The following is a 144,179-nucleotide window of genomic DNA, read 5'->3' on the forward strand; positions in this document are numbered from 1 at the left end:
ATTAATATAATATATCTATCAATTTATTCCAACCAACCAAACACATTTCTTTTAATATTCAAAATAATATATTTTTTCATTAATATAACATTTTTTGTAATACAACCTTCCCTAAAGGCACCAAAAGAAAATTTAAAAAGAAAATGAATGGTGATTATTATATAACATTTCAACTTCACGATCACCCGCCAAAAGAAAAAAAAACAAGTCCATACTATCTACCTTGCTGCATTCTCCTTCGGTTCTTCTCCAGTTCCCACAATAGTGGATGTTCATCTTATAATTATGCTACGTCTTTTCCTTTCTGTCTCTCTCACTCGCTGCATGTTGATACACCCGACCAAACTCGCAAGACTCCCCATTAGACTTCATGTATTTCAATATGCTACCATGCCCTTGTGTATCTCTCTTCTTTCTTCTCAGATCCTCAAGGACCCAGAAACTACAACACAATATTGTCTATAACGTTTCAACTCTGCTTAACAAACAGAATTGGCAACAAAACAACCTTCTTAAATTACTAGTTTCTCATATGACTCCAAACGTTGCTTCCCAAGTTGTACTTCTTCAAGGTAACAACCCTGACCTCGGTTTCCGTTTTTTCAAGTGGGTTTGTAAGCAATCCACTTATTGCTATGATATAGATGGCAGAGTCCATTTATTGAATTTAGTTTAGAGTGAACCATTTTTTCTCACCCAAATAATGGTTTAACGACACTTTCACACCCATCGACTTTTAAAATACTACTTTATTATTCATGTTTATATTTCGACAACAAACAAAGAGCACATTCAGTCCAAAATGTTAGGGCTTTTGAAAATGGGAGGCCGATGAGTCTTTTGGTGATGAAATATTGGATTCTGGTAGTTATGATTAATCGAAATTTGACTTGGGAGGGGCAACTGCCTAAATCCTAATGGCTCAATTGCCGGCGATTGACGAGGTCGACGGGAGTAAGATTTAAGGAATTTTTGTGAGTGATGATCGAGGAAGAGAATGGTGATGGTGTAGAGTCGCTATTGAAAAGGATTCCCTTAACTCAAATGCAAAATTAAAGCAAGCAACCAAAATAAAGCAAACCAAACACAAGAATTTTAAAGTGGTTCAGCCCAATCAATTTAGCCTACATCCATTATCCACTCAAACAATCCACTAAGCAAAAACTTACAACTTATGCAATTTTTAGAAGAGAAAATTGCAAACTGCTTACACTATCCCAAAAAGCCTAATTATACCCTTAATAACAACCCACAATAACTATTCTTTTGATTTATATCTTACAAAAGCCCAATCTACAAGTCTATTTAAAGGGGTGAGTCTCATTGCAACTCCCATTCCCAAGCAATATGGGATTCAAGACACAATCCCAACAATTCCTCCATTGACTTGAATCCCCAAACATCATAATAGCATCTGAAAATGTTACTTAATTGACAATCTTCTTTTCTTTCACAATAGGAACTGGAACAACTTTATCTCTTGATTTCTTAAGACACACACCTTCATCAAGCAAATATAGTTGTTTTTCATTCTTTTTGCCTTGCAAAATCAGAACATCATCTTTTTATACTTCACATTCATCTCTTTGACCAATGTAGGTATATCCACGAGAAGCCAACTCACCCAAAGAAATCAAATTGTAACTACAACTCGGTACATACCTCATATGACGAATCTTTTTGACAGCACCATTGTGAAGCTTGAGACGAACGCTACCAACGCCTTTAATCTTCACCTTCTTGTTATTACTGACAACAGTATTTCCATAATTTCCACCTTCTTTCAATTCAACAAAACAATCTTTATCATTACAAACATGCATAGATGCAGCAAAATCTAAAACCCAACCTTTTTCACCTTTTGAAGTTTGAGTTTCATCTTGACATGTTACTAAAAATTCACCTTCATTATTAGCAACCCAAGCATCATCCGTCGAATCCTTCATCTGTTGAGCCTTCTTGCAAGCAAGCATATCCTCCCTTAATTTCTTGCAGCGTGGTTGGATATGTCTCTTCTCTCCACAATAATAACACTCTTTATTACTGTAATCTCTGACTTCTAATTTATCACCTCTCTCTTGAGTCCTCTTTCGATTAGAACCTTCTGCAACTAGTAGATCTCCTCGAATTGATGAGTTTTTTATCCCATAAACATTTCATTCTCACGCAACAAGGCAATCACGTCATCTAATTTTAAAGTAGATCTACCTACCAACAAAGTTTGAACTAAAGGTCTATAATATTTAGGCAAAGATGACAACAATATCAATGCATTTTCTTCATCCTTTAACTCATCACAAATAGCCAACAATTGAGATACTAGCCTATTAAATTCATTTAAATAATCATGGAGACTTGTACCTTCATCAATCTTCTGAGAGTATAAATCCATCTTCAAATACAATCTGTTAGTCAACAATTTTGACACATAAATACCGTCTAATTTTTCCCACAAACCCTTTGGTGTAGACTTAGTCAGCACACTGTACTTTATCTTTAGAGCTAAGGCCAATCTGATTGTACTGACAACTCTCCTCTGAATTTTATTCCATTCTCTATCAAACATCTTCTCTAGCTTACTCTCTTCTAATTTCTGATCAAGACTTTGTTGTATCAAAAGGTCTTGTATCGTACTTTGCCATAATATAAAATTAATTTACCATCAAATCAAGGAACCTCAAACTTAAATATACCTCTAGAAAATTTGAGATGCTTAACAGTCGCTAATGAACTCTTAAATCCAACCTCCTCTCGAGCTTGCCTTCTCCCAGATCATGAACCATGGGCTCTAATACCACTTGTTGAAAAAGATTCTCACAACACAAACGCAAAATTAAAGCAAACAACAAAAAATAAAGCAAACCAAACACGAGAATTTTAAAGTGGTTCGGTCCAATCAGTTTGGCCCACGTCAACTATCCACTCAAATAATCCACTAAGCAAAAGCTTACAACTATGCAATTTTTAGAAGAGAAAAATTGCAAACTCTTTACACTATCCCAAAAAGCCTAATTACACCCTTAATAATTGCCCACAATAACTATTCTTTTGATATCTATCTTACACTTTTTGAAATACTTTAAAAGCTCAATTTACTAGTCTATTTAAAGGGGAGAGTCTCCTTGCAACTCTCATTCCCAAGTAATATGGGATTCAAGGCACAATCCGAACAGTCGTAATGATGCTGGAATCGGAAACGGAATATAAATTTAGATAGTGAAATGATATTTCAAAAGTCTGTGGGTGGAAAAGTGTCATTAAATCATTATTTAATTTATTTGGGTGGGAAATAGTCGTTTACTCTTTAGGGGGCGTTTGGTTGGGGGTTAAGTTGGATTACTGGGTAATGTCATCTTATATTACTTGATTACTATGTTTGGTTGTCAAGTAATATAAGATATCGGTAATCTTCAAATACCAATAGTAGTTACTATTGGTAATATCTGAGGTAATCTGATTACCTCCATTTTCTTAGGTATTCTGAGATTACCATGGTTATCTTTTTTGTTACAATTTTATCCCTTATTAATAAAAATTTTGGACAATAATACCCCTACTTTAAAACAAATTTACATTAAAATCCTATTTCAATTTTACCCTTGTTTAATTAAAATTTTGGACAATAATGCCCTTATATTTAAAATTATTTACAGATCACCACTGCCACCCAGCCCACTGGCGGATCCAAGAATTTCACTCTATGGGGGCAAAAAATAAACAAAAAAAAAAATTAAAACCAATCATATTCATACTTTTTTTTTCATTATGATGAGCTTCAACAAAAAGTTACAAAATACAAATAAATATCTTCCAAAAACACAATTTTTGTAAAAATAAAACAATTTTTCTACAATTGTCCTCAACGAGTTTTCATATTCTGAAAACATTAAATAATTATCTCATCATCAACTGTATCAAGTACATCTTTCTCAATATAGGTAACCAAGCAATCATTCATCCATTGATTTCCTATTTGATTGAGTAACCAACTTTTCACAAGATTCATTGCAGAAAAAGTCCTTTCAACAATCACAGTCGCAACTAGTAGAACCAATGCAAGTTTCACAAGCTTATACACCAACGGATACAAAATTTCTTTTTTAAACCGAACTAAAATCTTAGTGAAATCATCAATTCCTTCTAACTCAGCAAAATTCATCACAAGAACGCATGTCAATAACATAAGTCCTAGTATGGTTCTCAAATACCACAAACTCAAGTGTAGAAAAATCAGTTGGATAAAACTAGGCAAAACGGATCAACTTATGCTTGTCAAAAGCAGAGAATGAAATACTTGGATCTAAACATGTCATACAAAGAAGCAGTTCGGTACTAACCTTAGTGAAACAGTATTAAGTTCTTGAAGTTGCATATCTATCACTGTATAAAACAATTCAACTCGATACTGATGCAAATTTTTCATGTGCTCAACTCTTCGTCGTGGCTGCCTTCGAATTGCAAACATATCATCCATATTCAAAAGGACAATATCATGTTTTTTGCAAAATAAAGAAATTTCACTCAATAAAGATTTCCATCATTCATCTCTCAACAATTGTAACCGCTGTTTTAGAGACTTTGACTAGGGCCATAGCATTTACAATGTCTTGATCTTTTCTCTACAATGCTTGTGGCAACTCATTAGTAATTGTCAATATACTTTTCATCATATGCAAGCTAAATGCAAAATCAAAGGAATAGATTACATCTAATAGATTTAGGGGTGAAATCGGATCAAGTCGAGTATTTGGTAAATCGAACTCAACTCGATCTCTATAGTACCGAGTTCAAGTTCAAGTTCAAGTTCAAGTCTGATCGAACATGAGAAATCAAGTTCAAACTCGAACTTGGTACTTGAAATTGGAAATCGAATTCGAATTCAAGTTCCTATAATATCGAGCTTTTTTCGAGTTTTAGTCGAGTTTTATTCGAGTTTTAGTCGAGTTCAAGTTCGAACTCGATTTCAAGCTCAGCTAATAGGGGTGGATTTGCAAATTTTATAAATTTTAAATTACATATGACCCCTATTACTTTAAAAACTGTCAACTTCACCATCGAGCTTGGAAATACTCGCGAATATATTGAATCGAGTTTTACTCGATTAACTACTCGAACTCGACTCGACTAATGCGGAGTCGAGTTTAAGCCAACATCAAGTATAGTTTAAGTGGCTCGACTTGATTTTCACCCTTAAATAGATTACATGCTTCACCCATTTGTTTAGGATTTAAACCATTATGTGCAAACCCAACAGCTCTTATTCATTTCATTTTCACTCCCAATAAAATTTTTAAAAACTAATAAATCCTCTTGTATAAAAATAAAAATCACAAAGAATATGTAATAAATATATTAGAATTAAAAAAGAGGTTTTACAAAAACAAAATCCAAACTTACCATGGGGGCCGGCTATTCCGTTCTCAAAATCTCAAAGATTTATAAGGATAAAATTTAAATAAATAGAAATAGAAAATCTGAAATTTTTAAAAAATTGAGTGGGGACCGTGGTCCCCACTCGTCATTCATTAAATCCGCCCCTGACCCAGCCACCACCACCCAGCACCACTGCCGACAGTGGGCCAACCACCACAGACCACCGTTGGAAAATTGTCGGAGTCCCTAAAAAAGAAGAAAATTATGTGGGAGGCTCCGGGAGGCTTCGATATGGCCGAAAACGGCCATATCAGGCCAGATCTGGTCGCTAACAGCCAGGTCTGGACCAGATCTGGCCGTTAACGGCCACGGACATTAGGGGTGTGCAAATCTGGATATCCGATCCGAATTTTCAGATCAGACTATACTTTGATCCGAATCCGATCTGAATTATGCAGATATCCGGATTTACGGATATCCGAATGTGATCCGAATTTAACAATTTTCTTTTTAAAATCAAATAATTCTAGAAATAAAATTGAAATTATAATTCCCTTACAATTACATGATAAAAGTATCTTAAAAAAATTAACATGAAGCACAAAACATTTAACTTATGTTGTCCAAACATTTAATTCTTTGAATGTGTTTCATATGAACTTTATGTACACAACATTTTTGCTTGGTCTGGAACTTGTAGCTGATACAACTCCACATTTTCAATTACTTCCTTCGGAGCACCTCGACCCAGAAACGTGAGAACCTATGGCCACGAACCAAACACCATAGTAAGAACATCTGCAGATCATCCTTTAGAAACGAAATATTTACAGATTTTGACAGAAAATGAAATAAAAACGTTACTGTTAATTTTTTTTCCAGCTATTTTAATCCAAGGCCTCTTATTCCAAGCCCTCAGAAACAATGAGGACATTACAATTCATGGATGAATATATAATATATGAGAGAAAGCAATGTCATTTTTGAACTATCATCAGTTCTATCATAACAGTTGGAGAAAGTACAGAACAAAAGCCAGATGATGGCAAAGATGTTGATTAGTAGACATAACCAAATACGGTCAAACTACTTCATTATTGCTTGCTTCGAGAGAAAAAACAGAAATGGGAATGAGGAAACAAGAATCAAACCTCATTTGCCTCCACTCAACTTGTTCCTATCTCACTATCTCAGCAGTCAGCACTTCACCTTTCGGTGAAGCAAGCAAGCAATTCATCTCAAACAAACCAAATTAAAACATTTTCAGTTTCTCATAATATTCCTTTTCCACTTTTCTATCACCAACCATGCTTCCTTCCACAATAAACAAAGCCAGGAAAATTCTCCAGTGGATTAGATTTAGGGGTCAAACTACAATACCCAGATACTTTTTTCGGTGATAAAGATTAAATTATAAAAACAAAGTTTTATTGTAGTCAAATTTGTAGATTCAATATTTATTGTAGCCTCAGGGATATATGACGTGAACAAAATTCAGCAACACTAAATTCTAAAGAAATTAACTTACAATCGATTTGGGGCTTCAATCGTCAGAGAGACTGAGATCTGACAGAGTTGAGCGAGAGACACTGGCCGCTGTGCGTGTTCGAGCGAAAGAGACTGAGAGAGTTGAGCGAGAGAGAGTGACTGAGTGAGAGACTGAGCTGAGATCTGGTCTGAGAGTTTGAGTGACTGTGAGGTCTGTGCGACTGTGCGTGACTGCGTGTTCCAGCGAGGCAGCGGCCAGCGAGAGCCGAGAGAGACTGAGACTCTGAGAGTGAGAGAGACAGAGAGTGTGTGAGGTTTGTGCTATGCGTGACTGCGTCTGCGTGTTGCCGTGTTCCAGCGAGAGAGACTGAGAGTGAGAGAGTGAGAGACAGGCTTCCGACTTCTGAGTTCCGACAAGAGCCGAGAGAGACTGAGACGAGTGAGAGACACAGAGTTGAGTAATTGAATTTGAGTTAATTGTGACATTGTGTTAGACTTAGGGTTATTGACTTATTGTTAGTTGTTACACTCAAAAGTCAAAACGACGTAGTTTTGTAAAATCCGGATCGGATTCAGATTTAACATTTCCGATCCGGTATCCGATCCGAATATTCAGATTTTTTAAAATAACGATCCGTATCCGATCCGATTTTTACGGATCAGAGCGGATCGGATATCGGATTTTTTTGCACAGCCCTAACGGACATGGCCGTTAACGGCCAAATCTATTCTGGCCGGAATAGATCTGGCAGAATAGATTTGGCCGTTAACGGACAGGTCATTAACGGCCAGATCTATTCTGACCGGAATAGATTTGGTCGTTAACGGACAGGTCCGTGGCTGTTAACGGCCAGATCTGGTCCAGATCTGGCCTGATATGGCCGTTTTCGGTCATCAATATGGCTGGAAATGGCCATATCGAATCCTCCCGGAGCCTCCCACATAATTTTCTTCTTTTTTAGGGACTTCGGCGATTTTCCAACGGTGGTTCGCGGTGGTGGCAGGCGGCGGCAGGAGGTGGGGGTGATTTCATCATAAATTAAAGTTTTATATAAGCGGGGGTGTTTTAGCTAAATCTGAAATATTGGGGGTTAAAAGAAATTATTCAAAAATTAATAATAAAAATAATATTATATTAATATTTAAAAGGAGGACAATTTAGTAATTTAAATAACATACCCACTAATTTATTCCCCATAACCAAACATATTAATAAAACATACCCACCAACTAACCAAACATATTTTCTTAAAAATTCTCAGTAATCTTCCAAGGTAATCTATCTTTCCAGTAATCCAACATTCCCAGTAATCTAACGTTCTTGAACCAAACGCCCCCTTAGTTGTATCTTCTAACTTATTTGGGGTTGCGGAAAAGGCTATAGTTGAATTGATTAAGGAGTGTAATGATAGTGAAGATGGCAATTTGAAGCTCATGGATGCCCTTGATGGATTACGCAAGGACGGGTTTAAGCTTAATTACCCTTGTTATAGCAGTCTTTTGATGTCTTTAGCTGAGTTGAATTTGGGTTTTGTAGCATATATAGTATATAGAAGAATGGTTCTTGATGGTTTTGTTATTGGCGATACTGATTATAGAACCATAATTAATGCTTTATGCAGTGTGGGCTTGTGCATTTATGCAGTGTGGGCTTGTGCAAGCTGCTGAAATGTTCTTGTGTAATGAGGTTTTGAATTCAAGGAGACCTTGAGCTATCACAATTTTGGATACATTATGGTTTGGCGACTTGGTTATTACACTTCTAAGCATCACAAAGAGCCTGTGCGTGAAACATCAAACCGAGAGACCCTGCACTCAATGTGTAGTAAATACTAAATATAGCTTGTAAATGATGTCAGTGCTTTGCTAGTATAGAAAAGAGTAGAGACACGTGTAACTCATGCAATGAATGTACTGTGTAAGCCATGTCAACATGCAACGAGTCTATCCCACGTAATTAAGTATCAATCATATAAAGGATTAAATGAGTTAAATCTATTTTGATATCCGACATTAATTATGTCACAAATCCATATATTATAGCTCATTAAAACCATCTAATTATATATCAGAATAAGAAGAATGTTATTTACCTGCTGGAAGTCACATAAAGTAGTTCAGCATCCCTTAACAAGGTTAGAACTTGAAGGTCAAGTGTCGTAGCCCCTTCAATCTCTCAGGGGGACACTGGCGCAAACTGGCAGAAGGCAGTAGATGGCGTCAACTCCCCTGGCAACTCCACTATCATGCTGCCCCATGGCAGATGATGATGGCTTTAAACTTTTTCATATGTTGAGATACAATTATCAGCTTAACGAGAATCCTAGCAGTTTCAAGAATAAAGTATCGAAAACTTAAATAATAGAAACTATATGACATTTTTTTCTACAAATTTGTATACAAAACTTCTCAGATGAATTTTAAACCAATCTTTCATTTTCTTCTTTGTTTTAACGCAAAAGACAGATTCTACGATAAAAATTTAGTCAATGAAGAAAATGCTTTGATCACAGCAGAGGAAAGAACATAGAAGATATCCATAACTAAGAAGCAATGAGAAAGCAGCCACGCAGTTAAAAAAAGTGTGAAAGATCCAATAAAGAAATTGATGGACCATATAAAATAAAGCCCTGTTGCTTCTGAGCATAGAGTGATATAATTTTTTTAAAGGCAAAATTTTTACCATCGTGCTAGATGAGAGTTTTTCTGTATTTTACCTGAACAATGAGATAAGGGATGTTTGAATAAAGTTGAGCAGCTTATCCACTTCAATTTATTCTCCACTGGTTAACTTGACCACAAAAGACCATGCAAACATACAGATTATTTACATCATGCTGCTAAGCTGCTCAACTGAGCAAGTTGAGCATTCATTGAAATTGTCAGCTTTGACAGAAGACCAACATTTAGACCTACCATCATGTTGTATCCACAATAATTAAATGACCAACTACTGGCCTTTCAACAGCCAATATTTTTGCAGCTAGTTGCCTTCACTAAACATAGTTTTCATTATCCCATTTTCAAAGTCTATAACGACTATTCCTGTTTATTCATTAAACTGCGAGATGGCATCTAGATTGGAGCTTCGGCTGGCCCTATAACCAGCATTTTTCATTTCCATGGCTAATCCTTCCAACATCTCATATATCTCATCACTTTGCGGATACTCTTGATCCTTAGACGCAAAACGGTTCACATAACCTCCTCTATCAATTCAAGAACATCCAACTTCTTTTCTCAACCCTCTTACTCTCATCTCTTTCCTTACTTTGTCAACATTTTCCCAGTTTCCTTCTTCTGCATAGATATTTGAGAGCAAAACATGATAGCCCGTCATTTTGTTTCTTGTATCTAATTCAAGCAACTTCTGATTGCATCTTAGATTATTATATGTTTACTGATGTTGTTCCTATGAAATGTGACAGATTCTAACTGGTGACGGATTGCCTATGTCCTTGCAATATGGCTTTGGAGCATTTATGCCTTAAGGATTGAATATTTGATTTTAATAAGAAAATCTTAAATTCGGATAAATTTCGAATATCCGATTATCCGATCCGAATAATCGGATATCGTAAAACTGGATATCCACATAATTCGGATAATATATATCCTGATCGAAATTCGGATCGGATCGCAAAAGCCCTATTCGGATCGGATATCCGAATTTGCACACCCCTAGTTCTTTTACTTAAACAAGAGAACAAAGAATAACAGAAGTGAGAAATTGTAACACTCTCTAATTATAGTAAGTTAAAAATATGAGAGCCTTTAAGCCAATACCTATGCCAAAAATATGCTAAGCCATAGCACACACCAAGCCAAATTGGTATGAATCTTTCCCTTTTTTTTTTTTTTTTTTTTTTTTTTTTTTTTTTAAGTTTAGTGCCTAATTTGTACCATGGAAGACATCAATAAACTGGAATCAAGATAAGAGGACATAACAAGCCACACTTTTAGACAGGTTGCCATGTATCAAGAATTTCAGAGGACCACATTAACCTAAAGGCTATTAAAAAATTTGAAACAAGCCCTATAAAGAGCGAGAATTATATCTAAATCAAACAAATAAATGTATCGCATGCATGATTAAGGTAAAAAACAATACATAAGCTTAACATGAAAGAGATTCTTATACTTCAAGGAGGAATGGCCAAACCTCTGCTCTAATACTTGGATCAACCCCCTGCATGCAATGAAGAATGATACTCACAACAGTGTGAGAGAGAGAATGATAAAACAAAGTGGTCACAATTGAAATTATATGGAATAATAAGTCGACATATAAGTCTGATCAAATTTTTAATAACATACCCAGTACGGACTTTCTTCAGAAACTTGACACCACCTTCAATAAATCTTCCATGTGTAAATAAGCTCTTCCATTATTTGGCAAGAAGGCATGTTTTCTATCCTACAAGACAATGGTGATTTAAGAGTACCCTTGAAAAAGAAGAAAAAACAACAAATAAATATCTTCATAAAAGGGAATGGAAAATAACAATTTAATTCGAAAAACAATGCAGAACAAAAATGGAAGCGTCAATGGGCAATGCACATATACACAATAGACTAGGGAAATTTGGAGAACTTCATAACAGAAAGAAAATAAAAGATAAAAGCACAAGCTTCTTTCCATATACATTGAGATGTGCAAACAAACAAAAGCAAACGGGAAAAGGCACACATCTAACTCATCAACACTAACACTTACACTTTAAATTGGTCATCCCTGCAATATTTAGATATGACTCAGTCCACTTGTAAAATAAAAATGACAAGGTGCCACCATTTGTTTGGCTGAAGAGACACAAGATAAGAAATGGAATAATATATTTCAAGACAAAATCAAACCGTCAGAAACACCAAACTGAACTGCAGTATCGGTCTCTTTTTTTGGGTGGTTATTCGCCTCTACCCTGCCCTGGACACAGGAACTCCAATTGTTAACCCTTAAATAACTTTTGCAGGACAAACAAATTGACTCCGTATTATAAATGACAAAGCCCCAAAGAATGGCTCTTAGGATCGACATGCAACAAAAACAAAAATCACGAGTGTTAGTAGAGTTAATTGAAATGCTACCTTTGTCAGTAGAGTGAAGGGCGTTGGGATGGTGGATGGCGACGACCTGGTGCGACTATGGTAGCAGCTGAGATTGGAGAATGTGGTGGCTAGCGCTTTCAAAATTGAAAGAAAATTTGGGGAGAATTTTTTTGGTCCCTATTTTAGGGAAATTGAAATTGATTTGATTTGTTTGAGGGAAAGTGGAGATTTCAAATTTTAGGGTATTTTGAAAATTTCTTTTTTTTTTAAGTTTTGGGAGTAAGTGATGTGGCAGTTTGGTGAGGTGGCAGATGAGATGACATCTGCCATGTCAACTGCCATGTCATAATGTGAGAGAATGGCGTAAGAGGGTGGTGTAAAGCTAGTTTTACTCCTACACCTCTGATATGTGTAAAGTAGAGTAGTTGAAGGCTAAAGTAAAGAGAAGAAGTTGACTTAGGCTAACTACTTAAAACACTAGTAAAAAAGCGACAGCATATAAAGTATCACTTTAAGTAAGTGAAGGATAGTTGTGACATTTTACTTCTTTCAGCTTCCAGCATTTGTCTTTCATAGTCAATATCCCCCCTCAAGCTAAACTGCCTGCAGTTTGAGCTTGTAAAAAAAAACTTTGGCTCGGCAATAAACAAATCCCATCACTCTGCAGTAAAATGAATTGAAACTCCAACTTCACTACACTTCAGATCACATTTGTAGTAGATCTCAACTTGATTCTGCTTCAATAGCTGCTCTGATTGCAAATCAGATCTTCATAACCTTCAGTGTGTCAATCTGAACTGTAATCCTCAGCTACTACACAAACTAACCAACAGTACCAGCTTCAGTTCATCAACCGCTCACCTTATCTACTACACAAACTCAATGAGGAACTTCACTTCAGTAAACCATCAGCAACAGCTTAAAGGAACTTCACTTCAGTAAACCAACAGATATCAGCTTCAGTTTATCAACAGCTAAATTGTGCTTCAATATGCCAACATCAACAATAGCACATTATCAACAACTTTCACTTCAATTTTAATCTCAGCTGCTAACCACAAGTCAATCTCAACTACTAAACCGCTACACAAAAAAAAAAATCACTCAGTATACTACAGCAACAATAAGAACTTCACCTCAGTAACAACAACAGCACAATCCAATTGAAGCTACTGGTCACAACTCCAATTACAGACTATTCAATTCATGCAGAACTTCAATTGTGGAGGGGCCTCAAAGGTTAGAATGAATTAGTTCAAGAGGCTTGGAAGCTCCACTAGAAGAATATGGAAAATAGATTGTGCAATCTACCAAATTGACATGCTAAGCAAAATGGCAAAGACCTAACAAGGTTATTATGCATTAATTGTGCAAACACAGTGCTCAAAATGTTCATGGGGGGTCCAAGTCTCTTATGTCATAGCATTGCTTTTAACTTGTCAGTACACAAAGCTTGACGGCTAAAAACATAAGTTTTCAGTTAAAGCTTGACGGCTAACAACATAAGTTTTATTGATAGAACAATAAGTGCAGATGACATACATGGAGCTGCATCGAACACAGTTTTACACTTTGACCCTAAATTCTCATTCCTAAGAGAAGCGTTACATTCTAAAGTATTAAGAGAACATCAGAATTTTATATGTAGCAAATTGAAAACAGTTGAGCAGAAGGTTTAGAAAAATCAGTAGATGAACGCATTCTGCAAACAGCAAGCATCAGAGGAAAGAGAAGACTGAAGTAAGCCTGACTGGATAGTAGAGCTGGAACAAGACGAGGATAGAGGGAATCTTTAGTTGGTACAAACCACTTTAAGCTCCCCTTGTGACAACACTATCTTGGTGACTTTGTCCTTGATCATATGAGAACAGCAAGGAATTCAACTACCAATTATTATCCTTTGTAATTTTGAAATCCTTAGCAAATTTTAGACATATGGAACACCGAGACATTTTTAAGATAAAAGAACATAGATTTCAAAGCACTTGGTAAAGAAGTAAAACCTGCATGAGAAATGTTCACACGCTCACAATTCCCAACTTAAGTTTGATCCTGGCCAGTGTAGCTTGCATTTCAAACAACTGACTCAAATCTGTGTGACATGATCAGTGGTTCTTGGCTTGATGTACCAAACTGGTTCTCTGACTGTAGCTGAAGCAGTTGTTGCATAATTATTAGAAACATTGTGAGTAGAAAGGAGGCTTGAATTGAGGAATTATAACCTTGAGCTGGAGAAGCTTGATGTGAAATCATAGCTGGTGAGACATTGCATGCTGAACAGCCAATTAGGTTGAGGAGAACTGCAGTGTGGCTTGACTTACCCATGTTAAATAGGCTTATTTCTATAATTAGAACCTCTACCATAATCTCTTCCTCCTCCTAAAAACTGATTAGACTGAAGTGCTGAGAATATTGAGGAACAAAATTCACATGTTGAGCTAAAAGAGCTGAATGAGGGTAGGATTAAAGTATTGAAATTGGGAGTTTGCTTAGGTACTAAGTACTATGGAACAGGATTATAGCAACAACACTAACACCTTTATGACCAAAACTAGGACTAGTCCGCATCAGTGGCACCTTGATTATTAACAACAATATCATTTGATTTCGGTTCTTATTCTAACCAAACTTATAATTGACATTACTGCTAAACTAACCAAATTCACCTAATCTCCATTGGAGTCTAAACTAATAGCAACTGATAGCAAAGCATTATTCTTTCTAATTTAACTCATACTTTGTAACAAATATTGTGCCTTTTGCAATGATATTCTTCCAAAGCTAGAAGTAATGTTAACACCACAACGACGAACTCAGGACAAATCCAGTTGAATTCAACAAATCCTCATCAGTTATCACACAACCACTAACAATAGTTACATCATCAACATATCGTTAGCTTTAGTCTCCGAAACAAGTCTTGTTCAAGTGTAAGCCAAATTTTGAAGCTAACTGACATTTAGAAACTAGCCTAAATATCGATTCAGAGATAGAAGCAAAAAGCCAACTCACTAGACATTGTCGATTCTCTTCCATAACGAATATTTAGGATGACCTTTTCATCATTGCACCAGTCGAAATCCTCTGAACTGACCTTCAAGAACGGAGGTGGACAAACACTCAAACCAATGATGGATCTTCAAGCTCTGAGCTGACAACAAATAAAACTGAGATCTCTAAGTCGATAGTGTCACGATGCAATTTGGGTAATAAATTACAATGTGGAAGAGAATAAATTGTATGGGATCGATGAACAGGTCAGGTAAAATTTTGCATTTTCCCAGAATTGTTTGGAGGGGAAGAAAACAACCCAGAATTGTCATTTTGACAGTTATTAAGGGCATTAGTTATGACTAATGAAAACTTGAGGACAATTATACGAAGTGATTGCCATTTGAACAACTAAAATTATTACTAATTTGATTAATAATAAATTTTTTTCTAGGCCCGAATTGCAATAGGCACAACATGAATGGGTCGTGCCCAGCTCAAGCCAAGCACGAATGGGCTAGGAAAAAAAACTGGCATGACTGGACTTTTGCGCTTACATTGGAAATTTCAATTTCAAGTTTTTTATCACGAAAATAGCTAAATTAACAATTTTTTTCCCTTTTTTATTCAAGATTATTTTTTTCTAATTGATAATTATTGAACAACTTATATTTTAAACTAGGTGTAGGGTTTAGGGTCCTTGCGTCGCCCGAGTATGTTTATTGCTTGTATTTGAACACTTCGTAACAACATTATATTAACAACAAACCCCAATTATATAAATCACATGTAACAAAATGCAATATTTTATTTATTAAGTAGTTAAAATACACCAGTTCAAGAAAGTAAAAAACTCCTTGAATAACATAAAAGAAAATGTAATAGATCAATGATTTCTTAAGAACAATAACATATCCAATGTCTTTTCATGTAATTTTATATTTCTTAAATACTAATGTATTCAATTAAGATATGGTTCGGCAACTTGTTTGCTCAATTAACAATTGTTCAACATATTTTTTTAATAGATAATATTAGCAGCGATTGATGAATTTGTTAAAGATAAAACAATATAGATGTCATTATTATGGTAAAAATCATTTGTGTTTCATTTTAAATTTTGGTTGGAAAACTGCCTTATTACAATTAAAAATTGTAAGCATATTTGTTAATAGGTAATAGTAACGATGATTGGTAGTAATCTTAGCGATAATTATGGATCAATCATGGTCCGAATCTAACTTATTACCATGTTTAGTTAATGGAAGCAACCTTGATCTATTAAATTATGGAAACTTGTGGTTTGACAACAGGTGCTCACAATTTTATCATCATTTGTTTTATTACAATTAAGCATAAACATTAGGTTCAACATTGAGATTTTGAACTCAAGGAGACCTTTGATCTATTACAATTATGAATATGCCCTCAATCCATGACATTTGTTCTTGTCACAATTATGATTGATGTTCTCAAAAAAAGGGAAAATGAAATTACAAATTTTTGAACTAATTGATTCTTGTGAACATCTATTAGGCATCACATCGACAAAATATCGAAAACTCGTTCCAAGGAGAATGAAACAAAAACAAAAGACCCAGAGAATCCAAAGTAGGCATTTTCTTCTTAACTTAATGAATGTCAAATCTCATATACCAATAGAAAATAGCTTTAAACTTTTTCTCAGGTTTTATTTGTTTTTAAACTTATTCCCGTCTAAGATCAAATTATTCAAATTTCCATTTCAATAATCATCTTCAAGCATAAGGTCCACATTCTCCATATTACCAATTTATCAACCAGATAAGGGTTTAAAGTCTTTTAAGGAGTTATTTGAAGAGTTTAGAATGAAAACCAATTCTTTGTACTATAGGAAAAAGAGTACTTTGGGAAGGCGGCTGATAATGAAGAGGCTAGTGGGCATTATAACCTTGGAGTAATGTATCTTAAAGGGATTGGAGTGAAGAGAGATGTGAAGTTAGCATGCAAATACTTTTTAGTGGTTGCCAATGCCTCTCAGCAGAAGGCATTTTACCAGTTGGCAAAAATGTTTCACACAGGCGTGGGGCTTAAGTAGAATCTAAAAATGGTAAATTTAGTGCTATTATGGCTCTCATCTCAACATGACTATGTAATCTCACTTTGTTTTTTGAGTATAGAGCCCATTTGTACTTTTGTAGTTAATGTTGTTGTATTTAATTTGATTACAAGATGGCTAATTTCTAAGGAGTACATTGTAAAAGTAGATTTAACTCAAATGAAATGTGCATCCAGCAAACTATACAATTGTAAAAGGTACTTCTAACTCAAATCGAAAGTGTTAAAAGGAGTACAATTGTAAAAGTACTTTTAAGTTTTAACTCAAATGAAATGTGTATCAAGCAAACTATACATTGCTGAAGCTTGCCCAAAAAAATCAGTTTTCAGATGCTGAACAACACTGCACAAGTTGCAAAAATGCAAACAATTGAGCTGCAACTCCAGAAAAAACACTCCCGAAAACTGCAAGTCTAGAACAGCCGGGAGCATCCAAGCAGCCTCCCCAGAATAAGCTTAACTTCCAGCAGACAAGAAACTGCAAAACCTGCAGGACTGTCCATGGAACAGCAGAAAAATGCAGCAATTAAGCTGCAGCTCCACAGCCAGCACCTTCCCAAAATTCTCCTCTAGAAACACCACACAGACACAAAAGAAAGCAGCTTTCTGTTGCAGCAACTTCAACATGCCCACACTTCACGACCAGCCAACCAAACACTGCAATCACTGCCTGACACTCCTAGAAACTCAAAAAAAACAAAAAAAAAAAATGCCCAAGCTTCATAATCAACAAAAAAGAATTGTACAAACTGCAAAGTTCTCCCGGAAACAGCAAAAAAACATAAACTGCACAAACTACACAAGCTGCAGAAAACTCCTAAACATTATACAAACTGCAAGTGCAAAGACACAAACTCCCGACAGTCCTACCAAAAATCAAAATTCAGCCATGATCTGCATTTTGTTCAAATCTGGTCTGATTCAGAAAATAAATCAGAAACATGAAAAAAAATAGTTCACTCCAAAATTAAATTAACTTCTACCTATGATGGAAAATGGAGAAGAAACACTAGACCATAGTCAACTAAAGAAACCAAATTACAAATAGAATCTAACACTAGTGTAATTTTCTTTTGCAGCTTTCTTACCAAATATTTTCATCAATTCAAATATATTTCCACGCAGAACAAACAAAAGCATATAGTTCTTTATAGAGCTGTGCAAAAAAATTCGATATCCGATCCGAAAAAATCGAATATCCAAAAATTCGGATCGGATACGGATCGGAATTTTAAAAAATCCGAATATTCGGATCGGATACCGGATCGGGATTATTAAAAAATCGGATATCCGTATCCGATCCAGCTTTTGCTAAACTACGTCGTTTTGAGTTTTAAAAATTAAAATAACCCTAACAACAGTCTAACACAAATCAATTAAGTCAACTCTCTCACTCTCTGTCTCTCTCGCTCGAACACGCAGTCACGCACAGCCTCTCACAGTCTCACTCTCTCAGACCAGATCTCGTCTCAGTCTCTCATTGTCTCTCTCGCTCAAACACGCACAGCCTCTCGCTCTCGCAGACCAGATCTCATCTCAATCTCTCACTCTGTCTCTCTCGCTCAACTCTCTGACTCTCTCGGTCTCTCTCGCTCGAACACGCACAGACACAGACACACAGTCAGTCAATCACTCAAACTCTCTCAGATTCAGATCTCAGTCTCTCTCGCTCGAACACGCACAGCGGCACAGACACAGACACACAGTCACTCAAAACTCTCTCAGACTCAGATCTCAGTCTCTCTCGCTCAACTCTCTCGGTGTCTCACTCTCTCTCGCTCGAACACTCTCAGATCTTAGGACAGGACTTTATGGTCAATCTAGCATTTACTTAAAAAGTCCCCTTGTTTTTCGCTTGCTGTCTTTTTCTTTTTAAATTGCCATATTATGGTGTGTTTTACTGTTAGCATGATATGTCCAAACATGATGATTGGTCCTACTTGTACTCATCCAAGCGTTTACTTACTGTGATGGCAAATGGAGTGTAGAGGCTTGGCCTGATTACTCTTAAGGTGTTTCCCTAATTTGATGTAAATGCCACAGGAGCATTTCTGCTCTTTGTGTTTCCTCTGTGCTGCTTATGTTTGAAGTTCATTGAAACTGCTTGCATCTTAGATTATTATTATTGTTTACTTTGATGTTGTTCCTATGAAATGTGACAGATTCTAACTGTGTACGGATTGCCTATGTCCTTGCAAATGGCTTTGGAGCATTATTAGCCTTAAGGATTGAATTTTTGATTTTAATAAGAAAATCTTAAATTCGGATAAATTTCGAATATCCGATTATCCGATCCGAATAATCGGATATCCGTAAAACTGATATCCACATAATTCGGATCAATTATATCCTGATCCAAAATTCGGATCGGATCAGGAAAAGCCCTATTCGGATCGGATATCCGAATTTGCACACCCCTAGTTCTTTATACTTAAACACAGAGAACAAAGAATAACAGAAGTGAGAAATTGTAACACTCTCTAATTATAGTAAGTTAAAATATGAGAGCCTTTAAGCCAATACCTATGCCAAAAAATATGCTAGCCATAGCACACACCAGCCAAATGGTATGAATCTTTCCCTTTTTTTTTTTTTTTTTTTTTTTTTTTTTTTTTTAAGTTTAGTGCCTAATTTGTACCATGGAAGACATCAATAAACTGGAATCAAGATAAGAGGACATAACAAGCCACACTTTCTAGACAGGTTGCCATGTATCAAGAATTTCAGAGGACCACATTAACCTAAAGGCTATTAAAAAATTTGAAACAAGCCCTATAAGGCGAGAATTATATCTAAATCAAACAAATAATGTATCGCATGCATGATTAAGGTAAAAAACAATACATAAGCTTAAACATGAAGAGAGATTCTTATACTTCAAGGAGAATGGCCAAACCTCTGCTCTAATACTTGGTCAACACCCTGCATTGCAGAATGAAGAATGAATCCTCACAACAGTGTGAGAGAGAGAATGATAAAACAAAGTGGTCACAATTGAAAATTATATGGAATAATAAGTCACATATAAGTCTATCAATTTTAATAACATACCCAGTACGGACTTTCTTCAAAACTTGACACCACCTTCAATAATCTCCCATTTGTGTAAATAAGCTCTTCCATTATTTGGCAAACGCATTTTTTCTTATCCTACAAGACAATGGTGATTTAAGAGTACCCTTGAAAAAGAAGAACAAAACAAATAAATATCTTCATAAAGGGAATGGAAATAACAATTATAATTCGAAAAACAATGCAGACAAAAAAATGGAGCGTCAATGGGCATGCACATATACACAATAGACTATGAAATTTTGGAGAACTTCATAACAGAAAGAAAATAGATAAAAGCACAAGCTTCTTTCCATATCCATTGAGATGGTCAAACAAACAAAAGCAAACGGGAAAAGGCAACACTCTTACCTCATCAACACTAACACTTACACTTTAAATTGGTCACCCTGCAATTTTAGATATGACTCAGTCCACTTGTAAAATAAAAATGACAAGGTGCCACCATTTGTTTGGCTGAAGAGACCACAAATAAGAAATGGAATAATAATATTTCAAGACAAAATCAAACCGTCAGAAACACCAAACTGAATCTTGCATGTATCGGTCCTTTTTTTGGGGTGTTATTCCCTCTACCCTGGCCTCTGACACAGAACTCCAATTGTTAACCCTTAAATACTTTTGCAGGACAACAATATTACTCCGTTATTAATAAATGACAAAGCCCCCAAGAATGGCTCTTAGGATCGACATCAACAAAAACACAAATCACGAGTGTTAGTAGAGTTAATTGAAATGCTACCTTCTGTCAGTAGAGTGAAGGGCGTTTGGGATGGTGGATGGCGACGACCTGGTGCGACTATGGTGTAGCAGCTGAGATTGGAGAATTGTTGCCTAGCGCTTTCAAAATTGAAAGAAAATTTGGGGAGAATTTTTTTGGGTCCCTATTTTGGGAAATTGAATTGATTTGATTTGTTTGAGGAAAGTGGAGATTTCAAATTTAGGGTATTTTGAAAATTTCTTTTTTTTTTAAGTTTTGGGAGTAAGTGATGTGGCAGTTTGGTGAGGTGGCAGATAGATGACATCTGCCATGTCAACTGCCATGTCATAATGTGAGAATGGCGTAAGAGGTGGTGTAAAGCTAGTTTTACTCCTACACCTCTGTTTTATATGTGTAAAGAGAGTAAGTTGAAGGCTAAAGTAAAGAGAAGAAGTTGACTTAGGCTAACTACTTAAAACACTAGTAAAAAGCGACAGCATATAAAGTATCACTTTAAGTAAGTGAAGGATAGTTGTGACATTTTACTTCTTTCAGCTTCCAGCATTTGTCTTTCATAGTCAATATCCCCCCCTCAAGCTAAACTGCCCTCCAGTTTGAGCTTGTAAAAAAAAACTTTGGCTCGGCAATAAACAAATCCCACACTCTGCAGTAAAATGAATTGAAACTCCAACTTCACACACTTCAGATCACATTTGTAGTAGATCTCAACTTGATTCTGCTTCATAGCTCTCTGCTTGCAAATCAGATCTTCATAACCTTCAGTGTGTCAATCTGAACTGTTAATCCTCAGCTACTACACAAACTAACCAACAGACCAGCTTCAGTTCATCACCGCTCCACCTTATCTACTACACAAACTCAGAAAGGAACTTCACTTCGTAAACCATCAGCAACAGCTTAAAGGAACTTCACTTCAGTAAACCAAACAGTATCACGTTCAGTTTATCAACAGCTAAATTGTGCTTCAATATGCCAACATCAACAATAGCACATTATCAACAACTTTCACTTCAATTTTAATCTCAGCTGCTAACCACAAAGTCAATCTCACTACTACACAAGCTACAAAAAAAAAATCACTTCAGTATACTACCCAACAATAAAACTCCCCTCATTATACTAACAGCAACAACTTCAATTGAAGCACTGGTCACAACTCCAATTAACGACTATTCATATTCTGCAGAACTTCAATTGTGGAGAGGGCCTCAAAGTTTAGAATGAATTAGTTCAAGAGGCTTGGAAGCTCCACTAAATATGGAAAAATAGATTGTGCAATCTACCAAATTGACATGCTAAGCAAAATGGCAAAGACCTAACAAGGTTTATTATGCATTTATTGTGCAAACACAGTGCTCAAAACTTGTTCATTGGGGGTCCAGTCTCTTTGTCATAGCATTGCTTTTAACTTGTCAGTACACAAAGCTTGACGGCTAAACATAAGTTTTCAAGTTAAAGCTTGACGGCTAACAACATAAGTTTTATTGATAGAACAATTAATGGCAGATGACATACATGGAGCTGCATCGAACACAGTTTTACACTTTGACCCTAAATTCTCATTCCTAAGAGAAGCGTTACATTCTAAAGTATTAAGAAAACATCAGAATTTTTATATGTAGCAACATTGAAAACAGTTGAGCAAGAGGTTTAGAAAAATCAGTAGATGACGCATTCTGCAAACAGCAGCATCAGAGGAAAGAGAAGACTGAAGTAGCCTGACTATGGATAGTAGAAGCTGGAACAAGACGAGGTAGAGGGAATCTTTAGTTGGTACAACCAACTTTAAGCTCCCTTGTGACAACACTATCTTGGTGACTTTGTCCTTGATCATATGTGAACAGCAAGGAATTCAACTACACATTATTATCCTTTGTAAATTTTGAAATCCTTACAAATTTTAGACATATGAGGAACACCGAGAACATTTTTAAGATAAAAGAACATAGATTTCAAAGCACTTGGTAAAGAGTAAAACCTGCATGAGAATGTTCACACGCTCACATTCCCAACTTAAGTTTGATCCTGGCCATGTAGCTTGCATTTACAACAACTGACTCAAATCTGTTGTGACATGATCAGTGGTTCTTGGCTTGATGTACCAAACTGTTTCTCTGACTGTAGCTGAAGCAGTTGTTGCATAATTATTAGAAACATTGTGAGTAGAACAAGGAGGCTTGAATTGAGGATAAAACCTTGAGCTGAGAAGCTTGATGTGAATCATAGCTGTGAGACATTGCATGCTTGAACAGCCATTTAGGTTGAGGAGAACTGCAGTGTGGCTTGACTTACCACATGTTAAATAGGCTTATTTCTATAATTAGACCTCTACCATAATCTCTCCTCCTCCTAAAAACTGATTAGACTGAAAGTGCTGAGAATATTGAGAACAAAATTCACATGTTGAGCTAAAGAGCTGAATAGAGGTAGGATTAAAGTATTGAAATGGGAGTTTGCTTAGGTACTAATTACTAGGAACAGGATTATAGCCAGCAACACTAACACCTTTATGACCAAAACTAGGCTTAGTCCGCATCATGGCACCTTGATTATTAACAACATTATCATTTGATTTCTGGTTCTTATTCTAACCAAACTTATAATTGACATTACTGCTAACTAACCAAATTCACCTAATCTCCATTGAGTCTAAACTAATAGCAACTGATAGCAAAGCATTATCTCTTTCTAATTTTAACATACTTTTGTACAAATATTGTGCCTTTTGCAATGATATTCTTCCAAAGCTAGAAGTATGTTAACTACCACAACGACGAACTCAGGACAAATCCAGTATGTAATTAATCAACAAATCCTCATCATTATCACACAACCACTAACAAATAGTTACATCATCAACATATCGTTAGCTTTAGTCTCCGAAACAAGTTCTGTTCAAGTGTAAGCCAAATTTTAGAAGCTAACTGACATTTAGAAACTAGCCTAAATATCGATTCAGAGATAGAAGCAAAAAGCCAACTCACTAGACATTTGTCGATTCTCTTCCATAACGAATATTTAGGATTGACCTTCTTCATCATTGCACCAGTCGAAAATCCTTCTGAACTGACCTTCAAGAACGGAGGTGGACAAACACTCAAACCAGCGATGTGATCTTCAAGCACTGAGCTGACAACAAATAAAATCTGAGATCTCCAAAGTCGATAGTTGTCACGATGCAATTTGGGGTAATAAATTGCAATGTGGAAGAGAATAAATTGTCTGGGATCGATTGAACAGGTCAAGAGTAAAATTTTGCATTTTCTCAGAATTGTTTGGAGGGGAAGAAAAAAACCCAGAATTTTCCATTTTGACAGTTGTTAAGGGCATTAGTTATGACTGTAATGAACTTGAGGACAACTATACGAAGTGATTGCCGTTTGAAGTTTGAACAACTAAAATTATTACTAATTTGATTAATAATAATATTTTTTCTAGGCCCAAATTGTTGTTTATGTTAGTCCAGCCCAACATGAATAATAAATCGTGTTGGGTCGGCACAGCCACTATTCTGTAATTAAGGCCCAATAGGCACAACATGAATGGGTCGTGCCAAGCTCAAGCCCAAGCACGAATGGGCTAGCACAAAAACTGGCACGAATGGACTTTTGCGCTTACTTTAGAAATTTCAATTTCAAGTTTTTTACCACCAAAATAGCTAAATTAATAATTTTTTTCCCTTTTTTATTCAAGTATTTTTTTTCCTAATTGATAATTATTGAACAACTTTAGTATTTAAACTAGGTGTAGGGTTTAGGGTTTAGGGTCCTTGCGTCGCCCGGGTATATTTATTGTTTGTATTTGAAACACTTCGTAAACAACATTATATTAACAACAAACACCAATTATATTAAATCACATGTAATGAAATGCAATATTTTATTTATTAAGTAGTTAATAATACACCAGTTCAAGAAAGTTAAAAAACTCCTTGAATAACGTAAAAGTAAACTGTAATAGACCAATGGATTTCTTAAGAACAATAACAATATCCAATGTCATTTTCATGTAATTTTATATTTCTTAAATACTTAATGTATTCAATTAAGATATGGTTCAGCAACTTGTTTGCTACAATTAACAATTGTTCAACATATTTTTTTAATAGATAATATTAACAGTGATTGATGAATTTGTTAAAGATGAAAACAATATAAGATGTCATTATTAGATGGTAAGAATCATTTTGCTTTTCATTTTGAATTTTGGTTGGAAAACTGCCTTATTACAATTAAAAATTGTTAAGCATATTTGTTTAATAGGTAATAGTAACGATGATTGGTAGTAATCTTAACGATAAAAAATGTTGGACAGTGAGATTGTGAACTAAATGAGACCTTGATCTATTATAATTATGGATCAATCATGGTCCGACATCTAACTTATTACCATGTTATAGTTAATTAGAAGCAAACCTTGATCTATTACAATTATGGATAACTTGTGGTTTACAGCTGGGTGCTCACAATTTTATAGTCGAACTTTTTGCTCGGCATTTGTTTTATTACAATTAATTAGCATAAAACATTATGGTTCAACATTGAGATTTTGAACTCAAGGAGACCTTTGATCTATTACAATTATGAATAAATTATGGTTCGACAGATGGCTTATTACAATTCTATAGTCAAATTTATAGTTCAATATTGGCTTATTATAATTCAGTAGTAGAAAAAGTTGTGATCTGAGAGTGAGGTTTTGAATTCAAGGAGACCTTGAGCTATCACAATTTTGGATACATTATGGTTTGGCGTCTTGGTTATTACACTTCTGAGCATCACAAAGAACCTGTGCATGAAATATCAAACCGAGAGACCCTGCACTCAATGTGTAGTAAATACTAAATATAGCTTGTAAATGATGTCAGTGCTTTGCTAGTACTGAAAAGAGTAGAGACACGTGTAACTCATGCAATGAGTGTACTGTGTATGCCATGTCAGCATACAACGAGTCTATCCCATGTAATTAAGTATCAATCATATTAAATGAGTTAAATCTATTTTGATATCTGACATTAATTATGTCACAAATCCATATCTTATAACCCATTAAAATCATCTAATTATATATAGTAATTAATATATAAGAATAAGAAGAATGCTATTTACCTGCTGGAAGTCACATGAAGTAGTTCAGCATCCCTTAACAAGGTTAGAACTTGANTTTCTTGTATCTAATTCAAGCAACTTCTTGGCCACAACTTCTCACAATTCAGATTTTCCATGAAGTCTGCAAGCACCGGGTGAACCCCAAATTTCCAACACATTCCCCTCTTCACCTAATTTTTGGACAAACTCATAGGCTTCAACCATCCGCCCAACCCTACATAACATATCCGCAACACAACAATAGTTCTCAGTTGAGGGCTGAATCTTGTATTTACTCTCCATCAACTCAAATATGTGAAGACCTTCATCAACCAAGCCGGCATAACTACAAGCAGACAACACTGCAACAAAGGTAACAGCATCAGGTTCACTGTCACATTCTTGCATTCTGTAAAACCAAGAGACAGCTCTCTTGCTCATCCCATGTTGACCATAACCCAATATCATTGTGGTATATGTGACAGGATTTTTTTCAGAGGTTTGGGCAAACACATTTTCAGCATAAGAAATTGACCCTGACTTAGAATACATATCAACAAGAGCAGAGCCTACAAAGACAATTTGGTCCAACAAATGGTGGATAGAAAATACGTGAAGTTGCTTGCCCAACTCTATACTTCCCATTGGATTACAAGCTGGAAGCACAGATGTCATAGTCACAACATTGGGAGGTGATCATTGTAAAGATGAACGAAGTGGATACGGTTGGCTGCAGAGACTGAGTCGCGGTAGGCATTGACTTCGGAGTTAGAAGGTAGTTTCATGACGAGGACGGTGATGGAGAGGTGGTGGTGGTAGTGAACGAGAAGCTTGGCCAGCTCCACGGAATAAAGATGAGCTGAGCTTTCTTGTTCATTTTGTGGATGATTGATGATTCATAAATAATTGTAAATGATGTCAGTGCTTTGCTAGTACTGAAAAGAGTAGAGACACATGTAACTCATGCAATGAGTGTATGCCATGTTAGCATACAACGAGTGTACTATGAATGAGTCTATCCCATGTAATTAAGTATCAATCATATGAAGGATTAAATATTTTTTGATATCTGACATTAATTATGTCACAAATCCATATCTTATAACCCATTAAAACCATCTAATTATATATAGTAATTAATATATGAGAATAAGAAGAGTGTTATTTACCTGCTGGAACTCACATGAAGTAGTTCAGCATCCCTTAACAAGGTTAGAACTTAAGAATGCCTGGTTGAAGGTCAAGTGCTGTAGCCCCTTCAATCTCTCAGGGGGACACTGGCGCAAACTGGCAGAAGGCGGTAGATGGCGTCAACCTCCCTGGCAACTCCACGATCATGCTGCCCCATTGCAGATGATGATGCACTAGAGCGAGAATATGCCCTTGTTGAGTTCTGCAATCCATGTAACATTTGTTCCTGTCACAATTATGATTGATGTTCTCAAAAAAAGGGCAAATGAAATTACAAATTTTTGAACTAATTGATTCTTGTGAACATCCATTACTTTAGAGCATCACATCGACCAACATATTGAAAACTCGTTCCAACGAGAAAGAAACAAAAACAAAAGACCATAGAGAATCCAAAAGTAGGCATTTTCTTCTTGACTTAATGAATGTCAAATCTTGTATATCAATAGAAAATGTTGAAACTATCAACTTAAAGAGAATCCTAGCAGTTTCAAGAATAAAGAATCGAATACTTAAATAATAGAAACTAATGACAATTTTTTCTACAATTTTGCATGCAGAACTTCTCAGATGAATTTTAAACCAATCTTTCACTTTCTTCTTTGTTTCCACCCAAAAGACAGATTCGGCGATAAAAATTTAGGTAAGGTCACTTTACAATATGAAAAAAGTACTTTGATCACAGCAGAGGAAAGAACATAGAAGATATCCCTAACTAAGAAGCAATGAGAAGGCAGCCACTGCAGTTAAAAAAGTGAGAAAGATCCAATAAAGAAATTCATGCACCATATATAATAAAGCCCCGTTGCTTCTGAGCATAGGGTGATATAATTTTTTTAAAGGCGAAATTTTTACCATCATGCTAGGATGAGAGTTTTTCTGTATCTTACCTGAACAATGAGATAAGGCCTGTTTAAATAAAGTAATGAAAGCTTCCTCAACCAATCCATTTTGGGTATACCCAGCAATCATAGCATTTCAAGTGGCTTGATCTCTGTCTCCAGGATGGTTTCTCTCAAAAATTTGTTGAGAAGCCTTAATCAAACCAGATTTTGCATACATGTCTATAAGATAACTTTCCATTCCCTCAAACTGAATGCCATGCCTTAATAGATAAGCAAATCATTTACATATTCACAACAAACAAATCATTTACATATTCACTTCCCAATTTAACAAGCAATCCATTAAGTACGTTACCGTTCTTATAGTCCTCTAAACTCGACAAAGCCGGGAAAACATTAACAAAACTAACAGTACTGGGTCTAATTCCCTTCATCATTATCATCCTAAATTGCCTAATCGCTTCTGCATCTCTCTCTGTCTTTACGCACCATGAAACCATAGTATTCCAAGAAACAACATTTCTGCTTTTCATCGTATCAAAAACTTTACAAACTAAATCATACTTCGAATAATCAAAATCAGAATAACCACACCCACCAATTTCACTATCCACCACAGAACTCAAACAAGTAGAGTACATATTCAACAGATAGTTATACACAATCCTACTTGGGTTCAATAAGCCCCTAACAAAATAGCAATGAACAGCTTTTCCGACTCTGAAATTGTGCGTCGCGGCACATGCCTTGAAAGCCGAAGAGTACGTATAGTTATCACACAAAGTATAATGAGCGCATTCTTTCATCTGGGCATAGAACAAAATGGCATCTTGTGGCATCTAGTTGCAAATAAAACCAATAATGATGGTGTTCCAAAGGACGGTAGTTGGGCAAGGAATTGTGTTGAACAGTTGGCGGGCTAAATAAGGTTGGCCTTCTTGGCATATTTTGCTCAAGCGGGAACGATTGTGAGTTTGGGAATTGGCGGTGAAAGGGAAAGGGGTGGCGGAAAAGTGGGGGGCGGTGGTGGTGGTGGCGGAAGAGGAACAGAGGAGGCCATGGATGGATGAGTGAGTTTTGTTGGCAGTCAATCAACTAAAAGTGCTTTTTTTGAGTTTGGGTAACTTTTTTTGGGCTTCCCAAGAAGCCTAAACCTTTGGGCCCATAATAAAAGAACTAAACACAAATATTTACTTTTCTTCTTCGAGGTTCAACTCTTGAACAGTTGAACCCATAAGAAGGGTTTTTGGTTTCGTTTTTGACTTTTTGTTTTGCAGAATCCCATGAAAAAGCAAGGAAGCAGAAAATGCAAGAGAGGGAGACAGCGCCAACCAGAAAATCAACTCTCAAATACAATCACAAAGCATAGCAAAATGACCCTTAAACATCAACCTTCTGCTTCTCCTTCTTCCAAACCACCGAAGTCCTCCGCTTTCCTCGACAAGGTCTCTCTCTTTCACACTCTTTTTAATATCTGTAAGATTATATATGTAATTTTTGGGAATATTTTGAATGATGGGTATAGGGTTTGGTTTTGGTTTTTACATATGCAGATGCAGAGTCCGGTTCCAGGTTCAGTTCTTGGTTCCTACAGTGAAGGAACTGGAATCGGGGAGTCCCGATTCCAACTTCTTAGAACCGGAACCTACCCTGTCAATGACGGTTCCGATTACTATCTGAAATCAGAGGTCCAGATACTTGTCGGTTTTGGGTCTATCCTTTACCCATACTCAGCCTAAAACTCTCCAAAACTTTTATTATAATAAGCTTTTGGGGTGTGTATTTATTTCTTTTCTTTATTTGTTTATTAATCATTAATTGCAGCTTCTGACCAAATGAATCTCTCTCTGCAACATGATTGGTTGATTTCATATACATGTGCAACAAGATCACTACTTTATCAAAGGAGTGATTTAGATCCCTTATCCACTCCTCAGAAGAAAAGAAATCACAAATTTTCATTACATTTTCCTCTCCTATCGCCAAGACTGAAGAAAGCTGAGCCTGTGTTCATCTCTCTAGCAGGCGCAGGCCACTTGGTTCCTGAAGTTGAGTTTGCAAAGCAATCGTCAGAGCAAGATGATGGACGTTCTACAGTGTTCAGAAATTATATAAGGGAAGTGTTGCTTCGCTAAGGGAATGGTTACGTGTTGCATGTAATGCAAGCGGTTTTCTCATGCATGTTTCTTAAGGCTGAAAGCTATTTTCGTGTATGAACTGTATTATCCATTCACTGGCTCCCTAGCTCATTGTTTTATATTTTTCCCCAGGTTTACATACAGGGAACGTGAGGCGCTTGCTTATGCTTTAGGTTGGCCCACAGTCGCATTTTCATTGGCATAACGCTTGTACATCTTAGAGGAGCACTCTGATACAGTGTTTTATGTAAATGATTACACTTTCATAATCATGTTTTGAGTTGTACAACTGTCATTAAAGTTTTATGAATAAGTTTTATACGATCCTTGAGTCCTTGGAAACGCTTGGATAGGGCATACTCAAAGGGGGGGCGGCTAAGAACACCTTCGACGGAACCCACTTTCACATTGACAAAATGAGTAGTCATAAGGGATGGTTAGAAAGAGAGATCCAAATCAGCTGAAACCAGAATAAGGACAGGAGAATCAAAGATTAAAGTAAAGTAAACGACGGCGAACACTGGACGAGTGAAGGCGAATTGGCGAAGTGTGAAGGTGAAGAAAGGGAGAAAGGGTTAGAGATTTCAATTTTGAAATTTTGTTTTGTTAGGTCCGTCTGGTTTACTGTTACTAACCCGATTTATTCTGACTCGCAATTGAACCCTAGGTTAGTATTGTTCAATGTTGGGTCAATCCTAGGCCAATCCAATCCAAAGGCAAAACTGGGCTAAATCATGTGATCGAACTAGATTGGAGACTGGTTCATGGTTGANCGCCTACGGGTTCGGGGGTGCTGCCCCCGCGACCCCCGCCCGCTCACCGGGGAGCGGGGCACCTGCCCGCTGACCGGGCAGCGGGATCTCCGAGTGCGTCTCCGTTACCCATTAATGCTGAAGTAGTCGACAACTCCAACACTTTCATCATGACAAAATGAGTAGTCGTAAGGGATGGTTAGAAAGAGAGATCCAAATCAGCTGAAACTAGAATAAGGACAAGAGAATCAAAGATTAAAGTAAAGTAAACTACGGTGTGAACACCGGATGAGTGAAGGCGAACTAGCGAAGTCACGCTGTTGCGGTCGCGGAGCTGTGAAGGTGAAGAAATGGAGAAAGGGTTAGAGATTTCAATTTTGAAATTTTGTTTTGTTAGGTCGGTCTGGTTTACTGCTATTAACCCGATTTATTCTGACTCGGCGGTTGAACCCCAAGTTAGTATTGTTCACGTTGGGTCAATCTAACCCAAAAGCAAAATCGGATTAAATCATGTGATCGAACTTAATTGGAGGTTAGTTCATGGTCGAAGCAACCGATCCTATTCAAGTTTTAAAACAGAGGTATTGACTAGCATTATGAGCTAGATAGTTTTCAATACCTAAAAGAATAACCCATATGTGATATACCTAAAGATAGTGTTTTTATTTGCTTCATATATTGGATTTCATGCATGCTTATATATATTTGATTGATTAAAATGTTTTTGTTTTCTTCATTATAAAGCTTACATTCTTGGACTTTGCAAATTGCAATTGTGACCCCACATGCTCAAAACTCAAATAGTATCCATTATTCACAGTTGGGCATGATTACTTTGTCATCTCTCAACTTACGTCATCTATTTTTAATCATATTTCTATTACTATAAATTACTTCATTAAAAAAATAAAGAAATGCTATTAATTAATTAGGATTAATTTTCTATTGAATTAATCATAATTCTTACTACTTTCTGTAAAATTAATTTACTATGCATAAATAATTGTTTTAATTGTATTACAACCACAAAAACCGAAAATTGTATTGTAATATTTAATTTTCTTTATTTATAGATCTAGCTAGAGCATAGATAAATAAATCTGTATTGGGTGGACTCCACCAATTAATTATTCTTTAATAAACCTCTTATTGTTATAATTTTAATTGTTTTAAAACATATATAGACTGCAAGTTTGTCAAAAATCACTCTTTAGTGTGAGTTCATTCTTTAGTATGAGTTCATTCTTTGTACATACTTATGCCTCAAACCCGACCATCTACATTCCTTCTCTCCATTTCCCATAATTCATTTTTTTATTTCTTCAAATTATATCTATAGATACAAACTTTTATGTTAATTGTGATTGTAATTACACATTCTCAAATAGCACCATCAATAATTGGTATGATTACTTATCATTTTTCAACTTCATTATCTATAAATTTTGTATCTTTTATTATAAATGGACTGGATTGTTAGTTCAAGTCAAATGATCCTTAGGGGGCGTTTGGTTAGGGTTAAGTGGGATTATTGGGGTAATGTCATCTTATATTACTTGATTACCATGTTTGGTTGTCAAGTAATATTAGATACTGGTAATCTTTAAATACCAATAGTGGTTACTATTAGTAATATCAAAGGTAATCTGATTACCTCAATTTTCTTAAGTATTCTAAGATTGCCAAGGTTATCTTTTTTTGTTACAATTTTATCCCTTATTAATAAAAATTTTAGACAATAATACCCCTACTTTAAAACAAATTAACATTAATATCTTATTTCAATTTTACCCTTGTTTAATTAAAATTTTGGACAATAATACCCTTATATTTAAAATTATTTACGGACCACCACTGCTACCCAGCCACCACCACCACTGCCAGCCAACCACCACCGCCGACAGCAGGCCAACCACCACGGACCACCCCCGGAGTCCCTAATAAAGAAGAAATCTGTGGGAGGCTCCGGGAAGCTTCGCTATGGCCGTTTTCGGCCATCAATATGGCCGGAAACGACCATAACGAAGCCTTCCCGAGCCTCCCACAGAATTTCCTTCTTTTTAGGGGCTCCGGCGATTTTCCGGCGGTGGTTCGCGGTGGCGGTAGGCGGCGGCAGGAGGTGGGGTGATTTCATCATAAATTAAAGTTTTTTATAAGCGGGGGTGTTTTATCTAAATCTGAAATATTGGGGGTTAAAAAAATTATTCAAAAATTAATAATAAAAATAATATTATATTAATATTTAAAAGAGGGACAATTTAGTAATTTAAATAACATACCCACCAATTTATTCTCATAACCAAACATATTAATATAACATACTCACCAACTAACCAAACATATTTTCTTAAAGATTCCCAGTAATCTTCCAAGGTAATCTATCTTTCCAATAATCCAATATTCCCAGTAATCTAATATTCCTAAACCAAACGCCCCCTTAGGAACATCCAGAGAGCATAAATAGATAAATTGTGATAACAGATCAGCCTTTATCATCTGCTTTTATCATTCAAATACCTTTACCCACCTAAGGTTTGACAAATCTACAGTTCCCATAAATGGCAAATTCTCACCCAGTTTAAAATTTGAAATGTTAAATTTAACAGTTAAATGGTATTTAGGTCTTTTTATAAAAAAAAAAAAATAGTAAACTCTAATCTCTCTCCCTCCCCTAAATTAGTACAATTTCAAAACAACCATCCACATCTCAAAATTTCTTACAACCCAACCCTTCCTCTCTGCCTCCAAGGCTCCAACTCCTCCACCACCACCAACACCAACACCAACACCATCAGCGGCTAGATTTGGTCACTATAGAGAAGAGGAAAGGAGAAAGAGAAAAGAGAAGAGAGAAAGAGGTGTCGATGGCCATATCCAGTAGCCGAGATATGGTCGTTGAGGAGAAGAGGAAAGAAGAGAGAGAGAGAGAGAGAGAGAGAAGAGAGAAAGAGGTGGAGAAGAGATAAGGAGAAAGAGATGGAGAAGATCCCGATGGCCATATCTAGCCGTTGCGGAGGAGAGGAAGGTTGAAGAAAAATGTGTTATTGAAATAAATTTAAAAGAAAAATAATTATTTTTCTAATTCTATTAATTTGAGAGTTAGAAAGTAATTTATCTATTTACCCATTATTATAAAAAGGGTTAAAAAGGGTATTTAACTAGTCAAAACAAAATTTATCTTAACAAAGTTTAAAATTGGGTGAGAATTTGCAATTTATGAATCTAGGGGGTGGGTAAATGTCCTTTATCCTAAATCAAATTAGTGTCTACAAAAAAATTCTTGTAATATTATTGGTTGTGAATAATCAGTTTATTATGTAGTTTAAAAAGAAATAAAAAGTATAATGCATATTAATTAAATTAATACCTTGATCAAGGCATGCAGCTATTTAATCCATTTGTTAAGTAAATTGGCAATCTGGCATAGAAAATATCACATCACTCAAATCTCGTGTTTTTGAGCTCACACCAATAAATTGACTTGGGATAGTTAGCCAAGCATGACGATTACAATGTTATTACCTTTGTAGTGATACATGCAATTTATTTATTTTTTTTTAAATTATAATACATCTAAAAGTACCCACGTAATTAGGATTAATATATATATATATATATATATATATATTGTTTTATGAATCGACTTCTGGAAAATAAATTCAAAAACAAATATGAATAGTCTCACTCTCATCGTCATAAATATAAATGCCTTTCCAATCACAGCACCACCTCATGTATCGAACAGTGCACACAGACCTGCTTGCACGACGATTTATGTTGTTTTGAAAACTGCATCATTGAAAAGATATATCTTGGATTTCGTGTTTCAGTGCATTTAATGAGATAATACTGCACCAAATATAAAATAATATTGCCTTTTGTTTAGCACATAAAATCATATTGTTTTATATTTAATATGTTTAGAATATTGAATTAAAATTAAAACTTGTACCAAAAATAATTAAGAACTTTAATTAGAAATTTAAAAAGTAAAGAAAAAAAGAAACGAACATTTTAAAAGTATATAAATGAATAATTCTTTTAATAGAAACTGATGCATTTTAAAACGATTACATAGTTTTAAATTAAACTCGATAGTCTGTGAAAATTAATTTGTATCAACAGCTCACTTAATATAAATACATTAAAAAAAAAAAGTTTAAAACAAATTGCATGAGTAGGATTATACACTTATCCCAAACACAATATTTATGGTACCATTACAAATCAGATGTCATTGTTATATCATCTTTCAACATATTTTTTATTTTTTTAAAAGGTAATATTGACGGTGATGGATGGATTTGTTGAAGACGAAAATAATATCAAATGTCGTTAGAATAATACTATATTAACAATCATTTCTCATAAATTTTTTTTTTCATAATTCTAACGTGATAGCTCGCTATTGATCAGATCATAATGAGTTTCATATGGGTCATGTATAGGTCCCATATATAAATTACAAACTATTACATCAAGGTTATAAGAGAAAGTTTGTGAGAAATAATTGTTGATGTAGTATTACTCGATGTTGTTATTAGATAATAAGAATCATTTTATTTTTTATTTTAAATTATGGTTTGACAATAATAGGGGTGAGCATAGGTAGCGGATAGAACCGAAACCTGGGATGGAAACCGATGGTAGGTATTTGAGATAGAACTTGCTTGGAACCGAAGATGGGTACCTGGGATAAAACCTGATTGGAACCGAACGTGGGTACTCAGGATGAAACTTGCTTGAAATTGAGGGCGGGTATCCGAGATGGAACCTGGACTAAAAAAGTAATTTTGGCAATGTTTACGGATACTTCTGAGAGCTTCCTCTTCATTGACTCATAAGTCAATTATATAGTATGTGTACAACTCATTAGTCATTTCTATCGCCTTTTTATTTATGAATGATTGACATTGAAATAGCGAAGGTGCTTTACAGAAATTCTCAATCTACACCATTAAAATCATGATTATTTAATGCACGGTTAATTTGAGAAGTATCTTCAATCCACCCAAAATAATTAGAGTTTTTATTTCTTTCTTTTTTTTAAAAGAGAGATTTACTTTCTTAAATTATATAATCATTTTATTAATTCCAATCTCTAATAATGTCAAAAATTTTATTTACAGGATATATGTAACTATAAAATTATGTTAAATATTATTTATAACATTAAGAAACAATAAATTTTTTGTTATTACAGTATAACCCTAGACTATACTAAGTCATACTAGATTTAATAGTCCAGTTCTTTTAGACATATCAAATATTAATTATTTCTATACGTAACATTAATTTTATTAACACATTGTGGGCCATCCATTCTTAAAAGCATGTCAGTCTTTTAAGTTTTCACGCGTATTTCAAATTGCATTTTCTCTCACATCATCCTCAACTCAGTTTTATGTGCAGATTACTTTAAATTATTTCAGTCAATTAGTTAGCTTTTCTGACAAAAAAAAAAAAAAATAAATAAATGTAAAATTAAAGATAAACTAATCCTGATTAAATTTATTTTAAAATATTTGATGTAAGATGAATTTTGATAATGTATCTTCAATCCACCCAAAATAATTAAGTTTTTATTTTTTATTTTTTTTAAAAAGAAAGATTTACTTTCTTAACTTATAGCATTTAAAAATGATTTGTATCTATATTAGAATAATTCTAATAGATTATTATGAATTTTAGTCATGTAGTAAATCATGTTAGTTATTAAAAAAATGAAATAATTCTAATAGATTATTATAAATTTTAATAATATATAATAAGCAAACACGTTATCAACATTCATAAAATTTGATAATTAAAAAGAAAATCCAATATCTCAAGACCTTGACCCTTTTGCACATTGAACACTTACAATATAAAGTACTGCTGGAGTTACTTGGTAGCTCCTGAAATTTGTCGTCTCTTTAACGTCTCTTTAATTCAGCAAACATGGTGGGTCATTGAAATTATAAAGTTGTTTGTCTTCTTCTTTTTCTTCTGCCAAAAAGAAAATCGTTACTGTCCCACTACGTCTTCACCATAATTTCGTCCAAAGCAATTTTACTCAGTTTTCTTTGAATCATATCGTCCAATGATAAAAGCATATCAGTCTTTTAAGTTTTCACGTGCATTTCAAATTACATTATCTCTCTCATCTTCCTCAACTCACTTTTATGTGGAAGGATTTATAAAAGCATATCACTCTTTTAAGTTTTCACGCTCATTTCAAATTACATTATCTCTCTCATCTTCCTCAACTTAGTTTATGTGCAAAGATTTCCGGATACCAGACGAGTTTCATTTATAGGAGAACACCCATCAGTACGATATTTCAACTTCAGCTTCTCTTTTGATTTTAGCTAGTTTAATTAACTTCTTCTTTATTATTATTTACTTGCTAATGTTTTAATGAACTTAAAGTTTGCAAGGATTTGATCGAAGATCTCAATTATACTTCATTCTGAGTGTGAAATTTTACTTCAAATTCTATTACGTAGAAGGTATCAATCACAATCTTTTATACTGGCTTTAGATATATATCCTACTTTATAAAACTGAATTTGTGAATTGTGACTGCAGATTCACAAGCTCAAATAACATCATCATAGTTGGGTATGATACTTATCATCTTTGAACTTCATTATTATACCACTACATATTTTTTCATTAAAAAGTTAAAGAAATATTACAAAAATTAATTTGTTTTGAGCTTCATTATTTCATCTTTGAACTTCATTGGCTTGGTTGAAGTTTATTTAGAATGTGTGGTCAACGGCCAGATTTTTGATTGTAGATCTGGCCGTTTCTACCAGATCCAGAAAGATTTGGTTGGAAACTGACAGATTGGCAAAAGATCGACCGATCTGGCCAATCGTGCGTCGTTCTGGCATCAGCGACGGTTGTTGGCGGCAGTTGCTTGCTGGCAACTGTTGTTTGTGTGAGTGAGAGTGTTTTTTGTAATTTATAAATTTTTATGAGAAATGTAATTGTTAAGTGTTATGAGTTGAATAGAATAAGTTGAATTTTAACAATATTAAACAAACATGTTTTTTATTTTTAGGATATGATAGTAGAATAAAATAAAGTTGGAAAATAAAAAAATAATACAAATTAAAGATAAACTAGTCTGATAATTTACCACAAAGTGTTTGATGGAGGATGAATTTTGAGAAAGTATCTTCAATCCACCCAAAATAATTGAGTTTTTATTTTTCATTTTTTTTTTTTTTAAAAGAGAGATTTACTTTCTTATGGCATTCAAAACTGATTTGTATCTATATAATCATTTTTATTAATTCTAATTTCTCTAATATCAAAACTTTTATTTATAGGATATTAGGATATATGTAATTATAAAATTAAGAAACAATAAAAATTTTGTTTATTAACATATAACGCTAGATTAGACCAAATCAAACTAGATTTAATGATATAGTATTTAACGGTTTAATTAAAATATGTTAGACCATATTAAATAACATTAGACAATATTTTTAAAAGACAATATATTTTTACTATTTTTATTCTTGACTAAGAAGACTAAGTATTGAGAAAATACAATTTTAAAATTGTTTATGAGGATTAATAATGAAATAATTCTAATAGATTATGAATTCTAAAAGAAGTATCTCGTTTCATCGTTTGTGTACCAAAATATCTTTTGAGATGGATAAAATATTAATTAATTCTATATGTAACATTAATTTTATAATCATTTTATTTTCAAAAAATATGTGTAAAGTATTCAAAATCCTATCTAATATAACTTATATTACTATTATGAAATTATCATCAATTTTATTTTCAAGATTATGTGTAAAAGTCAAAAGCCAAAAAATTTAAAGATATATTATATAATTTTTGAAAATTAATAACACTTAACAACTGGTACAAATAATTGTGAATTGTCTTGGAGATTGTCAGCACCGAAAGTTGTTTGTCTTCTTCTGTCAAAAAGAAATTCATTGCTGTCCCACTGTATCTCCATCGTAATTTCGTCCAAAGCAATTTTACTTAATTATCTTTGAGCCATATCGTCTAATGATAAAAGCAGATTAATCTTGTTAAGTTTTCGCGCGCATTTCAAATTACATTTTCTCTAACATCTTTCCCAACTTAGTTTTATATGCAAAGATTTACAGGTTCCATAGGAGTTTCATTTCCAAGAGAGCACCAATCAGTATGATGTTTCAACTTTAGCTTCTCTTTTGGTTTTAGTTGGTTTTTTTTTTTTTTTTTTTTAATTATTTACTTACTAACGTCTTTATGAATTTAAAGTTTGCAAGGATCTGATCGAAAATCTCAAATACACTTCATTCTAAGTGTGAAATTTTACTTTAAATTCTCTTACCTAGAAGGTATCAGTCACAAACTGTATACTGACTTTAAATATATATCCTAGTTCATAAGGCTAAACTTTGTGAATTGTGACTGCAGATTCTCAAGCTCAAATAGCATCATCACAGTTGGGTATGATACTTATCATCTTTAAACTTTATTATTATACCACTACAAATTAATTTATTCAAAAGTTAAAGAAAGACTACAAAAATTAATTTGTTTTGAACTTCATTATTTCAACTTTAGACTAATTACTATCCGTTAAGAATTTGGGTTGGCAATTTCATTTTAATTTCTTGTTTAATCTCCTTAAAAAATGTAAATACCCCCTAAAATTGAATGTTTGTTTTCTTTATTATCTTTATTCATTTTCAAGATTAACTTGTTTTATTTATTTTGTTATTAATGCTTTTGTGGCTCCATAACACAGTTACTTGTATTTTACTTAATTATATTTTTCTCATTTGATAGGTCAAGTTATTGGAGACATTGTGGGTCATCTATTGATAAAAGCAGAGAGGTGATTGTGCAAAGATTTAAAGATATCAGAGAAGTTTCATTTCAAGGAGAACACCAATCGGTATGATGTTTCAACTTCAACTTCTCTTCTGGTTTTACTTGGTTTTTTTTGTTATTATTTACTTGCTAACGTCTTTATTAACTTAAAGTTTACAAGGATCTGATCGAAGATCTCAAATACACTTCATTGTGAGTGTGGAATTTTACTGCTGATTCTCTTACTTAGAAGGTATCAGTCACAAACTTTATACTGACTTTAGATATGTATCCTAGTTCATAAAGCTAAACTTTGTGAATTGTGACCACAGATTCTTAAGCTCAAATAGCATCATCACAGTTGGGTATAATACTTATCATCTTTAAACTTTACATGTTAAAATGTAAGATAAGAGGCACAACATCTTATATAGTTTGAGAAGAAGAGGTAACTGTTGACTGTTGTCTCCTAGTTTTAGCTTATAACTCTTAACAATTTATGATATTTGACTAATTAGTAGCCATTGTTAGGATATACTCGGGGTTGTGAGCTATTAACCCTATAAAGAGGATAATATCTTCTAGTTTGATCGAGTAATGATTATATAAAATATTTAAAATTCGTCATTTATTGTTTAGCTATTTATTTTTATTGTTTCACTTGCAGAATACATGTCATAGTATTCTCTCATAGAGTGTAGTTTTCTATTGTGTCAAGATATTTCTTAATAGAAAAAAGGTACAGGAAATATCCTTTTTTCTTTTGTGCTTTTGACATTTATTATAATAATTAAATATTCTTCAATAAATTATGTTTCTATGTTGAATATTTACACTATAAATGAAAATGAAAACTTTTCGAAAATATAATAAGGAAATCTCCATTGATGTAGCTTAACGAAGCATACCTAATCTAAAACTTCTGCTTTAGAGCATCATCATGAAACCAAAATTTATCATATAGTTTAATATTTTAATCTTAAAATTAAAAGAAAATATCTTAACTGAAGGTGGACCTCTTGAGTCATGGCTAACTTTGTGTAAATTAAAAAATACAGTTAAACCTCGATAAATTAATACTCGATAAATTAGTAACTTCAATAAAATAATACTTTTGACTGGTCCTAACTTAGGACTAATGTGGTAAATTAATAATTTGCTAAATTTATAAGATAATACATTAAAAAAAAAAAAAACGCAGTACCACTTGATATATAAACTAATAATTTCCTTATACATAAAAATTATATATATGCATGACTCAATAAGGAGGCCTTTTATAAAATGAGTCCAATGGTATTTGTTTCCTCTTTAAATTGATGTCTTCTTGGATTTCATCTCTTAACTTTTTTTAGTGTATTAAGAATCACTAGTGTAGTGTTCTCGTATTGCAAGAGAAAATTATGCAATGTGATTGTTGCTTTAAGTGCATTAACTATGAGCTATTCCGTACATCACATTAACTATACACAATATGTAAGGCATTAGGTTCAATGTTTTGGAAAAAGAAAATAAAAAATGCCTCAATAAATTAATAATTTATTAATTTATACGATTACTTAATATATTGATTTTTTAATAAATTTTTATGAGTAATGTTACAGTTACCGATGGATGTGTACCGAATTTATACACCGAACGACGTGACAAAATTCTGACCGTTGATTTATTATCAGTTAATATTAATCAACGGCCAGAATTTTACCACGTCATTCGGTGCACAAATTCGGTGTAAACTTTTCGATAACTCTATCATTTTCCAATTTTTATAGTCCCAATTATATTAATTTATTGAGGTTTAATTATGTATGTATATATATCTTATGTTATTTAGAAATAAAAATTTTAATATTAGTAAGGTTAGATGAGATTTTATTTCTTGGGGTGGTAATTTAGCAAACATTAACCAAGGGACTTCAAGAATATTCACTAATACTTACAATGAAATACATACTCTAGTCTGAATTGACTTTGTTTGCTATTAAACAGGAACAAAATAATAAAAAAAGTTTTTCTTTTCTTTTTATAATTAAATTATTTAAAGGAATGATCAGCAATGCTTCATAGTTTTTCCTCTTTTAACATTAATTTATATTTAATTACTTCACATCTTATTTATTTTCTTATCTTACCTCTTTCAGATAAAGGTCTAGTCAAAACCAGATGCTTACGCTTTGTTGGTAGTTACTTAAAGCTCGACATTTCACGAAAATATCATTGGTTTTTAAGCAAGGTACATAAATTCTTTGTTATTTTATTATTTTATTTTTTAAATTTTATATAGCATAGAAAATATTATCTTATCTAAATAATTATTATTAATCCAAAATACAAATAACCCTATATAAGGTTGCCATATTTCACTCATTGAATATGATGAGATTTTTTATGCTAATTACCTAGCATTAATCTATTCCAAAAGGGCATAATTAATCAAACCATACTCACAAGGATTTATTGTCACACCCCCTCCCGGGTATTCCCTATCTTGTCGAATCCAGGCACTCCGAGGGATTCAAGATCCCAAGAGAAGGGTGATTTTTTTTTTTTAAAAACAATTTACCAATTCCTTTCACAGAAACTTTAATGACAATAGTGTAACACAAAACATAGTTATGAAAATGTAAATCTTAGAAAATGGCTTACAGAACAAATGTATCAGAGTGCTTCTAATGTGTATAACCATCATGCTAATGAACATATGTCTGTCAGCCAACCAAATGCAATTTATAAATGAAAATAACTTTCAACCTTAAACCTGCATGAGCAAAACTTGCATTTCACATAACACGTGACTATTCCCTTAACGAAACCACACTTTCCTTATATAATTTCCTTGATTCTTACCCACTCATGCCCAGCAAGGTAATTTGCATCCTTGTACAAACTTTCCCATTACCATGGATCATCGTATTATTTTCACGAAAACTGATACACCATCATCAAAGTTGAGCAGACATTTCCTGACACGAAACCCAATCTTGCTCACGCCAATGCTCGCCAAGTGTCCACAATTTCCACCCAATCTATACCTGCTAGATATTCATAAATTTCATCCCAGCCTATACGTGCAAGATGTTCACAAGTTCCACTCATTCAGTTAATGCAACCACCACCAACACCACTACCACACCAGTACCCAAGGTCCCTAGTATAGACAATCAACTAGCTGCTCAACTAGGCTAATACCCGCCTAGTGTAATCCATCAAATCTCTCACAAGGTCTATCCTCGGGGTGCAATCCCACCTGGAGCTCGTTAGGCACCCAACCTGTCCCGATAGGATGGTATAGATCGTCATCGTTTCGAAGTACGAGCCATCTCAATATGCGCATGAGGCTAATCATATCCCACTCAGGCCAATACCCGCCCACTAGTCTCATCAAATCCCACCCAAGCCAATACCCACTGGGTGTCATAATCCAACTCAGGCCAATACTTGCATGTTGTAATCCCGCTTGGAGCTCATCAAGTGTCCATACTGTCCCGAGAGAATGCTATCACAATGCGGTAGTACGTACCATCTCATTGCGCGCATGAGGCCAAATATAAATGCTAGCTGATGTTTGGAGGGGGACGGTACTACAAAGGTGGTTATGGTCAGCATAATACTTCCACAATCCCACCTTCGAACTTCCCAACCTTCAATAATATTACAAGCCTTCATGCAAGTGTTTGAATATGGGTGGCATATATTTCTTAATAAAACTATCATGTAAATACGAGTATAATATTCCGAAGTATACCAAGTTATAAAATGTCAATTTACACCCTATATTTGTTCCTTTATTTGTCCCAAAGGTTCCAAACATTACAACTAGCCCCCTGCCTGTACTCCAATAATCGCAAAACTGATAATTTGCCCCCTTGGGAATCCTTCCACCAATTACAATCAAATACTAACACAAAGCAAAGAAATTTGGGCCTTATGCCCCCCAAATATAAATAAACCGAATATTTCAGAATTATAAAGCCAACCCAAAACACCCATTACTCACAACTTCTTAAATTTGGGCCAAGCCAATTCATCAACATAATCCACAACCTCCTAAAGCAATCCATACCATTTTCATTTAATATCTAACACTCCCAATTGTAAATCAAGCAAACCAGCCCCACCAATTGGCTGGAATTGTTTCCAATCACAATCAATTCCAAATCAAGCTCATTATTCAATATCCAAAATATATAAACACATAAATTCATCATTAAGTTACAAACATAAAATCTTCAAGTCTACTAAAGTACCCCACCAAGCAAGAATGCATTTTTGTTTTTCATCACCAAAACACACATCATGCCACAATAAGCTTCCACGCATTACATACAACAGAAAATCAGACTTTTAGCAAGGAAATTTTGGTTTATCTAATCACCTTTTGAAGCTGAATTCTTGATCCAAAGGAATCCTCTAACGATGTCTGCACTTGTCTTCTTTTATCCGAAATCCAATGACCTCTCCGTGCAAAGATCTCCCTATGGTAACACTTCAAATTAAATTCACTGGACATCTTAAACACCAAAAGATTAACTTAACATCGTTTAACAAAAACTGTCTCATAACCAAACACAGATCACTCCAGGATTTTTCATAAAAATTCCATTCATCAATTTAAGCCATAATTTTAATGGGGCATTCAAGATACACATATGAGGTTCCAGTAAATTATCCAAGCCATTCTAGAGTCAATAACCATTTAAAACAGAATTTTCTTTCAACCTTTTCAAAACTGCCAACTGCTTCCATAATTGAGGTTACTGACTTGTAAAATTTATAACAATTTAACCTTTAATCTAAACCTTACCAAAACCTCCAGAATTAAACTAGGCACCTACAGGATTCAGAAGAATTTAAAATCATCAAATTTAAAAAGGAATAGATGCATCAAATCATCTACTAAAATACTCGTTCTGTAGAAATCCAAATTCCAGAATTGCAGGGCAAACTTAAAAAATCCATAGAAAATCCAATACTTCGAGTTTTTGAGTGAAACAAATTTTAAACACTCCTCAAGAAGTCTACAACAACATATCTGAAATTCAGTTTCAGTCAAAAACCCAAAACATGCAAACGATTTTCGGAATTCTAGCATGGTCATATTTTGTACGGTAACCCTTATATCAAAAATCACATCTTTAACCAATTTTTTTTTTGCTTAGAAACCACATATGTTCATCCACTATATTGTAATTAATCTTCCCTTTCAGTTTAATCTCATCCATTGCACTCAACATAAACAACACAAATCAAATTAATCATAGTCATCAAAGAGGGAAATCTCAAGCTTTACTCACCTCCCAATGCTTAATCCTCCTTACTCCTTCCCATCACCAGAGTTTGCCCGCGCCGGCACTTTTTCAGCAACCTTCATCGCTCTCTACTCTTCTCTCTCTCTTCTCGGTTTCATCTCTCTCCCTTCTTTCTTCTTCCTTCTCTCTTTTCTTTCTTCTTGATTCTTCCATTTGGTGAACAGCCCACCTATATATAAAACAATTTTCTAATATTGTGAAACTACCTCAATGATTCTTTATTCTATCATGACCCTACCACATCAGCTTTTCTTGCAAAATGCCACCAACAAAATTTAGAAACTCACATTTTTTTCCCTGAGAAAACAAATAAATTTTATGACATAACCCATAAAATATGGGATATACAACCTTCCCCCTTAAAGAAATTTCGTCTTCGAAGTTTACACTTGATTAGAACAACTCTGGATACAGTGACATATATCCTTCTCACTCTCTCAAGTTGTTCCTCTTCCGTATGATCACTCCATTGAATTTCTATCCAAGGGCGGTCTTGGTGATTGTAGGTTATAGGCCCACTCGCTTCCATTGGGCACTCTGATGTTCGCTTCATTAGTTTAGCATAACGAATATCTGGAGCCAAACCCTACAATCTTTCTTTAAAACATGGCCACCACATCTTGCAATTAAACTTTCCAATTTCCTTACCATCGAAATACCTTCCAATCATATACCATCCACTCGTGTATCCACCACAAAAGGCAGTTGCACCTAACATCCCTTCTGAAAGTACTTCCTAATAGTCACCTCTAAAATTAGACAGAGGAGTTACTTGGTGTTTCCACAAAATATTGACTTTGGCATTCCTGACTTCCTAAAAAGTTACCTCCTTTGGTATGGTCTAGGCCTCTTGTTGGGTCATGGCGTATACTCGGGTCTAAATACAAGGTTGTCCCAATTCTCTTTGCCTCTCTCTATTGCCATGACCTAGACCCTTCTTTAGGTTGGGACCTCTATTGTCCCTTAACACGACAACTCCCTCCCTATTCACCCTACTGGACAGCCCTCTGAAATACACTTCCACTTTGAGACAATTTGGGGCACTCTCTCTTAATATGTCCAAATGGTCTGCATCGACAACAGACTGAAGTTGCACCCCAACACTACTCTTCGTGGTACCTGCCACACTGTCACACAACATCCTCTGTTCCCTCTAGAGGCTCTATTGCACTACTAGTGGCCATTAAATTTCCCTTGCCTCCAACTGGCCCTAGGCCTGGCTACTGGATGTGCTAGAGAAATTACCTTCACACCTTCCCATACAGTTCTTCAGACCACCAATCCCTCAATTTCTATTACCACGTTTCTGTCTATGATTTAACACATTTTTATAATGTCTAGGACGTCTCACAACATTTTTATGACACATTTCCTTTTCTACAGCAAACAAATAAAACAGTAGTGGATGCAAAAAGTTGGTTACAGTCCACATAACACTTCCACAATCCCAGCTCCAAAATTCCCAACCTTCAATAATATTGCATGCCTTCATGCAAGTGTTCAAATATGGGTGGCATATATTATTAATAAAACCATCATGTAAATACGAGTATAATATTCCGAAGTATACCAACTTATAAAATATCAATTTACACCTCATATTTGTCCCCCCATTTTTAGTCCCAAAGGTTTCAAACATTACAATTATCCCCCTGCCTTACTCCAATAATCGCAAAACTGACAATCTGCCCCCTTCGGAATCCTTCCACCAATTACAATCAAATACTAACCCAAAGCACAGAAATTTGGGCCTATGCCCCCCCAAATATAAACAAACCCAATACTAATTTAATATATCTTTTCACGATTATAAAGCCAACCCAAAACACCCATTTCTCACAACTTCTTAAATTTGGGCCAAGCCCATCTATTTTTATAAGCTCATCCATACTTCAATCCATCGAGAGTTAAATAAACCAACCACCAAGATTATATTCAATTTAACAACAACCCATATCCACAGGGTTTACACTCCAACATCTACTTCTCCAACTCAACCCAACCAAGAATTTCATTTCATCCCAACAATAACTCTTATTCCCACCAACATTACCCTTCAATTTCCTCATTCTCTATTCAAGAACAAACAAACCAGGCCTCCCCAAAATTTGGCTGGATTTTTCCATTTTAATAACCAATTCCACATGCAATTTCTCACAATTTAATTTCCAATCATCCAAATTATGCAATTTCACACAAACACACATGCATGCCAAAAGTTCCCTTCCAATACATGCTCTATAACCCATAATCATGCATATCAAAAACTTTATGCCAATATACATATAACATTTTCATAAGCCAAAATATAACCAATAATCATGATCTTGATTAAACAACACTAAGCCAATTCATCAACATAATCCACAACCTCCTAAAGCAATCCATACCATTTTCATTTATTTAATATCCAACACTCCCAATTCATCATTAAGTTACAAACATAAAATCTTCAAGTCTACTAAAGTACCCACCAAGCAAGAATGCATTTTTTTTTCATCAACAAAACACACATCAAACGCCACAGTAAGCTTCCACGCATTACATACAACAGAAAATCAGACTTTTAGCAAGGAAATTTTGGTTGATCCACTCACCTTTTGAAGCTAAATTCTTGATCCGAAGAAGGGATCAGAATCCTCTAACGATGTCCGCGCTTGTCTTCCTTTATCTGAAATCCAATGACGTCTCCATTTCAAAAGTCTCCCTATGGTAACACTTCAACATTGAATTCATTGGACATCTTAAACACCATAAAATTAACTTAATATCCTTTAACAAAAACTGTCTCTTAACCGACACTGATCACTCCAGGATTTTTCATAAAAATTCCATTAATCAATTTAAGCCATAATTTTAATGGGGCATTCAAGACACATATGAGGTTCCAGTAAATTATCCAAGCCATTCTAGATTCAATAACCATTTAAAACAGGATTTTATTTCAACCTTTTCAAAACTGCCAACTGCTTACAGAATTGAGGTTATTGACTAGTAAAATTTATAACAATTTAACCTTTAATCTAAACCTTACCAAAACCTCCAGAATTAAACTAGGCACCTACAGGATTCAGAAGAATTTAAAATCATCAAATTTAAAAAGGAATAGATGCATCAAATCATCTACTAAAATACTCGTTCTGTAGAAATCCAAATTCCAGAATTGCAGGGCAAACTTAAAAAATCTATAGAAAATCCAATACTTCGAGTTTTTGAGTGAAACAAATTTTAAACACTCCTCAAGAAGTCTACAACAACATATCTGAAATTCAGTTTCAGTCAAAAACCCAAAACATGCAAACGATTTTCGGAATTCTAGATGGTCATATTTTGTATAGTAACCCTTATATCAAAAATCACATCTTTAACCAATTTTTTTTTGCTTAGAAACCACATATATGTTCTATCCACATAACATTATTGTAATTAATCTTCCCTTTTCAGTTTAATCTCATACCATTGCACTCAATCATAAACAACACAAATCAAATTAATCAATAATCATCAAAGAGGGAAATCTCAAGCTTTACTCACCTCCCACATGCTTAATCCTCCTTTACTCCTTCTGGTCACCGGAGTTTTCCCGCCGGCGGCCACTTTTCCAGCCACCTTCATCGCTCTCTACTCTTCTCTCTCTCTCTTCTCGGTTTCTTCTTTCTCTCCATTCTTTTCTTCTTCCTCTCCTTGCTTCTTCCTTTTCTCTCTGTTCTTTCTTCTCTTCTCCCTCCCCTCTCTTTTCTTTTTTCTTCTCGATTCTTCTCCGTTTGGGCGAATAGCCCAATTTTATATAGAACAATTTTCCAAAATTGTGAAACTACCCCAATGATTCTCTTATTCTTTCATGACTCTGCCACATCAGCTTTTCTTTCAAAATACCCCCATCAAAAATTTAGAAACTCACATTTTTCCCCCTAGAAAACAAAATAAATTTCATAAAATTACCTATAAAATATGGGATATTACATTTATAGTGCTTTACTTTCTATATGGGAGTTATGTTTATTTAACCACTGTGAAATTTCACTACAAAAAGAAGAATATTATAAGTCTCTCGAGCACTACAAATTACTCCCTTCTATCTCTTTGTAGCTACACACTCTTTTTGTGGCCTCACTAATTGTGGCCACACACTTTCTCTCTAAGATTTAACACATTTTAATAATGTCTAGGACGTCTCACAACATATTTATGATACAAAGTCATTAGGAATTAAAAACACTTATCTAGGCTAAAAATCATGTGTTACCCAAAGGTGTATTTGCTAAAGCTAATTTTCTTTTCCACAGCAAACAAACAAATAATCATGAAATATTAGTTTGCCTATTCACTAACCACAATTATGTTACACCATTCAATGTTACAAAGAATACGTGTAAGATTAGTAGTAGCATAGTATGATGTATTTTATTTTTTAAATAAAAATAAAACAGATGTTATCTAAACTGTTTCCAACAAGATTGATTTTACAAATTCATATCTCTAACTAATTAGTTAATTTTAGATATTCCTATAATTGCGTTATACTGATGCATTCTCTAATTGATAACAGATATATTGATGGAGATCGTAACTGCTATTGTATCAAAGGTTGGAGAATATCTGGTGGAGCCGACCATAAACCAAGCTCGTTACTTATTTCGTTTCAACAAAATTGTTGAAGATCTTATGGAAGCAGAACGAAACTTGAAATTGAAACAAGGTGATGTGGAGAAAGAAATCGAAGCTGCAGAAAGAAATGATGAAAGAATTAACGCAGCTGTACAATATTGGTTGTCTGATTCGAGAAAAATCATGGGAGAAATTGAGACGTTGAAAGGAAAAATAGAAGTTAACAAGACCTGTCTTAATGGGTGGTGTCCTAATTGGGTCTCTCAACATCAGTTGGGGAGGAAAGCAACAAAGACAAGCATTTTGTTGAAGGCAATTGTAGATGGAGGCCGATTTGATAGAGTGGGCTATCTTAAAGATTTTGACTTTTTCGGGCCTGCCACGGATGCTTTTGATAAGATTATGGAGGCACTTAAAAATGATGGCATCCATATGGTTATATTGTATGGGATGGGCGGTGTGGGTAAAACAACTTTAGCAAAAGCAGTGAGTAAAAAGGTCAAAGAAGAGGGCATCTTTAAGCATGTTATGATGGTTACTGTATCCCAAACTCCAAACTTCATAAATATTCAAGGTAAGTTGGCTGAACTCCTAAATTTGACATTTACGGAGAAAACTGAAGAGGGAAGAGCTCAGAGGCTGTCTTCAAGATTGTCAGAGTCTAATAATAACCTTATAATCCTGGATGATATTTGGGAAGAATTCAATTTCAAGGAAAAAATAGGTGTTCCAGTGAGCAAAGGTTGCAAAATTCTTCTGACAACCCGCTGCAGAAACGTATGCACTTATAGGGAGTATCAATCGTTAATTCTTCTAGATGTTTTAGAGGAAGATGAAGGAGTGACTTTACTCAAAAGGCAAGCAGGTATAGATGATGACTTTATCGGCTTGAATACTTTGGCTACTGAAATTACTAAAGAATGTGATGGTTTGCCTTTAGCACTTGTAACCATTGGAAGTCACTTGAGAGGAAAGAAAGATATCGAAATATGGGAATCTGTGTGTGAAAAACTAAAAAAGTCAAAACTGGAGGATTTATGTCTTGTTAATAGTACAGAGAGAGGTGTCTACGCCAGTCTTAAGTTGAGTTATGATTATTTGAGGAGAGATGAAATTCGATTGTGTTTTTTGATGTGTTCATTATTTCCTGAGGATTTTGAAATTCCTTTGGAGGATTTGGTTAGAATAGGAGTGGGGTTAGATTTATATGAAGGCGTTTCATCCATTGAAGAAGCAAGAGGGGACCTACGTTTAATTGTTGAAGCCCTGAAGGCTTTGGGTTTGCTATTAAATGCACATAAAAAAGAATTTGTGAGAATGCATGATATAGTTCGTGATGTTTGTCTGTGGATCACATCAAAGGGGGAGAATATATTCATGAGCAAGATTCGCATGGATTTGACGCAGTTGAAAATGGAAAGAGGCTGGAAACAATATACAGCAATCTCCTTGTTGGAAAACAAACTAAAAGAGCTCCCTGTTAGACTGGTATGTCCTAAGCTTAAAATATTGCTATTGGGTGGTGAAAATCAATGGTCAAAGTTGAAAGTTTCAGATGAATGTTTCGAAGAGATGAAAGCACTAGAAGTTGTAAGTTTAAGAGATGTAGACCTTTCACTGAAATCACTTCAATTCTTGACAAATCTCAAGACTCTTGAGTTGTTTGGTTGTAATTTGAGAGACATTTGTTTCCTTGCCAAGCTGAACAAACTTGAGATTCTTAGCTTTAGAGGTTCTTGTTTTGACGAATTACCAATAGAATTGAGTGAACTTAAGGAACTAAGAATGTTGGATTTACGTGACTGTTATAAGCTAGAAAGAATTCCTTCCAATTTGATACAAAGCTTTTCTCAACTAGAAGAATTATACATGGAAGACATCTTTGAAGAATCGGAGGTTGAAGAGAAGAGTATAGAAACAGGCAATGCTAGGCTTTCAGAGGTAAATTATCTACCTTGCTTGGCTGTTCTGTATTTGAAAATAAATTCAAAATGCCTTGCAAAAGACTTTGCTTTCTCCGAACTTTCAAGTTATGAAATTTTTGTGAACCAAAGGCTTACTAGTGGTCTCTCTGTTGGATATCCAGAAGAATCATCAAAAGCTTTAAGAATTGCTCATATTGATGCAACCTTGATGACTGCATTATTTAAAGCACTATATCATAGTGTAGAATATCTTAGTTTGGAAAGAGTAACAGGTCAAAATATCCTCCCAAGCATTGACCAAAATGGATTGAAGAAGTTGAATACTCTTGTGGTTAGAGATTGTTCAGACTTGAAATGCATGATAGATGCATCGCAAGTGGGGGAAGAAAATCCAAAGTTGCATCCAAGTTTAGCAAAGTTAGAGTTGCAATGGTTACCAGAATTGCAGTGTATATGGAAGGGGCCCATGCCCATGCCCATGCCCATGCATGTTGTAAACTTCCAAAGTCTTATGGATGTTTATGTGAGAGGGTGCAAAAGCTTGGCTTATCTTTTCACTTTATCAATTGCTCGGAGTTTGGGGCAGTTGAAATCACTCCGTGTAGAATATTGTGAGAGTTTGGAGATCCTGATCAAGATAGAAGAGGATGATAATGGCAGGGGAGAGAAAATGTTGTCAAAATTAGAAGATCTCCAAATTGAAAGATGCAAGAGATTGGAATACGTTTTTCCGGTGTTTGTTGCAGCAGGTCTTATACAACTTAAAAATCTTGAAATAAAAGATGCAACAGAGTTGAAGCAAGTATTTCATGGAAAAGAAGAAAATGAAGTTGCAGAGGAAGGCAAGGACATCAAGTTGCCTAATTTAAAAAAGCTAAGGCTCTACAAACTTGAAAAGCTTACCAGATTCTTTCCCAAAAATAATCATTCAACTCTGCCAGCTTTGGAGGTATGTTTTTAATTCGTTTCCTTTTCTTTTTTTGGCCTAAAATGGACGAACATTTTATTGGCTCAACTCTGCTGCATCTATTATTTCAACGTGCATATGGAAAGAAAAAAGTGCATAAATTTATTTTAGGTTCTTTACGATAAATATGGAAAGAAAAAAGTTGTATTGGTTAAATAAAAGATTTTACCACCATTTTTTTTTTGCAATAGATAGTACTTTAAGTGAGATATCAACAATGAAAAATTATATCATAATTGTTAAATCTTTATCTATTAGACCTTTGGAATGATCATTTAGCTATGCATTATTTTAGAATTTCTAACAATTATAATATAATTTTCATTACAATTGGCATTAATTTCACTTAGCCCCTGAGAGATCGTTAAGTCTCAAGGGCCTAATGATTTTATTGCTTTTAAATTTTTATTTTTATTTAATACTTTGTGAGTAATTTTAATTTATTTTTTTAAAAGAACTAATTTAAATTTATACAATTACGTTGCCCTTATATAAAATTAAATTTAACTCTAATTAACAAAATTTAATTAGAGTTAAATTTATTGTTAAATTTTGAAGTTTAATTATAATAATTTTTGAAGTAGAGGTTTTATTATTATTATTATTATTATTAAAGATGCATAAACTAAGATATCATGATTATTTATTCATTATCTACTTTGCTTTGTCATTACGTTCCATTTTACTTGTATTTAATAATATAATGACAGATTGACACAAGACATAGCTGTACTATTGCAAGTTGTCACATGACAATCCAGTGATCAAAATTTACAAATTTTTATTACTTACAAAATTTTATTATTATTATAAAAAAAAAAAACCAAAAAAAAAGGTTTGCTTAATTGTTATAATCTGGTGGATCTAATAAATTTTGATAAGATCAGAGTGATTTTTTTTCTCCAGAAATTGTGTGTTCTAGGCGTGGGCAATTATAATCAGTCGGCTGAAAAAGTTCTCTCTCGATCAAGACGTGGAGCAACAAAAAATTTGGAAGAATTACAAATTGAGAATTGTGGAGTAAAAGTTGTATTTCAGTTGGAAGATCTAATTATTGAAAGACAACAACATGAATTATCACTTCCAAGATTAAATCATCAAGAAGAACTAGAAGGTTTATGTAAAGGTCCTGCTCATGTTCTAAGGTTGGAGAATTTAACCACTTTATCAATAGGTGAATGCAAAAAGTTGAAACATATCTTCGCAGTTACTCTTGCTCAGAAGTTGGGTCAATTGGAATCACTTTCAGTATGGGATTGTGAGAATTTGGAACAAGTATTTTATTTGGATCATGAAAGAGAAGAATATGTAGGTGGAGGAGATCATAAGAGCATCGTGCTTCCAAAATTGAAGTATTTATATCTAGAAGGACTTGCAAAGCTAGTAAGTTTTTTTCCAGAAAAATATGAGGAATGTTGTCCAGCTTTGGTAGAGTTCATGGTAGAAGACTGTTCCAAATTAACTACAACTTTCATTGGTGAAGAGGTATGTTAAATCTTTTATCTATTAGGCCTTTACTAATTGGATAGATATTTTATGCATGAAGAGTCAGTAATATTCAATAATAATAGTTAGCACTAATTGGATAGATATTCTATGTACATTATTAAAAAATTGTTAAAATTTAAGTTTACAAATTACCACCACTCCCTTTATAGGAATAAAATTCTTCCAAGTTTAATAAAACTTATTCAGCAATAGCATATCAGACCATTCACTTAAAATTATAAATGAATCTACTTTGTTATTGTTCAATTTACTTTCAGCTTCTCTTAGAATTTTTAGATTTTTTAGTTAATTAAATAAAATATATAAAAGATTCTCTTACTTTTTTTTAGTAGTTGGTAGTACGGTATAATCTATTGGCATAAATTTATCTAATAAACTTTTTATAACATTATTGTGTAGTCTCAGAATCTACAGGTTGTAGAGATGAGTAATTGCAGTAGTCAATTGTGCGATGGAATTCTCTCTGGGTTGAGATGTGGCTTCTTCAAAAAAATTAAAGAATTAAGCATGGAAGACTGCGGAGTACTAGAACATGAATTATCATTCTCAAATTTGAAGAATTTGACCTCTTTAACAATAGCTCACTTCAACAAGCTCAAACATATCTTCTCACCAACCGTTGCTCGAAATCATATGTTGCAATTGAAAGTTCTGCGCATCAAAGAATGTGTGGAATTGGAGCAAATCATTGATGTTAAGGATGGTGAAGAAGTTGGAGCAAATCTTCTCCAAACTCTATCATACATTGAAGTGGAAAAGTGCCATAAATTAAAAAATCTGTTTCCTATCCCCATAGCTCGGGGTTTTCAACAACTGGAATTCCTATCTGTGAGGGACAACTCTGAATTAGAAGAAATATTTGGAGATAATGATGTGATTGATGAGAAAGAAATCCAGTTGCCTCGACTTCAGCATATAATCCTAAAAGATTTACCAAGACTCACCAATTTTTGCCATGTGGATTATCACTTCATATTTCCAACACCACGACTTCTACTTCGTCAGTTGGTAGTCGAAAGATGTCCAAAGATAAGTACAAGATTTTCGTGGGATGAAGAAAATAAAAGTGTGCATGCGGAAGCAAAGGTACTTCCATTTTTTTTAATTATAATTGATTAAAGATTTTAAGTCAAAAGGATTTGCTCATTATTCTTCACAATAAGGAACTTCTTTTCATACATTTACTTCTTATGTAATGCCACAAAAAGCTTAATATTACTACCTTCGCATTTGATGCTTCCAATATCTGGCTTTGCAGGCACCCAAAATAGATAGTGTCGAAGATGACAGTCATGAAGAGACTTCTAAAGATCTCTTTTGCAGTCATAATTTAGAAAAATTACCTCGGTACATAAAAAATGAAGAGCTTTATTCCAATTCTCATCCAACAGAATGAAGAAAAGAACAGTGAATATTAGAAACATGCTCATCAGCTCTAATCAGGTAATTGAATTTATTATTCTACACATTGAATTTGTTTCAAGAGGCTCCAACATAAATATACTTGTGATTAATTATATTTCTTTTGATGGTTTTTCAGTTGGCTCCACCGAATCCAATGAATATTAGTCTGTTTGAAGGGAAGCAGAAGAAAATTCAATTCACTGTCTTCAATTTGATGAATTTTCTAAACTGCACTTGTTATATATATTTGTTCTGTTTTAAGTCCAATATCAGTTCACTTGTTATGCAAATTTTCTAATGGATTATTGACAGAGTTTATGTTTGGGTTAGTAACTGATGTATTTTGTATAATTCAGGCTGAAGTTGATTAATCTGGTGCTTAATTGTTATAATCTGGTGGATCTAATCAGTACTTCTGCTGCTACAATTAACTCAACTTTGTACTTCACCTCTTCAGTACTTCTGTTCTGCTGTTACAATCTTTTCAATATCTACTGCTTCGTTTTACTCCTGCTTCAAATTCTCTATTACGCATCTTCTACTACTGCTGTAACTTGTTCTTTACCTTCACTAATTACTTACCCTTTCAAATACTGAGAAGATGGTATAACAATAAATTTACTTCTTAAGAACTCAAAACTGTCTTGCCAGTTGCCACCAATGGTTTTGTAAAGATGTCAACATTTTGCACTTCACTAGGAACATACTAAATTCTTATCAAATATGCTACAACTTGCTCTCTTACATAATGTGTATCAATCTCAATATGTTTTGTTTATATTCTGCCTCAATCTCAATATGTTTTGTTTATATTCTGCCTCAATCTCAATAGGTTCTACAAAGCTCTATAATCTCCCTCAGTGGATGATAAAGCCATTACTTTTCTGTTTTCTACAACTCAATTGCACTAAATTAGGACTAAGAAAAACATAGCATCCACGTGTAGACCTTCTATCTTGTACACAACTTGCCCAACTATATTTGCATAGCACTCCAACTGCATAGTACTTGCTGGATTGAACTGAATGTCATAAAATAAGGTACCTTTTAAGTACCTAAGTACTATTTGCAGGCCTGCCACTGGAACTGAGTTGGTTGCTTAAGAAATTGACTTAGTTTATCAATAAGAAAGCAATGTCAGGCTTGGTTAAGGTTAAGTATTGAACAGCACCTACTCTGCTTCTATATAAGGCAAGAGTGTCAAACTCCTCACTATCTACAGCAGCAAGTTCAATTCCCAAAGCCATTTGACTGTAGCTTTCTCAATTCTACTTGTAAAGATCTTTGGCATATTTAGCGATTGAGATGAATGCCATTACTATTTGAAAAGCTTCTAAACTAACAATAAGCTTTTGAATTCACAAAACAAAGATATTTTCCAGAACAAAGATGAAATGCTAGTCTCACCCACTTTTCTCTTCACAATACAATTGATGTTTAATTCATAATAGACATTGAAGATACCTTCTTTTTAGGGAAGAAACAAGAAATTGAAAAACACCAATTGGCGAGAACTGACTTGGAATTGAGCCACCTTTAACTTCGGATTCGGAACAACAGACATCACCTAATGTATACAGAAACTGAGCCCAATGTAACTTTCTAGATAAGTATTCATTTTTTGGCGGCTAAAACCAGATAAGTAGGGATATTAAGGCAAGTAAAAGCAAGTCCTACATAACTGTTTATATCCTGATAAAAACTGTCCAAAATTAACATCGCTAGGGCAAATTATTTCTGAGTTTCCCAAATAATCAATTGCCACTGTTACACTCAGATTTACCCTCATAGCGTTTAGGCCAATTCTGTGGATTTCAGCCCTCTGCCATGAGTACAACAGAGAATGAAGTGCAGAACATGAGATTGAACAACTCTAACTCAAATCGACAGTACCTCCATGAAACAAGCTCCTCACCAACAACACAATACAAAACCACATATTAACAATTAGTGCTTAAAGCATTTCAACACCACGAATCACTATGCTACCACCATCACCAACCACAGAACAACCCTTTGCAAGATTATACATTTATCACATTTAAGTTCTTATAAGGTCATTATTCATAAGGTGGTTTCAGCACTAATTATAATTAGACTCTAAAAACACTAAAATTAACAACAAAATTCTCCACTTTACAAATCCAACACCAAGAAAAATGCTGCAGAACATTAAATCAGGCAATTTCATACTAATCCACGAAACAAAACCAAACTAACATTAAAAAATCCCACTAACCTATAATCTCCTCTCTTCCACTTGCCACTCCTCATACCGATCACTATCACACAACCTCCTCAACACAGCCAAAGTCAACCAATTGCCAAATCCGCCACGTCATCAGTCAACACATCAGGAGTGTTTGCACTCTTATTCCCTTCTCTTACACTTCCCCAAGTCACTTTGTCAGCCCCCGCTGAAACTCGCCGCGATCTCAAGCTTTGGCAAAGCTTCTATCAGTTCAGCCTCAGCGCCGGCCGCGGCATTCCCGACAACTCCTGGTCCTCACTGAAGCTTCCCATGCTCCCGGGCAAAGAAACAACATCGATGATGGCGGTTGATCATCAAGCCACTCCTTGATCTCTGTTACTGAGATGATCCACCTGATCCCGATCAATCTCATCACCCTCTAAATTCAAAATGGTCCGGTGTATCAAAGGTGGTGTTGTTCAACTTACCATCAGAGAAGACTCGACCGCATAGGATTCCAACTCCTTGAATGTATTTCAATAATGCCCTCTGCTTCTCTAAACCCCCCTCGCTTGTTGAAACATAACAGTAGTCCACTCTCTCTGTGAACACGATAGGCATTCCTAACAGGAAACGCTTAACGAGACTCGGGACAATCAACTCATGACGAGTCGTTCAACTCAGTGATGGGCTGGTTTTGCTCATCACAAAGAACTTGCAAGTGTAACTGCATACTAAGAAAAGCTGCACTGGAGGTGTAGAAATGCAGCAGGAACTCCAAAATCATTCGCAACTTCAATCATGTCCGCACAGAACATATCGAGAACGACCCGGCGATCGAGGTGAGTCACCAGAGACTGACTCCGTCGGAATTAGCTTAGTGACTGCCTTTGAAGAGGTTAATGGCTTTTGACGAACGAATCCATAAGCTTATGCGAGAAGATGATTTTGAAGGGAAAAGATTGACTTCTGGGAGTTGAATGATTTTGAAGTTCGGGTTGAGCGGAGAGAGGGGAGAGAGAGAGTGAATGAAGGTACACGGGGACTTTAGTGTCTAAGGGAAGCTGCATGACGAGGACGGTGATGGAGACGAGGTGGTCCACAGTCGTGGACGGACCAGGATTTTTGCCCAGTGGGCCTCCGCGGTTCTCCTTTCTCGAAAACTTAAAAAATTCACTAAACGTGAAACTTAAATAAAATCACTAAACCTTACTAAAAAAAATGATGGTGCAATATCAATCATCTAAAGAAAATAATGCAATAACGTAAGAATTTACTTGAATAAATTTTTGAAAGTAAAATTTTGAGCAATTATGTTAAAAATAATATCTATTCAAAAAAAATAAAAAAAATTTTGTGAAAAACCTCTCAATTAAAGAGAGCAATGACCATAGAAATTTAACGATTCCCTTAAATCCGTATAGGGGGTATTTGTCTACTTATAAGCTGGTCAAACTAGTTTATAAGCTCTAAAATTAAGCTGATCTCTTTGTTTATAATTTTTTTAACTTTATAAGTTGAGCTTATAGCAAAAAAAAAAAAAAAATAAGTGGGGGAGGTACTTTTTTTTTTTGGGGGCTTATAAACACTCTGTTTAAAGCTAGTTTGACCAAGTATATTATCACATTATCCTTGTTTAATTTTAAAATTCCTTAGTATCCCCTTCTTAATGTAATACCTTTTTTAGTCATTTTATATAAAATATACTTATAAGCCATATTTTACCAACACGTCAACTACTTATCGATCACTTATAAGTATTTAACTAAATACGTAATTGCTTAAAATTTTAAATGCTTATAATAAAATTAGCTTATACACTTGTTGCTTATAGCTAATTTTCATAAGCTCAGACAAACACCCCCTATTAAAAGAGTTTACAACAATCATAATCCACCAAAAATATTCTACACAAATTTCTTATTCTCCTCTTTTTCTTCTTTAATATTATTATTATTATTTTTTTTTGCTTTTAATGATTATAATATAAATTTTCATGACTTTGATCAGCCTAACCCAAGCTAAAGTAATCAAAACTTAAATTAAGTCAACGTTGCCTTGACTTTTAATATGATTAAGAAAAAAAGAGAAAATTTTGTTAGTATAAATAGATATAACTCAAACACTTTAATTTTTGAGCAGCTAACAGTGACGTTGGAAATGTAGGAAGTGATGGTGAATGTGAAAAATAATGTTTCGTAAATATAGTTAATGTTTATTTGAGAAAGTAGAACATTCTTAGACACAAAACACAAATAAACTCATAAGATCCAGTCATTTTCCATTAAATTAGGAATAAAATCTCAAAAAAATAGTATGATTCAACCTTAAAATAAACTAAAATGAAATGAGTAATACACATACCTAAAACTGTAAAAACAGAAAACGAAGCTAATTGTGGTATCTTAATTAGTGAAAACTTCAACAATTTTAGTCTTTAAAAGTTTTAAGAATGAATAACATAAGAAAGTGAAAGAAAATGAGAGTAAAATATTTTGAGATAAAATTATAAAAACTATAGACATAGAGAAGAGTAAAAAGAGTTTTAAGCTAAAATATATTATTAATAGTAATCTCCTCTCTCTCTCTCTATAATAATATTAATATATATATATTATATATATATATATATATATATATATATATTCATTTTTTAAAAATCCGGTAAACTTAGATATATACTTAATAGAATTTTTTATATGCTTATATAAATAAATTTTTTTTTTTAAATGTGAGGATAGGCCTGGTTCTACCTCCAAGGGGCTGGGTCTGCCCCTGGTCACAGTGGACCAGTAGCTTTGCCTCTCCACCTCGTTACAACGTTTGCCGACGCCCGATAAGGGATCAACACTAGCTCAGCTTTCTTCATCCTTTTGTTCTGTTGATGGGAAGTTATATACAGGACAAGGGGCTGATGATTACTATGCCAGTTTGTGAGAAAAATATTTATTTAATAATAAAGGAATAAAAAAGGTAGTCTGGTCGCCACCAGCTTAGGTGTGACGGGCGAGATCTCGCTTGTAAATCAAATTAATTTTCTGAAAGTTATCATCTCAACCGTCCATATCCGAAGGCATTGAGTTTTTATTGTGCTCTTTGATCATTTGTTTGATAGTGTCGACGGATGTGTTGAAACCAACGTGAGAGTGAGACACATCAATGGGTGTTAACAGAAAAAGACTTTAATATCCTTTGTCTTATACTACTTTATTTTCTTATTTTATTTCATTCAATTTATTTTATTTTATTTCATTCCATTTTTGTTTTTAATTATGAATAATATTATCTTTACATCACCTCATACACCGTTTCTTTTACTTCATGACGTGGCATCTTACATGGTATGTGCAATCTCAGCCGGATATTGTTTGGTTTGCAAATTTAGGATAGAAGAATTTTGGGGGCGATTTAAATTTGGGGAATTATAGCTCCGTTTGGTTTACCATATTTTATTATTCTATTCATACTATTTCTAAAAAAAAATGTTATTTTTACAAAGACCTATACAAAGAGAGTTACAAAGTGACGTGGAAGAGAAGAAAAAAAAAAAAAAAAGGGAAAGAGAGAGAGAGAGAAAAAAAAAAATCATGAAGATCAAAAGTAGCAATTGTCTTTGTATACCCCCTTTCTATTTATCTTTATAAGGATAGCACTTCTCATTTCTAAAATACTGGTTTGTTTCCCTAAAAATGCTATTATATTTTATCTAACTATTTTTAAATCTTTTAAGCTTATTAATTTAACAAACACCCACCAAAAAAAGTTTAGAAATTAAGAAAAACATCTCTATCTACCCATATTTATTTGCTAGATTCCGACTACTATAGTAGAAAAGTAATCAGAATCTGATATAATAGCACATTATTGATTAGATCTAGCTGATAATACATCAATCTATCATTTTTTAACTAGATCTATAATGAATCTGATCGAAAAAAACTAGATCAACGACCAAAGATTTGGCTGTAGAAAAAACACTGATTTGATACCATGAACAAACTGCATTTGAGAGAAAGGAAATTTTTTATTCAGCTTAAAGGGATCCGTTTACAAGAAGCACAGTTTATATGTATGTACAAGAAATCATAGTTAGTCAACCACAGTTAATTAACCGTAACAACTAACTAACTATTTAACCAATTAACTAAACCACTTAACAAACTAACTGACAAATTAATTAGCTAACTAAACTAATTAACTGATTATACTAATAATCCAATAGTCATGCTGGTATAAAACATGTCGAGGACAAACCCGGCGAGTCGAGATGAGTCAAGGGAGGCTAACTCCGAGTGAACAAGCTTAGAGACGGCTTCTTTGACGAGGTGTTTATGAGATTCAATGAACGAAGTGAAGAAGCTTCTGGGGTTGAATCCTTGAAGGTCATCGCTTGGGAGATGAACGAAGTTGATGCGGTCGCTAGCAGAGAGTGAGTTTAGATAGGTGTTAACTTTGGAGTCAAAGGGTAATTTCATGACAAGGACCGTGATGGAGATGCGTTGGTGGTGGTGGACGAGGAGCTTGGCCAGCTCGACGGTAGAGCCGAGGTGGCCGATGCCTGGTGTAGGGATAAAGACGAGGTCGGCTTTCTTGTTCATTGAAGCTGGTTATTGTGTTCTTGAGTTTTGAGAGTAAAATTCAATAAAAGTTAAATGGATTTTAAAATGGAAATTAATTGAAGTAAAAATATCTATGTAAACAAGACGATAAGTCAGTGATGATTAAATGCTTTGCTAACAGGGAGAAGACCTGTATATGTTCAAATAACTGGAAATTGAAAAGTAGCTGAGTATTACTTTTCAGGCTCTAATGAATATAACCTTACTTTAGTGATTTATGTTCAAATATTTTACCAATAGAGAAAGATGTCTTGCTTTTTGATCAATCAAAATCATCCTCAACTAGGCAAATTATTTAAAAGTCAAGTCTTGCCTTGTTTATCAGATCTTCATGTATTAACTTGTGACATGGTAGATATAAGCCATACTTGCTCTATATAAATGCAGTGTGAAAAGAATTAAGAAGATTATTGTTTATCTGTTGGAATTCACATGAAATATTTTGGGCATCCTTTACCTGTTAGAACTTAAGAGGGCGCAAACTGGCAGAAGGCGGTAGATGGCGTTGACTCCCCTGCCAACTCCATTATTTTTTTCCTGCTCAATTGCAGATGATGAGGAGATTACCAGATTGTAGAGTTTGTCGATCCTGGACATGAAGCGCTATGCGGTGAATATGGTCTTGTTGAGTTCCGAAATCCATGTAACATCTGTTAGTCAGGACAAAAGACATACCAACATTTAGACCTATCATCGAGTTTGTATCATTTTTTGCAGCTAGCTGTCTTCAGTTTACTACACATTATCCCATTTTCAAAATCTGTGAAGAATATTCATGTTCATTCATTAAACTAAGAGATGGCATCTAGATTGGAGCTTCAGGTGGCCCTATATCAGCATTTTTTTTTATTTCCATGGCTAATCCTTCCAACATCTAATATATCTCATGACATGGTTTTTTTTATAAGACTTGAACAAGCCTCTCATATGTAATCCCCCACATCATGGCTTTTCTACTCTTTTCGCTCATCTCCTTCAATTTATTCCTTGTCTTATTATCATTCTCCATCAATTTCCTGATCCCTCTCTCTATCTCCCTAGCGCCCACAATCACTCCAGCTCCATGAATGAATTTACAACAATACCCTTAACCCTTCGGGCCCTCCTTGCTTGCTCAAACACTATCATAGACCAATCTTTCTCCAAGTACGTAGAAGGCAAAACCTTAGCAGGAATTGGGTTAATGAGACTCGGTACTTCCAACTCGGTATCCGAGTCTTTCAACTCAGCGGTGTGCATGTTCTGATCATCATAAAGAGCATGCGCGTGAAACATCAAACCGAGAGACCCTACACTCGATGTGTACTAAATATAGCTCGGAACTCCAAGCTCATTAGCAATATCGATCATGACTGTACAAAACATGTCGAAAACGAACCCAGAGAGTCTAGGTGAGTCATCGGAGGCTGACTCTGAGTGAAGAAGCTTAGCGACAGCTGCTTTGACGTGGGGTTTATGAGATTCAATATATAAAGGGAAGAATTTTCTGGGGTTGGATCCAGGAAGTGGAATCTGATCGTTGGGAAGTTGAACGAAGTTGATACGGTTGGCTGCAGGGACTGCGTCGAGGTAGGCGTTGATTTTAGCGTCAGAAGGTAGTTTCATGACGAGGGCGGCGATGGAGAGGTGGTGATGGTGGTGAACCTGGTGGTTGGTGGTGGTGGACGAGGAGCTTGGCCAGCTTCACAGTGGAGAAGAGGTGGTCGATGCTTGGTGTAGGAATAAAGACGAGCTGAGCTTTCTTGTTCATTGTGTGGATGATTGATGATTCCTTGTGTTGGTTGTGAGTAAAATTATACCAAGCTTTTATGGATATACTAATAGTAAATGATGTCACTGCCTTGCTAATAGTGAAAAGAGGAGAGACACGTGTAATTCATGCACTGAGTGTACAGTGTATACCATGTCAGCATACAACGCATGTACTGTGTAATTCATTGGACGGTTTCACCATATTATTTGATAATGAGTTGATAAAACTGTTTTATGTTAGTATTTTTTCATCATTCTATATATACGATTGATGAAATTTTTCGAATATCTTTGTATTACTGATGTGGTAAGTAATTATTATTTTTTTTCTAAATGACAGATGAAATTTCATGAACCACTGTTGCTCCATATAAATTCAGTGGGAAAATAATAAGAAAAATGTTATTTACATGCTGGAATTCATATGAAAAAGTTCAACATCCCTTTACGGAGAAGGAAACAAAAACAAAAGATCCTAAGAATCCAAAGCAGGCATTTTCTTCTTTTAACTTAATGAATGTCAAATCCCATATACCGATAGAAAATGGCTTTAAACTTTTTCTCAGGTTTTATTTGTTTAAAACTTATTTCTGTCTAAGATCAAACTAGTTCAAATTTCCATTTTAATCATCCATCATTCAAGCATAAGGTCCACATTCTCCATATTACCAATTTATCTACCTAAAATGGTTTCATATGTTGAGTTACAACTATCCGCTTAAAGAGAATCTTAACAGTTTCAAGAATAAAGTATCGAAAACTTAAATAATAGAAACTATATGACAATTTTTTCTACAAATTTGCTTACAAAACTTCTCACATGAATTTTAAACCAATCTTTCATTTTCTTCTTTGTTTTCACCCAAAAGACAGATTCTGCAATAAAAAATTAGGTATGGCCACTTTACTATATGAAGAAAGTGCATTGATCACAGTAGAGGAAAGAACATAGAAGATAACTAAGAAGCAATGAGAAAACAGCCACTGCAGTTAAAAAAGTGTGAAAGATCCAACAAAGAAATTCATGCACATCTATAATAAAGCCCCGTTGCTACCGACCATAGAGTGATATTAATTTTTTTACCTAAACAATGAGATAAGGCCTGTTTAAATAAAGTTGAGTAGCTTATCCACTTCACTCTAATTTGGTCTCCATTGCTTAACTTGACCACTAAAGACCATGCAAACCTCCAGATAATTGCGTCATGCTAAACATTGACCTGTTCAACTGAGCAAGTTGAGCATTGATCGAAATTGTCAGTCTTGACAGAAGACCAAGATTTAGACCTACCATCATGTTGTATCCACAATAATTAAATGACCAACTACTGGCCTTTCAACAACCAACATTTTTGCAGCTAGTTGTCTTCACTAAACATGGTTTTCATTCTCCAATTTTCAAAGTCTATAATGAATATTCCAGTTCATTCATTAAAATGCGAGATGGCATCTAGATTAGAGCTTTGATTGGCCCTATAACCAGCATTTTTCATTTCCATGGCTATTCCTTCCAACGTCTCATACATCTTATCACTTTGCGGATGCTCTTGATCCTTAGACGCGAAATGGTTCACATAACCTCCAGTATCAATCCAAGAACATCCAACTTCTTTTCTCATCTTTCTCTCATCTCTTTCCTTTGTCAAAATTTTCCCAGTTTCCTTTTTCTGCATAGATATTTGAGAGCAAAACATGATAGCTCGTCATTTTTTTTCTTGTATCTACTTCAAGCAACTTCTTGGCAACAACTTCTCCCAATCAGATTTTCCATGAAGTCTGCAAGCACCAAGAAGCGAACCCCAAATTTCCAACACATTCCCCTCTTCACCTAATTTTTAGACAAACTCATAGGCTTCAACCACCCTCCCAACCCGACCTAACATATCCACAACACAACGATAGTGCTCAGTTGAGGGCTGAATCTTGTATTTACACTCCATTAACTCAAATATTTGAAGACCTTCATCAACCAGGCCAACATAACTACAAGCAGACAACACTGCAACAAAGGTAATGGCATCAGGTTCAATGTCACATTCTTGCATTCTGCGAAACAAAGAAAGAGCTCTACAATTGCATTTTTTCAGAGGTTTGGGCAGACACATTTTCAGCATAAGAAATTGACCCCGACTTAGAATACGTATCAATAAAAGCAGAGCCTACAAAGACATTTTGGTCCAACAAATGGGGGATAGAAAATCCATGAAGTTGCTTGCCCAAATGGCCAACTCTATATTTCCCATTGGATTACAAGCTGGGAGCACAGATGCTATAATCACAACATTGGGAGTTACGTTCTGCTCAAGTATCGGCCTAAAAGTAATGAAAGCTTCCTCAACCAATCCATTTTGGGTATACCCAGCAATCATAGCATTCCAAGTGGCTTGATCTCTGTCTCCAGTATGGTTTCTCTCAAAATTTTGTTGAGAAGCTCTAATCAAACCAGATTTAGCATACATGTCTATAAGAAAACTTTCCATTCCCTCAAACTGAATGCCATGCCTTAAGAGATAAGCATGGGTCTGCTTTCCAATATCACGGTTTCTCAGATTTGAAGATAATAAAGCAAAGAAGTAACAGTAACGGAATCAATCATAAATTGTTGTTTCTGCATCTCATACAAAAGCATTAATCCTTCATCATCCAACCCATTCTGAACAAAAGCAGAAATCATTGTATTCCAAGAAACAACATCCTGTTCCAGCATATTATCAAAAACTTTAAATGATGTAAGGACAAAGCCGCATCTTGAATACATGACAATAATTGCATTCAATACAATAACTGGCAATGTTGCCAAATTCTTAATTATATAGGCATGCAGCTGTTAAGCTTCAATCAGCATCCCCCTTAGCCACATGGCCTCCTTGACTGCTTCTGTAATTGCAACATACTCTGCTTCGGTAGTGGACAGAGTTACAATAGCCTGCAGATTAGCTTTCCAGGAAACCAAGTTATTACAAAAAGAAAAGCAAAAACCAGTCATGGACTTCCTATTATCAATGTTTCCAGCATAATCAGCATCTACACATCCCATGATGGGGTTTTCCAGAATTTTTACCCTACTGTAAACTATGCCAGTGGACAGAGTACCCTTCACATACCTAAGAATCCATTTAACAGCTTCCCAATGATGTTTTCCAGGATTACTCATAAACCTACTAACAGCACTGACAGCAAAAGCTAAATCTGGTCTGGTGCACACCATCAAATACATCAGACTTCCTATGGTATTGGCATATGGTATACAAGCCATTTCTTCCTTATCTTCTTCAGTTTCTGGACACTGGGTTACACTGAGCTTAAAATGTTGACCTAAAGGTGTTTTAAAAGGCTTAGAGTCAATCATATTAAACTTCTTGATTAGTTTTTCAGCATATTCTTTCTGTGACAGTATGAGACTTCCAGTTTTCCTATTTCTCTCAATGTTCATACCCAAAATCTTCCTAGCTTGTCCTAAATCTTTCATATCAAAATGTTTACTCATTTCTCTTTTAAATTTATCAATTTCTGAGACATCCTTACAAGCTAGCAACATATCATCCACATACAGTGACAGATATATATAGCATTCTCCGTATAAACATTTGAAATAAAAACAGCCATCAAAACTACTTCGGATAAACCCAGCATTTAACATGAAAAAATCAAATTTCCTATACCACTGCCTAGGAGACTGCTTCAAGCCATACAAGGATTTTTTTAACAAGCATACCTGATTCTTAGTTCCCCTTTCAAAGCATTCAGGTTGTTCCATCAGAATTTTCTCCTCTAAATCACCATTTAAGAAGGCTGTTTTGATGTCCAGCTGTTCTAATTCTAAACCAAACTGAGCTACTAAAGACAACAGTATCCTAATGGTTGTATGTCTCACCACAGGTGAGAAGATCTCATTGTAATCCACCCCTTCAACCTGTGTAAACCCTTTGGCCACTAACCTCGCTTTAAACCTAGGAGCTTCTACCCCTGGTATGCCCTCCTTTCTTTTAAAAACCCATTTACATTTTACCACCCTGCTGCCCTTAGGTTTGTTAATCAAAATCCAGGTTTGGTTTTTAATTAAAGAATCAAACTCTTCTTGCATAGCTAGTTTCCACTGCCTAGATTCCCTACAACTCATGGCTTCCTTAACAGTTCTAGGTTCCTCATCAGTGTCTTCAGCAATTTGAAGGGCAAAAGCAACTATATCAGCATGTGAGTACCTCCTAGGCAACCTGATTTCTCTTCTCTCTCTATCCCTAGCTAGTTGGTAATTTTGCAGCTCAGTTTCAACTCTATCATTTCCATCACTGTCCTCTATGGTAGGTTCATCTTCAAAAGGCTGATCATCAGTATTGTGGTCTGGTTCAGTACTGTCCAGGTTTGGGTTTTCTTCACCTAACTCTAGGTTTATGGATTCTGCCCTTACTGTGTTTTCACTTTCACTCAAACCAGTTTGATTTAGGCCAATCACTTCATCCTCCTTAAACCTAACATCTCTACTAATTATACACCTTTGTCCTACAACATCCCAACACCTATAGCCTTTTATACCATCAGGATATCCTAAGAAAACACATCTGATTGCCCTTGGTTTTAGCTTGTCAGTTTTATCATGCACAAAAACAGTACATCCAAACACCCTAAGGTTTCTATAATCAGCAAGATACCCTGACCATTTTTCCATAGGTGTTCTAAAGCTAAGGGCTGAGGATGGACTCCTATTAATCAGATGAGCTGCTGTGTGAGCAGCTTCTGCCCAGAACCTAGTAGGTAATCTAGAATCAGATAACATGCTCCTAACCTTCTCAAGAATGGTCCTATTCATCCTTTCTGCTAAACCATTTTGCTGAGGTGTGTGTCTAACTGTTCTATGTCTTAGAATTCCACTCTCCCTACACAGATTATCAAACTCTGCATTAATGAACTCCAGCCCATTATCTGTCCTTAGTTTCCTGATTTTCTTCCCAGATTGGTTCTCAATCATGATCTTCCAATCCTTAAATTTCCTAAAGGCTTCATCTTTGGTTTTTAAAAAATAGATCCAGACTCTCCTAGAAAAATCATCTATGATGCTAATGAAGTATCTATATCCTCCCAAAGATGGATGTTTGGTTGGCCCCCACACATCAGAGTGAATATATTCTAAGATACCCTTAGAACAGTGGTTTCCCACACTGAACCTGATTCTACTCATCTTCCCATAAACACAATGATCACAGAATTCAAGTTTCTCAATCCTATCCCCCCCTAAAGCATTCTGCTTACTTAACTCAATTAAGCCTCTCTCACTAATGTGTCCCAACCTTTTATGCCAAATAGAGGTTTGATTAGGTTTCTGAGATGTTACTGCTGCTGTTCCAGTAACAGTGGATCCATTCAAGACATATAGACCATTCCTTTTCTCTCCTTTCATAACCACCAAGGACCCTTTGGTAACTTTAATGACTCCACCTTGAGCTTTGTAACTAAACCCATTTGAGTCCAGACTACCTAAGGAAATTAGGTTCCTTTTTAACTCAGGTATGTACCTAACTTCTGAAAGAATTCTAGAACTACCATCATGAAGGCTTAATCTGACATCCCCAATGCCTAATACACTACATACTGCATTATTTCCCATTAGAACCTTGCCAGATTCTACCTTTCGAAAGTTTATAAGAGAACTCCTATTTGGAGTCATGTGAAAAGTGCAACCAGAGTCCAAAATCCACTCAGATTCAGATTCCCTATCAGAAGCTACAAGAACATCAGAGCTTTCATAACCATCTGAGGCTATATCAACACTGCCACTAGCCTCTTTCTCCCCTGATCTCTTCTTCCTATCTGGACAATCCCTTTTGAAGTGTCCCTCTTTATGACAGTGGAAACACTTCCTGACAAACTTGGATTTTGACTTGGATCTGTTTCTAAAATGACCTTTCTTAAACCCCTTTTTCTCAGACCTACCCCTGACATTCAGACCTTCCCCATCTAACTTACCCTCCTTCCTAAACTCAGTATCCTTAGTAGTAATAGCTACCACAACCTCATCTAGCTTTAGAGTTTGTCTACCATACTTCAGAGTATCAACAAAATTTGAAAAACTTTTGGGAAGAGAATTCAGAAGAATTACAGCTTGATCCTCATCTTCAATGGTAACACTGAGACCTTCTAAGTCTTGAATTAGTTTCCTAAAATCATTTATGTTGTCACCTAAGACCTTGTTTTCATCCATTTTAAAACTAAAAAATTTTTGTTTTAAAACTAACCTATTTGGTGAAGACTTAGATAGGTATAGGGAGTCTAATTTTTCCCAAATCTCTGCTGGTGTATTCATTTTCTTAACCTCTCTTAGAACTTTATCTCCTAGCCCTAGGATTAAAGAACTGTAAGCCTTATCTAGAAGTTCTTTCTTTTCTTTTTCAGATAAGCTTTCAGGTAAACTCTCCTCACCCTCTAAGGTAGCAGACAACCCATCCTTGACTAAGACAGCTCTCATTTTCATCTTCCACAACCCATAATCGTTATCTCCTGTAAACTTCTCCAGTTCATACTTAGACATTTCTAAGTTTCTAACCTTCCTAGTGACTTAGAAACTAAAAGCCCCAAATTTTAGAGACCAACCGAAAACCTTAAGTAGCAAACAGAACTGTAGAAACCCTAGATTACTACAGATTAAAAAATTGGATCTCACAACCTAGAATTAATGAAACCTGGGTACTCGAAAACAAAGCTCTGATACCATATGTTGTAAATCAGCCCCAAAAAACATAAAGAATCATGCAGTAGTTCAGATTGTTCATTCAACCATAACAAGCATAAAACCAAATAATAATACGATAAAGCAGAAAATAAGAAGAGAGACACCAAATTTATAGTGGTTCGGTAATCTGAAAGATTACCTACATCCACTCTTCAAAGGCAACCAGAAAAGAACTTTACTATGAGTTTGAGAAACCTTACAGAAGAATCGGCTCACCCCTTTTACACCAAGGCATCAACCCGATACAAACCCTCTGATTACACACCCGTATACCCAGATGCTCTCACCACTCATACATGACCAAAGAGGCAGAAATCAGTACATATTTATACAAAGAAAAAGACTACAACAGAAAGGACAGCTCACACCTACCATCACCGTTAATTCCATGGACGGATCTTGGATTTCCAGCACAGCACCTCTAACCGTTTCTCTCTCTATTAACCAAGAGAGAAAAAGAAAGAAATGAGCTGCGCACAAAACCTAATTCGATTTAGGTTTTTGGAATGAAGGGAAAAGATAGAACTGCCCCTCTTGTCTTAACAAATTACTTTGACCAGCCAACTCCAAGTTGACTTCCACGTGTCATCAGAATGCCACATCGCTACAATATATTTTTATTTTATTTTTCTTCTCGGTAGGTAAAGAAAATTGAGAATTGGAAAGTAAACATAGATGGACCGTTGCTATAGCTATATTTGGGGTTAATATTGATGAATCAATTTTCTTGCAAGTATCATCACTTTTATGTAATCATTGATTAAGGTTGGTGTTTGTTGGTATTTGTGGGTTCTAGATCACATTCAAAATTTCATTATATAGTTGTACCACGGTTTAATATTAAAAGCAGTACTACACTTTCCAAGTAAAATCATACATTTCTCACAAATAAAGTGTTTGTCTGATATAGTATGGACATATCATTTACCATATGAATTATTTTAGAATTAGGATAATTATGTTAAGTCTTTTACAATTATACTATTATCTAATTATGATAGAATTAGGATTATCTTATTATCCTTTTATAATTAGGATATAATATCTTATTATATTTGAATTAGGCAATTAAAGTCAATTAGAATAATGTATAAGGTTATATAAAACTTAAAACAATTAAGGTTTGACAAGCAATAATCAATAAAGTTCTTTTCCCTTAAACTCTTAATTCACATTCTTCTTTGAGGATCTGTTTTCTCATATAATGCAGAAACACTATCCTATCATTGGTGCTCTCATTGACAGCTGATTTGGCCCCATGTTGAGAGACAAGTTCTTCTAGAACCTTTAGGCGAGAAGGGTCAGCCATGGAAAGAGAACGAAAGCACCAATGATAGGATATTGTTTCTGTTTTATATGAGAAAACCAAACCTCTAAGAAGAATGATAACTGAGAGTTTGAAAGAAAAAAAACTTTATTGATTCTTCCTTGTCAAACAATGTTAGGATTATTTTAGAATTAGGATAATTATGTTAAATATTTTATAATTATGCTATTATCTTAGGGGATGTTTGTCTGAGCTTATAAAAATTAGCTTATAAACAATAAGTGCTTAAAAGCTAATTTTAGCTTATAAGCATTTGAAATTTTAGGCAATTACGTGTTTGGTTAAAATACTTATAAGTGATAAATAAATAGTTGACGCATTTGGTAAAATATAGCATATAAGTACATTTTATTATTAAAATGACTACAAATGGTACTACAATATTTTATCAAATAATAAATTATATTAACTCAACTCAATTTTTTACTATAATATTATCAAAATAAATGAGCAATATCCCAAGTTTTTAGATTCTTTATACAAAATAAACTACTGAACAAATATAATGAATTATAATTATTCTCAAAAAAATAAAATTTCAATCAAAATATTCAATTCATGTCTCAATTGAATCATATTAATCCATTCAATTTGCATATGAGAATAACTATATGGTACAAATTTCAGTTGCAATCAAATCGCGCATAGCCATCCAATAAGCAGTATTTTCACCATATGCATTGCAATAATTATCTTTGGTAAAAGCATTATCTCCATTTGATGAAAGTGCTCCATCTCCATCTAATGAAGGCGTATATGTTTCATTCTCAGCTACTTGAAAAGCCATATCTAGTGTGTTCTTTTTTCTAATGTAGTTGTGGATTGCCATAGTGGTAAGCACAATATCTCATTGTGTGTCAATATGGAAATTAGGCATATCTCTCAAAATAGACCAACGTGCTTTCGACACACCAAAAGTTTGTTCAACAATATTTTTGTACAACGAATGTAGATAATTGAATTTTTCTTTCTTTCCTGTTGGTGCACGTAATCGCCTTGTTCGAGCATGCCGAAAATCTTCCAAGTGATATCTTACATTTTCTCCTTTGCATGGACTCATATATCCCCACGTATGGGGATATTCAGCATCTACCAAATAATATTTGTTGCCCGTTGGATGGGGAAATCCTAACTCTTCTCTGCGGAGTGCCTCAGAAAATATGCGACTATCATGTGCAGCACCTTCCCATCCAGCCCATGCAAATGTAAAGCACATATTAAAATCTACCACTGCAAGAATATTTTGAGTAGGATACCCTTTACGTCCAATGTAAAGTATTTCTTCCCCCCGAGGCAATTTAGCTTTCACATGTGTGCCATCTAATGCTCCAATACAATCCTATTAACATGACAAAAAATAAAAATTACTGCTTCATACAATTATAATCATGAATCAAATTAATAATAATAGTTTGAAAAAAAAAAATATTGCATAATAATCGTTACTTACATCGAAAGGTTTGTATTTTAGATTTTGTGGTTTGTGAAATCCCTTTCCTCCATTGTATTGTGGATGTGGTCTAATAATATCTTTAGCTAAAAGAAGTAAAGCAATCAATACCCTATGGAAATGGTTATGAATGGTTTCACCAGAATGATTAAATATTTCTTGAATCAATCTATTCCCACAATTGTGTGCACAAATCATCAAGAATATGCCTACTTCCTCATATACCAACATCCCTCATGTAGGCTTCAGACCATATTTATTGGTTAAATCATGACATAAATCAGGGAAGACATTTTGTCAAGTAAAAATCTTGATAACAACGATTTTCATTCCCTTCCAATAGTTCTTGGATCAACATGTGACCAGATCTTATAGAAGTACGGCATGGGATTTTATCGATGTAATTTATATAATATAAAATAATACACTTAACTGTTATCTCACAAATAGTCATCCAACTATGATTTTTTTCTTCCCATTGACTCACCAAAGCTTGTAATTCATCCTATTTATCACCATGGCCATCAACCACAAAATTGTAATCAGTAGAAACCAAATTTGAAATATCCCACGGCTCCATTAAACTAAAAAATAAAAAAATAGTAGTAAAATATATGACTTCAATAAATAAATAAATAACAAATATCTTGATCTCAATGGTCACTCATCACAATTATCCAAACAAATTTATCATTCAACAAACAAGTTACTTTGTTTGAAATTCAATGACATTAATAGAAATAAAATGAAATGACCAAAGAATCCTAAGGATAAGACATATAAGACATAAAAGAAATAAAAGAAATGACTAGAGGTGGAACAAATGGGTCGGGTTAGGCGGGTCAACCCTAACCCGGTCAGCATTAAAGAGGGTTCAACCCGAGTTGAACCCGACCCACGTGCAACCCCCGGGCGGGCTAGGTTGCTATATGGCGACCCGCGGGTTGCACTTTTGTCCTCTCTAAGAAAGGACCGCCAACTCACCGGGTTGACCAGAAAAAATAAAAAAATAAAAACTAAATTTTTTTTGTTTTTTTGGAATTCCCCTTTTACCCTTGAAATATAGCCGTTTTATAGCAGTTTGAGGGGTCTTTTTCGTCATTTTATTTCCCCAATTTTTTCTATAAATTGGCCCTAAACTCTCATATTTTCTCACAACTCAAATTTTCTCATTCTCTCATTCTCTTTAATCTCTAATCTTTATAAATCTCTCAATTATTCTCTTAATCTCTTTGTTATCAGTTATCAATTTGCTCTTATTTTAATTTTTATTAATTTTTGCAATTTTCAATTCATATTTCCAATTTTCCATAATCCAATATCCAATTCTCTTTCTTTAATTTTTTATTTCTTCTACATCAATTTTTTTTTCAACTACAATGGATAGATATTTCTCTTCTATCAATTTCAATGAGGAAGGAAACTACTATCCTAGTCCTAGTCCCGCTGAATTTACTAACATGAATGCAGGAGGAGATTCAAATAGTCCCGCTTTCCCGGTCTCAGAATCCGATAAACCTCAAAATATGCCCCCGATTCCTCCCCATGCTGCTACACCTACAACTCCCGGTGGTTCCAGAAGTCGTCCTCGTAATCGTCGTCCTCGTCCAACTTCATCTCAAGCTGAAGCGGGTTCATCAACTGTTGTCGAAAGCGACAACAGACACACATCAGATGTTTGGACACATTTCGATAAGTTTTACGAGGTAGAAAATAGAGTTCAAGTGAAGAAAGCAAGATGCAAGTATTGTGGAAATGTTTATAAAGTTGATTCAGGTAATGGTACTAGTACTTTAAAAAGGCATGCTAATAAACATATTGCTCAACATGGAAATAGAGAAACCAATCAAACTCAAATAACTAATATGGGTACTACTTGGCGTTATAATTCTGATGTATATAGGGAACAATTAGCTTTATATATTGCTGCAACTGATCAACCTATTAATATGGCTGAAGATAAATATTTTGAAAGATTTATTAAAAATTCATTTTTTCCAGGATTTATAAGTTATTCTAAAACTGCAACTAGAAATGATTTAATAAATTGTTTAAGAAAATGAAATAGAATTAAAAATAAATACATACTTGTCATGTTGTGTGGCTCTAACTGCCGATATTTGGAGTGGTAGAGCTAAACATATTATATTTGTGTGACTAGTCATTATTTTGATATGAATGTAAATTAAATAAATCTTTATTAGGATTTAGATTAATGGATGTTGATCATAATGGTCAACAAATTTATAATAAATTGTTGAAGTTTTAGAAGATTATAATATTGTACTAAAGTGATAAGTTAACTTAGATAATGCAAGTTTCATAGTAGAGCATAGATTATTTCAAAGGAATTATCCTTTATATAACAATTTGAAGTTTTTCACAAAGTTGTGCATGTGCATGTGTATTATTTAATGTGTGAAAGTGGTATGAAAACAATTAAGAAAAATATTGATAGAATTAGAGATTCTTTAGCTTAGATTACTAGTGTAATAAAAGAAATGTTGAATTTCAAGATGCTTGTATAAAATCAAATATGTCTCCTAGAACTTTTACATTAGAAATGCCGTTAGATGGAATAGTACTTATTTAATGCTGATTCATGTTTACCTTATACTAATTTAATTAGTTATTTGTAGCAATAATAGAGGTGCCTCATTATTTGGTAGAAAATGATGGCAAATAGCTATAGTATTTCATTCTTTTCTTAAAATTTTTTACCAATCCACTTTACAACTTTCTGGTGTGTATTATCCTACTAGTCCATTGGTAATATATACAATTATAAAATTTCAGAGTTTTTTACAAAAACAAAAACAATAAATTTTAAAGGAACCAATAAAGACAATGGAAATTTTTTTTTTAAATTTTAAACCCATTCCTTTTCTTTATTATTTAGGTGCCATTTTATCCTAGAATTAAACAAGAAGGTTTAGAAAAAGGTTTAGAGACATTAACTGAAAATTTACAAAACTTAGCATTTGTTAATCAAATAGGAGAGGTAAAAAATTGTCTTCAGAGGTATATTTCCAATATGAAAAAAGGTATAGGAAACCGCAAAGACACAAAATACACAGGGAAGTTACATCAGAAGAAACAAATGAAGACTTCTACCCTGGAGTGCATTTAATAGGCCGAAGAGGAACCGAACCTGAAGCACAGGCGCAGCCTCCTCTTCAGAAGCACCAATGGCAACAACGAATCTACTGTCCACATGCAGTCACAGAGTAACGAGCTTCAACAATATTTGAGAACTCCTAAAATTTTATCAACAGATTCACAACAAAGAGCCAACTTTGATGCTTGGAATATTAGAAAACCAGAAAATGTATTTTTCTAGTATTATCAAGACTTGCCTTGGATGTTTTACTGTTCCAGTCTCAACCGTCTCATCGGAACAAAATTTAGGGCAAGTGGAAGAATTTAAATGAAAGGAGGACTAAACTTTCACAAAAAATGATTGAAGTCCCACATGTCTTGAGATGAGAACGGTGCGCCATCAAGATCAATACGAGGTTCTCGACGATACTTTAATAGAATCATTTCAATTTGTAATATAGATGATACGGATGAGGGAGGTCCTAGTCAACCCCAAATTAGTTGTTTTGTAAATTGTAACTTGTAAATTAATTGTCAATATTGCACTCTTTTTTCCTTACCAAGTTTTTGTCCCATTGGTTTTTCTTGGTGAAGTTTTTAACGAGGCAATAATTATTGTAATTTCTTATTTTATTTTTTGATATATGAATAAATTTAATTTTCTTAATTACAATTTTAATGTATAAAATTGAATTAATATTGAAATGTTAACAAAAAAACAAAAATTAATTTAATTTAATATTGATATTTGAAAAGAAGTTAACTAAAAGCAATTACATTTATTCATTTACAAATTGTTAATTATTCATTTGAAAAGTTAATTAAATATTTAAACTTAAACAAAACAAAATCAAAAAGGGGGTTACCCGACTCGACCCGCAGCCTAACCCGGCGGTTTAGGGTTGGCAGGCCGGGTTGGGCCAGCCAATCCCCAAAATTGGCGGCCTAACCCAGCCTGCTTGTTGGCGGGCGGGTCAGGACCGACCGCCAAAATGCGTAACCCGCCACGGGCGGGCCGGGCCGGGCCGAGCGGGTTACTTTTCCACCTCTAGAAATTACTATGGAATCTTTCCTTTGACTTCATGTAGCTATACTTTAGCAATTCAAACGAATTGTTTATCATCATGACAAAAAAATAACCCTCTCATATCTTTTCTAATAAAGAGGTTGGAGGCATAAAAATAAAGAGGACTCGATATTTCAATTCCAGGCATTCTTTAGCATCCATACATTACGTTATTGTGGTTCATGTTGCAATGAACTAGAAGATTCGGTAGTGCTTTTATCACTAAGCATAGCAATAGAGAATCTATGTTCTCTTTCAATGATGATGCAACTAGCTTTTCCTTTTCTTCATATTGTTATTGGTTCCTCCAATTTTCTTTTATTAAGAGATGAAGATGGGAATTGATGGGGACGTGTTCAAGTTCTTCTATACTTCTTCTTACCACATCATTGTCATCATCTCTTTCAAAATCAACATCAATTCCTTCATCTATTTTCACTCATCTCTATTTTAATTTAATATAAATTAATTTTGTTTATTTCCAATTTAGCTATCGTTTTGTTAATGGTGATTTTTCATGGAATAGTAGGAGTAGTTTGGAAAAACTATTATTTGCACAAGGATTCCATATTTAGAATAATATGCATGAAACACCAAATTATTTTTATTAGGAAAAGAACTAACCTTTTATTAATTATGAGCTACATAGAGCATGCATTTAATTCATTACACTACAGAATGCCAAAATTACACAAAATGAACAAACTGCAACATCAAAAAATAATTAACAAGATAAAACAGTTAATAATGAGCTAAATTTTAGGATAGTTATTTGACTGCCACTTCGCAGGAAGGCCTTGGGGGAATCGTTTTGTGTCCTTGCAATAATCAAAATCATGTAATTCTTCGCACCCAGTTGAGTCTCTGTGGCTGTGTTATCGAGTTCCTCCGAAAGCCAAGAGTTGCTGTTATCCGAATTCGAGTTGCAAGAAGAAGTTCCAGAACTTGAAGACCAGACGCAAGCATTAATGGCGTTGTTTTTCTGTAAGAAGTGTGAACGGAGCCTGTGACCAGTCAGTTTTGATGAGCCCGCCTCTCGTCGCCCAGTCATCGGCGTTCCAGAGGACTTGAGTAGATTCTCATCGGCTGGCTCTGTGGATAAGGTACACCAACACTCAGAGTTCTTGAACTCTCTAATGGGCGTGCCACAACATAGAAGCTGAAAAAGAGAAGAACAAGTTAAGAATGAACAAGTTCCTGGTCAAGAGAAAACGTGATCAAGATTGAATGAGTGGAAACTTACATAATACGTTGAGGATTCCAGAGAATTGAATAGGTGTGAAAATCAGCGGTCGGGTCAAACCAGAGATGGAACTGTTGCTCTCTGCCACCTTTGCCTTGGCTAAATACATTAGTGTGAAGAGTATAAGGATCACCGCTTAAATTTCCCAGGAATTCAAAGTCTTTCATCCCAAGCTGAGCCTTTGATTTTAACTGCAACACAAAAATGTCTAGGCGTCAGGATTTGATGATGGTAGCCTTTAATCAACTGAAACAATTACTGTATTATTATAAAAGCAACTTACGTAGTAGGCAGTAACAGTGCCTGCAGAATTTCCAGGGACAAGCTTGAGTTGCATATCGATTTTTCCGAATAGATACTCATTCTTGGATTGCAAACCTGAGCCCGAAGCTTTGTCGAGGGAGAGAGTGAGAAGTTCACCGTTGTTGATAATTGCCCCGACCATCTCCCCAAGTTATATCAAAATTCTGGTAGAAATTAGCAGAAGCAAGCATGAAATAGCTAAAAACCATAAAATCAGTAGTATTTTGCTAGAATAAGAAGCCATGGATTGAGCTAAAGCCTTGATATTTTGTTGGAACTGATGAATAATGCAAAGGGTTTATAGCAGGAAAAGTGGTTAAATAATAAACGATTGACCAAAGAAGGAACTTAAGTGCGTGTATTGAAGGTCCTGGCGGGTCTTGAAGTTGATGGAGAGGAAATTATGAGCTGTGGATAGCTGGCTCGCGGTATGAGATGAGATCATCATAAACTACAAAAAACAATTGATTAACAGATAAATAAAATGGACCATATAATGATGGTCTTAGTTCACCAAACACGTAAGTATATTAACCAAATGAAATGAAAGGAGGAGCGAGCCGCCTCATTAAGTAATCTGTGTCGGTGTAAGCTTAAGGGCATTTGTGTATTTTGGCTTAAGGTCACATTCACCGAATGAATTACGAGTTGTTTTGTTTACGCACATAGAGATAGAGATTGTGGTTCGTTCCCATTTACAGTGATAGAAATGTAGCTCTCTTTACAGATTGTTCACAGCTACTGGGGCCAAAGTCATATTAAGTAATTCTGTGTCGGTGTAAGCTAAGGGCATTTGTGTATTTGGCTTAAGGGCATTTGTCTTTATCTACATTTATAGCTGCATCTTTGATTGAGAAATATACAGAACAACAAAAATCAATTTCGTCTTCTCTCCAAACACGTTTCTAATTTGGTATCAGAGCAGTTTTGCGATTCTTCAATAATTGCAATTAATCGATCTAATCTCCCTTCCATTTCATAGCCCTAAATCACATCTTAAACCTAATTCTTCCGTTCATCTTATTTGCATAAATGGAGCAACAAGGGCAAACTATGATGTCACCGAGTCAAATTGAATTTCACAACCTATTCTATCTTCATCCAATGATACTTTCAAGAAAAATTGCCCTCGGTAACATGCACAAAATGATACTCTATCTAATTTTGGCTTCTATTCAATTTTTTTTTATATATCTAACTCTAGAACTTAACCCCTTTTATAGGTAATACATGAGATACTCAAATTCATATTCTAATGGGAATTATTTTATTCTTAATTCAATTATAATCACATTCCAAAATTGTATTAATAAAAGAAACACGTTCTACTTAAACACAAATTAGGAAAACCCATGTCCTAATCCAACTCTAATTTAGATTGAATTTGACCTACAATCTCAACAAATTAAGTAAAATTAACCAGGTAAATATAATTCCCTCACAAAATACCCTTAAAATCACTAGGTATGAGTACGCTTTCAAGCACTCATCATGCTCTTTTTGTCGGTTATTGCGGTTTCAATCACATGATCATTGACTGTACTATAGGCTCGAAAGCTTCAGGAATTGGGTGCTTCAGCAAGCAAATTACTTAGTGGGTATCAGCAAGGACTTGGTGCGTGCTTAATTATGCATTGATACTCTTTTTCTTCTTATTTTATGTATTCCTGTAAAATTTCTTTGACGGCCTCCTATTGACAAAACATCTAAGCCGATTCAGAATATTGTTAAAGGCTTAAAGCTAATGAAACGCAGAGAGTTCAACGTGCAAATCAAAATCAAGCCAATGGGTCATATCAAATTCACTAAAAAAATCACACAATGGAACTCATGGACAGTAATATATTAAATTAACAAAAAGCCCTAAACCCTAAATTCCACCATTAACTACAAAATTACAAGAACAAAATCTCAAATTTAAAAAAAAAAAAAAAAAAAAAAGAACCATTAACTAGCTCAATTAAGGAGGTGTTGTCTGAGCTTATGAAAATTAGCTATAAGCATTTGAAATTTTAAGCAATTACGTGTTTGGTTAAAATACTTATAAGTGACTGATAAGTAGTTGACGTGTTTGGTAAATATGGTATAAGTACATTTTATTATAAAGACTAAAATGGTATAATATACATTAAACAAGGGTATACAATGGAATTTTAAATTAAACAAGGAAATGTAGTATATACTGGTCAAACTAGCTTATAAGCAAAAAGAAAAAAAAAAATTGTTTTTTTTTTTTTTTTTCTTATAAACTCAAAAAAGTTATAAACAAACAGGTTAGCTTAATTTTAGAGCTTATAAACTAGTTTGACCAGTTTATAAGCTTAGACAAACACTCCCTAAAGTATTTACCTTGATGAAGAGAGAGCAGTGAACCCTAAACCATTCATATGAATAGGGAAAAAGATTTTTGCTTTTTCCAGTGAAGAGGTCGTCTTTTTCCTTCATAGATCGAATATAAACATATAGTAATATGACCTAGTTCAAATATAAAAATAAGGGTATACTATGAAATTTTAAAATTAAATAAGGATAATGTGGTAATATGTTTGGTCAAACTAACTTATAAGTAAAGTGCTTATAAGCAAAAAAAAAAATACCTACCGCCCAACTTTTTTTTTTTCCTTATATTATAAGCTCAAAAGAGTTATAAACAAACATGTCAGTTTAATTTTAGAGTTTATAAACTAGTTTGACCAACTTATAAGCTCAAACAAACACCCCCTTATTAGGATAGAATTATGATTATCTTATTATTCTTTTATAATTAGGATAAAATATCTTATTAGATTTGAATTAGGCAATTAGAGTCTTTATAGGATTAGAATAATGTGTAAGGCTATATAAAGCCTAAAACAATTAAGGTCTGACAACCAATAATCAATAAAGTTATTTTCCCTTAAACTCTTAATTCTCATTCTTCTTGGAAGTTCTGTTTCCTCATATAAAGCAGAAACACTATCCAATCACTATACCTCACCTTTTTATTTATGCATCATAACCACATAAGACTACACAATACTTAGGATGGGAAATTTGAAATTTCATAGGGAAGTATAATATTATTCTAATACTAAGTTTCCTACTTGATGCATATTCTAGTATCTTTTCTAATTATATATAGATTCCTTTCCTGATGATAGGTTTAATTTGTTCGGATCAAGCCTCTATTAGTTAAAAGCTGAAGATATTAGTTTTAGTGTAATTTTATTGAGTACTACTACTTATAATAAAGTCATCTCTTACAAAGATTTACGTACAAAATGATATAACAAAAAATAAATAGAAGAGCCCAAGTGTGAATATACAAACTCCAACTTATTATATTCACTCTTCCATTATTTTTCTACCACATCACTTTATCTATATATTTTTTGTAAGAAGTGTTTGTATGTGTAGTACTATTGAATTTTATTTCCATATTCTATCTGTGAAGTTATTGTAATTAGAGTTGACTATAGTCGACGGATGTGGGGATGGCAACGAACCGGGGTGGGGCGAGGATAGCAATCCTCATCCCCATCCCCGTCCCCAAAAAAAAATAGGTAGCCCCAACCCTAGCCCGATCCCCCTTTTTATTTAGCAGGAATTGGGCCAGGGATTCAAAAGAAAAGGCAATCCTTTGTTCCTATCTCAGCCCGACCTGAAATTCTTTAAATTAAATTTTTATAATTGATTGTTTCAAAATTATAATTGTTTAATCTAATATAAACTTTATTGTGTTATATTGTCAATTACACTAATTAAAAAAATAGAATAAATTAGTAATTAACAAAAAGTTCATTTAATGAATATAGATTATAGAGAGAAACATTAGTGATTTTAATTATTACAATATATATATTTTTTTTTTTTTTTGCATGCAAGCTATAGAAAATTTATGTAATATTAAGAGAATAACTATCTCTTACAAAAAAGTATATATGTATTCAATTAAGTTTTGAATTACAAAAAAAAATTAATATAAATAAAATTTATTTACTTTTCAAAACTTCTCAAATCTATAAAAATATTTTCTCAAAACATAATATGAATATATGATTATATCTTAATTATTTATTTTAGCCTAAAATATTTATTCCTTAACTATAATAGGTAGATTATATAAAATATGAAATATTTTATTTGTTTAATTTTTAAATCTTGTGGGGATTTCTCGTTTTACTGGCGATTAGAACCAATCTTCGTCCACAGAGTCACAGACTGAAATCAATACGGGGATGAAAAATCATCTTTGTCCCTGATTTTTCACACTTAATCTCGGCCCGTCCCTACAGGGAATTTTGCCAATCTCTAGATAGATGCAACCAAAATTGGCTCTAGATTTGACGGTTGCTTTATTTATCATGAGAAGACCAATTTATTAGCTTACAAGAGACTGAAGAGAGAGTTGTGAAATTTTTTATAAGATTTTTCAATTTCATATGACCACCCATTTACTATTTGAGAAGCATGAATCCAAAGCACAAGTAATATTCAATTTTTTTTATGCATAATTATTCAAATTTATAATGTGAAAAACACCGACAAACAATTGAGTGTATCAATCAATGTTTTAAAATCCGCCAAGGCTCGACCAATTCAAAAGATTCAAACGTGACCTAGGGCATTCAAAGGGACAAGTTACTAATTTTAATGTTCATGGCAAACCATAGAAATTAAGACGACGATCGGTGAACAATTGGTGGCTAGGATGGTAGGGGTTTTGAAGAGGAAGGACCAGTGAGTCGAAAGGTGGCGACATAAGTGATTTCCGATGAGTGAAACGATCGAAAATCTCAAAAATAAATCTCATTGTTGCCAATGATTGGCAAGGGGAACCAGGGTGAGGTGAGATGGGTTTTGGTCAGGAGGCTGAGGGGAGAATTTTCGTGGTGATATGGTGTGTTGTTGACGCTAGAAACATGCCTTATTTGGTCTAGGTTGTCGACCTTTGCAAGATTTCAAACATGTAGAGAATTATGTGTTATTGTCAAGGGAGTTTTTACTGGATTTCAAACATTTGTACATGCTGACGTCACTGGTTTGACCTATTGGTCAAACTGATTCAACCGGCTAGTCAAACCGATTCAACCGATCAACCCGAGACTCAACCACTTTACCGGGTTTCACCGATTATTAAAACACTGGTAACAATCATTAATTATTCATTCATATAATGACTTGTTACATGCCATTTAATCTATATTTGTCCATATAATTATTGAATAACATACTAAATGTAAAAATGAACTTGTCTATTTAAAACCATTTGTTAAACACTAAAAAACAGAAGTTCTATTGTTCACTGCATTGAAAATTTTCTAGAGATATACTTAGCTTAATTAATTTCTTCTGCAAAATTTATAATTTCCTTTGCTTACAATAAGAGAAAACAGAAGTACAAATTAAAGCCTGATGAGAATCTATCACAACTAGCAAGTACGAGGCATCAAAGCACAGAAATGAGCTGACCTATCACTATATAATGAGAAGAAATGCAGAGAATTGAGATGGGGCTTTTAGGGCAGTTTCTTTTTCATTTCATAATGAAAAAGAAATTGCCCTAAAAGCCTGAACAAAGAAGCTCTCTTCACCACTACAACTCTGAACAACTGGTTTCCTCTTCAAGCATCATTTTGTAGACTTGATGGAGCCGTAAAAGAAAGCATGCATGAAGAAGATAAACTATCCTTGTTAATTTTTCGTTTGTCAATGAAAATAATGGATGTTCAAGAGTTTGAAGAGTACTTATTTTTCCGTCTCATTTTTTTAACATGAAGAGAGAGTTTAATAATTAAGAATATAGAGGGTTCATTTTAATACCATATAATAACTCAATCAAAATATTATTATCTCCTGGAACAACATGTGTGTTATCTTTAATATCCTTAGTTTGCTATATGTCTCTCTCTCTTAATTCTGCCAATTATTCGTCAAATTGCATTGTTTCGCAACCTACTATAAGTTTTCGATGAGATCTTAATATTATTCTAGGGAAATAATTTATTTGACTTTGAGAAATATTTTTTTTACCAATTGATAAGATCATACAAGTGTTAAAATATGAACGAACCTCAATTCAAACAGTGAAATTCTTAAGCCACCATTTTTTTATAATGCAAAAAAAATTCATTTTATATTAAGTCATAAAATTTATGTTGTTCTACACCATGTAAAAACAATGAAAAATCATCTTATTTGATTTATTAAATGTTAATAAATATAATTGAATAAATTAATTGCATATTTTCGGACCACAACAAGGATTATTAAGAATATTTACCTATTTTTGTTTCTAGTTTCCTTTATTAGTAAAGAAAATTAAGATATTCAATTACTAACTCATATTAAATTATGTAGTATTAAAAATATGGTTAATAATTATAGTTAATTAATTAAATCCCATTATTGCTCCAGATAAAAATGGTAGAAATTGTTAAGTTTTTGGGTTTTCATTTCAAAACATATGAATATGAAATTCTCTTGCTATTTTGTGGGAGGTTGCAAGTGATTAATTTTGGGGATTTCCTTTAACTTGTCATTAACTGATAAAGTCAATTACATATTGGGTATTGGCTGAGTGGTAAAAGCTTCGGGCCAAGAGGTTTACTCACCCCTCAAATTCGAATCACAAAATCGATTATTAATACTATTGGCCACGGACTGCAAGGTTTACCTTATTTCGAAAGTTTTATTCGATGTCGAAAGACGAGTCGAAATGCGCGTAAACTAACATAGACACTCTCGGTAACAAAATAATAATAATAATAATAATAACAAAAAAAGCTACTCTATTTCAATATTAAAGAGGATAATCACTAATTGTATACAGTAAAATTAAGATGCACGGCCAAAGTTTGTGATTTTATTGATAACTAAGATTGAAATAATACACAAATGGCTAAAACAAATAACAAAAGAATTTATGTATATATATATGTGTGTGTGTGTGTGTTGATGGTTTAATTTTTCTCTAAGAGGTGGAGCTGCATTCTGCAGGAAGGCCCTGGGGGAAATCTCTTGGTGCACTACACTAATTGTATATCATGTAGTTTTTCTGTACCCATTTCAGTCTCCTTACTTCTTGTATCAAGCTCTTGAGAAGGATGAAGAAGAAGGTGAGTTTGAAGTACAAGAAAATGCACCATTAGACCAAACACGAAGCAGTGAAAGGAGCTTGAGTCCAATCTGTCTTCAAAAGTCCACCTCCAGTAGACCAGTCATCAGCATTCCAAAAGGAAGAGTATATTCTCATTGGTTGATTCTTTGGGAATGGAACACCAATTGACTCTCAGTTCTTGAACTCTCTTACGGGAGTGCCATCCACAGAGAAACTGAAATTACAAACAAAAAGAATATTGGTTCAGTCTAAAAAGATTAAGATAAACAAATAAACATGATTGAGATTTGAGTTGAAGGGAAGTACTTAATATGGATACTTACATGATGCGCTGGGGATTCCAGAGAATGGAATAGGTGTGGAAATCTGCAGTGGGATCAATCCAGAGATAGAACGTTGTTCTCTGTTACCCTTTCCTTGACTGAACACATTAGTGTGAAGAATATAAGGATCACTGCTCAAATTTCCTAGGAATTCGAAGTCTATCTCGTTCCATGTAGACCCTTTTGAGGATAGCTGCAAAATTAACATGACATTTCGTAACATAAACTTCCACATTTAGAAACCAGAAGCAAATTTATTAATATTGTTTAGGAACTTTAAACTTACATAGTAAGCAGTGACAGTGCCTGCAGAGTTTCCACCAACAAGCTTGAGCTGCATATCGATCTTGCCAAATAAATACTCATTCTTGGAGTGGAAGCCGGAACTAGAGGCTTTATCCAGAGACAGAATAAGAAGCTCCCCATAGTTAACCATCTTGGCACAGCCATCTCCCCAAGTGATATCAAAATTTGTGTTCAAGCTACCAGCAGAAGCAACCATCAAAGAACCAAGCAGAAGAAACAAATGCAACATTGAAGCCATCACTACAAGAAAAAAGGCCTTGCTTGACAGGTATTATCTGTCAAGAAAGGGGTTCCTTGACAATTTTTGAACTGTCATTGTAGCCCCTGTCAAGAAAGGGTCATGACAGTTTTTGAATTGTCAAGGACCTCTTGACAGATTCTTGACAGTTTAATAACTGTCAAAGATTTAACTGAATTTTAACCAAATCATCGACAGTCTTCGAACTGTCAAGAGTTTTTAACCCAAAAAAAAAAAATTGAATAATAATAATAAATTTTTATTAATAATAATTGCATAATATAAAGTCACAACATATCTAAGAATATTACATAAATTGATTGAGAAGTTAACCTTAATACAGCGTTAAAACAAAACAATACAAATTCAAATAAAAGAATAGAATGATAAACAAAACAAAACAAAAAAAAAAAAAAAAACCACATACATGCATTAAGGGCACTCACATTGAGAGAAAGTGAGTAAACCTCTACTTTCTTCTCACTGGTAATGCCCTCACAAATCATCTTTCTTGGCAATGCTGGGCCTCCTTTGTACCTAAAATTTAGAGATTAACCAGTTAAAAAAACATAAGCTTTGTTATTAATGAAGAATTCATACTAATGCCTACAATATCACAGAAAACGAACATTCTCACTCTACAAATTTGGACAAGCAATTCCATTCCAAAAACTACTAAACCAGCTTTACACATACATCAGCATAAAAGTTGAATATGAAATAAAGAGCTCTTTGTAAAGAGTAAAAAATTATCTTGGCAAAGGAGGTTGGAGTTGAATTGTTATTTTGATCCCCATTTTTCTATAATAATGGATTGTTGTAAAAATTTATTTTGATCTATTATATGATAATTTAAAACTATGTATTCTTTCATAGGCTACTTGGTGAATAGAAACAAAAACAATTAGTCCTAATAACTTATAGAATCTAATACAAACATAAAACACTACAATACAAAAAGTTTGGAGAACTTTGAACATGAAAAAAGACATGAAAGATGATGCAGATGCCATCAAATTGCAGAAAAAGTAATCATCCAATACATGGTTAGAGATTAAAGCTGCAAGCAAGTGCGTTCTAGATCCAAATTGATTAAATTCCATTAGTTTGTTTTAGATTAAGCAACTAAGCCCTTAAGCTAACAACATAACAGATATCTAACACTGAAAGCCAAAAAATGGTACCCAAAAAACAGTGCATAGATCAACCAAAGAATAACCCAAAAGCCAAATACATTGTAAATATAAAATCAACCATACCTCCAGACACGAATAAAGGCTGAGACTTGTGGAAATGGACACCACGAACTGGGCCATCATGCTTGTCAAACCTATCAATCAGAGTCCCCATACGATAGTCCCATAGCTGGATCACACCACTATGAAGACTCGCAAGGATCCATGGTCTCTTACTGCGGAAACTTAGTCCCTTCACTCTTTTACTCTTTGTCTCAAACTTGATCAACAGTCCAAACACATCACCCAAATCTAATCTGAACACACAAACAAACAAATTCAATCAAAACACCCAACAAGAATGTTCACTGACTCGTACTTATCACGTATCTTACACACCAATTGATACACCTCAAAATTAATAATTCCAACAAACAACAACAAATCTTCAAAAAAAACATAATCCGAACACTGACACCGTAACAATATTGAAGAGATTGTGAATTATCAATGAACAAACAGAGGAATTGAATTAAGGTTAGATGTAGCGAGATCGAGAGCTAGTAATAACGAAAATTGATAAAGTAAGAGAAAAAAATTACCTTAGATCTGATCAGAACAGCATCAATCATGTCCGTCACTGTCACCATCTTCCGGCATCTTTAACGGCGGAAATGCTACGAAGTCTCAGATCTCGTCGCCGGCCCCGTCACACATGTGCGCCGTTATCTCCGCGCTCCTCCTCCTCTCAGTCTCTCCCCTCCACACGCGTCTCTCTCAACCGTAACACCTCCTTGACCGCCCCAAGCCTCTGCTAAATGACGGTGCCTCCGATTCCGTGGGCTTCAGTTCCTCCATCGAGGACAAGATCGACGAACTCGACAACGTCGATGAAGGCCAAGAAAACGACGCCGTGGATGTCGATACTCAAGATCAAGATCACGACCAGCGTAAGGTTTCTTCATCTGGCTATTATTTCGATCACGCGACTGAATAATCAAGAATGCGTTTAATAAAAGATCAATTGATGAGTGGGATTTTGATCAGTGGAACTGTGGAAGGGCGAGAAAGAGAGATTCTGGGCGGAAGAGAGGGAAATCTTTCTGGTTTTTGGGCGGAAGAAATGGGTTTTGGGCGCATTAAATTTGGACGGGAAGAAATGGGTTATTTTTCTGTCTTTCGTTTGTTATTTTGAATAGGATTTTAAAAATAGTATTGGATAGTTGAATAGAGTAATTATTAGGAGATAAAATTTAAAAATTAATAAAAAAATTTTCTGGGTTTTTGCTAATTTAACTAAATATTTTAATATATAAAAATTTTATAAAATAATAAAAACACTCTCATCCACCTATAGTGTCAGATTCTGGCTATCACTGTCGAAATCTGATCGAAATCTACTGTTACGATGTAGACTGATTGGATTTGATCGGTTGTTTGTCGATCTGATTTTTTTTTATCAGATCCACTATAGATCTGGCCGAAAAAGGCCAGATCGGTGAATTACCGATTAGTTCTGATCATTTGTACGTCGTTGTGATAGATTCCGACTACCACCGATAGTGGTTGTCGAAAACTGGCAACTATGGGTAGATGGGAGTATTTTTGTTAATTTTTAAACTTTTTTTTATAATGGTGTTTAATTAAATTAATAAACTTAAGGAGATTAAAAGTAATTAAATATAATATAAGGAAAATGATAGAGCCATCGAAAATAGTGCACTGAAAGTATGCACCGAATGACGTAATAAAATCTTGACCGTTCATTAATTATAACTTAATATTATTTAATAGTCAAGATTATGCCATGTCATTCAGTATATATTTTTGATACACTATTTTTGGTGACTATTGTATTACTTAAAATATAATAGTATTTTAAATAATTAAACAAACAGTTATTTTGATAATAGGATTTGGAGTAGGGTATAAAATAATAATTCAAACCGATCCTTTAATATTTTATAACCCTAAAGCAGCTTTGACTTAATGGGCAGGAGAATTTGGCTTGTGAAAATTTTGAGGTGGGAAACTTTGCTGCCGTTCAATTTTTTTTTTTTTTTTTTTTTTTTAAACTTAATCCTTCACAGTTAAAAACTGTCAAGGGTTGAGATTATAACAGTTAAAAATAAAATTCGTACAATTTATTTTTTACAAAATCTTTGACAGTTAATAATTGTTAAGAATTTGTCAAAAATTAAATTTCTTAACCGATTTTTAGAACAATCAAGAAATTATGTCAAATTTTCAATCAAGGCAGGCTTTTTTTCTTGTAGTCATAAAAGCTTTGATTGAACTGATCATCTAATGAAACTGAGTGAAGTCTTTAACTGTTAAGTGAGTCGATGAATGTGTTGAGTGTCATGGCTCATATTTATACTTACACTTAGCTTGTGAAAGTTAGAAAAGGAAAGTCTTGGGAAGGTACTCGTTGGAGTTGTCAACTACTTCAACGTTAATGGGCCACGCAAACGCATTCAGAGGTCTCACTGTATATAAATATATTTTTCTCTTGTAATGAGTGATAGTAATCACAAGACAAATTCATTCATTATGAACAAGAGAGGTGAGACAGTATTGTAATAATATCGACTCAGCAAGTGCTAGTAATCATAGGACAAATTCATTCATTGTAAACAAGAGAGGTGAGATAATATTGTAATAATATTAACTCAGTTAGACGTAATTTATTAACTGAGTTAATCAAGATAAAATCATGCATATTTTTTCTTTCTTTTATTGTTTGTGGTTTGTGTGTTTGTTATTATTTTTTCTTTCTTTTATTGTTTGTGATTTGTGTGTTTGTTATTTTGGTTTCGTATCATATCTCTCCTTCGTTCAGTACTATCACATAAGTTGTGGACAATTGTAGGAACGAAAAAATTTGTTAAAGAAAAGTTGCATCTTTGTTTCAGGATAATAAATGGGTTAAACGCAACTTTTGCTTTATTTTAGCGGAGAAGGTGAAGGTAGGGCCGGCCCAAGGGGTAGGCAGGTAAGGCACCTGCCTAGGGCCCCAAAAAAAAAAGCCCCAAAAAGGAGCCCAAAATTATTTTAAAATTTTTTTAAATAGATTTACAGAAATACCAATGGACCCAAAAAAGTTTATAATTTTTTATCAAAATTGGTCCAAAGGACCCAAAAAAGCCAGAAAATCCCAAATTCATTATACTTTTTTTGCATAAATTTACAAAAAAACCATGTTTTATATTTTCCATTCACACTCATAAATTAACTAAACTAGTTATTTAAATGTCTAAAATTTCAAAACACCCATTCAATCCCTAAAATGATGAAAACATTGTATCTCCACCTCTCTACCCCGCCATAGTGTCACTGTCGGCATTGAAGTGATGATTCCGGTTAATTTTCTCACCAAAATTGATCGGATTCATCACTTAATCACTTCTAAAACGTTTTCACAGTCTTGACAACCCCCAATTTGGTCGATTTTTGCTGATTTTCGCAACCCATTTTCATTCTTCACCGCGTGCGACAGTTTTGGCACGTATCCGCTGTCGTTGATCTTCCTGGACACCAACATCTTCATCCCCTCAAGCCCCTCCCCAAAACCCCTCACTTACATGATCCCGGTAGCCCGTCGTCCACCTCTCGCCCTCACAAGAAAGATTTGGTAATTTGGCTATATTATCAATTGAAAAAAAATTAGTTTTTAAACTTGAATATAAAAATTTAATTAGTGATTTTGCATCTCAAAAGGTAAGAAAAATAAATTTGAAATAATTTTTTAATATATACTTATATTATTAAAAAAGTTCTAAAATAACTCTTATCTAAGGTCACAAATATTCTTGAGACGTGGATGGAGGTGAAGTGATTTTTCTTTCTCCGATATTTTACAACCACAGATATTGCTAGGTCCACCTAGCCCACCCACCGTCAAAAAATCTAGCTTACGTGGAGAAAACGGTATCGTAAAGCTGAAAGGATGATATTACTATATTAAACTGTATTAAAATGATTATGTTTGGGGTTTTGTAGTGACACCTTTTATGTTTTATGAGATACATAGGTTCTCGCACGTTACAATAACAGCTCTACATTGCACGGTCGTTCGTCAAATTAAGTGACTAACGAAGAATTTCCAATATATAGACTAATACACCCCTTAAAGATCACAAAGCGTGGCAAGATTCTGCAGCAATGTCTGTCGGCCTCATTATTACATTAAACCATAATTGTGACTTTGCGATGAAATCAAACTATGATTATGATTAGATTGAGATGCTGCCATTGAATCTGGCTGCAACCAATAAGGAGTCACGTAGTCGTGATCAGATCTAGCTGTTATAGCTTGATTGACATGATGCCCTTTGAAAAGCCCATTTTATCCTTTGAATGTTTAGATTTCCCTAACATCTGTTAATCGTAGGTGTGTAAATGTCATGTTTAGAAACTTATGGGTTTCGCTTTGCTTTTACTAAACCTGAGAGATGCTATAAAGGAAGTCAACCTCTTAAAAAAGTAAGCCTGGAGAGTCAAATATTTGACAACCGACTAAGTATACCAGAAGCAAAAATATTTATCATTCATTATACAAGATTTAAGATTTAAGACTTCTTTTGGACAAGTGAACATAATTAGTACATAACTCTTTAACTCAAAACAGAATTACAATTTGCTTATATTACAAGAATTTAAGATTTGAAAGAATGAAAGAATTGGACTCTGCTAGTCACAATGACTAAAACAAACTATGAACAAAATTAATTTTATTTGGTTGATCTGCATTCTGCAGGGAGGCCCTGGGGAAATCTCTTTGTGTCGCTGCAATAATTGTATATCATGTAGTTCTTCTGAACCCATTTCAGTCTTTCTTGACTTGTTGAGTCAAGCTCTTGAGTGAGCCAGGCACCATTTCTGGATGAAGATGAAGGTGCTTTTGAATTGCAAGAAGATTTTCCCTTAGACCAAACACAAGCATCAGCTTTGAAGTTTCTGTAGGAAGCAGTGAAAGGAGCTTGAGTCCAATCCGTCTTCACAAGTCCACCTCTAGTAGCCCAGTCATCAGCATTCCAGAGTGAAGAATATATTTTCATTGGCTGATTTTTTGGGAATGGAACACCCATTGACTCTGAGTTATTGAACTCTCTTATAGGAGTGCCATCGACAAAGAAGCTGAAATCACAAACAAAAAGATTAAGAAAAACAAGTAAAAATATATTAAATTTTAAGTTGGAGTGAAGAAATTAAATAGAATACTCACACAATGCGCTGTGGATTCCAGAGAATGGAATAGGTGTGAAAATCAGCAGTCGGGTCGAACCAGAGATAGAATTGTTGCTCTCTGTTACCCTTTCCTTGACTGAACACATTAGTGTGAAGAATGTAAGGATCACCACTCAAATTTCCCAAGAACTCGAAGTCTATCTCATCCCATGTAGACCCTTTTGAGGACAACTGCAAATTTAAGATAACATTTAGTAACATAAACTTAGATATATAGAAACAAAAGAAAATTTTTATACGGTTTAGGAACTTACATAATAAGCAGTGACAGTGCCAGCAGAGTTTCCAGCGACAAGCTTGACCTGCATATCAATCTTGCCAAATAGATACTCATTCTTGGACTGGAAGCCGGAGCCAGAGGCTTTATCAAGAGACAAAGTAAGAAGGTTCGCATTGTTGATCATCTTACCACGGCCATCTCCCCAAGTAATATCAAAATTTTCGTTCAAGCTACCGGCAGAAGCAACCATTAAAGAACCGAGCAGAAGAAAGAAATGCAACATTGAAGCCATAGAAGCTTTGATTAAAACTGAGTGAAGTTTGAAAGTGAAGGGATGCATGTGTTAAGAATCATGGATTGTATTTGTAGTAAAACAACTAGGCTTTGGCAAAGGAGAAAAGGAAGATTATTGGAAGCTTCAATCAACTAAGCTGTCGACAGTTGTAAGTAGGAAAATAATTGTAAAAAAAAAAAAAAAATAATTGTGAGTACGTATGTTTTATGAGGATAAGAGAGAGTACGACGCCACTTTGCTTTTATTATGGGAAGAAGGTGAAGAGATATTTCGCGGGTTCGCTTCATCACAAGCTTTCCCAGATATGTTACAGCCAATACTTGCGGTTCAACTAACCCACTTGAACTGTCAAATCATCTAATGTCATTATGTCACTCCACCAGCTCCACCTTCACCACTCACCCTCCAAATATCTGTCTCACGCGGTGAAAATAATATTCTATTGCCAATAATAATAGTAATATGGCACGTGTTTTATTTTATTTTTCTATTAATTTTAAATTAATTGTGTATTTTATAAGATTGATATGTCAGATGACGTGATATATTTGTTATATTTAAGACTTTTTTTTTTTGTTTAATGTAGACTTTTTTCAGTTTTTGTGTTAACTACAAACAATAAAAAAAAAAATTAGAATATGAGGAGCATTAAAAAAAATAATAGAAAAGAGGATATTTAAGGGTGCGTTTGGCTTATTGTTTTTATCCATATTTCCAATCCTATTCTTCAAATGTTATTTGGCACGTTATTTTCAAAATATTAGTCTATTTTTTTAATTACTTTTAAACCCCATAAGTTTATTAATTTCATTAAATACACTCCAGAAAAAAAGTTTAAAAACTAACAGAAACACCCCCATCCACAATACTTGCTAGATTCCGACAACCACCGCGGAATCTGTCACAACAGTCACACGACCACCGAAAATTGTCGGTAATGGCCAGATCTGACGGCCAGAGAAATGGCCGTCGTTGACAGACAACGACATTCATATCTTTGGCCTTAGCTGACGGCCAAAGTTGGCATTTTTCGGCCGTCGAAGGCCACATTCGGCCTTAGATCTGGCCTTTTTCGACCAGATCCGTGGTGGATATGGCCGGAAAAGGCCATATCGATCGAATGCCTGCCAGATCCGACCGGATTTTGTGGTTATCCAATTTTTTGGCCAGATTCCAGCAGTGGTGGATGGAATCTGGCACTTTGGGTGTTAGGGGTGTTTTCGTCATTTTACAATATTTTAATATATTTGGGTGTTTATTAAATTAGCAAACCTTGGGGGCTTTTTCATAAATTTTTAAATTTTATCTCGTAATACTCCCCTATTCAACTATCCAATACTATCCCCAAAATCCTACCCAAAATAATAAGCCAAACGCACCCTAAAATTTTTATGCTACAGGAAGTATAAGAAACAATTATATTGTAATATAAAATAACTTAATTATATTTGAAATCTCCTTTTTTTTTTTTTTTTTTTTTTTTTTGATAACTAGGGTGTCTGGGCCAGTTTGTATGCACCTCAACTAATATCCGGGATTCATTAAACACCCTATAAGCTTAAAAGACCAGATAAGCAAACCCCAAGGTTTGAACTCAAGAACTCAAGGAAGATAGTAAACCTCCTTGACTGCCTTACCAACCCCTTACACGGCCTTTGGTTTGAGGTAATGAAAGATTACAAGAGTTATGTCATCTTATATTACTTGATTACTATGTTTGGTTGTCAAGTAATATAAGATTTCGGTAATCTTGCATTACCAATAGTTGTTACTGTTGGTAATATTAGAGGTAATCTGATTAATTTTATTTTCTTAGGTATTGTAAAATTACCTTGATAATCTTATTTTTGTTACAATTATATCCCTTATTAATAAAAATTTTGGACAATATACCCCTGTTTTAAAATAAATTTACATTAATATACCATTTCAATTTTACATTTTTTTAATTAAGTTGTTGGACAATAATGTCCTTATATTTAAAACAAATTACAAACCACCACCGCCGACAACGGGCCAACAACCACGGATCACCGCCAGAAAGTCGTCGAAGTCCTTAAAAATGATCGAGATTCATTGGGAGGCTCCGGGAGGCTTCAATATGGCTGTTTTCGGCCATATTGATGGCCGAAAACGGCCATATCAGACGAGATTTGGCCGTTAACGGCCAGATCTAGCCGATAATGGCCAGGGATTTGGCCATTTCCTGCCAGATCTGGCCTGATACGACCGTTTTCTACCATCAATATTGTCAGAAATGGCCATATCAGAGCCTTACAGTCACGGCAACTTTCGGAGACTTCCGGCGGTGGTTTGCGGTGGCGGCAGGGGATGGGGGTGATTTTGTCATAAATTAAAGTTGTATATAATCGGGGTGTTTTAGCTAAATCTGAAATATTGGGGGTTAAAAAAAATTCAAAAATTAATAATAAAAATAATATTATATTAATATTTAAAAAGAGGACAATTTAGTAATTTAAATAACATACCCATCAATTTATTCTCCCTAACCAAACATATTAATATAATATACCCACCAATTAACTAAACACATTTTCTTAAAGATTCCTGATAATCTTCAGGGGGCGTTTGGTTCAGGGAATGTTGGATTACTAGAAAGTTAGATTACCTTGAAGATTAGAGGGAATCTTTAGGAAAATGTGTTTGGTTAATTTGTGGGTATGTTATAGTAATATGTTTGGTTGGGAGGAATAAATTGGTGGGTATGTTATTTAAATTACAAAATTGTCCTCTAATTAAATGTTATTATTATATTATTTTTTAATATTGATTATTATTTGGATTATATAACCCCCCCTGCATTTAAAAACTTAGTAAAAACAACCTCATAATAAAAGTTTGGAAAATCAACAAAGCAGCCCCACCAACCCAGCCATTACCAGCCGCCGGCAACCACCACAGGCCGTCGGCAACCTAACGGCGCACAGAAGGCAGGAAATGGCCTCCATGCGCCTTATGGCCATTTTCGGCCAGAGATCTGGCCGGAAATGGCCAGACGTGACAGATCTGGCCTTTGACAAGCAGATTAGATCTAGTCGTCAACGACCAGATCTAGCATGATTTGGCCATTTCTGGCTAGCTGGCCAAAAATGGCCATATCGGCGCACGACGGCCATTTTCGGCCTTCCGTGTGCCGTTCCGACCGTGGCTGGCCGCTGCGGTGGTTGCCGACGACAGGTAGGTGGGGGTGGTGGCTTGAGTGGGCTGCAATTTGTTTGAATTCAAGAGTAATTTTGTCCAAAAAGTTAATTAATTGGGGTGAAATAGTAAAAGCATATTCATGTAAATAAATTTAAAAATAAAGGCATGATTGTCCTAAAATTTTATTAATAGGGGATAGAATTGTAACAAAAAGAGCCTTGGTAATCTTAGAATACCTAAGAAAATGGAGGTAATCAGATTACCTCCAATATTACCAATAGTAGCCACTATTGGTATTTGAAGATTATCGGTATCTTATATTACTTGACAACCAAACATGGTAATCAAGTAATATAAGATGACTTAATCCAGTAATCCCACATAACCCCCAACGTTTGGTTCAGAAATGTTAGATTACTGGGAATGTTGGATTACTAGAAAGATAAATTACCTTAGAAGATTACTAGGAATCTTTAGGAAAATGTGTTTGGTTAGTTGGTAGGTATATTATATTAATATGTTTGATTATGGGGAATAAATTGGTTGGTATGTTATTTAAATTACTAAATTGTCCCCTTTTCAAATATTAATATAATATTTTTTTATTATTAATTTTTGAATAATTTCTTTTAACCCCCAATATTTCAGATTTAGTTAAAACACCCCCGCTTATATAAAACTTTAATTTATTACGAAATCACCCCCACCTCCTGCCGTCACTGCTGCCATCGCAAACACCGCTGGAAGTCTCCGAAAGTCCCCTTCGGTAGCTTGCCGTGACCAAGAGGCCAAAACGGCCATATCAGGCCAGATCTGGCAGGAAATGGCCAGATCTATTCTAGCCATTTCTGGCCAGAATAGATATGGCCGTTGATGGCCATGTCCGTGGCCGTTAACGGCCAAATCTTGCCCATATCTGGCCGTTAATGGCCAAGGATCTGGTTGTTAACGGCCAGTTCCATCGATCTGGCCGAAAATGGCCAGGCCATCAATATGGCCGGAAACGGCCATATTGAATCCTCCCACCGAATCTCATTCTTTTTTAGGGACTCCAACGGCTTTTCGGCGGCGGTCCGTGGTGGTTGGCCCACTGTCAGCGGTGGTGGCTGGGTGGCAGTGGTGGTTTGTAAATTGTTTTAAATATAATGACATTATTGTCCAAAATTTTAATTAAACAAGGGTAAAATTTAAATAGGATATTAATGTAAATTTATTTTAAAATGAGGGCATTATTATCCAAAACTTTTATTAATAAGGGATAAAATTGTAACAAAAAAAGATAACCCTGATAATCTTAGAATACCTAAGAAAATAGAGGTAATTAGATTACCTCCAATATTACCAGTAGTAACTACTATTAGTATTTGAAAATTACCGAAATTTTATATTACTCGACAACCAAACGTGATAATCAAGTAATATAAGATGACATAACCCTCATTATCTCACATTACCGCCAACCAAATGCCCCCTTAAGGTAATATAAAATTCTAGTAATCCAACATTTCCTGAACCAAACGCACCCTTAAGGTTATCTCCTTTTTTCTTTCCAACTGATTTTTCATTAGGGAAGTGATCATTTTTAGCCCCCATCAAATTGATTTTTCTTTTTATTTTTAAATATATTTTTGTTTTGACAAGTTTAACCTTAATGATATAATAACTTCTAAACTTAATCTCTATTTTATAGTTTTATTTTAATTTTAAACCTTTTATTCTTACATAAATTAGAAAACAAAAAAAAAAAAAAAAAAAATTAGGAAGCAAATAAAAACTTACAAATTTACATTAATACCATGTTACCGGATATATCCCGGTGCAAAATTATGTTTCTTCAAATTCACTGTAGTACTTAATTATTGGATTGGGTAAATTTTCATTGAATATGTTTTAGTGTTTAATAATTCAATAATGCTATGTTTACTCACGAGCTTACTAATCGTCTTACTACTTTTGTTAAAATTACATATGGTAGCCGTACTATGCGTATGGTACCCGTACTATACGTTATATTTACAAAGGATAGTAAGATAGATAGTAAGATCGTGAGTAAGCATAACATTACCCTTAATAATTTTAGGGGTAATTGTAATTATATAAAACATTGTTTGCCTAAGTGTAATAACACACACTTTTTGAAATCCCGTAGAGATTCTGGCCCAACCTGGGCATACGTTAGCTCCGCCACCAGGTAACGTTGACGTGGTGTCACAAATTAATAAATAGATGTTATATAAGTTAGAAAAAAAAAAAAAAAAAGTTTTATAGCCACCCGTATCGTCAATGTAAAAACTATAGCAATTGTTTTGTTGGAAAATAATTATGTATCTTATTATAATACAATTAATTAATAAGTATGTTCGTTTTACTTCTTTGTATACTTTCATTGATTGGTTTTATTGTAGGGTAATGTTATGCGTACTAACGGATTTTACTAATCAGTGTACTAACTTTTGTTAAAATTACATATGGTACCTGTACTATGCGCATGGTACCCGTACTATGCTTTAAGTTAGTATACTGGTTAGTAAAATCCGTTAGTACCCAAAGTATTATTGTTTATTGTAATAAGATGGATTTGAATTAGAACTTAGTTGCAACCATTGGACTAGAGCATAACATTAACCACCACTTACACAACCCCATAAATTGTAACAATTTGCAACCTCACCGCAAGTAACATTGCTGGGGTAAGAATAGCACTATCAAATTACAGTGTCAATGTTCATAGATATTTCACTATTATTTTTTTAATTTTCATAGATTTGATGAATCAATTTCTGATATCTTCATTTAAAATTATTACTATTTTGAAAAACAAATTAGTTAGACACAATTTCAAATCTTGGAAACATATTAAAATATTTATTAATTTGACTTTTAAATTCGTGTTTCCTTTAAATATATATGAGGATATTCTCTAGTTATCAATTTTCCAGCTTTAGCAACAACATCCTATTTTGGACAAGAGAACATAACTTTTGAACTGTTGATGCATAGCAAACTTTTAAAATATCATTTTACTATTTAAATTTATGTTTTGGCGGCGAATAAAAATCAAACTTGGTCAAGGTTGTCGAAGCTTTTGAAGGAGAGAGGCAGATGAGTCTTTTGGTGGTTAGAATTGATCGAAATTTGATTTGAGAAAGGCGATTACACAAACTCTAATCGTTAAATTGGTAATGATTGGTGAGATCGACGGGAATAGGGTTTGAGGGGTTTTGGTGAGTAATGATCAGGGTAAAGAATAGTGGTGATGTGGAGTCGTAACAATAACAGAATCAGAAATAGAATATAAATTTAGATATTAAAATGGTATTTTGAAAGTATTTGAGTGAAAAGGTCGTTAAGTAATTATTTGGGTTTGGCAAAAGTAGTTTACTCTTGTGTTGACGATTTAACTTGTCCAGCTCTAAAAGGTGGAGCTACATTCTGCAGGAAGGCCCCGGGGAAATCTCTTGGTATCTGTGCAGTAATTGTATATCATGTAGTTATTCTGAACCCATTTCAGTCTCTCTTGACTTGTAGCATCAAGCCCTTCGGAGAACCAAGTACCATTGCTGGATGAAGAAGAAGTTGAGTTAAAATTGCAAGAAGATGCTCCATTAGACCAAATACAAGCATCAGCACTGAAGTTTCTGTAGGAAGCAGTGAAAGGAGCTTGAGTCCAATCTGTCTTCACAAGTCCACCTCTAGTAGCCCAGTTGTCAGCATTCCAAAGAGAAGAGTATATTCTCATAGACTGATTCTTCGGGAATGGAACACCAATTGACTCCAAGTTCTTGAACTCTCTCATGGGGGTACCATCNTTTAGTAGTTGCCAAAAAAAATAAAAAATTTTGCAACTAATGTTGCAGTTGCCATTATCAAATTTCTAATATCCAAACTTTGTGTAACTAATTGATTTTGGTTACTAGTAGTATATATCATTTTTAATAAACAATATTTAGTGGCTAACATTTTGGTTGCGAAAAAATCCTATTAACAACTATAACTTTAGTTGCCAAAATAACATACCCAAAATTTCAATTTATTTCAAGCGGGAACATGGGGCGCCCAAATTGATTTGTAGAATTTACCATCCATTTGGCAACTAAAATCTTAGTTGCCAAAAGAAGATAATTTACAACTAACTAATTAGTTACTCAACAGTAATTTTAGTAACAAATTAAAATATTATCTTTTCATTATACCGAGAAAGTGGGAGCCCAAAAAATTCATCAACTTTTAGCGACTAAATACATTTTAGTTGCTATACATGAGTTTTTGCAACTATTTGTAATATGCACAAAATAATTAGTTGCTAAATGTATCCTGGGCCTTTTGTAATTATTGTCAAAAGCTTGGATATTTTGGTAATTGTATCATTTTGCAACTAATAAAAATAGTTACAAATTAATTAATAAATATTTGCATCTAATTTAGCAACAATTCAATAGTTGCAAATGATTGTTTTCTGTAACCATAATTTTAGTTGCGGAATCTCTTGCTGTAGTTGTCAATTGTGTTGTAATGCTGGGAAAATTTACTGCGCAAGAATTGGCAACCCAATAAATCAGCCGCTAATGTGATATTTTCGGCAACAAATCAAATTAGTCAGAGAATATTAATTTTAGACGCCAAAGGCAAGAAAAAATGAGCCCTATAATTTTATTCCCCTTTCACCGACCAATTGGAATTTAGTTGCTAAATGTGGGGTATCTGCAACTATTTTTGCTTAATTGCAAAAAAAACTGGTTGCAAAAAGTACTTTTTCTTGTAGTGCCTGCCTATAACTCAATTAGAATCCTAACAAGTCTAACGCACACAAGACTCCAAGTCTTATGTGAATTCTACCAGTCCAAGGCCTCCAAGTCTCATACAGATCCTGACACCCAAGGACCTTGAGTCCTACAAGAAATCCAATATCTTGGGGTTCTAAAGTCCTACACGGATTCTTCTTGTTTCTAGTACTCCTAGATTCATGGGAACTAGTATTCCTATTTCCATGAAGACTAGTACTTCGAATTATACGATGACTTAGCCTTCCTTGGCTTCCTATATAAATAGAGGCTAGTCCTCTTGGAATTTTATCAATTGGGTGGAATTTTGAATGATTGTTTGTTTAACTTTATTTAAATTGCATGGTTGTGAATTGAGAAAGTTGTTTTTGTTAAAGCGAATTGGTTGAGAGGTGCACGTTTATTGTGTTTGGGGCTAAACTTGGAAATGGTGGAAAAGAGGAGGACCTTAAGGCCAAACACAACCTCATCGAGACGAAGATTTTCTTTGCTACGACGATGTTAGACCTAAGAGCACTTCACAACGGTAGAGATTTGTCATTTTTGCAAATATTAAAGTACAAGCAAGGGAAAATTGTAAGGATTAGAAAATTCTGGGACTAAATTAAAATAAAGGACAAATATGGGGTGTAAATAACATTTTACACGTTGATATTTTCTTAGATTTTTTTAGTATCATGCTCATATTTACGTGCTGTAGAATAGAAGAAATATAAGATATGATTATCAGCATTGGCATAAGGTTGTTTATGAAGTGTGATGTTTTGAACAATTGGGTGAGTGTGTAAAGATGTGTTTGGTTTAGGGTGTGAGGGTGTGCTTGGTTAGGGTTAAGACTACCCTTCTATAGTACTTGTCCCCCCTCCAGACATCAACTAGCTTGTGTTGTTTTTCTTAGCCTCTTGCATGTATTGAGAAGGTTTGTACTATTGCATGGTAGTAGCATCCTATCGGGATAGGACGGACACCTAACAAGCTTCAAGCTGAAGTACAACCATGCCAATGTAGGCAAGGTGGTTCTGTGTGTGTGTGTGTGTGGGCTGTTACTAGTGGGGTATATTTGGCCTCTACGCACAGTTGAGATGGCCAGTACTACCAAATAATGAAATAACATTCCATCCTACTTGGATAGAATGGGCATCTAACGAACTCTAGACATGATTATTTCCCATTGCCAATGTAGGTAGGGCAAGGGTACATCCATGCCAGTGTAGGCAAGATGGATCCGAGTGTGCATGTGTTGCTAGTTTACTTGTCTATATATAGGGACCTACACTGGAGTGTACCTTTGTAGATCCCCTGGGTACTATTGAAGTGGTGGTGATGGTAATCTTTGCTTTAACCACGTGAAGAAAGTTGGTTGACACCGAGCAGAAGTATGCTTGGGTAGGAGTTAGTTGACACCTAGCAGGAGTATGCTTGGGTGGGAGTTGGTTGACACCTAGCGAGAATATGCTTGGGTGGGAGCTGGTTGACACTCAGTAGGAACAAGGCTTGGGTGGGAGTTAGTTGACACTCGACGAGAATTGGCTTTGAGTGGAATTGGTTGATATCCAACGAGTTTGGGCTTGGGTAGGATTTGGTTTTTAGTTGTGAGATACACACCCAGTTTGGAGGTTGCATCATTTTATGTGAATATAACATGATGATCTACAAAATTCGAAAAGTTGGTACAAGGATGTAGATTATATAAGGAAATGAGTAGGCTTGGGTAGGATTTGGTTTTTAGTTGTGAGATACACACCCTTGTTGGGAATGAGTGGGTATGAATTAAGGTTCTACAGTGTTCATAAATTATATAAGGAAAGTATTGCTTCGCCAAGGGCATGGTTACGTGTTGCGTGTTGCGTGTAATGTAAGCAGTTTTCTCATGCATATTTTTAAGGTTAAAAGTTATTTTCATATATGAACTGTATTATCCACTCACTGGGCTCCCCAGCTCATTGTTTTATATTTTTCCCATGTTTACATACAGGGAACGTGAGGCGTTCTTATGCTTTAGGTTAGCCCACAAACGCATGTTCATTGGCATAGTACTTGTACATCTTAGAACACTTTGATACTATTTTTTATGTAAATTGATTTCTAATGCTTACACTTTCAAAATCATGTTTTGAGTTGTATTATTGTCATTAAAGTTTTATAAATGGTTTGAAAAAAAAAAAATTCAACCTCCTCTCAAGATCCTAAGTCCCTTGGAGAGTCTAATCCAATGGGGATAAGAAATACCCAAGAGGGGGCGTGACTAGACCTGGCAAAATGGGTCTAGACCCGTGGATCGGCCCTACCCGGGTAAAATATATAGGGTATGGGTTTAATATGTTGAACCCGTTTAAGTTCTACCCGTACCCGGTCCAACCCGTTTTTTGACGGGTTACACGGGTAAACCTGCGGGTGCCCGCGGGTACCCCTTTTTTGAAAAAAAAAACCCTAAGTCCCTGCCTAACCTATTAACGCCAGTACGCCACCCAACTGACCAACTCTAAAACAAACTCTCTTCTCTCTCGCTCCTCTGAACTGAATCTCTCATCACTGTCAGTGTTCACGTTTTCATTCTCTCAATCTCTCATCTCCTCTGTTCCGTGTTCACGTCACCGATTGCCATCATTCATCGTAGTCGGCTCGTCATCTCCTCTCTCTGTCGTCGTCGGGTGTCGCAAGCTCGTCATCTCCTGTCTCTCTCCGTCGCAAGACTCCATCATTAAGGGTATTTACTAGACACTAGACAGTAGACTGTAGTATGTACTTGTGTAAAAATGTTCAAATTTTTTAGTTTTAGAGCTAAACTAGATCTAGATGTATCATTTCTGGTTATGGTGTAGTTAAACTAGACAGTGTTATCGTTTTCTGTTTTATTAATTGTGGTGATAGTGACATTCTGCTACCATGGGTTCTGGGCTTTGAAATCTCAAGATGAAAAGGCATGGACACTTAGTTGTTATATTATCTATAATGGATTAATGGGTGGATTGATGGAGGGATGTTTGTTTTGAGATTTGAGAGAGTCATTTCTTGAGTTTGTATTCATTCATTGTTGTTATATATATATTTGCTATACTATTTATTGTTATTATACGGTGGAATAAAAGAGATTTATATTGTTATTATCATTTATATTTTTTCTCCTCTGTTTTCTTGAATTTATAATCTTATTGAACTTATGCGTTCTGAAACATTCTATTATCATCGTCAAACACAAATCATTGTTTCAATCTGAATTCTGACAGTTTAAAATCAAAAGAAGGTTTTAATGGGGATAGGATAGCAAATACGATTCATTGTTTTCCTCTTCCATGCTATCTGTTTCCATGCAACTTCATTATTGGTTTATAGGATACTTAATAATAGAGACTGTGGTAATAAGTGCTGCCCTGTGCCTCATTTGGTTGCTGGTTTAATCCAAGTGCCTTTTTCTGTGATATACATCCTGATGTTATTTCTTTCCCTCTTCTTTTTCCAAATGTGCTTTTTCATTGATCATAGTGTTGTCATAGCAGCAACATCCAGAATGCTTTCTAGAGGCTAAAGCTAGTCATAGTTATGTACATCTCTTTTATTGATTGTGCCAGCGGAATGGGAAGGTCAAATTCTAAGAGTTTCAATAGTTTTTCTTGTTTCCTAATAGATTATTGGTCAATCAATTTTGTGTTGTACATGTCTTTATCGAGTCTGAGTGGTTTTTGTTCATAAAACCTTCTGAATATTACTTTAGCAAATTATTCAAACTGGAGACTTCAACTTCTGACATGGCCATGCCTTTTTTTTTCTTTTTTTTAAAAGTAATGGTTGGATTACATTTATGTTTGTGGTGATAGAAGTTTTTGTATAACATTAAAAATTAGTAAAACACATCAGAGGCTTGTTAGATTTGTCGTGTTCCACTTGCTAAATTGATTGGGGTTTATATGCCATTTTGCAGGTTGAGATCTGTTTGACATCCAACATCAGAAGATTCAGGACTGAGACAATTTCTTCAATAGATATTCATCATTTTGGTTAGACTCGTCTCTGCTTTTGTTTCAACTATTAGAGATGAAGTCAGGTTGAAATAAACAAGTTTTTGTGTTCACTTAACCTGAAAACAAGCCTCTAGAAACCTTTTTGTTTGTTGTAGATTATTGTGTAGGTTTCTATCTCGTAACACAGTGTGTTGGTGATTGGAGTTGGAAGTTTTGTTAAGCTAAAGCTAGTCATAGTTATGTAAAATCTTTCATTTTCGGTTACTTATGGAAATTACATTTCTCAAGAATAAAATCTCTAAGGCCTTTATACTATGCTTGTTTCTTAATTCCACTGTTGCCTCGGAGCTCACTTCGACCAAAAAATGCAGAATCTTTGATATGCACTCGAACTTGGCTATATGGAAATGAGTTTGAAGGTAACATGTTAACATAATATTTCTTATATTTTATTATTTACATTTATTAATATTTGTAATTGATCATTGTTTTGTAGATGATGAGGTGAATGATGATTCGGATGATGATCTTGATGTGCCATTGACTAATCTCGAGACTGTGGAATCAAGAGACTCTATCACGCCCACTGTGGGATGAACATTTGCTGTCCTAAGAATGTTTTTTGTTGAATATTGGATTATGTATTTGTTTATTTTAGTTGGTATTTATAGTTTATTGACTTATTTTGTTTGTTTATGTGTAATTGTGTATTAGTGATTTTGTATTTATTTATTTTGGTTGGTATTTGTAGTCTTGTATTATATGTTATTGTTTGTTTATGTGTTATTTGTTTATTTTGGTTCCTATTTGTTTATATTCTTAATTGAATTAAATTTAGAGTAGTTTATTTAGTGGGTGTAAATGTAAAAAATTAAAATTGCAGGAATTTTGGGGTGTAATTGTCATAATTGAAAACTATTAGGGGTGAAACTTAAAACAAAAATCTGGAGAGAGAAAAAACGGGTCCACCCGCAGGTCCACCCGTACCCGTATAGGACAGGGCATGGGTCCAATATTTTGGACCCATATATCTCGACCCGTATAAGGGCCCGTACCCGTTTGACCCCTACCCGTTTGACCCGGTCCGTACCCGGCCCACCCACCCATTTTGCCAAGTCTAGGCGTGACACCTACCTCCACCCGTTGTTAACACTAGGGGTGAAATCGAGTCGAGTCAAGTCAAGTATCTTGTAAATCAAACTCAACTCAATCGCTACAGTATCGAGTTCGAGTTTGAGTCTAATCGAGCTTGATAAATCAAGTTCGAACTTGAACTCAATACTTAAAATTGGAAATTGAGTTCGAATTCGAGTTCGTATAATCAAGTTTTAATCGAGTTCAAGTTCGAACTCGTTTTCAAGCTCATCTAACAAGGGTGGATTTACAAATTTTATAACTTTTAAATTACATATAACCCCTATTACTTTAAAAACTATCAACTTAACCACAAGCTTGGAAATACTTGCGAACATATCGAGTCGAGTTCTATTATGATCGAACTCAACTCGATTAACTACTCAAACTTGAACTTGACTTGACTAATATCGAGTCAAGTTCAAGTAGCTCACAGGTAGCTCGACTCAATTTTCACCGCTAGACGACACTCTAACTCTTAGTATTGTATATTGATTTTGGGAGATAGACTAATAACCAAAACACCTACGTTTAAGTGCACTTATATAGGCGTCATAAACCTAAGTTGGAATCCTTATAATTATTAAAGTAGGATTCATAATCTTGTAATAATTAAGGCTCCGTTTGGTTCATTATTCTGATAGTTTTTAGAATAATCTTTTGAAAAAAGTTAAATTAGGCGGGTATTACGATGCAGGATTTGAAAATTAACAAAAATATCCCCTATGTTTGTTTATTTAATAAATACCCCTATAATAAAATATTAAAAGTTAACAAAAACACCCCCAACCCACCCATTAAATACGGACAGCTGGTCACCACCGCTGGAGGGTGGTCGAAGTGTTTTTGCAATTTCTATAAAAAATATTTGGGGGTGTTTAGTTGAATTAACAAATTTAAAAGAAATTAAAAAATATAGAATAATATTTTGGGAATAATGACATTTTATTGTTTAACTTTTTTAGGAATACTAATAATAGTATTTCCAAAGAAAATGATAGAGTTACCGAAAGTTACACATCGAATTTGTAACCGAATGACGTGACAAAATCTTGACCGTTGATTAATATTAACTTATAATAAATCAACGGTCAGGATTTCGTTACGTCATTCGGTGCACAACCTTCGGTAGCTGTAGCATTACTAGTATTCCCAAAAGTGAAACCAACGAAGCCTAAATTAATCCATTTTCACCGTAGGTTCAATGCCCATGGTCTAGTGGTAGATTTGGGTCTTACTAAAGCTTGTTAACAAGAGTTTAAAAACCTACAACCATAACCACAGTTATATTTTATTTTATTTTTCTCAAAAAAAAAAAAAAAAAAAACCATATAACCACAAATATATTTTATTTTATTTTTCTCGAAAAAATTATAAAATAAAATTCTTTGAAATTAATACAGAGCTACATAAGGGACCATTATGGAAATATTTAATTAAAGCTCCAATGAATGACCACATTATCTATTTAACTCGTAAATACAATAGGCCTTGATCCATTAATTAATACATTAATCTGTTTAATTTTAAGTTAAAACTCTATCCATATGACAATTAATAAAATGCATCTGTATCCTCATAAAATATCAATAATTGGAGCTAGGAGAACTTATTGTTTTACCTCTTCAATTACATCTTAATCTTTGGAGATCATTTTACATCTAGTGGATAATAAAAATTGTCACAATTTATACAAATATACACATAGTCTCAATTTTCGATGAATCTAGTCATCAAATATTTGGCCGAGATTATTATCCAAATCCATGAAAAATCCTGAAGGTGATATTTCAATCTCACTCAAGAGTTATGAATTTCATATCTATGGATTAGAGTTCTCAATGCTTATAAGTACATTCTCCTAACCAGCCAAGGTATTGACCATATTCATGTGGTCTCACCTTTTATTCTAATATAAGAAGACAATACTATATACAAGAGCTACTATATCCACTCAATATTTAGATAGACACACCCTTAATTGTTAAGAGTGTGAATTTAATACTCAATTACAGTATTTACACTAAATATTAAATTCATGCAATCCGTTCTAAATGCACAAGTGTCTTTGCCTAAAGTCTCCACTTTAATGACTTGAGACATGTCATTCCCCATTAAGGCAAATAACACAACCATAACTAAATAAAGTGTCCAACTTTAATAGAAGTCATGAACAAGTTTTGGACTTATATAAAGAACTATGTCTCTCATATATTACCACCTCATATAAATAGTTATTTAGATTGATCTAAGTCCAATTACCTTAGAAATTTAGTTGTTTAAGTTATCAAGTAACTTAACATGTATGATTTATCATGAATAAAACTTTTTTATCCATTATTTCAATTTTTATCACCGAAAAACATCTTGCATCTAGGGCCCATCAACCGAGCCTTTAAAACACCATCGATCCATCTTTCATCAGTTTCTAGTATAGCAACCATGATATTAGCATGGCAACACCATACAAATCACCCACAATAGTCATGATTCCTTCCATGCACTCTGCCTTGTTTGCGTCAACTATTAACCCCTTCCACTTATATTTTCCGTTGCTTTTTATCATGCAATTTTCTGCATCAAACTTGAGGGAGGATCAAGCATAAATTTTCAGAACTAAAACACTCCAAAACAACAATTTATCTTCCTCAAAACGGATCAAAACTGCTTTGGTACACAAGATTGGATCTTGGAACTTACCCCCAAAAAAAAAAAATACACAACAATTTATCTAAGGCCGGATGTATTGTTGCATGTGAAGGGAGCTCCAGACAATAAGCAAACTTACCTATGGGGCTGCAGACGCACATATACAAAATCTCCCACTTTAAACTCAACCTTACGGCTGTGGCGATCTGCGGACTTTTTCATTTGACATTGAGCTCGAAGTAAATTAGTACGAAGCTGCCTAAAGCTCATGACGGTGCAACAAGTCAAGTTCCACAGCAGCATTAGAAGTAGACCCTCGAATATAATCAGGAATGGCAAGGGCTGCACGCCCGTAAACAATCTCAAATGGATTCATTCCATCTGAGGAATGAGCTGAAGTGTTATACCACAATTCTGCCCAAGGCAGAAATTTTCCCCAGCGGTTTGGTCAGGATGAGCCACGAAGCTACGAAAATAGTGTTCGAGACTCCCATTCAGATTTTGAGTTTGTCCATCTGTTTGCGGATGGTACACACTACTCAAAATTATTAAAGAAATTTGAGTTATTATCTATATTTATACTAAAAAAAATTCCTATTTTTTTATTAATTCATATTAAAAGTCAATACAACGTTGACTTAATTTAAGTTTTGGTAGACTTTAGATTAGGTTAGGTCTGATCAAAGTCATGAAAATTTATATTATAATTTTTAAAATCCAAAAATTAAAAAAAAGTTTTGCTTAAAGTTTACTGATTTACTCAAGACATTGACTCAAAATTTTGCTTCTCATAGATTTATTAAGTAGAAAAATATTGTGTTATTGTATTCTTTTCTTTCAAATTCTTAATAATATATTATTTTCTTTACTTAAAATTTGGTGATTTTGTAAAGTTTTCACAAGTTATTTAACATCACAAGTTATTCGACAAAGAACGATAGAGCCGCGGAGGCCCCCCAGGCAAAAGTCCTGGGTCTGCCACTGCTTGCAAACGGAAGAGCCCCTGCCAAAACGAGCTAATGAACAATGGATCCCTGTCAGACACTATTGATTTCCGCAATCCATGAAGCCTTTTTCTGAAGCAAACACAGCCGCCACTTTCGAATTGGAAAATGAAGGGGGGATAAAGCAATGAAGTGGGCATATTTGCTGAGGTGATGAACCACCACCATGATAGCAGTCGTTCCTTCAGAGTTAGGTAATCCAGTAATAAAGCCCATGCTGATATCCTCCCATACACGACTTGGAATTGGTAGTGGTTGTAATAACCCAGCAGGCGACGCATTGGGGCACTTCTTTGGCGGCAAACATGGCAGCTCTGGACATGACTTTGGATGTCTTTGCGCCTGTTCTTCCAACAAAAATTAGTGGCCATTCGCTTGAAGGTTCGTAAAGCCCCGGCATGACCACCCACTGGACTATCATGGAACTCACTAACTGAAAGCGGAGGGGGGAATCCTCAGGAATGACCAATCGGTTATGCCAAAATAGCAACCCATCATCACGCCCTATATAATCAGGTATAGAGAGGAGTAAGCAGTTGTTGTTGAATGGCCTGTAAGGCTGGATTAGTAGCAATCTCCTGTCGTAAACCTGACAAAAAATCAAATGAAGGGTTAGAGAAAGCCAAAAAACACTGTGTAGGCACCCGAGACAGCGTATCAGCGACTTTGTTTTCTTTGCTAGGGTAGTACTCAATATCAAAGTCATAGCCAATTCGCTTAGCAAGCCATTGCTGCTGTTCGGGAGTGTGAATAGTCTGAGAAGTGAGGTTCCAAAGGCTTTCTTGATCTGTCTTAGTGATGAATTTCTGGCCAAGGACATATTGCCACCATTTCTGAACTGCCGAAGTAATAGCAAACATCTCCCGTGATATGTTGGAAGAACTTGCATTCAAGATGAGAGCTTCTTGCTAAAATAAGCAATGGGGTGACCTTTCTAAGTAAGTACCGCCCCTATACCCGAACCTGAGGCATCCGCCTCGATGGTAAATGGCAAGGTAAAATTTGGTAAGGCCAGTATTGGAACCGAGGTCAACGCGTGCTGCAATTGTTCAAAAGCTTGCTGTGCTCGGGCAGACCAAATAAACCCATCCTTTTGAAGTAAATTAGTTAGAGGAGCAGCCATTTGAGCATAACCGTGAACAGACCGATGGTAATAGCCAATGAGGCCCAAAAATCCTCTCAAACTCTTTACCAAAGAGGCAATAGGCCACTCCAAAGTTGCCTGGATTTTCTGTGTCTCCACCTCAATTCCCTTACTTGAAACCACAGGCCCAAGGTACCGGATAGAATATTTCCCAAAGTCAATCTTGGACCGCTTTGCCACAAAGCAATGTGTTGGATCCCCGCATTTTCGCAACTCAAAATAAAGCAGATAAAAACTCAAATGAAACAGGAAATGGCAATAATGAAATGAAAATGACAAACTGAATATTTATATTAATCAAACAAAGCATAAAAGAAACGGATGGACTAATTCGGTGCTTGGAATCAGTCACCTTACATAAAAGAAAAACTTACAAATTAACAGGAAACTACTCCCCATCCCAGCTGAACTTTGAGGGTCAGCTTTCCTCCCCAATATCCCATATGAATTTCTGATGATCATCCTCTCAATTGCCTCCCCATTTTATTCACTTTTCCTCTTAACAGAATTATTCCCTTATCCCGTCTTTTACTGCCATTTGTTCACCCAATAACCAATTCTTAACAGCTCACTCAACTTTTACACCTCACTCTCACACCTAATCCATCAGAATCTTTCTTGTCACAGCCCAAATTCCCCTACTTGCCTCCCTTGGCTTTCTTACTATATACCACATATCGGGTGGTTTCATCATTACTCGCCCCAAGGAGAGCCACCTTGTCCTCAAGGTGGAAAGAAGGAAACTGACGGTTGAGAGTAGAAAAATCTTCCCATGTTTTTTCATAGTGAGTTAGCCCTTGCCATTTGATAAGGACTTCATAATCTCCATTCAATAACCGACGCATTTTCAACACTTCTTTAGGCTCAACATTGAGGACCATATCTTCATCAAGGTTGTCTGGTAGGGGTTGAGTCATAGGTGGAGGGAATGTGGCCTTCTTGAGTTGAGAAACATGGAACACATTATGGATTCGGGTGGTCGGTGGTAGTGTCAGCTAGTAAGCTACTTTGCCTATATTGTCGGCAATCACAAAAGGGCCATAATATCGGGGGCTCAGCTTCTCATTAAATCTGGTAGCTAAAGAGCGGAAACGGTAAGGTTGGAGTTTCAAATAAACTATTTCACCCACAATAAAAGTTACCTCTCGTCGTTTCCCATCACTATAGCATTTCATGCGGTTTTGATTCTTGACAAGGTTGTCCTTCAATTCTTGTAATATGAAGTTGCAATCTTGTAATTGTTGGTTCACCTCAACAACCATCGAACGGTTATCAATATACTTCATGTGAGCTGGTGGATCTCGGCCATAGAGTGCCTTGAAAGGTGTCATTCCTGTAGAGCTACTGTAGGTAGTTCTGAACCAAAATTTTGCCCAATAGATCCATTTTGGCCACTGTCGTGGTTGGCTACTCACAAAACACCGAAGATAAGTCTCTAAGCATATGTTAACCACCTCGGATTGGTCGTCTATTTGCAGGTGATAGGCCAAACTCATAAGAGATGGGTGCCAGATTGCTTAAACAATTCTTTCTAAAAGAGACTCATAAATACACGGTCACGATCTGAAATGATGGTTCGCGGAAACCCATGTAGCCATATGATTTCTTGTGCGAATAAAGTTGCCACATCTTTTGTTGTGTAAGGGTGTTTGAGGGTGAGAAAATTGTTATATTTTGTGAGTTGATCGATAACAACTAAAATAGTATCAACATTCTGAACTCGAGGAAGTCCCATTGTAAAATCCATTGAAACGTCATCCCAAACTTGAGTCAGGATCGGAAGAGGTTGTAGAAGACCAACTGGACTGAGGGCGTCGTATTTATTTTGTTGACAGGTTGACCAAGCCGCAACAAAGGATTTGACATCTCTTTTCATCCCTTCCCAACCTCTGGATAGGAAGGTGATTCTGATTAGGAGAGTAACTCCGAATAGGAAAGTGATCAGGAATAGGAAGGTGACCTTGAATGGGAGATTGATCAGGAGTAGGAAAGGATTCTGAGGGGGTTGTGGGCTCTGGATTCGCTTATGGACCTAGGAAATGGACCGAGATTAAGAGGCTCGTGTCCACGTGGTTTAGGCTAGCTATATCTTGTACCGAATGGGCCTAATCTGGTTGGGTCATATCGGGATTGGGCCTGGCTTCTTCTTCAGTGTCGAACCCGTTTTCCTATTCGGGCCAAGGACAATTTTTGGCCCTAACAGTTTGCCCCCCACTCTCTGAGTTAAAGAGTTTCTTAAGTGAGAGAGTAGGAAGCGATCGATGGGCACTCGGTCTCCCTTCCTGAACGGTCGATTGCCGGCATAGCTAACCAGTTTGATGTAGGTGATTCGTAGTTAAGGGTTGCTCGGTATCAAAGTTGATCCGAAATGTGCAATCACCCCAAGAGGGTGTGCCCGATCAGTGTGAAGGGTCGAAGGGACTGAGATAACGAGACTTCTGGGGCTCACGTGCTCGTTCGGTGTGTCCTGCCGACTGAAGAAGTGAACTAAAATCCCATGACAGGGGTATCCGCTCGGTATGTCGAGTCGAATGAGTTGGAGACGATGTTAAATTAAAGGTTCATTCGGTTGGGGTACTCAGGTGATCGAATGGGATGGAATCGGCTCTGCCGACTTGTTGGACCGTAAGACTTGAGCTTGTGACTCCACGGCGCTTTTTACTAGATGCCAAAGGGCTAAACAAAATGCGCAAACATTTGACCCATGGCTACCCACTCGTCCGCTATGGAAGACTGAATGGACGAGGCCCTTTGGCTTGATCACCTCGAGGGTGAACAAGTGCGAGACTGCTCTTAGCCAATCGCCCAGATTTGGAGAATCTCCTGGATGTGAAGCATGGGAGTGTAAGCTTCGTTGCGGGAGCCGACCTGTTGCAATGTGTTGGCTCGGTTGGGTAGGAAGGGCGATTGAATTTTTTAGACAGGTTAAGTCTGTGTGTTGATCGGTGGCGGGGGGCGGGGTGAGTGGTGATAGTCAAAGTTTGAAAAGACCGGGTCGGTCGGTCAGTCGGTGGCATAGGGAGAGTGGTGATCCAATACTTGGTTCTTGGGGAGGATGGAGTTGAGTCGGTCGGTCGGTCGGGTGGAGTGGTGATAGTCAAAGTTTGAAAAGACCGGGTCGGTCGGTCGGTCGGTCGGTGGCATAGGGAGAGTGGTGATCCAATACTTGGTTCTTAGGGAGGATGGAGTTGAGTCGGTCGGTCGGTCGGGTGGAGTGGTGATCCAATAATTCGTTCTTAGGGAGTTAGGATGGTGGAGTTCAGTCGGTCGGTCGGTCGGTCGGGTGGAGTGGTGATAGTCAAAGTTTGAAAAGACCGGGTCGGTCGGTGGCATAGGGAGAGTGGTGATCCAATACTTGGTTCTTGGGGAGGATGGAGTTGAGTCGGTTGGTCGGTCGGTCGGGTGGAGTGGTGATCCAATACTTCGTTCTTGGGGAGTTAGGATGGTGGAGTTGAGTCGGTCGATTAGGTAGAGTGGAGATCCAATACTTGGTTCCTAGGGAGTGAGGATGGTGGAGTTGAGTCAGTCGGTCGGGTAGAGTGGACATCCAATACTTGGTTCTTGGGGAGTGATGGTGAAGTTAAGTCGGTCGGTCAGTCGGGTAGAGTGGACATCTAATACATGGTTCTTGGGGAGGATGGAGTTGAGTCAGTCGGTCGGTTCGGTAGAGTGGACATCCAATACATGGTTCTTGGAGGGTGAGGATGGAGTGGAGTCGGTCCATCGGGTAGAGTGGACATCCAATACTTGGTTCTTGGGGAGTGATGGTGGAGTTGAGTCAGTCGGTCGGTCGGTCGGGTAGAGTGGACATCTAATACATGGTTCTTAGGATGGAGTTGAGTCAGTCGGTCGATCCGATGGAGTGGACATCCAATAAATGTTCTTGGGGAGTGAGGATGGAGTGTAGTCGGTCCGTCGGGTAGAGTGGAGGTCCAATACTTGGTTCTTGGGGAGTGATGGTAGAGTTGAGTCAGTCTATCGGGTAGAGTGGAGGTCCAATACCTGGTTCTTGGGGAGTGATGGTGGAGTTGAGTCGGTCGATCGGTCGGTCAGGTTGAGTGGAGATCCGTGGATTTAGCAGGGTCAATCCAAAAGTGTAAATCCGTGGATCGAGCAGGGTCGATCCGAAGGTGTAGATCATGGATTGAGCAGGGTTAATCCAAAGGTGTAAATCTGTGGATCAAGTAGGGTCGATCCGAAGGTGTAAATCTGTGAATCGAGCAGGGTCGATTCGAAGGTGTAAGCCTATGGATCGAGCAGGGTCGATCCGAAGGTGTAGATCCGTGGATCGAGCAGGATCAATCCGAAGGTGTAAATCTATGGATCGGGCAGGCCGATTCGAAGGTGTAAATCTGTGGATCGGACAGGCCGATCCGAAGGTGTAAATCCATGGATCGGACAGGGCCGATCCGAAGGTGTAAATCTGTGGATCGGACAAGGCCGATCCGAAGGTGTAAATCCGTGGATCGGACAGGGCTGATCCAAAGGTGTAGATCCATGGATCGAGCAGGGTCAATCCGAAGGTGTAGATCCATGGATTGAGCAGGGTCAATCCGAAGGTGTAAATCTATGGATCGAGCAGGGTCGATCCGAGGGTCTAAATCCGTAGATTGAGCAAGGTCAATCTGAAGGTGTACGTACGTTGATCGGGCCGGGCCGATCTGAAGGTGTCGTCGTGAATCGAGCAGGGTCGATTCGAAGGTGTACGTACGTTGATTGGGCAAGGCCGATTTAAAGGTGTCCGTACGTTTATCGGGCAAGGCCGATTTGAAGGTGTCCGTACGTTCATCAGGCAGGGCTAACTTGAAGGTGTCCGTACGTTCATCGGGCAGGGCTGATTTGAAGGTGTCCATACATTTATCGGGCAAGGCCGATTTGAAGGTGTTCGTACGGTGATCGGGCAAGGCCGATTTGAAGGTGTCCGTACGTTTATCGGGCAAGGCCGATTTGAAAGTGTCAGTACGTTCATCGGACAAGGCCGATTTGAAAGTGTACTACGTTTATCGGGCATGGCTGATTTGAAGGTGTCAGCATGTTTATCGGGTAGGGGCGATTTGAAGGTATCCGTACATTTATCGAGCAAGGCCGTTTTGAAGGTGTTCGTACGTTTATCGGGCAAGGCCAATTTGAAGGTGTCCGTACGTTCATCGAGCAGGGCCAATTGAAAGGTGTCTGTACGTTCATCGGGCAGGGCCGATTTGAAGGTGTCCATATGTTCATCGGGCAGGGCCGATTTGAAGGTATCCGTACGTTCATCGGGCAGGGCCGGTTTGAAGGTGTCCGTACATTTATCGGGCAAGGCCGATTTGAAGGTGTCCGTACGTTCATCGGGCAGGGCTGATTTGAAGGTGTTCGTATGTTTATCGGGCAAGGCCGACTTGAAGGTGTCCGTACGTTTATCGGGCAAGGCCGATTTGAAGGTGTCCGTGCGGTGATCGGGCAAGGCCGATTTGAAAGTGTCAGTACGCTCATCGGACAAGGTCGATTTGAAGGTGTACGTATGTTTATCGGACAGGGTCGATTTGAAGGTGTCAGCACGTTTATCGGGCAGGGCCGATTTGAAGGTATCCATACGTTTATCGGGCAAGGCCGATTTGAAGGTGTCCGTATGTTCATCGGGCAAGGCCGATTTGAAGGTGTCCGTACGTTCATCGGGCAGGGCCAATTTGAAGGTGTCCGTACGTTCATCGGGCAGGACCGATTTGAAGGTGTCCGTACGTTCATCGGACAGGGACGATTTGAAGGTATCCCTACGTTCATCGGGAAGGCCGATTTGAAGGTGTCCGTATGGTTATCGGGCAAGGCCGATTTGAAGGTGTCAGTACGTTCATCGGGCAGGGCCGATTTGAAGGTGTAAGTAATTCATCGATCGGGATAGATTTGGAGACGAAAACTTCTGAATAGCACTTCATTAAATATTTGGCCATGAGGCCGACTGTCTAAGAGGAGGTGGATAGGCCCACTCATCCTTTTTAAAATGAAGAAAATGAAAAACGAAAAAAAGACAAGGTTCACCTAGAAGTAGTAGCTTTTGAGGTGAATGACATTCCAACTGTTGTTGATGTCTTTGCCATCGGGGGTCTGGAGTTTGTAGGCGCTCTTCCCTGCTTCTTTGGTGACCTTGTAGGGCCTACAATCGATCTGAGCTCTGGCCTCCTATTGTTTTGCATTCAATCATACCAGGCGTGAATTGCCTGATTCATCTCATCTTCCTCCCACCTTATTTGAATCATTGCTCTGGCCGAGGCGTCTTTCATCATGGTGCAACCTAGCTTCGTCAGTTCTTTGTATAGTTCACCACCCAGGAGGAGACATTTTTTGAAGGCGTTTACAACTGTCTCAGGGTTACAGGAAGGGATGGAAATCTTCTCTTTGTTGAATATGTTGACATACTCTCTCAGTGGCTCTCCCCTCCTCTGGTATACTCTGTATAGATCGGCCGACAGCTTCCCGAGTTTCTTGCTGTTGGCGAACTACTCCACAAAGGTGTCAGTGTGCTGAGCCAATGAGTCGATGGAACCGTTCGGGAGATTTGTGTACCACTGGAGTGCTGGACCGAATAAGCTTGAACCAAAACTCTTGCACATGCAGGCTTCCCTCAACTCTCGGGGTATTGAGATAGTGAACATCCGCTACTTGTACGAGGCTATGTGATCATCTGGGTCGGTTGTGCCGTCGTAGGGTTTCATGTTGGGAATGGTGAATTTCTAGGGCATGTCAGCCAAGACGATCTCATCCACAAAGGGTGAATCGGCGTAACAATGGGGTCTGCTCTTCTTGGTTGGGACCGGCATTCCTGGAATGCGTCTCATCACTGCCTCGACATCGACCAGCCTCTTGGCTAGTACTTATTCCATAGGAAAGGGGGATACTACCAGATAATCCCGTCTTACTGGGTCTGCTACTGCATTCATTCTCGGTACCTTCCGTTGGGTCATCCCTCGGGGGGCGGTCTGATAAATCATTCCATCGTGCATTCCTTGGTAGCATGGATCTTCGTTCATCCCTTCCAGTTGGATGACTCCCATTGTCATTATTCTATTATTCCGCCCTACATGAATGGTCAGGGGAGTCGTCTGGTAGTCGTTCAGTCCGTCAGGATGGATGAGCTCGAGTGTTAGAGTTGGTTTGGTTTGGTCGTTCAACCCACGAGGGTGAGCCGAGCCAAATGGGGTTTGTGTTTGGGTTGTTGACTGGAGGTGGAGCGGGACGGTAAGGATGGGCTGGTCTTACGGATGCGGGCTCTCTGTTACTGGATCGTCTTGGTCACGAGGCTGGGATGGATCGGCTGGATGGTGTTCTGTTGGCATAACTTTGTCCCCATTAGTCAAAACGGAGTCGTCGAGCACCAGTACGCTTAACGGACGAGGCCCTTTACAAGAGGCCGAGGGGCGATGCTCTGGTGTGGAGAGAGGTTGCACGGATAGGATAAGGGCGCGGAACCGATTGGGGGGTACTTGTTTGGGCAGAAACTCGAGATCATAGAATTGACTTACTTTCTCCTTTAGAGACTGGTTTTTAGCCCTAATGGATGCGTTTTCGGCTTCCAACATGGCCACCTTGTCCGAGTTTTATTGCATGAGAGCGGTCAAAGCCTCCAGTCTGGCCTCGACGCCGGAGTTAGCGTTGTCAGGATTGTCAGCCATGGAATATTCCTCCACGTAGCAAGGTTCGTCAAGCCGAATGATTGCTAGAGGCCCCACGGTGGGCGCCAAACTGTAGACGTAAAAATTTACCTATACGAAAATGAGGTCTGATCCCGTGAGGATGAGGCCAATAGCGATCTGCTGTACCTGCACACATAGAAAAACACACACGTTAAGCGAACGGGAACACCGGGGTGGTGTTTGCCGTAGGCATTCCGACGCTCAAGTCAGCAAGGCTGAAAGGCTAATATAGTGAGGGCTAGGTTGTAAGAGATTACCGGAAGTCTAGTCGGGGACTGTGACTACGGCGGTGAAGCGAAGCTCTCAAGTAAGAGCTTCAGGTGTGAAGGTGTAATGTCATCTCCCCTTTGTGAGAGGGCTGGCCTCTGCTTATATAGTGGTCGTCTGGTCTCCTAATCCTGGTAGAAGTAGGAGTCATAGTATGACTCTGATGCAAACCCTAGAAGAATTAGGGCCGTGGTAAGTTGTCTTACCAGTATCCGGATAGGAAGGTGATTCTGATTAGGAGAGTAACTCCGAGTAGGAAAGTGATCAGGAATAGGAAGGTGACCTTGAATGGGAGATTGATCAGGAGTAGGAAAGGATTCTGAGAGGGTTGTGGGCTCTGGATTCACCCATGGACCTAGGAAATGGACCGAGATTAGGAGGCTTGTGCCCACGTGGTTTGGGCTGGCTATATCTTGTACCAAATGGGCCTAATCTGGTTGGGTCATATCGGGATTGGGCCTGGCTTCTTCTTCAGTGTCGAGCCCGTTTTCCTATTCGGGCCAAGGACGATTTTTGGCCCTAACAGCCGCCAATTGGTGAAGAATGAAATTCTTGTAGAAGCTTCTGGATATGTGGGCCGAGTTTGGGTAGCACCAGGCAATCATGATACATCAATTGACTTCCTTGCAGCCGAAAAGTAGGACAGCTATTGGGATCCTTAATTAAGTCTTGGATAATCAATCATAACTTAGGATCTTGTTGAATTACCTTTTCTAACTCTTCCATTCCTGCAAAACACACTAAGAAGAGGATTGCTTGTTTGATTGGTTCACCCTTTCGAGACAGTGCATCCGCAACTCTATTTTCAGTGTCTGGCCGATATTGAAGGTCTCGTCGCGACGAAGATAAAACCTTCGCCGCGATGAAGTACATACTGTAAACCTCGCCGCCGCGGCAAAGTCTGTAGCTTCCTCGCCGCGGCAAAGATAAAACCTTCGCTGCGGCGAAGCCTGTAACTTTCCCAATTCTGTATTTTTTGCAAAGGGTCTAATCTGTAGTTTTTAATAACCTGTAAAGCCAATGGACATTCTGCACATTTAAGAGGGTAATTAATTAATAAACCCACCCAATTCAAAAATTGATTATGTCTATGGAACAAATCCTCTAACGAATTGTGGTGCATGTGATCCTTAGACTTGAGATCACCAGAGCGCCTTGTGCACCGATTGGTGTAGTTTGACACTAGCCTAACGCAGTTCTTTTCAGAGCTGTCAATACGGTGGTGATTGGCTGCATCAAGGAGTGTATCAAGACTATGGTGGATTGACAGAGGATTCATCACTCCCGGGTACGGGAGAAAGTTATCTCACGGCGCAATTCAGTATATGGCAATGACACTAAAACTGTGGCCACAGTGGGATTGAGTTGTTGCTCTATCCAGTTTATAATACGGGTCATTGGTCCAGAAACTGAATAAATAATATCGAGAGTAACCGAAGGTTGACACTATTTCTATGCCTTCATCTCGTCGAGATAACGTATGATGAAAGGATCGAATTGCATGGTAACCATATCGTTGACAGGTAGCTACTTTGCTAAATCCGAATCTATCGGGTGGCCATGATGCCTTGCTAGGGGCCAATCTTGGTCTGTGTATTAGTGAGACGATTAATTGGTGTTAATCGCGATACTATACACTGCCGATATGATGAGGAGCCTATGGGTCACACACGTAGAAGATAATTTAAGATCTAAGAAGAAAAAAGGGCGTTTTCGTCTTTTAAGGCAAAAAGGTATTTTGGTAATTTCACAGTGCAATTAAATTTCTGAGGTCGTAGTCTTTATTTAATTTGTTAGAAAAATTAAATAAGTGAAATTACGTTTAAATGTGTGTTCGCACATATTTAAATATATTATCATTATTGTTAAATGTTAATATATATTTAAATATATATTAATTGATTTTAATTGAGATAATGATGGAAAATAAAATAAATCAAATTGGGAGTGTTTGGCAAAATGGGGCGTTTGGGTTGGAGCCCAATCGAGCCAAATTAACTTAGTAACCCATTTCTGTTGATCCTATTGGTCCATCAGAAAACGGAGACTCTTTTAATCAATGCAGATAATAAAATGCCTTCCCATAAGATAATGCTTCCATTTCTGCATAGAGAAGACAATTGCCATCAATTCTCGTTCATACACTAATTTAAGTTGTGATCAATGAGATAATCTTTGACTGAAGAAAGCTAAAGGTCGTCCATCCTGCATCAATACAGCTCCAATCACACTCTCGGAGGTGTCAGTTTCGACCACAAAAGTTTTAGAGAAATCTGACATAGCAAGAACTGGGACCAAATTCATTGCATGTTTCAACTCCTCAAATGCTCTTTGGGCCTCTGAATTCCAAGTGAAAGAATCCTTCTTCAAAAGGGATGTCAGTGCACGGGCAATCTTCCCATAACCCTGAACAAATTGTTGATAATATCCAGTGAGTCCCAAAAATCCTCGGAGAGCCTTGATATCTTTTGGTGTCGGCTAGTTTACCATACTCTCAATTTTTGAGAGGTTAGCTGCAACCCTATTTAAGGAAATTATTTGCCCCAAGTACTCTATCCTCTCTGCCAAATACACAATCTTTTCTTGTTGGCGACGAGTTTGTGTTGCTATAATGTCTAGAGAGTAACCTGTAAATGCCTTAGGTGTGTTTCAAGATTCGGGCTATAAACAAGTATATCTTCAAAGAATACCAGAATAAATTTCCTCAAATATGGTCAAAAAATATTGTTCATGAGAGCCTGAAATATTGAGGGAGCATTTGTCAATCCGAAAGGCATGACCAGGAACTCATAATGCCCTTCATGAGTCCAGAAGGTTGTTTTATCAATGTCTTCTTCCCTCACTCTGATTTGGTGGTAACCTAACTTAAGGTCGATTTTGGAGAACACTTGTGCACCCCTTAATTCATCAAGTAATTCTTCTATGGCTGGTATTGGGAACTTATCTAGAATGGTACTCTAATTGAGAGCTCGATAATCAATGCAAAATCGCCAACCCTCATCTTTTTTTCTAACTAACAAAACAAGACTAGAGAATGGGCTAACACTTGGTCAGATGATCCCGATTTGGAGCATTTCCCTCACTAAATTCTCAATCTAATTTTTTTTGGTAGTATGGGTAATGGTAAGGGTGTATATTTGAGGGTAAGGTGTCAGGTTTCAAACGGATGGCATGGTCTTGGGATCTCACAGGTGGTAATTCAATAAGTAGAGTAAAAACAAAATCAAACGCTTGTAATAAGGTACTTACTTGGGAATCCATGCTATCTGTATCAACATGTTGCATCTGAATCTGTCCAAATTCAATTAAGCACCCATGACCTTCAGTTTGGAGGGTCTTGATCATCGCCTTTAGGGAAACCAAAGTCTTGTATAAGGATGGATCACCCACTAGTTTCACCTTTTCTGTTCCCAATTTGAATTTCATGACATGTTTCTTCCAATTTGTAGTTGTCTTACCTAACGTTTCAAGCCAACCAATCCCTAAAATCACATCGGCACTTCCCATGTCAAAAGGGAAAAAATTCTGAACAATCGTAACCCCTTGAATTTCCAAACAAACCCCTTGACACTCGCCTTCACTTCTAACTTTAAATCCGTCGCCCACTTGAAATCCAAATAGTTTCATCCGTGTTACTAGGAGAGATAACCTATCAATGATGTCTTTGCGGATAAAATAATGTGAAGCTCTACTATCGATCAAGACAATCACTTCTCTACCATTTATCTATCCCCTCAACTTTAATGTCTTTGGTCTATTGATTCCCACTACTAAGCTTAGGGAAAGTTCAATAGAGTTTTGTTGGGGGGTTGGGACCTCTTCTTCACTTTCCCTTTCTTCTCTTGTTTCTTCCCCAACTTCTTCATCCACTAATATCACCTAAAACTGAGGTTCCCTACACTTGTGCCCTAGTAAGAATTTGCCATCGCACCTAAAACAGATTCCTTGCTGCCTTTTCCATTGGATCTCAGCCGCGGTCATGTGTCTGAAAGGGAAGCTTCACCAAAAATTTGAGTTGGACTAAACAGGTCGCGGCGATGGGAGGTTGCTGCTCCGGTAACTAGCTATCGGTATGCTGTTAGGTTGACAATCTTCCCAAGTTCAACGATTTCTCGAAGACTGACTGGTAAATCATCGTTGTTGCAACTGTTCAGAGATGGTAAGAATTCTGGCGGAGTTGGAGTTTTGGTTGAAGGGAGATTGGGCCCTAGACCCGACTTCTGATGATCCATAATTGTGACCCGCTCCAAGCCCAGCAAAATGTGACCCACAGCCCAATCCACTCTCCATACTCACACGCCCAGCAGGCCCAATATTCTTTCCAAACTTGCCTGACCCAACCCTTAATTCATCCAAGGCCCAATTCTTTCTTCCACTCTTTGGGCCAAATCCAAGAGTTGGATTAAAGTGTTGGGCTGGTTTAATTTGATCTCCACCCTTATCTTTGATTTCAGCCTATTCAAGAAGGCGGCCATTAGTATTTCTTCTTTCTCCTCCGCCGACGGTGTTGTAACAGCTTCGAAACGCCGTCGCTAATCCTCAACGGTTCCCATTTGCTGGATGCCCATGAGCGTCTCATATGGGCTCCCTTCTTGGGACCCACTGAAACGATGAGGAAGGGCAAGTTTGAAGGCTTGCCATGTCGCCACCCAAGCTCTCACCTTTATCCACTGGTACCAATTTACGACATCTCCCCCCATGCATACTGTCGTCGCAGTTAACTTCTCTACTTCTTCTATTCCATTGACTATGAAATGTCTCTCAATCCTAAACAGCCACCTATATGGATCCTCTCCGGAGAAGACTGGTAGCTCCAACTTGCGCCACCAAAATCTCCTCGGATGGTGTTGTTGGTGCTACTTGACTCACAGTGATGTTGGTTTCGACTTCCACCTCTCGGTTGACCATCCTGATTTTCTCCTCCATTCAGACCAACCCTACCCTAATTGTTACCCAAAGGTACCTCTGTTGACTTGCCCCTTTCTTCACTCCTGACTTCTTCTTCCTCTTTCCTTCGCATCCAACCCTGTAGCTCCATTAAACACTCTCTGATTGTACCCATGTCCACCCTGATCCTGGTTATTTCCCTTTCCATATTTTCTACTCTTGTCTCCATTCTCGTTGCAACCATAACCCAGGTGAACTACTTTGATACCACTTTTGTTGGATAAAATAAAGCAAACAAAAACTCAAATGAAACAGGAAATGGCAATAATGAAATGGAAATGACAAACTGAATATTTATATTAATCAAAAAGCATAAAAGAAACGGATGGACTAATCCAGTAATTGGAATCAGTGACCTTACATAAAAGAAAAACTTACAAATTAACAGGAAACTACTCCCCATCGTAGCTGAACTTCGAGGGTCAGCTTTCCTACCCAATATCCCATATGAATTTCTGATGGTCATCCTCTCAATTGCCTCCCCTTTTTATTCACTTTTCCTCCTAACAAAATTATTCCCTTATCCCATCCTTTACTGCCATTTGTTCGCCCAGTAACCAATTCTTAACAGCTCACTCAAACACCTCACTCTCACACCTAATCTATCTGAATCTTTCTTGTTAGAGCCCAAATTCCGCTGCTTGCCTCCCTTTTCATAACAATGATCTTATAGTGATTGAAAAACTAGCTTCAAATGAGCAAGATGAGACTCCCAATCCGAACTATACAAACGGATGTCGTCCAAGAACACCAAAACAAAGTGTCAAAGATAAGGCCTAAATGTCTCATTCATCGTAGCCTGAAATGTGGCAGGGGCATTGGTCAAGACAAAAGGCATGACTAATATTCATAATGCCCTGCATGCATTCTGAATGCAGTCTTAGCAATATTTAATTCCCTTATGTGAATTTGATGGTAGCCATCTAATAAATCTAATTTAGAGAAAACCTCAGCGTCGTGCAGTTCATCAAACAACTCCTCCACAGTCGGAATTGAAAACAATCCTTAATCCTGACCAAATTTAAGGCTTTTTTTTTTTTTTTTTTTTTTTTTAGTAATAGGACAAAGGACGAGAATGGGCTAGTACTTGGCCTAATCAATCCTTCATGTAGCATTTCCTAGACAAGCTTTCAATTTCGATTTTCTAAAAATGAGGATAGCTATGGTTTGATGTTCACGGGTGTTGTACTTGGTTGTAAAGGAATGGCATGATATTAGACCGAGCAAGAGGAAGGCCTTTGGGTCGAGCGAATACTGATGAAAATTGGTGTAAAACCAACTTAAGATTTGCTGGTATCTCTGAATGCTTTGAGTTTGTCACTGGCAACACTTCCAATCGAAAGAACACATTAGTTGCTTGGTGTTAAGGCCAAAAAATGCCCTCGACCTTAATAGGCCCAAAGGGAAGACACCTTCAACAAAGCTCGAAGTCATGGCCAAATCCCGATTGGGCCCATGACGGTGTTCGCTTATTGGGCCCACTCATTACACCTACCATGTTGCTCACTGCTTGAGCCTAATCAAGAAAGGCCTTGATTCATTTAGACCTCTTCATCAGCTTGTCTGGGTCCGAGCCTATTGATCCAAGATCACCTACTGGACCTAAGTTCTACTTGGACCCCAAGGTTGCCTACCTATTCCGACACTATCCAGATCTTATCGAAGAGATCCATTACTATCCCAATTCATCTAAGATCCATGTCTTAGACCTATTGGGACTCTCTCTCCCACTAAGGTAAAGGAGTCAAAGGCTTTCCTATTCGCTAAACCTCAACTTCCAAGGACTTATAATCCTACTAGGACTCGAAGATCCTACAACTGCTATTTAAACAAGAGGTCAGTCCTCTCACAGGCATGGAAGACTACGCTTTCTAGCCCCATAGTTCTCACTCTCGAGAGCCTTACATCGCTGCCGTAGTCCCAATCTCTGACTAACTTCTGGTAACCTTCTCTTTCCCTAACCCCCTCTAAATTAGCCTCGCCTAGATTTGTTGACTTGAGCATCAGAATGCCTATAGGAAACACCACCCTGGTGCTTTCCGTAAGCTTCACGCTTGTTTTCTTGTGTGTGCAGGTACAACGGATTGCTGGTGGCCTTAACCTCACGAGATCATTCCCCCTATTTTGTAACTGTATATTTTGCCGTCTACACTTGGGATTCTTGAAGGCAACAAAAGAACTATATTGTATTAGCGCAATTGACGCAGCCATCCCTTGTAATTCAACCATCTTGTCCCCAGAAGTAAAACCCAATATTAAAGTATTGAAATTCAATGATAAGGTGCCAAAAGTAATCAACCAAGTGATGCCTAACAAGACATCCAACCCATGGAAAGGTAACAAGTATAAATCGACCACTATGTCATGCCTTGGATGGTTATCTTAATAGAATGAACACAACCCTTTATGGGTACCTTAGCCCCATCCCTAACAACCACGGTAGTAGGTGGTAAAACAACTTCAATGGCTAGACCAAGATACTTAGCAACACGGGTTGGATGAAATTCAAAGTCAACCCACCATCCACGAAGATTTGAATGGAAGCAGCATTCAACTGGCCCACAAATCGCAAGGAAGCAAAAGAAGGTGTACCAAACATCACATGGAAACTGATCTTGGAAGGAAGCTCCAAGGACTCATCTAGCACCACCAACAAAGGTGGAGCAACCGGAAGAGATATCAGCATGACGTAATCCAAAGTCTCTAACTCACTTTGGTCCTCCGAATCCAAACCAATGTAAAAGAGGCGCAGGTTCTTGCAACGGTGACACGGTGTGAACCACTTATCACAATAATAAGAGATTCCTTTGTCCTGCCTTTGTTGAATCTCAGCCGAAGACAATCATTTAGAGGGCAATGACATGGCTGATGAAGGTGGTGCCATCGACGATGACAGAGTAGTGGTAAAGCTGGAAGTCCCTACTATGATAGGTTTGACGTAAGTGGACTTAGTGTAATGGGCTGGATTCAAGACAACTTGCTAGCGGGCAAGGCAATGGTCTGACTCATTGTTGTGGGCCAAAACACGAGGATAGGATGTTTGAGTTCAGGTTTGAGGCTCGATATGAAATAATCCAAGAAAAAAGACTGAGGTAGGTGTGTTGTAAGATTAGCTAGTTCCTTAAAAGTTGCTTGGTATTCATCCACTATAGATGTCTGGCACAGCTTGGCCAAAATAGCTTGAGGGGCTTCTAAGTTGACATTGGCAAAACGAATCATTATCGATCTGGTAAAATTTTGCCAATTAGAGAGCTGATTATTGATAAACATCCACTGGTACCATTGGAAGCACCACTGGAATCATTATCGGTTTGATGGTATGATAAGCTAAAGACGTTGAGTGTCCTCAATACAATAAAACTGAAAGAATTGTTCAGCCAATTGCAAAAAAATCCAACCAGTCGGATCTGTACCATCAAACCAAGGAAAGTCCAAGCGAAATAAAACGATTAGCACCAATGTAAGGTTATTAGATCAAAAACCAACTAGAAGAACATCAAACACACAAGGCACCAGCTCAAAGTAAAGCAATCAAATCAAATAACCCACTAGAAGAACAAAAAACACACAAAGCAGCAACTCAAGGTGAGGGAATCAGTTTCTATTCAACAAGCAAACACAATTGCAGCAAAATGACAGAGATGATGGAACACCCATCAATTTCCCGTGTCCCCCTTAGGGCATCTCCAACCCATGCCATTTTGGTTTTTTTTTTGCTCCAACCTAGCGCTAAGTGCCACGCCAATTTGGTGTGGCGTTACAGTACCGCGCCAAATTTGGCGTGGCATTGTAGCACCATTAATTTTTTTTTTTTTTTTTAAATTTTGTTAAGTTAATTTGGTTATTAAATTTTACACCAAAAATCACACCAAATTTAATTATTTGTATTTAATTTAATTTGATTATTATTTATGTTAATATTTATAATAATAAATTCATAATAATGATATAATTCAAAAAATGATGAAAAATTAAAAACAAAACTTTATTCAATGCAAATATTAAACTACAATAACTCAAAATAAAAATTAACACTAATTTAAAAACACTAAAATTAAAAGAACAGATGGAAGCGCCAACTCCCGAAGTTGAAATTGTCGTAGATGAAAATGTCTGATTTCAAAATTTTCTTGCTCGACATAGACAAATCAAGGATACAGAGGCTCATCATGCTCTTCGAAATGCATTAATTGATCATTTGTGGGAAGAATATACTAATTCAGAAAATTAAATTACTATCAATATGGAATTTTACTTTTGTGTTGTTGTTGCTTTTTTTTTTTTTTTTTTTTTTTGGTATCATTTTATATTATGTAATGTTTTTCTATATTAAATGTAATGTTTATTTGATTAAATAAATGCTTAATTTTATTAAATTAGTATAATTTTCAAAGTAATTATTATTTAATAAAAATATCATTCCCAATATTTAATTAATATATACAAAAATAATGAGTGAAATAGATTAATTATTGATTAGTACAATAAAAGAAAAAGAAATAAAATATTCTAAATAACATTCTTTTTGGTGTAATATTTGGTGTAATGGATTAGAGATGTAATAGTATTTTACACCAATTTGGTGCAATAGGTTGGAGATGGTCTTACATACCAAAAACCTTAAAAACTAATTCATCTCATTCATGATGAAATCACCAAAATGCCCTGGTAGTCTTCTCACACGGCTATCACGGTCAAAGAGCCTGGAAGGAGCCACTAGACCACCAGATGGTAACCTTTTTCGGTTTTTTACTTATACTGTTTTCTTTTCTTTTTAAGAGATCTTTCGTTCTAAGTTTGTTGGGTGTAATTCTAGTCAGAATACAATTTTATATGAACAAAATTGAAGCCAAACAGCTAAAACCCATAACTCATAAATTTTTTTAGTTTTTTCCCCGCAGATGGTCCTGACATAGCCTACGTCAAGCCATTGAATTTTCTACGTATTTCGAATTCTGATTTTCTTTACTGAATTTTGGTTTAATTTTTCTCTATTCTTATCTTTCAAACAAATCTACTTTCATTAACTCATTGGATGCTTGACTTCACAATTATTTGTTTTTGATCTTCTTTGGTTGCTTATAGTGGTGCAAGACTCCGATGGGATGCTCCTTGGAGTGGGCTCCTTGCAAGGACGTCGCGGGTTCGCTCACCATCAACTCAGAGCACATGGTCAAAGTAAGGAAAAGGAAGACATTAATCTACATTGGGCCCTTCTTGAAGTGGATTAATTTTCTACTTCTGTTTATTTCCAATTGCTGCAATTTCTTGTTTTTCGATAATATCAAAAGATCACCAACATCTATTTGGAAAACGAAAAAGATATAGTAGTCGAAGATTGTACATTGAATGACATGATAAAATCTTAACCATTGATTAATATTAAGTTAAAATTAATCAACGGTCAGGATTTTGTTACGTTATTCGATACATGAATTTGGTGCACTACTTCGGTGACTGTAGCATTACTCATTTAGAAAAATTTTAGAGAGAAAATTATTGGGAAAATAAAAAAATAAAATAAAATTTTTATTATTTTGTTAAGTGATGAGAAGGGTAATACGAATTTTCATTGTTTAATTGAATATTAAATCAAAAAATTGGATGAAACCAAATGATACCATGGAGTTATTTGATACTTTCTGAAAATCCTAGGCTTTGGAGCGGATAGTTTTCATTGCAACGTATAATTATTTACTATATTATAAATTATATTTTGTTTCGACGAAATTGAAGAGCGTTTGGCATAGCCTCATCTCTCAAAGCGTCTTTTGTCCTAAGCGAAAGTAGTAGGTTCTGGTTTAATTAAGAAAAAAAAGTTAGAAACAACCATAATTTTAATGTCTAAAATATATTATATAAAACATTAAAAAATTATTTTTAAAGTTAAAAATTAAAGAAAAACTTAGAAAAAAGACTTCCCATATTCCGATTTTACAGAGTTAGGAATGAATTCAAAAACTATTTTTGAATACATTTTAATAATCTAATTTTTTTTTATCTATTTTAAATATAACCATAATTTTAATGTCTAAAATATATTCTTAAAACATTAAAAAACTATTTTTGATAATATTTTAATCAATTTATGGAATCAGTTTTCATGAAATACAAGAATTTATAAAAAAAAATAAATATATCAATTATCAAACATGGTATATCCAAACCAAACATCAAAAGAAGTTGCAAATTACAAAAAAGAAATTGCAATAAAACAAGCAACCCAATTGCATTACATAATATTCATACTAAAACTGCAACTCCCTTGTTTCCAATGAATGCTTTTCGAAGCCTAAGATAACCATTTCTATAATGCTCTAGTGAGAAACAAAGCTGCCTTATTGCTTCTCGTTTCTATTCCGCTCCTTCCATTATCATAACTCTTTGTCTCTCTATCTCCTTCTCCATTTCTTTACTTCTTTCTCTCAATCCCCTTACAACCTTACGACCTTCTTCCACACCTGCATTTAGCTTCACATGTTCCATATGTAATTCCTCCAAATGCTTTTCCATTACACTAATCTTACCATCTTTAAAACTCATATCAGCTTTTAGTTTATTAATTTCTGGATTGAGTTCATCTCTCTTGGAATTTAATGCATCAATATGTCCATTCAACTCGTTTATACAATCCTCCCTCACCGCAATCTCTGACTTTAACTCCTTAATTTCATCATAAAGCCTTTGCTCCATCTCAGTTTTCTCGGCCTTGATCTTTCTGATCTCATTGTCTAAACGCCTTCCACGTGATTCCCATTCTCTTAGCTGCTCCTGCAAGCAAACCTTTTCATCTAGCAAACCTGCTATTTCAGCCTTTATATGTGCTTTTTCAGGGAAAATCTTCTGTTCAGCATCAGATAATGCTATTTTCAAATCTCTGATCTCGTGATCGCGGTCTGATAAACTAGTTTTCAACCTTGCGATTCTTTCTTGCAGCTTGGAAACTTCTCTTTTCTCTGAGTTCAGCTTAGCTTTCCATGTTATGACATCTTTCTGAGACAATTCAAGTTGCTTCTGCAAATTTTGGATTTTTTCTGACCTGATAGTCTCAAGTTCATGTTTTAAAGTAGCAATTTCTTTTTCTGAACCCTGAAGTTTCTCTTTTGTGGTTCTTAGCTCATCCAAAAGTGCCTGAATCTTGGTATCTGCATCTAATGCTTCTGCTTCTTGAAGTTTTGACACTTGACTTTTCTCTAAGTCCAGCTCAGCATCCCATGTCTTAATACTTGTCTCTGCCAATGATCCAGATTCAGCCTGCAAATGGTTGGAGATTTCCGATGACTGATTATTTTCAAGCTCAATCTTCAACCTAGAAATTTCTTCTCCCGAAAGCTTTATCTGCTCATTAGCATGTTTCAGCTCTTCCTCATAGTTTGCTATTCTAGCAAGCAGTTCTTCAGATTTCACAATTTTAGGATCCTTTGCTGATCCATCAGCATTTGCTTCCTGTTGCAACCGGAGTTTTTCTTTATCTTCGCGAAGTTCAGTCTCCAATTCCATGACTTTTGGCTGGAGCCCTTGATCACCACCATTCCCAACTAAACTAGAGTAGTTGTTCACTGAAGAATTATCGGATTCTGACTCAGAATCTGTTAATGAAGATGAGTCATCTCCTTCTTTATGGTAAAGATCAGTGCTGCTTCCAAAAGAGCCAAGGAAGACATCAAAACCAGCAGCTCGGGGGCCAGATCTAGGACGGCTTGGCTTTGGTTCGGGAGAGGGACATGGAGAGGGCAACTCAGTGCTAATGTCAGAAATGCCTGAGCCCTGGGATTGGAGGTCAGACGGAATATTTTTTCTCAATTCTCCTGTCACATGATCATAACGCTCAGCCAAAAACCTGTACATTCGGTAGAACTCTTCAACATGAGATATTAATTCTGGCCTCTTTTGGTAATACATCCCAGCTTTCTTGGCGAATGAATCTCCATCCTCTTCAATCAGCTTCAACATCCTCTTAACACTCTGGTCCATCTCTGTAGCCAGGGATCTTTTGGTCAGTTTCTTGTTTGACATTTTTATCATTCAAATGGTTAGAGCACTGAAGTCCTCTGTTGTTTCAAATGAAAAGTTTGGAAAGTCTAATCATGGCGAGACAGCTAGGTGATGAAATTAGGGAATGTCAAAAACATAAGACAGAGAGGTTAACAGGAAAGTAACTAACTAAAATTATACAACCACGTTCCACATTACCCATTTTAACACTGCCACTAATAGAACGTAGAATGAAAAATCTTGAAGAAAAGTTCTGACCAAATGATAGATAAGACAATGTTTCTAAATGAAGCCATAGATACCCATATCAGGGGATAGGGTTATATCAGGCAAGAAAACTAAGAAACATAATCCAAACTCAATTTATGAATGATATTTTATTTCAGCAAAGCTTGCAACCTACTCAAGAACACTTTATTGTTCATCACCTACTATTGACTCAGTTTCTGACAAAAGAATCAAAACTGCATACTCATTCGCTTACCCTCAAGATTCTCCGCTAGCCACTTAGAATTTTTGGGACTGATGTGACTATCCCACCACCATGAATGTGACTTTCTCGATTGCATCCTCTTCAGATTTTTATTTGAGTGAATCTGGAAAAAGAAAAACACAGTATTATGCCATAGCTAAATCCATAATACATAACAAAAAAATATTCCAATCATGCATGGGAAATTTAAGTAGTTCATTTTGTTCAAAAAGTATCTGATGACGAACACACTAAAGATTACAAAAATAAATCACTACTATTTACTAGAAAGAATCAAGCTCCTAATGACCACAATTGACAATACCATGAAAACCACACTGTACTCCTATGTGATGATATCATTTTTACGTCACGAATACATGAACATCCAAGTTAATGCAAGCAAAAAGTCATCTCTTTAAACATGTGTGTGTGTGTCTATATATAGCTGTTTCGAATTCTCAGCTCAATACCACTAGTGTTTGAATGATGGAGATTCATTTCTTACCAAAGATGTAGCCATTAGTTGGTGAAAACACAATGCTGATACTAATCCTTGTCACCTACAACATTAAACAATCAAACAAATCATTTAAAAAATTCATCTAAACAACTCCAGCTGCACAAATTATTACATTAAAATGGTTCAAATAATTTAACTATAATTCACCCATTAGGACCAACGAAAGCGCAATTTCAAACACCATTAGGTTGATGCATTTTATTGAGGTTATTATCTAGCCTGTGCCATAGAATGAACATCATATTTCAAATATAATCCAACCATACAAAAGCATACTTATTATTATAATCTCCATTTAAAGTATGTTACATACATAATACATGAAATTAATTCATAATATTATTATTTCAGAAAATTAATATTGAAAAGAAATTGGGCTGTAAATATGGGCTGAAAGGAGCCGACCCAATGAAGGTGACATCACGTGAGATTACGAGTCGTGGAAAAACGAGCAAAGACAAAACAACTGTCCAAACGAGACGTCCAGCTATATTCACGCGTCTCTCTCAGACTAACTAGACGTAGACTCAAAGAATTTACTTACTTTTACTTATTCAAAATAAACAAAATTAATTTAATTTTCTAGTTCCTTTAAACAAAAAATAAAATCCCATGAAATGAAATTATCAAAGCTATGATATTGGCATGAAGATGATCTTCAATTTTATGGAAAATATTGAAAAGTGAATGAAAAGAGTAGACTCAAAAAACAAAAATTGAAACAGATCCAAGTTAATGGAAACTGAAAAACTTACGAATAAGAGGGTTGGTTGAGCTTCAGATCCCACGCCAAAGCATCGAAGAAAACCAGAGAGAAAGTAGAAGAAGTTGTGGAGTTTGTTCAGACTGACTCCAGAGAGATGAGGCTGGGAAGAGGAGCTTTTTAATATGAATCTTTCACATGGGATTCAACAAAGTCAAACGACTTTTAACAATATTATATTAAACTCAATTTATATTTTCACTTTTAAAATATTCTTTAAGATGTTCAAAAGCTCTGGCCAAGTGTAGACACTTCTTAGGAGTTAATAACATTTTCGTCCTCAAGGTTTGATGAAATTAATTAGGTCTAGTAAAATAAGAAAAAGCCACTTAAATCCCTATCAGACAGGAGTGATCAGTTCTGAGTACCCTACATTTTTTTAAGGAGCTAGAACCGATAGTTCTTAAAATTTGAAACCAGAACCTAAACCGACAGTTCCAGTTCTGGGTACCCGAAAATTATTTACCCCCAAAAGTTTATAAAATAACAAAAAAACCCCTTAAAAACTTACAAATACGCCCCCACCTAGCACTTGTTAACAAAAAAATAAAATTACAAATACATTATAAAGCCTTCAGGCCTTCCACCTCCAATTCAAATTTATAGAAACTAAGAATTTCATATTACAATTTACACTAATCTGTTGAAAAATCACAAATTCAAAATTACAAACTCCAAAATTAAAATGATGAAATTACATAACATATAAAATAAGTAACATAACAATTAACAACATCCACTCTTTAATGTTATACATGATAGCAAAATCACAAATTCAAAATTCGTTTGCCCTAGAAATCTTATTGAAGTTTTTATATATGACAGTAAAATTATAAAACCCCCCACTCTTTAGTGTTATTTCATATCAGTCTGGTTCCCAGTTCTGGTTCTGATTTCGGTTCTTGACTGCAGAAACTGGAATCGAAACTGCACAATATTGGTTCCAGATTTTTTGAACCGGAACCTACCCGTTAACGATCGATTCCCAGTAGGAACCGGAACCAAACCCTGAGTAGGAATCGGAACCAAACCTCGAGTACCCACCATTGTCAATTCCGATTGGTTCTTTTGAACACCCTTATAATGTCAGTGTCAAACCAAGGTTGTTATATTTCAGTTAAGTTAATTACTTTAGTCTCTCTGGTTTCAGTTTACTATTGTTTAATTGTTTCAAATACTATATTTTTGTCTTTCTATTTTCAAAATACTATTCTTTTAGTTCATTGACTTAATAAAAGATTGTTAGACTATTAAAATTATATTGAAATGACAAAAATACCCCTTTTAGAAGAAAAAAAATGAAAAATTACTTACACAAACAACACTAAATTATATAAACATATTACATACTATAAATTCAAATTAAATAAACACATTATACACTAAAAATTTAACATATTTATTTATTTATTTATTTATTTATTATTTTCTAATGAGTAATGTATATAATTATTTCAATTTATAATCTATAATGTGTTTTTTTATTTTAATTTATAATTTCTTTATTTAATGTGATATATATAAAGAGAGAGAGACAGAGAGAGGGAGAGAATAATTCTCTAGTCAAGATATTCTGGTATTAATTTGTTAAGACCATGACTATATACCATTGGATTTGAGTTGTAAATATCATTTCAATGAGATGAATCCAACAGTGTATAAGCATGGTCCTAATAAAATTAGTGTCAGGATGTCTGATATCCTAAGATTATACTATTTTCTATTTAATTTTTGTAGGATTTTCGGATACTTCTTACGACTTTTGTGTCTGAATTGTTACTTAATTCTACATATTTTATGTTTTAGGGCAAAATGTGCAGTTGGAGCAAAACAAAACAAAAATGAGTTTCTGGATCTGGAATCAAGGGCAATTCAAAAGATCAAGGAAATTTTGATGCTGATTGGAAGCACCCTCGGAGTTTTTTCCTATTAAAGATCAAGAAGATCGAAAATTCAAGTGAAGAAGCAAGCGGAGGGTAGTTCCGCAAATTTAGCAAAGAAGACAGAAGTTTGTCGTGGCAACTAAGGAGAAAGATGTCTCCTTATGAAGTCTTGTATGGCAGACGGTGTAGATCTCCATTACATTGGGACAAGATAGGAGAGAAAGATGAGTTACAGACAGCTCTTGGGCCAGAGATGACTTAGAAAATGATAGAAGATGTCTAGCCGCTCAAGTATAGAATGAAACAAGCTCAAGACAGACAAAAGAGCTATGCAGATTTAAAGAGAAAGGATGTAGAATTTGAAGTGGGTGATAAAGTGTTCATTAAGATTTCCCCCTACAAGCGGGTAATGCGGTTTGGTGAAAAAGGAAAACTAGCACCTAGATACATTGGTCCTTTGAAGTGTTACAACGAGTGGAAAAGGTAGCTTGCAAATTGGCGCTACCACCAAATATGGATAGAGTGCACAATAGTTCCCATGTATCAATGCTCCGAAGGTATGTCAATGATCCTTCCCATATACTAAAAGTAGAAGAAGTGGACTTAGAAGAGAATCATGTTTATGAGGAGTAATAAGTACAGATCTTAAACAGAAAGATTAAAGAGCTCTGAAACAAAAGTATTCCACTAGTAAAAGTCCTATGGAGGAATCATAAGGTAGAAGAAGCAATATGGGAGGTAGATCAAGATATGTGGAACCGTTACCCTGAGTTCTTCATTTGAATTTCGAGGACGAAATTCTTGTAAGGGGGGAGAATTGTAATGCCCACATCGCGGTACGTAGCTTTACGTATTCCCTAATATCCTTAGTTGAATTTTGTTAAAGGTATCTTGAACAAGTGTGAAGAAAATGCCTTAAAATTTCATTAGGGATAAAATGGTTTTTTCACTTATAATAAGTTGAAAAAGAGGGGTGTGAAAAGAGATAGAATTTCATGGAGAAGTTAATAAAAATGAGGGCATTATTGTAATTGAATAAGGGACATAGATGGAATTTCATAGAAAGTGCAAGGGCAAAATGGGAAAGTAGAAGTAATAAATGAGATATTTTGAGTTCATTCTTGAAAACTCTATCATTCTCTACTCCCTCACACGCCACTTTCATCTCCAAATTCTCTCATTTTCTTCATCAAATTTCCAAGCCAATTTAGAGGATTTTTGGTTAGATTTTGGTAGATATTCAATCCTAAGCCTCCATCCAAAGGTAAGAGTTCTTGCAATATAATGTGAGATTAATTTTTAAAGTGCTGAATTCTTATAGTTATATGCTTAGGGTTTAAGAAGAAGAGGAGATCTACCCAAAGAGAGAGTTTCTAGTGTGGAACTACCTAAGATCAAGGTAAGTAAATCCAACCCTAAGTTTGATTGGAGTAAGTTTATAGAGATTTGTACATGTATGTATGTGCTTATGTTTTTTAGAAGTTTTGATGAGATTGATACTTGATGATAATTAAAATTCAGCCATGAGAATGTAGACTTTGCCTATATGCTGATTGATGGAAGTTTGGTTGAATTTAGAAAGAGTTTGAGTAGACTTTATGGAGTGTGGTTTCCTAGCCAAGTTTAGTGTTGATTTAATGGAGTTTTGCTCCAAATATTGGTGGCTAGAGAGAGAAGTAGAAGTGTAGCCAAATAGAGTTTGAGTATGCATGCAATTTGTTTGATGAAAATCCTAAGACAAAACATGTTACCTGGTTGCCCTGTCACAACCATGACCTTCTAAGTGATTTTAGGGCATCTTACCGATTGAAATGGGTTGAGACCTAAACATAAAAGTATAGCCCTATCTCTAACCTTTAAAACAAGACTAAGATCGTAGCAGTCCGATATGTATAACTCGAGATATGCCTTCTTGAATATGACCTATGCAGAATGACTACCTCAAAATATTTTTTAGTCTAATAATCTATGATTGATTTCAAGTATGGTAATGTTGTTGGTGAAAATACTAGTTCTCTAATGATATTTTTATATGCCATAATGCATTCTCACATTTGCATTTAGAAAGAATAGCAAAGAATGAGCATAGTTCCATGTACATACACATGGATGAGAACAGTAAAGAATAAAGAAAAAGAAAGAAAAGAATTAATTGTAAAATGAGAAGAGAAGAGAAGGTTGTTGCAATGGGGAACCCGTGAGTGACAGAGAATAATAGTCCCACATACACGTCGCCTTTAGTGAGCGGCCTCAGAATCAGAAAGAAGTAAGTGTACAGTTCGTTAAAAGTGTATGTGGATGAGAATTGTACCAACAGAATTTACCTACATGCACGCCGCCTCTAGTGAGCAGCCTCATAATCAAAAAGAAGAGTTGTACAGTTCAATAGAAGTGCATGTAGATAAGGACTGTACCTACTCACATGGCCAGGGTTCCGAATCCATGTCTCAACCGAGTCCAATCGGCATAGAAAGAAAGAAAAGAACGAAAGAAAGAATAGAAAGAAAGAGTAGAACACTGAATGAAAGAGTAGAACACTGAAAGAAAGAACATAACAGATGTAACGCCCCACTTGAGGCACGTAGTGTAATTGTGTTGTATTACTTGAATGTTTATTGTTTTGTCCTCATTTGAGTTGGTTTGTTGTTGTTATAGTTTGGTTGGTCCTTGGATGAATTGATATTGTGAGTTGGTGGAGTAGTTGCCTTAAAATTTGTAAAGAATTGGCGAATTTTTGTGTTACAGACTTCGCTGGGGCCAAGAAGAAGCTTCGTCGCGGCGATGAAGTCCTGCAACCTACGGTGTAGGTTCTGTAAGTTTTCGCCGCGGCGAAGGGCCTGACAAAATATGTATTGACTTTCTAGAGAATTCTTCCTTTGGGGCACAATGACCATTCTACCCCTAATTGGCAAGAAAAGTGGGGAGTGAAATGCAAGGAAATTGCATAGAGCATAGTTTAAATGGGGGTGCATTTGCAAAGAATAGAAAGAGTAAGGGTAAGTTAGGAAAGAAGGTGTAAAATATGAGTAAATAAGGGTTAAGTCTTAGAAACCCTTTCATTCATCTTTTTCCACCGCCATACTCATTCACCATTTTCTCTCTACTTTCCATCCAATCCTTCAAGGATTTTAAAGGGCTTTTGAGTAGTTTTTGGGTAGAGAGGTGATTTAAGGCATCCTAAGGTAAGGACCTTTATTTTAGAGGTGAAATTTTGCTATAAAGGTGTTAAGGTCTTATTGTGTTATTGTTTAAAAGTGTAGAGAAAAGACATCTACCAAAGAAAAAGAGAAGTGCTAGTGGAATCACACCATCACAAGGTAAGTAAATCCAACCCAAACTAAAGTTTAAGAAATCCTTGAGTAGAGATTTCTTTATGCATGTATAAATGATGCTTGTTGAGAAATTGAGTAGAGATATATGTTTGCTTATTGAGAAATTGAGTTGAGATGAGTATTCATATTGTGGTGTTGGATATGCTCTCTTTATGGGAAGTGTTAATGTGTGACGAGTTGAGATGAAGTTGGAGGAGACTTAGTATATATTTGGAAGTGTTCTTCTATGATAGGAGTGATGTCCATAGAAGGGAATTTCTTCCCATTTTGGATGGTTCCAAAGAGAAATAGAATTGTAGTTAGAGAAGAGTTTTTGTATGCACATGAGTTGTTTGATGAAATGCCTAAGAGAAGTTTGAGAATGAGTTATGAACCTTAATTCTTGCAACATTACATATTGACATTTCCTAAGTGCATTAATGAGTATGAATCATCCATATGCATTAATTGTGCATTGAGAAGTAGCTTGAGAAAGAGTAGAGAATTTCTACACTATGAGTATTAGCTTGAGAAAGAGTAGAGACCCTTTGTGCTTAAACTACTCTAAGAGCTAAAGAAGAGAATAGAGTGGGTTGTGTGATGGGGAACCCCGTGAGTGATGAGTAAAGTCACGAGAGTGGGTGCTTTGTGATCCCCAGTCGTGCCTTCGGTCAGATGAGGCCGTGACCGTCATGAAGAGTGGAATGTGAGGTTCCAGTCGTGCCTCCGGTAAGAAAGGGTTGTGCCATTCGAGAGATAAAGAGAAAGAATGTACACTCACATGGCCAAAGGTTTCAAATCCATGCATAACCGAATCCGATCGGTACAGAAATGAGTAGAAGTCACGGAGAGCGGGAGAGTTCCCGGCCGTGCCTCCGGTAAGATGAAGCCGTGACATTCCCATGAGTAGAATGAGAAAACAGAGAAATAGAAAGAACAGAAAGAGAAAATGAGTAGAGTCACGAAGAGTGGGTTGAGTCCCTAGCCGTGCCTCCGGTAAGATGAGGCTGTGACATCCACCAGAGAGTATATAGAAAAGAGTATGAGAAACAAAAACAAAAAGAGAACAAAAATGAGAAGAGAAGAGAGTAAGGAAAGAATTAAGAGGAAGAGTTATGGGGATAGACGAGTAGAGGATTTACTTACTGAGCATTATTTTGCTCACCTCGTTGTTTTTCTATGTTTTTGTAGGTTCTACACGAGGACGCAATCGGAGGGATGTCGGCAGGCAAGGAGGAGTAGTTACACTGTCCACCACACTTTTGTGAACTTTTACTACAGAAATTTGATGAATTTTCTATTGAATGGTACACAGTTATACATCGACCAGCAAGAAGAAACGAAGAAAACAATTATCTAGCCCCGCATTTCGATACTGATTGAGGTTGCCCAACTATTTTTATTAATGTACTCATATTTTATTATACATATTTTTGTATGAGTATAGTAGTATCAAGCAGTTATTACAACAGAAAGAAAGAAGAGTAACAGAAAACAAAAAAGAAATTGCATTCTTTATGCATTTATGTATATGCATCATGGCATTCATATTATGCAGAATTAGTTTCTCCAATTGTGCTTACATGTTAGTAAGTGAGAAACAAGAATAGAGAAAGAACAGAACAAGAATAGAGAAAGAACAGAAAAAGAATGGAGAAAGAACAGATAGATAGAACAGAAAAATAATAGAGAAAGAACAGAGAGAAAGAATAGAAAAAAACAGAGAAGTGTTATGTAAGGAAAGAATTCAAAATATGAGCAATGGAGATAGAAGGGTGGCATAGCGGGTTTACTTACTGAGCAATTAGTGCTCACCCCGTTGTTTTCAATGTTTTTGCAGGTAGTAGATGAGATGTGGTCGCTTGGAATGTCAAGATGCGGAAGGGTTGGGCAACACTATCAAGCTTCTTGAGAAATTTATTTACACTATGTATAGTTTTGTATATATAAAGAAAAATTGGGCCCATTATTTTATACTCATCTACATGTATATTTTCGTAATATATATATTTAGTGAGTTTTACTGTTTATTTTACGAGTATACTAGCTAGAGAGAGAGTTATTACATATGCTCTTATACCTTTAGTTGATTTTTGCTAAAGTTATTTTGAGAAAATATGAAGAAAATGCCTTAAATTTGCATTAAGGGTAAAATAGTCTTTTCACTCAAATTAGTTGAAAAAGTGGGGAGTGAAAAAAGATAGAATTTCATGGAGAATGCAATAAAAGTGAGGGCATTATGCTAATTGATTAAGGGACATAGATGTAATTTTTAAGAAAGTGTAAGGGCAAAATGGGAAAGTATGCCTATTAATATGAGATATTAAGGGTTCAAGCATAAAGACCATATCATTCTCTACTCCCTCTCACACCATCTTCACTCTCAATTTCTCTCATCTCTTCATCAAATTTCCAACGGATTTTAGAGGGCTTTTGGTTGGATTTTTGTAGAGATTTGATCCTAAGCACCCAAAGATAAGAATTCTTGCAATAGATGTGAGATTAATTTTTAAAGTGTTGAATTCTTATAGTTATGTGCTTGGGGTTTTAGAGAAAGAACAAGTCTACCAAAGAAAGAGAGATTCTAGTGGAATTACTCTAGCACAAGGTAAGTAAATCCCAACCAAGTTATGATTTGAGAAATCAAGTGTGTAGAGATTTTACATATATGTATATGTTTATGATTTTGAGAATTATTGATGAAATTGATGAATTATTGATGAGTTTGATGATTATTGATGAATAGAATTTAGCCATGAGAAGTGGTTTTGGTTGTATGATGATTAATTGAAGTTTGGTTGAAGTTAGAAAGAGTTGAGTAGAATTTTTGGGAGTGTATTGTTTTGGAAAGGTATAGTAATTGTTTAAGGGAGTTTTACTCCAAATATTGGTGGCTTGAGAAAGAGATAGAATTGTAGTCAAATTAGAGTTTGATTATGCATGCAATATGTTTGATGAAATGTCCAAAAGAAGTGTATGCATGAGTTTTATTCATTTATGAATTGATATGAGTTTGTAAATGGTAGAGGGAAACTTATTTTTATGCTACATACATCCTTGCATTTAAACATTTGCATTTAGAAAGAATTACAAGCCTGAAACCATCTACATGCATACACCTTCATAAGAGCATGGAAAAGCACTAAAATATGTTAAAGAGAAAATAGAAAGAAATGAGAATATCAAAGATATTCAAATCTGAAATTTTAGTTAAAGAAGTGTTAAAAAATAAAAAGAAGAGAAGGTTGTTGCGATGGGGAGCCCGTGAGTGACATAGTTCCACATGCACGCCGCCTTTAGTGAGCGGCCTCAGAATTCAAAAAGAAGAATTGTACAGTCCGTTAGAAGTGCGTGTGGATGAGGACTGTACCCAGAATTAGAGAATTCACTCACACGGCCAAGGCTCCAAATCCATGCCTCAACCAAGTTTGATCTGCAAGAAAAGAAAAAATAGAACGAAAGAAAGAAAGAAAGAAAGAAAAAATAGAAAAGAAAGAAAGAATAAAAAGAAAAGAAAAGAAAGAATAGAAATAAAGAAAAAGAAACAAAATAAGAATGAGAATAAGAAAAATAGAAAAGAAAATGCATAATCTATGCATTTGTGCATTTGCATCATGAATATGCATAATACCATGCTCATTATCATGAGTAGTGAAAAATTAGAAAATTGAGAGAAAAACAGTGAGCAAAACAAAGAAAGAATGAGAAAGGACAGAGAAAAAATAGAGAATAATCGGGAAGTATGATGTAAGGAAAGAAAATTCAGGGTTTAAGCAATGGAGAGAGAAGGGTAGCATAGTGGGTTTACTTACTGATCAATTAGCGCTCACTCCGTTGTTTTCAATGTTTTTGCAGGTAATAGGTGAGTTGCGGTCACTCGGAATGTCACGCAATGGAAGGGATTGCGCTACACTATCAAGATGCCATTTTAAGTATATTTTGTAAATATTTGTAAATAAAGAAAATTAAATATGGGTTCATACTTTATTACTCATTTATATGTGTATTTTCTTAAACATATTTTTAATGAGTTTTATTGATTATTTTACGAGTATATTAGCTAAAAAGAAAGTATTATAGATAGCCTTTGGAATCACGAAGCAGTTCAACTCAAGTCGATGTCACGGCGAGATTTTTTCTTCATTGTGGCAAAAACTGGATTTTTATGTTTTGTAAAAACGAGGCGTTTTTCTTTTATAGAGTTTGGTCCTAGGGTTTTTGGCTACTATTTAAAGAAAAGTTAGCCCATTTTTACTAGGAGGTCGACATTTTAGGAAATAGGGAGAGGAGAAGAAGATCGGAAGGATTTAGGTCTCCAAATTAGAGAAGTTTTCTTTTCACTTTCTTCTTTTATGATGTTGAACTCTAATTTCTTTATGTTTTTACAGTTTATTTTTATTTTGAACATGAACTAACTCTTGATGGATCTTAGTTTACAATGATTTAATCTATAATATCTTGTTGTTTTTAGATTTTATTGCTTGGA

At 35.6% G+C, this 144,179-nt stretch overlaps 7 protein-coding genes, 1 long non-coding RNA gene and 2 pseudogenes across 9 annotated transcripts; 3 read left to right on the forward strand and 7 right to left on the reverse strand.

Moving 5' to 3' along the window:
* Positions 1-9,381: 9,381 nt before the first annotated feature.
* Positions 9,382-26,871, reverse strand: LOC116113157 (pentatricopeptide repeat-containing protein At3g22150, chloroplastic-like). The gene is made up of 2 exons (XM_031399314.1): positions 25,965-26,871; positions 9,382-10,215 (listed from the first exon to the last, which is right to left on the reverse strand). Exon 1 carries the CDS (start codon positions 26,551-26,553, stop codon positions 25,996-25,998), a length of 558 nt encoding a protein of 185 aa, XP_031255174.1. The 5' UTR covers positions 26,554-26,871; the 3' UTR covers positions 9,382-10,215; positions 25,965-25,995.
* A 2,289-nt stretch (positions 26,872-29,160) lies between these two features.
* Positions 29,161-30,797, forward strand: LOC116113179. Its single transcript, XM_031399339.1, has 3 exons — positions 29,161-29,359; positions 29,468-29,602; positions 29,739-30,797. Exons 1-3 carry the CDS (start codon positions 29,198-29,200, stop codon positions 29,751-29,753), a joined length of 312 nt encoding a protein of 103 aa, XP_031255199.1. The 5' UTR covers positions 29,161-29,197; the 3' UTR covers positions 29,754-30,797.
* An 8,332-nt stretch (positions 30,798-39,129) lies between these two features.
* Positions 39,130-39,979, forward strand: LOC116113017. The gene is made up of 3 exons (XR_004125369.1): positions 39,130-39,264; positions 39,607-39,715; positions 39,804-39,979. It is a non-coding gene; the product is annotated as an uncharacterized LOC116113017 (long non-coding RNA).
* Positions 39,980-49,939: 9,960 nt separating this feature from the next.
* LOC116113006 (disease resistance protein At4g27190-like) lies at positions 49,940-55,621 on the forward strand. 2 transcript variants are annotated; one of them, XM_031399137.1, is made up of 5 exons: positions 49,940-52,421; positions 53,346-53,924; positions 54,348-55,034; positions 55,207-55,391; positions 55,489-55,621. In XM_031399137.1, exons 1-4 carry the CDS (start codon positions 49,950-49,952, stop codon positions 55,342-55,344), a joined length of 3,876 nt encoding a protein of 1,291 aa, XP_031254997.1. In that variant the 5' UTR covers positions 49,940-49,949; the 3' UTR covers positions 55,345-55,391; positions 55,489-55,621. The 2 variants fall into 2 exon arrangements, with proteins under 2 accessions (XP_031254997.1, XP_031254998.1); XM_031399138.1 differs by having other exon boundaries at positions 54,354-55,034.
* A 7,591-nt stretch (positions 55,622-63,212) lies between these two features.
* LOC116113079 (UDP-glycosyltransferase 71A16-like) lies at positions 63,213-63,767 on the reverse strand. Its single transcript, XM_031399235.1, has 2 exons — positions 63,521-63,767; positions 63,213-63,451 (listed from the first exon to the last, which is right to left on the reverse strand). Exons 1-2 carry the CDS (start codon positions 63,765-63,767, stop codon positions 63,213-63,215), a joined length of 486 nt encoding a protein of 161 aa, XP_031255095.1.
* A 14,565-nt stretch (positions 63,768-78,332) lies between these two features.
* Positions 78,333-79,351, reverse strand: LOC116113080 (annotated as a pseudogene).
* Positions 79,352-86,205: 6,854 nt separating this feature from the next.
* On the reverse strand, positions 86,206-87,153 carry LOC116113151 (annotated as a pseudogene).
* A 5,697-nt stretch (positions 87,154-92,850) lies between these two features.
* On the reverse strand, positions 92,851-94,051 carry LOC116113031 (probable xyloglucan endotransglucosylase/hydrolase protein 23). Its single transcript, XM_031399168.1, has 3 exons — positions 93,772-94,051; positions 93,495-93,688; positions 92,851-93,406 (listed from the first exon to the last, which is right to left on the reverse strand). Exons 1-3 carry the CDS (start codon positions 94,027-94,029, stop codon positions 93,001-93,003), a joined length of 858 nt encoding a protein of 285 aa, XP_031255028.1. The 5' UTR covers positions 94,030-94,051; the 3' UTR covers positions 92,851-93,000.
* A 6,555-nt stretch (positions 94,052-100,606) lies between these two features.
* LOC116113081 (xyloglucan endotransglucosylase/hydrolase protein 22-like) lies at positions 100,607-100,990 on the reverse strand. The gene has a single exon (XM_031399236.1). It carries the CDS (start codon positions 100,988-100,990, stop codon positions 100,607-100,609), a length of 384 nt encoding a protein of 127 aa, XP_031255096.1.
* A 29,901-nt stretch (positions 100,991-130,891) lies between these two features.
* On the reverse strand, positions 130,892-134,662 carry LOC116113048 (protein NETWORKED 4A-like). The gene is made up of 4 exons (XM_031399191.1): positions 134,492-134,662; positions 133,722-133,776; positions 133,226-133,337; positions 130,892-132,722 (listed from the first exon to the last, which is right to left on the reverse strand). The coding sequence occupies exons 2-4, from the start codon at positions 133,734-133,736 to the stop codon at positions 131,101-131,103; spliced, it is 1,749 nt and encodes a 582-aa protein (XP_031255051.1). The 5' UTR covers positions 133,737-133,776; positions 134,492-134,662; the 3' UTR covers positions 130,892-131,100.
* Positions 134,663-144,179: the final 9,517 nt, after the last annotated feature.

This window comes from Pistacia vera, unplaced genomic scaffold (genome assembly GCF_008641045.1).
Source record: "Pistacia vera cultivar Batoury unplaced genomic scaffold, PisVer_v2 Contig673, whole genome shotgun sequence".
NCBI classification, from domain to species: domain Eukaryota; kingdom Viridiplantae; phylum Streptophyta; class Magnoliopsida; order Sapindales; family Anacardiaceae; genus Pistacia; species Pistacia vera.

What these genes read in the sequence shown, in the direction of transcription:
- LOC116113157 (XM_031399314.1), bottom strand. Translation starts at nt 26,553, where the DNA reads ATGACATCTGTGCTTCCAGCTTGTAATCCAATGGGAAGTATAGAGTTG.
- LOC116113006 (XM_031399137.1), top strand. Translation starts at nt 49,950, where the DNA reads ATGGAGGCACTTAAAAATGATGGCATCCATATGGTTATATTGTATGGG. An exon ending in CAACTTTCATTGGTGAAGAG is followed by an intron (nt 53,925 to 54,347) that starts GTATGTTAAATC and finishes ATTATTGTGTAG; the next exon opens with TCTCAGAATCTACAGGTTGT. An exon ending in GTGTGCATGCGGAAGCAAAG is followed by an intron (nt 55,035 to 55,206) that starts GTACTTCCATTT and finishes CTGGCTTTGCAG; the next exon opens with GCACCCAAAATAGATAGTGT.
- LOC116113048 (XM_031399191.1), bottom strand. An exon ending in GCTAGCGGAGAATCTTGAGG is followed by an intron (nt 132,723 to 133,225) that starts GTAAGCGAATGA and finishes CCCTGGCTACAG; the next exon opens with AGATGGACCAGAGTGTTAAG.
- LOC116113081 (XM_031399236.1), bottom strand. Translation starts at nt 100,990, where the DNA reads ATGAGAGAGTTCAAGAACTTGGAGTCAATTGGTGTTCCATTCCCGAAG.
- LOC116113179 (XM_031399339.1), top strand. Translation starts at nt 29,198, where the DNA reads ATGAAAAAGCAAGGAAGCAGAAAATGCAAGAGAGGGAGACAGCGCCAA. An exon ending in CCTCCGCTTTCCTCGACAAG is followed by an intron (nt 29,360 to 29,467) that starts GTCTCTCTCTTT and finishes TTACATATGCAG; the next exon opens with ATGCAGAGTCCGGTTCCAGG.
- LOC116113079 (XM_031399235.1), bottom strand. Translation starts at nt 63,767, where the DNA reads ATGAAACTACCTTCTGACGCTAAAATCAACGCCTACCTCGACGCAGTC. An exon ending in GTTCGTTTTCGACATGTTTT is followed by an intron (nt 63,452 to 63,520) that starts GTACAGTCATGA and finishes CATCGAGTGTAG; the next exon opens with GGTCTCTCGGTTTGATGTTT.
- LOC116113031 (XM_031399168.1), bottom strand. Translation starts at nt 94,029, where the DNA reads ATGGCTTCAATGTTGCATTTCTTTCTTCTGCTCGGTTCTTTAATGGTT. An exon ending in GCACTGTCACTGCTTATTAT is followed by an intron (nt 93,689 to 93,771) that starts GTAAGTTCCTAA and finishes TTAAATTTGCAG; the next exon opens with TTGTCCTCAAAAGGGTCTAC. An exon ending in TGGAATCCACAGCGCATTGT is followed by an intron (nt 93,407 to 93,494) that starts GTGAGTATTCTA and finishes TTGTGATTTCAG; the next exon opens with CTTCTTTGTCGATGGCACTC.